This window comes from Ostrinia furnacalis, unplaced genomic scaffold (assembly GCF_004193835.3).
Source record: "Ostrinia furnacalis isolate ACB-3 unplaced genomic scaffold, ASM419383v2 OfSCF7596, whole genome shotgun sequence".
Lineage (NCBI taxonomy): Eukaryota > Metazoa > Arthropoda > Insecta > Lepidoptera > Crambidae > Ostrinia > Ostrinia furnacalis.
Genome location: NW_021137835.1, coordinates 58276 through 199098, shown reverse-complemented (window position 1 = coordinate 199098; position 140823 = coordinate 58276). Strand labels below are relative to the sequence as shown.

At 38.3% G+C, this 140823-nt stretch overlaps 9 protein-coding genes across 13 annotated transcripts in view; 5 read left to right on the top strand and 4 right to left on the bottom strand.

Moving 5' to 3' along the window:
- Positions 1 to 19745: 19745 nt before the first annotated feature.
- Positions 19746 to 33013, bottom strand: srl (PGC-1 family member spargel). Of its 3 annotated transcripts, none has more exons than XM_028322121.1 (8): positions 32647 to 33013; positions 28700 to 28899; positions 27006 to 28403; positions 24430 to 26930; positions 23762 to 23890; positions 23000 to 23140; positions 21789 to 21925; positions 19746 to 20923 (listed from the first exon to the last, which is right to left on the bottom strand). In XM_028322121.1, the coding sequence occupies exons 2-8, from the start codon at positions 28895 to 28897 to the stop codon at positions 20766 to 20768; spliced, it is 4662 nt and encodes a 1553-aa protein (XP_028177922.1). In that variant the 5' UTR covers positions 28898 to 28899; positions 32647 to 33013; the 3' UTR covers positions 19746 to 20765. The 3 variants fall into 3 exon arrangements, with proteins under 3 accessions (XP_028177922.1, XP_028177924.1, XP_028177925.1); XM_028322123.1 differs by lacking the exon at positions 32647 to 33013 and adding an exon at positions 31997 to 32081; XM_028322124.1 differs by lacking the exons at positions 19746 to 20923; positions 21789 to 21925 and adding an exon at positions 22553 to 22625.
- A 543-nt stretch (positions 33014 to 33556) lies between these two features.
- On the top strand, positions 33557 to 85621 carry LOC114365532 (uncharacterized). Of its 3 annotated transcripts, XM_028322130.1 has the most exons (17): positions 33557 to 33831; positions 34047 to 34216; positions 39579 to 39718; positions 41948 to 42110; positions 42962 to 43120; positions 45605 to 45738; positions 47220 to 47293; positions 47508 to 47595; positions 48164 to 48229; positions 49980 to 50050; positions 51373 to 51420; positions 52660 to 52735; positions 55607 to 55736; positions 83799 to 83962; positions 84143 to 84462; positions 84631 to 84843; positions 85460 to 85621. In XM_028322130.1, exons 1-17 carry the CDS (start codon positions 33620 to 33622, stop codon positions 85533 to 85535), a joined length of 2304 nt encoding a protein of 767 aa, XP_028177931.1. In that variant the 5' UTR covers positions 33557 to 33619; the 3' UTR covers positions 85536 to 85621. The 3 variants fall into 3 exon arrangements, with proteins under 3 accessions (XP_028177931.1, XP_028177930.1, XP_028177932.1); XM_028322129.1 differs by lacking the exons at positions 42962 to 43120; positions 85460 to 85621 and adding an exon at positions 85025 to 85409; XM_028322131.1 differs by lacking the exons at positions 83799 to 83962; positions 84143 to 84462; positions 84631 to 84843; positions 85460 to 85621 and adding exons at positions 65248 to 65454; positions 66804 to 66921; positions 68936 to 69140.
- LOC114365534 (sperm flagellar protein 1) lies at positions 69136 to 76882 on the bottom strand. Its single transcript, XM_028322132.1, has 5 exons — positions 76703 to 76882; positions 71919 to 72128; positions 71049 to 71153; positions 70369 to 70514; positions 69136 to 69850 (listed from the first exon to the last, which is right to left on the bottom strand). The coding sequence occupies exons 1-5, from the start codon at positions 76818 to 76820 to the stop codon at positions 69215 to 69217; spliced, it is 1215 nt and encodes a 404-aa protein (XP_028177933.1). The 5' UTR covers positions 76821 to 76882; the 3' UTR covers positions 69136 to 69214.
- A 4474-nt stretch (positions 85622 to 90095) lies between the features above and the next one.
- Positions 90096 to 93518, top strand: LOC114365529 (juvenile hormone esterase-like). Its single transcript, XM_028322126.1, has 6 exons — positions 90096 to 90190; positions 90646 to 90809; positions 90907 to 91226; positions 91410 to 91622; positions 91972 to 92793; positions 93207 to 93518. Exons 1-6 carry the CDS (start codon positions 90145 to 90147, stop codon positions 93370 to 93372), a joined length of 1731 nt encoding a protein of 576 aa, XP_028177927.1. The 5' UTR covers positions 90096 to 90144; the 3' UTR covers positions 93373 to 93518.
- Positions 93519 to 99402: 5884 nt separating this feature from the next.
- LOC114365528 (juvenile hormone esterase-like) lies at positions 99403 to 103041 on the top strand. The gene is made up of 6 exons (XM_028322125.1): positions 99403 to 99474; positions 99906 to 100069; positions 100332 to 100651; positions 100843 to 101055; positions 101388 to 102209; positions 102741 to 103041. The coding sequence occupies exons 1-6, from the start codon at positions 99429 to 99431 to the stop codon at positions 102904 to 102906; spliced, it is 1731 nt and encodes a 576-aa protein (XP_028177926.1). The 5' UTR covers positions 99403 to 99428; the 3' UTR covers positions 102907 to 103041.
- Positions 103042 to 105258: 2217 nt separating this feature from the next.
- LOC114365536 (juvenile hormone esterase-like) lies at positions 105259 to 109552 on the bottom strand. The gene is made up of 6 exons (XM_028322135.1): positions 109479 to 109552; positions 109033 to 109196; positions 107254 to 107573; positions 106853 to 107065; positions 105943 to 106761; positions 105259 to 105574 (listed from the first exon to the last, which is right to left on the bottom strand). Exons 1-6 carry the CDS (start codon positions 109522 to 109524, stop codon positions 105439 to 105441), a joined length of 1698 nt encoding a protein of 565 aa, XP_028177936.1. The 5' UTR covers positions 109525 to 109552; the 3' UTR covers positions 105259 to 105438.
- Positions 109553 to 112432: 2880 nt separating this feature from the next.
- Positions 112433 to 118269, bottom strand: LOC114365535 (juvenile hormone esterase-like). The gene is made up of 6 exons (XM_028322134.1): positions 118142 to 118269; positions 117543 to 117709; positions 116092 to 116411; positions 114757 to 114969; positions 113594 to 114412; positions 112433 to 112836 (listed from the first exon to the last, which is right to left on the bottom strand). Exons 1-6 carry the CDS (start codon positions 118185 to 118187, stop codon positions 112674 to 112676), a joined length of 1728 nt encoding a protein of 575 aa, XP_028177935.1. The 5' UTR covers positions 118188 to 118269; the 3' UTR covers positions 112433 to 112673.
- Positions 118270 to 120028: 1759 nt separating this feature from the next.
- LOC114365531 (juvenile hormone esterase-like) lies at positions 120029 to 134246 on the top strand. Its single transcript, XM_028322128.1, has 7 exons — positions 120029 to 120104; positions 121160 to 121320; positions 121797 to 121968; positions 126400 to 126538; positions 132338 to 132550; positions 133007 to 133825; positions 134080 to 134246. Exons 1-7 carry the CDS (start codon positions 120059 to 120061, stop codon positions 134240 to 134242), a joined length of 1713 nt encoding a protein of 570 aa, XP_028177929.1. The 5' UTR covers positions 120029 to 120058; the 3' UTR covers positions 134243 to 134246.
- A 3093-nt stretch (positions 134247 to 137339) lies between these two features.
- The window catches only part of LOC114365530 (juvenile hormone esterase-like), a 7014-nt gene continuing 3530 nt past the window's right edge, over positions 137340 to 140823 (top strand). The window contains exons 1-3 of the mRNA XM_028322127.1: positions 137340 to 137446; positions 139198 to 139358; positions 139911 to 140224. Of these exons, the coding sequence (XP_028177928.1) occupies positions 137401 to 137446; positions 139198 to 139358; positions 139911 to 140224 (521 nt within the window). The 5' untranslated portion in view covers positions 137340 to 137400. The remainder of the gene's footprint in view (positions 137447 to 139197; positions 139359 to 139910; positions 140225 to 140823) is intronic.

Sequence of the window (140823 nt, the reverse complement as noted above, 5' to 3'; positions counted from 1 at the left end):
ATTTAGGAAGACCATATTTAGCGCTGGGACTACTTAAATATCTAATATTTAAAAAAATAAAATATCACTTTAAAGGAAACCCATTAAGGAAACGTGGGGGTGATTTTTGTTATAAAGCTGCATGTAAGCTTTTGAAAAAAAAAACATCCTAGACTGCATCTTACTTAACACCATATGCAACTGCGGTCAAATACCTGCCTTGTCATGCATAAAAATATGATGAAATTAGAAATCTACATTCTGTATAATGAACGCAAGGCTTGTCACACTTATAAGGTCCTCTTCTTTACTTATTATGAGTATCTTATTTTAGGAATAACATATTTTTGTCATAGGAAGTCACAACACACACAACTGCGTCTAAAATACACTGTTTAACTTAAAATCAGGTGTTAGGATCGCTGGTCTGAGTAGGCGGCGGTTCCTGACGTATTTGGCGTTTTGTCGTGTTGTCAACCGCCCGAAAAGGACTCAACAATTAAACGAGATACGGTCTTTTTGTCCAAATTTAAATCGACACGATAGTGCCCTTTTTGGGCTGCTACTGTGCCTGAATGGGCCACTTAGCTTTGTGGAATAGGCGAGTCCATTACGAGGCGATTGTCAACCAAAAATCTGATGCGGAGCGTAATTGTTGTCTGTATTTGGTTGAGGCTTTCTCTTGTCTTTTAATTGTTCTGTGGTTGGTCGTTTGAAGACACGGTTTTTATGATCGTAATGAGATGCATGTAGATCGTTTGTTTTGACATGGTTTAGTTGAACAATTTTTTAAGACCATTATTTTTTATGATTTCATTTTCCTGATCTCAAGACAGGATCTTTGTTTTGTCACCTGTCATCCGTTTTATACAGGAGGGAAGAGGGAAGGCTATACTATGTGACGCTTTTTTCGCGAACCGGTTTTCCTAAAAGTTAATACCCATTACATAACAAAAACTGAAAATGAACTTTCAACAAATTCCATTTTAACAGAACGCTTTTCTCTACTTTTTCTTAAAAAACAGTTCTATTAATTTATCCATATAAGGCGTTTCGGCTACAACCATCCGGCCGTGACGTCACCGGCGCCCGCGCATCCCACACAGCGATTTCATTCAGAATCTCATTAACAGCGATTTATTCATCACGACGCAATATTGATCTAGTTGGTCTTTGATCATGTTCGTTATTGAGATGATTGGCTCGTGATTTGGTCAATTAAAAGTTGATTAGTAAATTAATTACATCACACGATTCAATATAGAGTTTGTTATAAAATGTGATAGGATAATAATTTTCACGTTCTTGCGTTTTGACATTCAATTGCTAACAGTCATTGTCATATTATACATGATACAGGTTGTATGGGCTGTCAAAACGTCTGTTTCCATATTTTCTAAAACAAAGACTTCAGTTTTTGCCAACTATTGGCTTCCTATTTAATGAACTAAAAAGCATATTTTACAGTAAAGTTATTTTAGAAAAGTGGCGAAGAGTTTTTTAAAACTATTACATAAAATAATATACTTGATAAATATCGAATGTTTATTTACATGACTAATGTCATAACAATGAATAACACGCGTTGCTAAGCAACCATAAAGAAGGTCAGATATGACACGCCTCCGCCGCGATTCCTGGCTGCGGCACTGCTGGCACCAGTGGCGCCGGCAGCAGCTGGTCCAGATGGCGCGTCCAGGTCAAACCACCGTCTGTACGCACGATATAGTGCAGCTTGCCCAGGCGCTGTACCACTGTGGCAAATGTCCACTTCTGAGCGGAGCTTCCATATAGTCTAGCCTGCACTCTGTCTCCACAAACAAAATGTCTTGTATGTAAGGCCAATGTGTCACTAGTTCTCGATGGAGTGACTGGTGGGGTTTTGAGCATAGTATGAAGTTTAGTCCTTACTTCTCGGCCAAACATGAGCTCGTAAGCTGAGTGTCCACTAGCGCCAGGGGTACGCCTCAGTCGGTATTTAATTTCTAAGAGTTTATCCATTAAGTCACCTCTCTCCCCCGCCATTGTACGCAGTGCTCTCTTGATGGTCTGTACGAACCTTTCAGCTTGGCCGTTGGTCGCTGGGTGGTATGGTGCGGTTTTTCGGTGTGTTGTTCCACATTCTGTCATAAAATTTTCGAATTCTGTTGATGTGAATTGGCGGCCGTTGTCTGAAACTAATATGTGAGGTATTCCGAAAGTGACAAATAATTCTTTTAATCTTTTTATGCACCATGAACTTGTAGTGGTTTTTGTTGGGATTATTTCAACCCATTTTGAAAATGCGTCAACGATAATGAAAAGATAGTGTCCATTTGATGGACCTGCGAAGTCGATATGAAGTCTTTGCCATGGACCGCTTGGTTCTTCCCAGTGATGAATAGGAGCTCGATTTGGTTGATTCTGTTCTAAACGACATGCTCTGCAAGATTTTACTTTATTTTCTATATCTTTGTCTATGTTCTTCCAATAAACATAACTACGAGCCAGTAACTTCATTTTTAGAATACCAATATGGCCCGCATGTAATTCGTTTAGTATCTGCATGTGTAAGTTTTGTGGAATAAATACCCTGCTTCCTTTTAAAATGCAATCATTTTGTAGAGTAAGTTCATTATCTTTGTACCCATAATGTTTCAGAGATCGTCCTGATTTCAGGGCTTCTAGTATCGGCTTGAGTTCATTATCTTTAGCAGTTTCTCGAGCGATGACTTGCGGCCCTATCTCCAGTGTGTTAATTTGCTGTATTTGGTACGCACAATGCTGGTCTATTGAATTTTCTTTAACATTTTCTACAGGAAATCTGGATAGGTAATCTGCATTGGAGTTATTCTTTGAAGTTCGGTATTCAATATTGTAATCAAATCCAGATAAAAAATGTGCATAATGAAACAATCTCATGGTGCTGAGGGCTGGCAAGGTTTGGTTCGGGTGAAAAATCGAAGTTAATGGTTTATGATCAGTAATTAGTGTAAACTTTCGGCCGTAACAGTAATGGAAGAATTTCTTTAACCCCCAATGTATAGCTGTTGCTTCTTTGTCAATTTGACTATACTTCTTTTCACTTGAAGTTAAAGATCTCGACGCAAACGCGATTGGCCGTTCGGACCCATCAGGGTATCTATGAGAGAGAACAGCTCCCAATCCGAGCGGTGACGCATCAGTAGCTAGAACAAGTGGCCTGGCTGGATCAAAATAGGGCTGCCATTGAAGCAGCGGCCGCCGAGACCCTAAGTCTGGTAACCGACTGGGGTGTCCGGAACAGACTGGGCTTTTCCCCTGCCAAGTCATCCATGATGACGATCAGGGGAAAACTCCAGAGACCCCCGATCATTCGCTTTGAGGGTGCCTCGATCCGTTCAGTGAACGCCACAACCGTGCTAGGAGTGGTAATCGACAGCGGTCTCCTGTTTACGATGCATGCGCAAGGGATCGTAGATCGCGCGGCCAAATGCTTCGGGAAGATGTCGCGCGTGTCGGCGTCTTCCTGGGGCATTCGATATCATGGCCTACGTATCTTGTACCCGGGCACTTTCGTTGCAACCCTTACGTATGCATCGGCTTGCTGGCACGAGCGCCTTCGGGTGCAATCCGTATGCGGCACCCTTCTCCGGGGGCAGCGGCCTGCACTGGTGCTACTGACCAAAGCCTATCGGTCGGCCAGCACAGCCGCGCTCCCGGTGCTTGCCGGCGTACTACCCGCGGACCTCGAGGTGATCCGGGCTGGCAGCACGGAGGTGGCACGCCAGACCGCGGCCAAGGACGAGATGAGCAGGCGAAAACGCGAAATTTTGGAGTCGCTTGTGCGTACTTGGCAGACCAGGTGGGAGGGAGAGAAATCAGTTTTTCCCCGACGTGTCTGGGAGACTCAGCATGCGCTGGGTCGAACCAGATTATGTGACTTCTCAGGTTCTTACGGGGCACGGCTGCTTTAACAAGCGGCTGTGCAACATGGGGTTAAGGGACAGTGCGAGCTGCGATTGCGGTGAGCTCGAGGAGGACCGTCACCACATACTGTGGGATTGTCCCCCATATAGGGACATACGCGAGGAGCTGCTGCAGGGAGTCGTGCTGGAGACGCACGGCTCCGCTTGGTACCCCGATCTTCTTGCGTCAGAGGCGAACTTCAAACGGCTCAAGGCGTTTGCGTACAAGTGGCATGCGAGGAGGACAGCACCGAACAGTTCGGCGCTATAGGGTGCCACCCGTTGTTGTGATAGTCGCAGCCCCAGAACGGGGAGAGTAGCGCATAGGAACAAGGAAATAGATCAAAGAATTTGTAGGGAGTCAAGCGTTGCGCGCGGCAGAGTGCAACCTGCTACGGCAGACGCAGTTCCGCGCGCATCTCCCGCGATTCGGCCAGTTATAACCGCAAGGTTGGCATGGCCATGGGTGGTGGTGGGTGTCCCCCGGCAGTGGTGACGGTGCGCAAAGCATTTCCTCCGCGACAAAAAAAGGGGGGCCCAAAACGAGCTGTGCCTAGGGGCCCCGAGAAGGTTAATCCGGCCCTGCTTGTAGTTGGGAATTTTACCAAGATCAGTTCGGAATACAGAAGATGCAAATTCCTCCAATAATTGGTCTAATATATTATTTTGAGGTACTGATTCAACTAATCGAACATCTGCTAGTTCAATGTTTAGTTCTTTCATCCAGCTTCTACCAAATATTGGATCAACATTTTTGTCAATGATATACAGTTTACCATAGAAATTTTGATTTTTGTAAATTCCTTTGATGTAAACCACTCCATAAGGTTTGATTATTTCTCCGGTGTAAGTTCTCAGTTTCATATCAGTTTTGAAAATCTTTTTATTGATATTCAGGGCATTGTAGTCAGCAAGAGACATCGACGATAATGAAGCACCCGTATCGAATTCCATCTTAATTGTTCTGTTTTCTATGGTGATAGTAATCATATATCTTTCTGTGACTTCACTTTTGATGAGGTTAATATCAGCTATGCTTTCATCACTTACAGAATTAAATCCATCATCAATCTGATTCGTCTGTGTTCGTTTCAAGCATACTCTTGCCAGATGTCCTACTTTTTGACATTTTCGACATGTAGATTTGATTGCTCCGCATTCATTTGCACGATGATCAGGTTTCCCACAGCGAAAACATTTACCTGATAGGTCTTTAATTGACCTAGGTGATTTTCGGTTGATGTTCTGTATCGTTGGTTTTTTATTAGAACTCATTATCTTGTTAATGCAGTCTGTACGTTTTTCGATATCTGATGTAATTTTTAAGCTCTCTGTTTTACCCAATTCAGTTGCTGAAGCTATTTGCAATAATTTAGCAAAAGAAGATGTGTCCGGTTCTTGTAATATTTTCGTTCTAATTTCGTTATCTTTAAGTCCTCGTATAAAGAAGAACGGTCACGCCCCATACAAAAAAAACCCACACCCGACAGAAACGAGATATACCTCAGTTTTTTTGTCATGTCTTAATTAGTTAAATTATATATTTTTTATATTCGAAATCTATGTATAACACCAAAATATTACACTTTGTTTTTGTTCAGGCGTTATACAAAAACTAATACAAAATGCCTATTTATCACCAGAATTGGTAAATGTATGTACCTAAATGTCTATTACAGCTGCTATGGAATGTATCTAGGTGACCTGGAGATACAGCCGGATTATACAGGGTGGTTATACATATGGAACGATAAGTGATCTCACTCGATTATTTCTAAACTATACAAGATATCGGAAAACTAGTTGCTGATTCTGAAACTGCTTCACGAGCTCTTTCAAATGGTACTAATAAATAATAGGTTACAGATTATGGAAGCTGGTAACATTGGATTTTTGGATTTTATAACTTCTCGTTTCCACCCTGTATAATCCGGCTGTATCTCCAGGTCACCTAGATACATTCCATAGCAGCTGTAATAGACATTTAGGTACATACATTTACCAATTTTGGTGATAAATAGGCATTTTGTATTAGTTTTTGTATAACATACTTTTTACGACTTTGAGAGCTGATATCTCAAAAACCGTTCACTTTAAGAAAAATGTTTTTTAGAAAACTTTATATCATTTTAAAAGACCTTTCCATTGATACCCCACACGGGTATGTACATCGAAAAAAAATTTTCATCCCTCAGTTACATGTATGGGGGGCCCCACCCCCAATTCTTTTTTTTACTATTTAGTGTCATAATTTTGTAGCGGTTCATACAACACATATTCCCATCAAATTTCATCACTGTAGTACTTATAGTTTCCGAGTAAATCGGCTGTGACAGACGGACAGACGGACAGACGGACAGACGGACAGACGGACAGACGGACAGACGGACAGACGGACATGACGAAACTATAAGGGTTCCGTTTTTGCCATTTTGGCTACGGAACCCTAAAAACTGAGGTATGTCTCGTTTCTGTCGGGCCTGGGTCACAGATGACCGTTCTTCTTGTAGGGATAGGAAGCTTTCCGCGGTAGTTTTCTTGCAATTCATGCATTTGAATTCACAATTTGATGAAAGTTTTTTAAGTTCTGATGCGTACATTGCAATGGTTTCATTTTCTTGTTGTATTCGGGAAATAAATTTGTGTTGTAAAGCCCAAATGCTGGGTTTAGGGTCGATATACTCGTCCAATATTGCGGTAAGTTCTTCATAAGTTTTATGTAGTGGGTCGTCTGGTGCACACAGATCATATAGTCTCTCATGAAGTTCTGGTGGTAATGTAGATAGCAGAATGTATATTTTTGTTCTAGGCTCAACGATTTTGTTTATAAGAAAATATACCATCAATCTCTTATTAAAATTTCGAAACGACTCTTTTTCGTGTAATGGTTGAAATTGTAATTTCGGTACATGTCTAGTTTCAATGTTTGTAATCGGAGCTGTATTTTGTGATTCCTCATAGGTGGATCTATTGTTCGTACGTAATTTCAAGAGTTTAGTTTTTGGAGTAGTGCATAATTCTTCTATTTCGTACCTTATTTGAATTTCCTGTTCTAACAATTCTTCGTCCACTTGAGATTCTATTTCTTCTTGTGTTTCTAGAAATTTTTGTAATGTATTTTCCAATGACTGTAGTCGTGATTCAATCTCTTCGTTACATAAGTTTTCATGTAAGTTTAGGTAATTTTCTGTTCGTGTAAGGGTTCCTCGTAGTGCAGCTCGCACTCTAGTGTAGTTTTTATTTGAAATCGGCATCCTGTCGCCAATTTATTACATAAAATAATATACTTGATAAATATCGAATGTTTATTTACATGACTAATGTCATAACAATGAATAACACGCGTTGCTAAGCAACCATAAAGAAGGTCAGATATGACAAAAACATTACTGGTTTATGGTGTCGAAACTTCGTTTTTTTTAAAACTTCAAGTAAATCCCTAAGATGTTTTTATAGTATAGATACGTAATACCCGCTCAAGAATGGCAATGCAAAAGAGATACAATTGTACCTCTTGCATTCAGTCGGACATGATCGGTTGCCGCGAACAGCCACGAATGCACTTCCCGATTGCCTTCCTGATTGATTGATAATATGCCTTCGTGTGTTTTTAGTTGATGTACAAATTACACTGCCACTATTATGAACCAGAAAAATGTGTCATTTCATTCGTAAATACAGTTTAATTAGTAAAAAATTAAATTTTAATTTTTATTCAATTTGACAAGGGTTGACGGTTGAATTTGACATGTGAGCTAAAATCTAGAGACCACTGCCAGGGGAAGTTGGGGCGAATATCTATCACTTAAGAACTCTGCATTTAACTCACGGAATTGTTTTTCGCTAGAAAAGAATATTATTATAATTATGTATTCCTGTGTTGACACGTATTCATCCGAAATCGATAAAATCAATGCTATGGCTATTATTACTGTATGATTTTAATGATTTATGATCAAACGAAAAAGACTTACTCGAGGAACAAAATTATAGCAGAAACGAATAATAATAATTATCATTTATTATTATTATTTATCCTTGGACATTTTTACAATACGCTTCTAGTCCCAAACAAATTTGATGTACCTGTATAAATTTACAGTCTGCTAAATCAAAACTGTGGTTAATCTGAAAAATATGGGCGGACTATGTTTTCCTATCGAGGATTATATTTCAAAGCCTACAGTCAGAAATGCTACTTCCCGATCTCAAAAAGATTGCAATTTGTATAAATAATCGAATTTTAATGTCTTTTTAGAGTTCCGTAGCCAAATTGCAAAAACGGAACCCTTATAGGTTCGTCATGTCTGTCTGTCTGTCTGTAGCTAGCTAGAGAATATTCCATTTTTAATCTCAGGGTACAACCTCATAAATTTTGCACATAAAAATAATCCGGATTTGAAAACTCATTATAAAAGACAAAAAAGGCATAAGACTCAAGTTCATTTAAGGGAAAATAATAAGTTACGTTTTGTCTTGCTTTTGTTTAAATATTAGTTTGATAGTTCATTCGAAAATACAATTTAGGTTCTCTATATCTGTGAGGTTCACTCTATCCCATTCTCCTTTTCTGTGCAAAATGTCAAAATGAATAGCTGTCATAAAATAGGACTACTTGCGCCATTTTAAAATACAATAATGTAGGCGCATAACGTGTCTATTTATATGATATGTCATTGGTAAATCCCAATTTATTCAGCACATTTTTGTTATGAAAGATCGTGCCCGAACTGTAACATTTTTAAACTGAACAGCTTTATCTATTAGTTCACAAGTGTTTACAAACACAGGAAATCTTCAGCTTAGCAGTTTCTTCAGACCACTGAACGATATATCTCAGAGCAGGAAGTCGCCAAATCTCGATATTACATTTCATTCGAGTGTAAACCGCGATTAACAATGATGTAATCGATTCAGTCGAGCTGTGTTACGTAACGTTTGCTTTGATTCGTACATCAAGATCTTAATTCAATTAAGGCGATCAAATGCAGTACAATGCATGCGATTGAGCTGGTTTGGATAATACAGATTCACCGATAAACTGGGCAGCGTGATAGACTGAACACAATTTGATTAAATTAGACGTGTGCTGATGTGAATTCTGATATTGATTAAGTACTATATAGGCTAGCTTTGATTAAATTATTACATAGAGTGTGTACCATCATACCACCTTTGTAACATTTTTATTGAGAAGTATTAATGTCAGGATGATTGTTTGTTTATTGACTAAAGGATAGAAATGACTCAAAGAAACTCATCTCTAGGGGATTTTACAAGCTTCTTGAAAATACTATGGTCCTCGTACACCACACCAGAGATGCAATCTTTCTCTTCATTAATTTTTTGTGCATCAATATTGCCCTGGGAGTTTTATACGTACATTTACCTTAATAAATCAGTTTTCTCGACCTCAATAGGTCACACAAACTACTTAGTCATGGTTTTGGATCAAACGGTGGCGTGTAAAGTATTTAATAGCCGCCTGTATCTACTTAGGCGTTAATAGAAGGAAAATTCCCAAAGCTGGACAACCCATTCTAAAGCAAGTGGCCAGTGTCATCGCCCCCAAAAACCTAATATCCTGCGAATGACGAAAATAGATATTAAAAAAATGCACAATGCCCACTTCCCCGTTTCCGCGCAGACGGCGCTTCCGCCTCGGGGTGCGTTCAACTTCGAATTTCGAATTCTACTCCTACGCCGAATTACGATTTTAACGACATTGTTGTTTTGGGGGTAGGGTGGGTATGATTGAAAGGAGTTTGAGGACAATAGAACTGCAAAAAAAAAGGATAATTTACTATGTGAGATTTGACAAAATACGCATTGTTTTAAAAGGTACGGAAGTCAAACAATATCAACTGATTATTTAGGTACATTAGTAATTATACGATCTATTGTTGTATCATACTTATCTTTCTTTTCATAAATAAATGACCATGGCTTCAATACATCTTTTAATCTTCAGTATAATCAAAACCGTATTTTAGCTAAAATTTAATACATGCTTTATGTATACAGGTAGTTTTAGAGCTTATAATATGGTATTTTCGGGCCAATATAAGCAATCTAAAAAGTCAAAAGTCTTCATCTTACTCCCAAAACTCTCCTCGAGCGTGGCCACCCGAACTGTCATCCACCTCGAACGGAAATGACCGAACGTGCGCCGAACGCTTCCGAGCGACGTCACGTGTCTGTGNTAAAAATTATGTATATTAAATGGTTCTTGGTAGTAACAGTATTGATAAAAAAATTATGATTACTAACTGTTATGAGCTCCGATGGTAGTAATAAAAATGTATGAAGAAAAAAAGTATGAAAAATAAAATTATGAAGAGAAATTATTATGAACACAAATCGGTAGTAAGACAAAGAATAGGATTTAGAATTTTATGTGAGCCAATATAGAACCCTTAGCATGTTGTGGCTCTAACGACTCGGATCCCTGTAATGTTGTGCCGTCACCGTCAGTATCCGACTTCATAGAGTGGTTGTTCAGGGCAAGGCAACTCTTAAATTTATTGTTCTGTCAAGAGTGTAAATATTCAGAAGAATTATTATTCAAACTCATATTTACATAAATTAAACACAAGAACTCAGTTATTTTGTGTTTATTGTTTCCTTCAACAATTTTCTAAGAAAATTCTTGGTTACTGAACAAGTATTCTACTTATAGTGACATCTGTCTTTCAAAGCGGTAACCAATTTAAACATCTCTCGCTATTTGTAAATAAATTTTTAGGTTTAAGTTCCGAGTATCTGACACAGATGTCGCTGTTGCAAACTAAATAAAAATCCATTAGATTATCAAAAATGGCGCTAGCATCGCCGCAACCAAACTTTTTTCTATCAAAAATAGGTAAATAAAAAAATATCTTTCTTTTTCAATTGTCTACCAACTTTTCTAGTGTGACCAGGTGAAGTCAACAGGCCAGGGTGGGAAAATGTAGACCAAATCCTCCATTTGTGTCAGGTAACTTAGAGAGGGAAGTTCGTACTCCTGCATTAGAGACGAAATGACTGGTGATGATGAGTCCTTAGGTAGGTAAAGTAAGTACTTATGGAAGCAATAAGGTAATTGAGTATTGAATCATACTATGGTACAGTCAGCGTCAAAAAGGCGATCTATAGTTCGTGACACCCGTCTTCATGTATGAAGCCTATATTTGACGCTCACTTTAGGTAGGTACTTAAAGTATGATGTGTAACTTATGTTACTTAAATAAAAAACGTTGGTTTATGTTCAAAATACTTTATTTTCAACAATTTTATGTAAAAACATTCTCACGTTGTATGTACTAGAATGTAAACGCTAAGAGGGCTGTGTGCCAGTGCGTGCCCTCAATTTAGACTTAACTGCTTATGATATAGAGGTTATAATATTGTACCTGTCAGAATAATACACATGCCCATCAAAAAGCAACTCAATAACATCTAGTTTTAGAATTACATTTTATGAAACTAATGGTTGATAGAAAATATTACAAAATAAAACAAATTAATTAATTGTCATCTATTGATTACGGTATCCTTCCGTTTGGCCAAATTACTTTTCGCCAAATTTCACTTCGCAAACAACTTATCGCCAAAGTTTCATTTCCCAAATGAACTTTTAGCAACTGTACTTTTCGCAACTAATTCATTTGGTCAAATTATCATTTGGCCAAATTTTACTTGGCAAATGTTTTTATAGCAAATGTTTTATTTTGCCAAATATTATATCCCAAATAATTTGTTTGGTCAAATTGACACATTTTTCACATACTTACCCACCGTTACCCACAAATCAAACCATAAGGCAGATGATCATGGTTTTCACAAGAATTTTATGTAAAACAAAGAGATTGCAGAAAATAGTATGGTTGCAGAAAGTAGGTATTGCATAAAATAGTAGGTTAGGTTAGGTTAGAACAGTGACCCTTAACGCGCGAAGGCGAGCGAAGCGTGCCGCGGCAGCGGCCGCCGAGCGCTAGAATCACCTCTATTGTTAATGAATCATCTGGAAATTTCGATAAAAAAAATGAAATATGAAAATTAATTTAGAACAAATTTTATATTAACTACCCACTAAACAAAATAATAACCACAAGTTAATTTGTCCATTCTATGCACCAATCAAATTATTTTGTAATTATAGTGTATCGTGAAATATTTTTGCCAAATGAAACGTTTGCCAAAACATACTTTGCCAAACAATAATTTGCTAAACAATAATATGCCAAAAACGGCATTTGCGAATTAAAAGTTTGCTATAAGTTGTTTTGCCAAATGAGAATTTGCCAAATGAAAATTTGCGAAACGTTGTTTGCGATGTGATAATTTGGGAAACGTTTTTTGGCCAAACATTAGTAATCCATTGATTACACAATGGTGTACTTAGCAACTATATTTTTTAACTCTAAAAGAAAGGAATAACGTTTAAAATATGTTATTATTTCCTTTAGACCATGTGTGTTATTCTTTAGGATTATACACTATATTGGACGCGATTCGCTACGTACTAATTAAGTCTCTCAAACAACCAGCATTTGAGGTAAGTGGTAACATAGTTTTGGTTAGAGTAAAAGACGACTGGTGGTTATTTTCAGGTTTTCTTATGAATAAGAACAGGAATAAATGTATCAACTATAAAACAAGATGGACAAATAGAATCGAGGTAGAAATTGCTTCGCTAAGTCCTCAAGTCGCAGAAAAATTATAAGATGTATGCTTTGTATAGAATCTAAGTCTATAGAGAAAGTTGAAATGTCTAAACGCACAGAGAAACAAAACTTTGCTTGAAGTATTTTTGGAATTTTACAATCGGTGTTGTAGTTATATTTTTATGTTATTAAAAGACAGCGGTATTTTAAACGTCTGTTCCCAATTTTCAATTTCATTGAAGCAACCGTACAAGCAAAATATAAATTCGTTCGTTCGTATATACTTTTAATATACTTAGGCCTATGATACATAAGTCCATGGTTTAATTTAAATTTTGTTTAAAAACTTTCTAACAACGATTCTGATATTCAATCAACAATTTTTTGCACAATTTCACCTTAAAATCTAAGAACATTGACGAAAACAACCAAAGTCATTATTATCACTTAATATTACCACATTTCAAGTGAGAATGTCTTCTTTTAAATACAGGGTGTCACTAAAATTATGTACATATTTTTCAGTAGAAGACTACAGATGTTAATCCAATAATTATACCGACACCCTGTATGCATATATCATCGAATATATCCATCCAAATCGAATAATCATTGATTTATATTATACATGCATCACTTTGTTTAATAAAGACCACCCTTTAGTAAGTACTTACACTATAATACATGCTATCCTTCAACGTACCCTGATGTGTAAAAAGGATGGCTAGTGGCTAGACGATTGTGATTCTTTAGCACAATAATATAGGGTGCTGATTCCAATGCCTAAGAAATGTATGACATCTACAAACGACAAAATGAAACCAAAAATAATATAAATCAATGCAAAAAAATAAGAGAAATAAAATTCACTATATTACTTTATCACTATTAACAACTAACACGTATATGACTGAAATTCTTAACTAATATAACTATCTGTGAATTGTTTTTTTTTAATATTTTCGTTTATCATAGCGAGTATTTTTGATAATCGTATGTACGGACGACGGCACATCGAGTCAAAGGCTGTAGCTTATGTAAAGCCTGGTCCGTGAGCACGTAGAATTTTGTCCAATGACCCTAAGCTACCCATCCTTATCGCTCGCGCGTAATTATGTTGCTGTCGCGCTCGCACACACTGCGGGCGCCCGTCGAACAGTCGCGACAGCAATATAATTATGCGCGAGCGATAAGGATGGGTAGCTTGGGGTCATTGGACGAAATTCTACGTGCTCGGCGACCGGACTATAGTCGTAATAAAGTTCTATTTTGCAAAAAAAAAAACTCTAATGTACTGTCGACTGTACTGTAATGGTAATTTGTCATGAGGTACAGTCAGTTCGATAAATATAATGTATGTACAAATATACAACAGTAGTTCGTTACTAGGAAACATAAGAATTTAGTTTGCATTTTTGTGCTTCATACTGAATGTACCATCGACAAAGCTGCCCTAAACTTGATATAACTGACAAGCTCATACAATGTAAATATAACATCGAAAACCAATAACTATTGTATACCTAATGCAAAATGCAAATTCGTACAATTTTCATTATACCAAAAATAATATAACGCAATATTGATGACTCCAAGCTAGCGATAAGGATAGGTCCTTATCGCTCGCGCGTAATTAGCTTGGGGTCATTGGACGAAATTCTACGTGCTCGGCGACCGGACTTTATGGCAATATTGTTTTACAACTATAACAATATTGTTTCACAACTACTTTATGTGATTTTATGCATTAAAGAGCTCGTCACTCGTTGTTTTACTTAATATTGTCTAATTAGGTAGCCATATTTTTTTTAATTTTAATTTTACGTTATATTGTCTGTGGTAAGCTGCTAGTTTAAAAAATAGAAATTAGTAGACCATTTGATTAAATTGTGCAATGCACGAAGCCATATTGAAAAGAAAAAGAAAGTTGTGATTTTTTTACAGTATTCCCTGAAATTACAACCTATATCGCTGTCCTTTTCATAATACAAAGGTTAGAAAAGGACATCCCTATATCGACACAGATTCCATTTTTAAAATTATGTAACGGTCAAATCCTTTGGTGGACTGCTTATCTAAAATATCGGATCATAAAAAACCAGGCTGTTAAAATTTCACAAACTTAAAATCATTTAAATATGCTTAGTTTACGCAAAAATAAATATCATCACAAAGAAAAAACACAATATCTAGTAACGTTGACTAGGTATTCAATTATGAACTTAAAACTGAACATATTAGAGTTTATATTTCTGTATTAGCCTACTTGTAGGTCAACTGGAAATTTTAATTGTGTACTTATTTATTTTACTACTAGTAGAGAAGTCTTTTAGGAAGACAATATAATATAAAAAACAATGTTAAATACGTCACTAGTAGATTATCAACCTTCTATAAACTGTCAAATTCCTTCAAATGATTTTGAGCCTTATGCTTATGTCACCAAGTTCAAAATGTATTGAGGAAATTCGTCAACATAATCTACCTGCAAAAAAGCTTTACTTTCTGCGTAAAAATATTATGTATTATAATTCGGTCGGTTAGTTACAATGGTGACGTCACATACTTGTATTCCCATACAATTAAGGCTTCCACAGACCAAACGCGGGTCAGAAGCAGTGCGGGTCAGTTGCAGCGCGGCTGAGGCACACTGAAAGCAGCGCAGTTTCAAAGCAGTTGCAACGCGGGCGGTTGTCAAAAAAATCTATATTCGAAAACCGCTTTCAATGCGCTGCTACCGCCCTGCGTCCGGTAAGTCATGCTAATATGGCCGCCATAGTAATACAACAGCGCGGGCCCGCGCTCGCGCCGCTACTGTCCCGCTCCCGCGCCGCCTGGTTTGTCGTTCGGCAGTTGCAGTGCGACACATTTCAAAGAGTTTCTTGTATTACAACTTGCGCGGGCCCGCATTCAAACTGCGCTGCTACTGCCCCGCGTTTGGTCTGCAGACGCCTTTATGGAGACTTATCTTTTGACAGATCATAAGCGTGTCATAGAAACATGATATCTATAACCCTATCAAGCTAACAGCGCACTTCGCTGGAATGCGACTCTACTTCGCATTCGCCCTATCCGTACCAGTGCGTCGATGTGACGTCACGGCCGCCAGTTGCACAGTTAACTCGGCCGGTTTGTATGATTTAATTAAACTATTGTAATAAACATAATAATGGAATAAAAGAAAAGATTTCAAATAAAAAATGTATTTGGAATGGTAAACTACAATCTGAAATCAGTTCATTTGAATGGTAATAAAACAGAATTCTTATATTAATAAGTACATTTATTGACTTAATGTTACATACTAGACTAATATTAATGAGCAGTTACAATTAAAAAACAGTTTTCATTTATTATTTACATTAAACATACATTCATAGTTCACCCGTGTATTTGAGTGGCGGGTTTTAGTACCTACTGTACTGCATTTGATTTTGAACCATATTGTAAAGACAATAAGGTCTTGTATTAAATGTCAACTGATGTATAGCTCTCAACATAATTTTACTACAATTTTTATTTTGAATCTTATACTTAATATACAGGGTGACAGGTAAAGCGATACATTCCTTGAAAGGGGTTAAAGTAGAGCTTATTTGAAGTCATTTAAGTCATATGACACCATGTCCGAAACTTGTTCATTTCCAAGTTATTCAAGATTTAAGTATTTTTTAAAAAATCTCCAGTTTTTATGTTAAAATGTACCCTTGTGATGAAGAATACGGAATAATGTTAACTTTTTTGTTGTATTCGTATAGCTGAATAATAAGATTGACATTTTAAATTAAAATTTGCAAGAAAGAATCGTCATTACTCAAGTAAAAGCTAAAAAACCATGTATTATTTTGCAAAAAAAATATGTTTTAGGTAATTAAACGACGAATTTCCAAGAAAAAATGTATGGAATGTTGTGTACAAATTACAGAATTTAGTTCCTTGATTCATTAGCTATTCAAAAAGGTACAGGTGTTTAACAAACACTACATAATTATTTTTTTATTTGAATTTAAACGTCTAGTAAGATACTTTCATAAAAAAATAATAAATAAAAAAGTCACACTTACAACTATTCTTGGGTCTCAATAAATGAAAAACTTAGTATTTTAATAATAATTGTATCACCTTATTTTATTTAGGTACATTATTTTAAGTCCTGCTCAAACTGTGAGCCCCGTCTTCTAATACAAGCTCGTAGTCTGTTTCTCACTTCTGTTTTTGTGACTCTTGTTGTCAAACTTTGCTGAATATCTTGAGCTGCCCTCTGAATGCGCTCACGAAGCTTTCACACACACAGCACACTTTCGGCTCAGTGTACGCCAATGGATGGATCAACAATATCCACTTCGTTGGATTGGGCGCGGTGGACCCATTCCTTGGCCAGCCAGAAGTCCGGATCTGACCCCTTGCGATTTTTATTTATGGGGTCACATGAAGTATCTCTTGTATGTAACCCCCGTAAACAACGAGCAAGAGCTTCGTGAGCGCATTCAGAGGGCAGCTCAAGATATTCAGCAGTTTGACAACAAGAGTCACAAAAACAAAAGTGAGAAACAGACTACGAGCTTGTATTAGAAGACGGGGCTCACAGTTTGAGCAGGACTTAAAATAATGTACCTAGATAAAATTAGGTGATACAATTATTATTAAAATACTAAGTTTTTCATTTATTGAGACCCAAGAACAGTTGTTAGTGTGACTTTTTTATTTATTTATTTTTTTATGAAAGTATCTTACTAGACGTTTAAATTCAAATAAAAAAATAATTAAGTAGTGTTTGTTAAACACCTGTACCTTTTTGAATAGCTAATGAATCAAGGAACTAAATTCTGTAATTTGTACACAACATTCCATAAATTTTTTCTTGGAAATTCGTCGTTTAATTACCTAAAACATATTTTTTTTGCAAAATAATACATGGTTTTTTAGCTTTTACTTAAGTAATGACGATTCTATCTTGCAAATTTTAATTTAAAATGTCAATCTTATTATTTAGCTATACGAATACAACAAAAAAGTTAACATTATTCCGTATTCTTCATTACAAGGGTACATTTTAACATAAAAACTGGAGATTTTTAAAAAAATACTTAAATCTTGAATAACTTGGAAATGAACAAGTTTCGGACATGGTGTCATATGACTTAAATGACTGCAAATAAGCTCTACTTTAACCCCTTTCAAGGAATGTATCGCTTTACCTGTCACCCTGTATAACACTCAAAATCCATTGCGGATTTTTCGTTGTAAGCACATAACCTGCCACAACCAATTGACTTTAGACCTTATACGACAGGTATAAAGTTGAAATCACTTTGCCGATCGTTCTTCTATCGACCGTACAGTGGGAAGTGAATGCAGCATTGAACTTAGGGCTTAGAAATAATTATTGTCTTTAAAAAACTAACAGTTATTACATAAAACATATAACAAGTAAGTGTAGATCTTTGAATAGTTATACCTAACTAAGAATACCATACTGCTTTTTAAAAGTGGGCACCTGCTCAATTCAACGGTCAACTCATTCCATCTCTTTCACACATACCAGCATCCTCATAAGAATGACAAGGACGGACTTAGAATTCCCAGTTGACCTACTTATTTATAACTATGTGCGTTAGAAACACACTAGGAACAGAGTGAAACTGATTTGGCACGTAATTTTTAATCTCATGGAAGATTTTTTGACGATTTTTTTATATTCTCTAATTTTGCTTTGGACAACCCTGGACTTTGCTGTCCTTTTCGTACTTCTAAAGTTAGAAAAGGACAATGTTATGGTTAGCAATTTGATGTTGAGTTAGAGAATAAAAAGTATTTACTTTCTTAAAAACTTGGAGATTAGTACTCGAGGTCAATTCTAAATAATATATTTTGCATAAATATATTTTAATTTCTTACAAACCTTTATAATTGACACGTTTTGTTTTAGTGTAACAATTATTAGTTTTAGTTATACATTGTTTTTATTTTGAGTTATTTTTAATAAACTATTTATGACCCTCAGCACTTGATCTATAAGATTTTGAAGTTTTTTTTTTATAAAATTATAAAAAATTACATAACCAATTTTGCAGTCAACAATTTGTGCATGATTTTAGCATAATAATACAGGGTGTTTGGCGCATCGTGTGCCAAAATGATTTGGCGGATAGAATGGGTCATTTCCTATATTTTCATCCCCCATAACACGTTCCACGCCAGGCGGCTACTTTTATATTAACTTTTTTAATAATTTCACCAAAATACCCATATCGCATCATTTAATTTCGATTTAAAAAAAAACTACTAGGCGTAGCCTCAAAGTAAATATTTTGTTTTGACATGCATTGATGTAGGGTTGCATCAAATCTAAATTTACTGGCAAATATCATCTAGTTTTTTTTTAATTCAGCTTTAAAGTTTTCCGAAAAGTTAAAAATGGACTGAACATTTAAGTTTACATGGCTATAATTTTTTTTTTAAAAGAGATAGCGGTCTTCGGATTTTATCAAAACTTCTCTAGTCTATCCCCATTCAAACGGTATACTAATCTTGTTTAAATAATAACAACAACTTCACAAATTCCTTAAATTAGTGCATTGACTCTACTCGGACTGATTTGCGAAATTTGTGTTTTAACGTGCTATTCACACAAAAAGGGGCTATTAACACAAATTTCGCAAATCAGTCAGAGTAGAGTCAATGCACTAATTTAAGGAATTTGTGAAGTTGTTGTTATTATTTAAACAAGATTAGTATACCGTTTGAATGGGGATAGACTAGAGAAGTTTTGATAAAATCCGAAGATCGCTATCTCTTTTAAAAAAAAAATATAGCCATGTAAACCTTAATGTTCAGTCCATTTTTAACTTTTCGGAAAACTTTAAAGCTGAATTAAAAAAAAACTAGATGATATTTGCCAGTAAATTTAGATTTGATGCAACCCTACATCAATGCACGTCAAAACAAAATATTTACTTTGAGGCTACGCCTAGTAGTTTTTTTTTAAATCGAAATTAAATGACGCGATTTGGGTATTTTGGTGAAATTATTAAAAAAGTTAATATAAAAGTAGCCGCCTGGCGTGGAACGTGTTATGGGGGATGAAAATATAGGAAATGACCCATTCTATCCGCCAAATCATTTTGGCACACGATGCGCCAAACACCCTGTATATCTAAATCTATATAACTTTTTTTTGAATCATTTGTACGATTGTAACAATGATTTCTTTAAATTGCGTAAAAAATATTTTCTTTTTTTTGCGTTTTAATTTAAATGTAAGCGATAGTTAAAACGAAATCAGCCAGTTTTTTTTAATTGATCAACAAAGTGATGGATGATTTATTTAAAAAATATCTCTGACGTCACATCCGTAACAGAAAACAAAATGGCTACTAAAACTTAACGTTAAACACCAGTTACCACTAATTTTTGTTTACTTATTTAAATTTCCTTACATACAAAATATTTACATATTGCAATAATATTATACAACGAAATATTTAAGCATGGTAACACAGCAGTCTGAAGTCGACTAAAAAAAGAAACGGAGACCAGAGTCATAAAATATAAAACGCAAGAAGGTTTTTAATCAAATAAAATAGATCAATGGTCCTACATGATTCTAATTTACGATTTTAATACCTTTTAAGTCTTTCAAGCACCATAATTTCTCTGGTCGTTACTTTTCCTCGCACTAAATTTACAGCCACTAAAATTATTTATTGTAATTTTAAATAAGCCTCTTTTCAATAATCTTCTAAACGTGTAAAGTTATAGGATTCTCCTTAATGATAAATCGTTGGAACAAATATCAAGTTTTGTTCCTATTTGTTGCTACGAAAACGATGGCAGTGCCGACCGCCGTTCGGTCAATTCACAACTACTGTCGAAAATCATAAGAGGTAGTGTTAATAGTTATACATAACAACTATGTACGCACAAAAAAAATCTACACAAAATTGTACAAACTAATAATATTATTTACATTGAGGTAATCCGACTAAACTAAAAGGAAAGGAGAATGTACTAAAAATTATTCTAAAGGAATAAAAAAGAAGGTACACTGTGTGAGCAAAATTCTCGAGGTCGGCGTACGCATTGACATCTGTCAGTTTAGCAGCTGTCAGTTTGACGGCTGTCACTTTGACAGCTGTCAGTGTCATTGCACTCACCCGAGCGTCAGCCGTAGGCATTGGACGGCGAGGTTTAGGATGGCGGGGCACAGCCACCGTCAAGGTTTGTCGTCCCGTTTCTTCTCGCCCTTGCGTTGGCTGAGTTTTTTCTTCATTTCGAGCAGCATTTGCTCGAACGACATGTCGTCGGTGCGGCGAGCTGGCAACGCCGCCTGCCCGTGGAAGGCGCTTTCGGTGTATTTTGCTTCTAAGCCGTCTGTTGGAGATTAAATTTAAATTAGAACAATGTTCGGATGTTCCCGTTTTCTCTGGTGACGAGGGACAAGGAGAGAACTTTTAAATACTCATTTAAGTTAGTACACTACAGTGACTATTCTGCTCAAACACATGGCCATAAGATTTACTGTGAAAGTATCTTTAATTTGTCCCGAACCAGTGGTAGGGTTAATACTGGGACGTGTAAAAGTGCTTTTTAATAGCCTATTTGCAAAAATAAATCAGTTTTATGAGTTTTTTTTATGTTTCTGACAGTGTTCATATCTGGAACTGCTAGGAATCGATACCCCAACGATTTAAAGAGGCAGTGGGCGGGGCACATAGCTCGTGGAACTGATAGCCGTTGGATTCTCATATGGCGACCAAGGATCGGAAAACGTAGTAAAAAGCCTCTTTAGTGGATCGACCATCTAGTGGGGATGGAATTCCTTGGAGGAGGCCTTTGTCCGGCAGTAAACGTCTTTGGGAAATCTCTTCGATCCGTCTTCGTTCCGGAGTGTCCCGGTGCCAGCGGTGGTCAAGCTGGCTGAAGGGGACCCGAGATTGTCTCAGAGGTTAGTGGGACCAGCTATTCTCCTCCGCAGGCAAAATTATTTGGGAAGGTAATTTGGATCCGATTAAGATCCCGCCTGGTGTGACTATTTACACGCCACAAAGTTCCAGTCAATACAAGAAGTTTACTCCATTGAATCCAAAAAGTACAGCACATTACAAATCAATCTTTTCCAAACCCTATAACCAACGGCATAAGGCACACAAACCACTTGCAGAAAGGCCTTCTGCGGTAAAAGTCTCTACCAGTCATTCTGAACCCTAAAACCAACAGCATAAGGCACACAACTCACCAAGATCCGCATAGCTCTGCCTGCAGAAAGCCCTCCTGCCTCCAAAGCCGACGTCATACTGCGGGAATGTGCTAGCCGCCTCCACTGCCGACCACGCGTCACGGGCGCGTTGATACGTCACGAATCCGTAGCGGGTACTGTGGTACAGGAAAACAAGTTTAATGACGTGTACTTTAGGGTTTAAATTGGTAAAGCCTGGTCCGTGAGCACGTAGAATCCCGTCCAATGACCCCAAGCTACCCATCCCTATCGCTCGCGCGTAATTATGTTGCTGTCGCGACTGTGCGACGGGCGCCCGCAGTGAGTGTGCGAGCGCGACAGCAACATAATTACGCAACATAATTATAAAGGTATCTGTCAGATGAGTCAGAAGTCAGGTGTATTTTGTACTCTAATGCGTAAGTCATAGGGACTTCATAACTTTCAATTAGAGCATGGATCTAATGTCGATGAATTAATTCGTGAGCGCGGTGGTACGTCACAAAGCCGTAGCGGGTACTGTGTGGAGCAAAATGAGTTTAATGACGTGTATTTTAAGGTCTAAATTGGTAGATGAAAGTTATGGAAAAAAAGTTTTAGCGTATCTATAAATAGAGGGCGCTGGTACGTCACGAAGTCGTAGCGGGTACTGTGGTACAGGAAAACAAGTTTAATGAAGTGTACTTTAGGGTTTAAATTGGTAGATAATGGTATCTGGCAGATGAGTCAGAAGTCAGGTATATTTTGTACTCTAATGCGTAAGTTATAGGGACTTCATAACTTTCAATTCGAGCATGGATCTAATGTCGATGAATTAATTCGTGAGCGCGCTTGTACGTCACAAAGCCGTAGCGGGTACTGTGTAGAGGAAAATGAGTTTAATAGCGTGTATTTTAAGGTCTAAATTGGTAGATGAAAGGTATGGAAAAAAAGTTTTAGCGTATCTATAAATAGAGGTCGCTGGTACGTCACGAATCCGTAGCGGGTGCTGTGTAGAAAAAAATGGGTTTAATGACGTGTACGTTAAGGTCTAAATTGGTAGATGAAGGTACAAATTGCTTCATTATTCAATAGCATGGAAGATAGGTGTTATTTTGTGTTCTTATACTCAGGTAATAGGGACTTTATAACTTTGATTGGTACGTCACGAAGCCATACTAATGAGGACTTTTGATGTAAACTCACACTCCCTTTTACAAGTAAATAAGATCTAAAAATGTTAATCAACTTACCCATCCTCCTTGCTATGAAGGCGCACTTCCATAACGTGCCCGAACTTAGAGAAAAGCGACCGCAGCGCCACCTTTGTTATATCCTTCTCAAGTTTGCCCACGAACACTATCCGTCTCTCTTCCACAGGCGTGTTGCTCTCTCTGCAAGAAAGAGATAGGTTAACATCACATCAAATGACAATCAGAGATAAGTCTTTTATTAAGTAGGGAAAATATTATACAGGGTGTTAGGTAAATGGGTATATGAGCCGACAATAGCCCATGTTAACATGGTCATATAAATGGTACGGTGAAGTCAGAAAATTGATATCTTCATTTTAATTGTTTTTATTTTCATACAAATCGGATTTTATAAAATTTATTTTGTATGAAAATTAAAAAAAATTAAATGATGATATCAATTTTCTGACTTCACCATACCATTTATATGACCATGTTAACATGGGCTAGAGTCGGCTCATATACCCATTTACCTAACACCCTGTATAAGAACGTTTATTTCATTGTATTTCAAAATTACAGGCAAGAAACTATGTTAGACTAAATTGAGCTGAATAATACAATGATTTTCATCAGAATTGTAATCTATATTTATTAGAAAGAAAGAAAATCAGTGTCACAAATGCCAACTACTCAACATTGAATGGGATTCCATATTCTATGGAAGACACGATTGAAAATTTGAATTACTTGTTACTCCTCAAATCTATTACAATAGTCATTGTCATTTCGCATAGTAAAATAGTTATTTAAAACACTGACCTGTCTTCAGAGCTGAAGCTGCGGTACTTTGTCCTGTAATCATCCCGCTTGTAAGGGCTGCACGAGCGCCCGGAGTCCATCGAGTCATCCGAACTGGATGACGAAGATGACGACGACGAGGAAGAAGAGCTGGAATAACAATGGACTTAGATTAGTACCCTGCGGGAGACCCCTTAGTTTATTAAGATTATAACATTAATTAATTGTTTTAAAAATGATTTTTGGAAATAATACGAAAGTAGTTTGGTTATTAAAACAAACAGGACTGAGTTTTCACAATAATTTGAGAACACACGCACTTTGCAACACATTTCAGGGTAATCGAACGCCTTCGTATAATCGAACACTGTACACCACAAACGTAATGTTATATTCGCACATTTTTTCCCTCTATTTGCTTTTATCCGCACTTGAGATTCCTACATAGTTCACACATCTCATCACATGACCATCCGACCTTTTTTAGTTCCTACATCATTTAAAATTACGAAAACTAACATGCTTCATAAGAGGCCTACATTCTGAATCGACGCCCAAGTTTCAATATGGACCCAGGGATGGATTGGAGTCAATGATTGGTTTATGAATGGACCAATCAGAGACCTGAATCCATGCTTGAGTTTGAATCGAGTTTTGAGCGTAGTTTCATAACACGAGCCTAAAATTACCTTGTGGAAGAATCGGAGCTTTCAGAGACAGTCGGCTTCCTCAAAGGCGGGGTCATGGATTTAGGCGCCTTCTTATCGTTCCCGTTGGTTTTATCCAACGATATCCGCGGGCTGAGTTTTGTTTTTTTAACTACGGGGCTTTTTGATCTTTTCGGATCCGTTTGTCTTGAGCGAGATCGGGAGCGGCGGTGGTCGCGTCGCACGGACGGCGAGCGACGAGGAGTAGGCGATCGGCGAACTGGTGACCGGCGATCGTTAGCGGACCGACGACCTGACGGTGACCGACGACCCGATGGGGACCGACGCGACGACGACGAGCGTCTGCGGTACGGCGATCGCGACCGCCTTTTCCTCTTGTAAGGCGAGTCGGAACGCCTATACCGCCTGTAGCGACCGCGCGAGCGAGACCTGCTTCGGCTGTGCGATCGTCGTCTCCTACGACTGTGAGACCGCGAACGCCTCCTGTATTTAGATTCATAGCGATCTTTCGACCTCGAGCGCTTTTCCTTCGACTGTGAACGCTTCTCTGTGCGCGTTTCTTTCTGTTTGACCACTACTTTTTCCTCAGCTTTAGCTACTTTGCACGGCCTGACTGGACTACCTTCGCTGGACATCGACATGTCGCTATCATTGCGTTTTCTAGTCCTCCTTTGTTTTGGTATTTCCTGGGAAATGCTCATGTTAGCTGTCAGCGCTGTTAATTCTGTGCATGCTGTGACTTCTGTCTGAGTTACTATGCTGCATGACGTAGGTTTACTTCGGCCTTTGCCCAAATGTAGAATCACTTTGTCTTCGCCGTGCTCTGCTTGTGGGTCATAATCACGTACAATGGTAGTCTTATTATATTTTAACGGAACACGTTTTTCTGTTGGAGACGCCAATTTCGGCTGTTTAGACTCACTTTCTTCTGGCGCCTTTTTCATAACAACATCTTGAATGCTAGCGAAAAGTGAATTGCTGGAAATTTTCGTGTCCACTTGTTTCTCGACACTTTTCAAGGCAGCCGTTATGTCTTTGTATCGTTCTTTATCGATTCTAGTGCCGTGCTTTTTGTCATCCGTTGGGCTACGTTTCTCATGTTTTACGCTATCGAAAACGTTTTGTTTGAGGATGTGGTCAGATTTTTTTATTTTAAAGTTAATTTTGGCGTCACATGGAGGCGACTTCGATTTTCTTTTAACTGGAGGTGGTGAAGGAGGGAGTAACTCTTTAAATACTTGTTCGTCTGTGTTTATTCCCACACTGACAAGTATGATTTCCTCGTAATCCGCGAGTGCCTGGGGCTTCTCCGGGATAGGCAGTGGCAAACATTCCGCGGGCGCCATGCCTACAATCTTCATCATCTCGGCATCGCTGATTAGCGGCTGTAGTTGCAAATTCTCTACCTTCGGAATTTTGCTCATCACGATATCTTCGTCACGTTTCCTCATTGCCTCGGCTTTCTGTTTTTTGGTGTTCATCAATATTTTTCTAGATGCTTCGCGGATTGGGTCAAATATAACCTTTGGAGCCTCTGGTTCTACAACGCGTGGCTTAGACGGAACCAAAGCTTTTAAGTTCTTGTCTAAGTGTGGCATGTCCGGGAATATGGCTTCTGGACTAACAGTGGTGGAACTTGCGTTGGAGCTTACTCCTCTCCTCAGCTTATATTCCTGAAGATTAAGTTTCCTCTTTCTAACTGGCTGTTCGGATTCTTTTTTGCACGTTATCTCTGATATTCGTTGCAATTCTTCATCAAAAGGCCTTTTTTCTTCCTTCTTCACCATAGCATGTGGTATTTGGACGTCATGTTTGTTTGGAAAGAGAGCTGTATAAAAGTTGTCCTCTTTTGGACGGGGCTCTTCTTTAACTACAACAGGAGGACTTTGTTTAATATTTACACTCTTGGATTTATTGCTATCTACATCTTTGTCTTTGACTTCTTTAACCGACTTAGATTTAACACTATTGTGTTTATCACTCTTTTGCTTATCACCTACTTTGTTATTTTTCTGAGAGTCTTCAACATCACAGGAATTCAGTATGACTGCTGATTTATTAATAATAGTTAATTTAATGCTACCATTAGAATTTTGACTTGATTTATCACTTTCTGCTTTACAAGCACTTTTAATCACAGAAATTCCTTTATTAGTGTCGTTTGTCGCACTGTGCGGAGGCGAAAGTTTTTTCCGGCACGTTGACTGTGCTAGCGGTTTCACTGGTTGTTTAACACACCTTTTTGATTTAACGTCACTATCGTCTTTATTCACTTTTTTGTTCTTTGAACACTTATCACTTTCTTCGTCACTGCTTAGGTTATAGTCTATCTTTTTGTTTTTACACGACCTATGCCTAGAACTAAGGATCCTATTGTTGCTGGAAAGCACTTCGGGTTTTAGCAAGCTTTGTCCTCCCTTCAGATTGGGCAGGCTGTGCCGTTTCTTCGATGTGCAGTAGTCGTGATCAGATTGAACAGGACTTGGCGACCGTTTGACCGCAGTGTTAACAGTCGTCGGCATCTGAAAGAATTTATTTGGTTTCAATGTGTTCGTTTGTTGAAATTGAACACATCAAAATGTGGGTTATGTACTTACCAGTATTTGTCGCATCTTCGTCTTGTTCAACTGGACCCCTGCATCTTGCTGTCGCATCCCGTTCGTGAGGCTTTTGCTGGAACCCTTGATTTTATCATTAGGTTTTGAGGAAGACTTTTTTGATTTTGTGTTGAGCTTTTCAGTGGCTTCGAACTGCTCTAGGAGCGAGTTCAAATTGTTCGCTTCTAAAACGGGGATGACTGTATCATTGCAGGACTCTACATCGACGAAATCGTCACACTCAGTCTTGATGTCAGGAATTTCTTTCTTCACCGACTTTTCCACGCAATAGTCAAGGACGTTAGGTTCAGATATAGGTGTCGACGAGCGTTTTGGACGGTAGTTTGTAAACTTCTTAACAACTGGCGGTTTTGTAGTGGGTATTGAGGACTCAACTGGCCTGTCCATATCCATATCAACTGGGCTGAGATCATCCTCATTCTTAATGACAGCATTGGCACCCGATTTTTCAGGTTTGCTTGTTATTAAAAAGCTGTTGATATCTTCTTCGGTCAGTGTGCGCGGAATATCGTCACTTTTGCCAGCGCTGACGTCAGATTTATCTTTATCGTCAAAGGCAAGATCAGAAAGATCGAGGTTCAGATCTTCGAAGCTCAAGCACGTTTTGGCATCATCTACATCCATACAAATATTCATAGGTGAATGTGGAACAGACAGTGACCTTTGCCCATTTTTCAGTTTGGAGTAATTCATGTCAAACAGAAAGTTTTTCAATTCTTCAATGTTTGGCAACACTTCTAAATCCGATTCGTTAATCGGATCGTGATCCATTTGTTCCTCTTGCACTGGTTCCTCTTTTTTAGTGACTGTCGGGAAAAGTTCTTCTGTTTTCAGAGTTTGTTTCTCAATGCGGAAGACCGTGCTATCTTCTTCTGGAACTTTGTGCTTTATAAAAAAGTCGTCAACATATGGAATTGTGGGTGGCGCTTTTTCTTCTTTGATGAAATACTCATCAACATCTTGAACCACTGGTTCATCTTTTACCTCCAGTATGTTATCGTTATTTTTGATAAAATATTCATCTACGTTTGAAACTACTGGACCGTCAATATCGATACTAATTTCTTCTTGGTAGTTTTCTGTGTTCTCCTCTCCTTGAACATCATCAATGCTGACATATTCTACATCTGAGGATTTGTCCTGTATACCGTAGTTGCTTTGTTCATCCTCATCTGAATCAAGATCTAAATCTGGATGTACTGCGTATACCTGGATGATTTCATAGTCTCGTCCTTCTACTAGTGAATTATTGGACACCGCCAGTTGAAGAATACCTGGGTCTGATCTGTTCATATCAACTTGAACTTCCTCAATTTCAAGTTGTTCCTCATTCTCATCTTCGGAACTGGAGTCCTGCCTTGTTGGGTCAACAACCACCTGTAAAAGTAATTCACAAACTTTGAACACAAGTGAATGTTGAATCATATTTCATTATGACCTTATTTTGGTGTAGTAAGTACATTTTTCAGTCTTTTGACATGCAAATTGATCAGTTACATCAACCTACCAATAAATGACGAAATTCTGCAATGTATTTTATACTTTAATATCCTTATTTTAAGGTTAATTTCAGGAAAATTGTCAGTACGTAGGACAGCACATCAAGCTTTACATTTTATTGGAAAATAGCCCTTATCACAACTACATAAAAACTTTAAATCAAAATAACTTACAGCTTGTTGGTTGTTTATGCTCCAATCTGGCTCTTCACATTCCTCCTCGTAATGCCTCGGCTCATACCGGGGCTGTGGCCGGACATATTCTGGACTATTTTGATCCTCTGAGGACTCGCTTGTGGCTCTCATGATCTTGTGCCCTATGGGCCTGTATCTGCTTTGGTGGTAGGGCACATTCATAATGTGAGATTCCATGGCTGTAACAATGATAAAATTGGGTATTAAAATTGAGGACTTTTTTGGGATGTGTTTTTAGTTTACACTTTGGCTAGTATACTAGATTAGATACTGTTCAATTATTTTAGGGCCATGATTGGCTAAAATAATACAATATTTCTTAACGTTATACCAAAGTAAATCTTAGCATAAGCTTTCATTCATTGTTTTTGACTAGCAAATGTATTGTATTTGTATTGTGTTACAAAACAGGACAATATTCATGTCCTGTTTTGTAACATAATAAAATAAAATAATGGGTTAACAAGACAAAACCAAAACTACTGAGTTTAGAAATCTTAGATGAGAGTTTGCTTTGTTAAAAATGTGGAAAAGTTTTTTTATTTGCTAGTATATTATTTTTGGAAATTAAGTAAGGATTTGAGTGAGGTAAGGTGATTCCTTTGAGTAAGGATATTAAGGGGTTAAACTTTTAAAGGACACTGTCCAATTTATAACCAGGACAAAACTTTCATTGATCGAGAATGAATTTACATTATTTATTAGTCAAAGTTCCCCCATATGTGCTTAATTTATCAACTGCACAGTCAGCTGCACAGATCTAAATATTGACCTAAGCTCTAAGCAAATAAGGTGCAATATTCAATAGGAATATGATACATCATTTAGGTGCACAAGGTCTAAGTTGCAAAATGTCCAGGAATTAATTGTTTTATTCCCATGCAAATAAATGATGGAATTGGATTTATATTGTATCCTCACTATTTTTGAGTAATATAACTCTACAGACCACACTGAGTTTATTTGTTACAGCAAACTTTTTGTTTAGTTTAGAGCCCATCCGCAACAAACTTTTTAAGAGAGATCTTATGATCTGGCTTTACAAGCCTGAAAAAGTTTTTAAAATAATAAAATTATTTGAAATCCTCTTTATAGCCTGACCAGGAACATAAAAACCCTCGCCATGTTGCGGAAAACTAATGGTACTAATTTCTTTTAATGGCAACAGTAACTGAAAACTTCATTGACATGTCACCTTGCATGTCAGTCTATTGCTGTCAAAGTGTAAACAAACTTTATTTTAAATGTGCGCAATTGATTTTTGAATTACATTGCTAAAATCTTTTTATAGTCGTGAAAGAAAAGTGGTTCACAATGTGTTAAAGTACTTGTCGAAGAGAAATACTAAGGGTTCGGACAATATTTTCATTGAATAATTTTTCCGACAAGGGTGTCAAATTGACTGACATGTTTATCGTATAGTACAGTCCACTATGAAAATTAGCTGTGGTTTGTTTCAACTACCTATTTTAAAGTTTTTTGTCACTTTCTAAGTGTTGAATTTTATGAAATTGGGAAAGAAGTACCGAGTTTGAAGGGTTCATGAGCAGACATTGCAGTTGAATATTCAAGTTCTGAATTTTATTATTGACGAATAATAAAATAAATCCTACTAGCTCGATTGATGTTTTCATTTTATTTATTTAAACCAGGTTACCTATAATAATATTTTTTCGTTAATTCATGAAAATATAAAATTAGCCCGTAATCCTGAATCCTGATACATAAAGTTAGCCTATTAATTTAACACGTACGACTGTACTCAGTGTTGCACTATCAAATGCAATTGACGCGCCTCTATGCCAGGGTTTTTATGTTCCTGGTCAGGCTATACTGGTATTAATAGAGTAAAATAATCCTGGCACAAAATTGGAAATGCAAATTGAATTTAAAATTAAATTACATTGTCACACTGACAACCGTCAAAAACACAAAACTTCATAAATTCAAAACATAAACAAAGCTTAAAAATTTATAAAAATAGTAAAAGTTTTTAAAAATTAATTTAGTTTATTATTATAAAAATTTAAAACCTATTTTTAGTGTTAGTAGTTATCAAGTATTTGTATGAAGATATAAATTATGCCAAGGTATGGTGATAAATTGTATTTTATTTATATTTAAACTATTAAATTAACTAAAGAACCTAAGAATTGTTTAGAATATCTGATTTATCTTAAAATTTTAGAAGTCTTCCATATCCCATGTGATACAAGATAGTTTCTGAACTCCTATTAACTGGGTATATTGTGATTTACTTAAAATAGCACCTAAATAGATATTTATTTATTAAGTACTAGCTGACCCGGCGAACTTTGTTCCGCCTTAATGGCAATAAATAAGCAGACTTTTTTTTAAATTTTGAACGGGATAAAAAGTATCCTATGTCCTTCTCCTGGCTCTAAACTACCTCCCTGACAATTTTCAGCTAAATCGGTTCAGCCGTTCTTGAGTTATAAGTGGAGTAACTAACACGACTTTCTCTTATATGTATAGATTTTAATCTTAGACCCAATCATCCCTTACGATTAAGTGTCGCACAAAATAGAACATTTTCAACTATGAAAATTTATAGGTTTGTGTTAGAGAATTTTAAAGTAAAGAAGTTTGCTTCAAGAAAAGCTTATAAATTAAAAAAGTAACTGTTTTATAACTGTTAATATTATCATCTACAGTTAAAGTTTAATCAATTCTTGTAAAGTTTCATGAAAATGTAATTTGTTAAAATTGTAAGTATGGCACAAAATAGGTATTTAATTTTGCTATTTGTTTTTTAAATTCTTTAAAAATAATTATGGAGAAAGATATCATATAATGGAAAACTTTACAGTTTTTGTAGTTAAATATGAATGGTAGTCTGATTTATTACATATTTGCTTATGCTTATCTAAGCTAAAGAAAACTTTATATTTTGTCTTAATTTCAAAATAATTACATAATTTTCAAAAGCTCTGTGAATTTTGGCACTTCAATGTTTTTCTATTTGTTTATTTATAACAAATGTTGTTTTTATAACATTTTTAGTATGTTTCTTAGTAGCTGATAAAGGTTTTCACTAACTAAGAAAGCAACAGGTTTCAACCATAAAGTTCTGTTAGTATGGCCCCACATGCCATGCTTCCTTGTTGGTTATGTTTTGTTCTAGACTTGATGACTTGTTTTAAGACTTGCTTTACATAATTTGTATATAATCAACTAAAAGGTCACTGTAACACTACTTGGCACCTGCTTGATAAGCTTTTTGATAACTACACAATAACATAAACTTTAACCTACATTTCTACATTTTGCACACATTGATGGTCAATTGGTCAAGTTTAATGTAATCACTTCATTATCAGTGGTACTGCACCAATCTGCGATACTGATACTGTCACTTCGGGTGATAAGAGCCAAAATACCATCTTGTCATACCCCCATCTGTCAAATTGGGAAAACAAGAGCAGTCACGTGATTTACAATAAATAACACTAAAACAGCGTGCTGACCGCTCCGCACGGCGACTATTGCACGCCTCACGCAGCCGAGATAACGGTTTCACTATTCGCTCACTTTTCCCCGCAAAAAAGTGCACAAAATATCGTGCACGTTTATAGGTTAGGTTCACGTTCAATGCACTCTTTCACCCGAATATATGCTTGTAAATACACATTTCTATATTCCATTCACTAAGAAAGTATATTTTACGCGATTTTATGTTAATTTATAGCCAAATACAGTCAAAACAAACAATAGTGCGATGACATAAATCGCCCGCGCTAACCTAACCTTGGTCGCGGAAAAAAGGTTCTTACAGATTTCTAGTTCAAGGTCTCATGAAAAACTGAAAAGTCACATGAAGGCGTTACACAAACAAAACTGAAATATCATTGCGACCCGCACAGAAATCTATTTTAAGACAAACAACAGACGAAAAAAGCACTAACCTTTACAACCTCAAGTGACGGCTTTATCCATGTAATTTTTATTCACGAACTTTTAATAATTTAGCACTATTCACTACACAAACCACTCTCACATATAAGTTTTTCGGCACATTTTAACACAGCACAGTTCATTTAAAATTGTTTTTCGTAAAAAATTAACACTTTACGAAACATCACATGTTACGAACTTCACGACAGCAAAATTCCGACTTACGATGTTGCCCTATATGAAATTTCTTACGTCAAAATCGTTGACGTATGAAAAGTTCCGATACGCTAGGACTTTCAAAAGTTAACACTTTGAAATATTAGCAGAAATAAGACGATGTTACTCCGATGGAGTCACAAACTTAACTGATTCAAAAACTGTCCTGTCGAGCGGTCCTTTGCCAAAGTAAAAATAAAGTGGAGGGGGAAATAACGCCTCCAAAATAATCCCTTTCGCTCGCTCCTGTAGGTGAAAGTATTGTTCTCGCTCGCCCGTCTCACCCATCTACCTGGTAATTACAAAAGACCTAGAACAATACAGTCATTTCTTTGAATTCACTTTGTTTTGAATAGGTGAGCTTATCTCAGAGGCAGCGTTTTTAAAGAAGGATGTGGTAATATTTTACAAATATGTAGACCCAAATGTAGATAAAGTTTCATTCTAATGAAAAAAAAATCCGTTGCTGCTAAAATATGAAAGTATGACGTCGCGTCGTGGTATTAATTTTGAAAAAATGAAATGAATGAAAATGAAATATTTTATTCAGCGACACATAACAGCATCAAAAATATTAAACAAAAGTAAAACTAAATAGAGTTAACTAAATTTTGTTCATTAAGTTCCTAACTCTATCTGGATAATATTATTAATTTCTTTATCATACAGATGTCTCGACATTCAAGTCACGAACGTGCGTTAGAAAACACAGAAGTCCTTGAGGTCATAAGAGAAGAACAATGTTCTCCTGCAGTATCCTCGGTAAACATGGACGCCGTATCCAAAACTGTTGCTGAAGCACCGAAAGCATGCGTTGATTGCACATGTTTAAATGACCTTGAAAAAATGAAGGATTCAAAGAATCCTGAAGAAATTGAAAGGATGATGTTAGAAAGAGAAGCAGTTTTGCGGCGTGAATTTCTCCAGAAGCTGGAAGGAGAAACGAATGACCTGAAGGACAAATTTGACTATATTTTACAGTATGTTTTGTAGCAAATACGTAATTCAGTTAAGTTTTAGTAGAATCAGCCTGAGATTTGTCCAAAACTTTTGAAATTCAGCTAAACACAGACTTTGAAACGAGGTTTAAGCTAGTTTCTGAATACAGTTCAAGGTTTTAAAACTATTTTACCGTAGTTAGAATTTGTAATAGTATTATAATAGGTGTGTAATTTTATTAATGCTATTTTATCAGAAATGAGCAAGTGAGAACATCGTTTATGCTTCGCGAGGCGCACAGAGAACGCCAAGAAAAAATTGGCGCCTTACAAACTCAACTTGAATGCAAGAATTTAGCTGGAGTCATGTATGTGATGTGTACAGAAAGAAGGAAGAGCAAACTGGAGCGACTGAGGCTCATACAAGGTATTAATTTTATCATCTGTGGTTATTTATAAAATGGCAACATTGAACGGTTTTGACATTTCGCATGGCGCGGAGAGTTGACGATTAGACTTGATTGAAATTTTAGATCGCGGGTTCGAATCCCAATGTTGATGATTTATTAAATTCATTTTTTTTATTTTCTTTTAGAAGTTAAGAAATAGTAAATTAGTTAATGTAATCATTTGAGTAGTACGCGTAATAATCACCTTAGACAATTACGTAGGTAGATACTTACCTAAGTAAGTATAATAAGTACTAAACTTTCTAACCAAAAGCACTTATTACTTAAGTGAGTAATTAGCTAATTTATACACTTAACTAAATGAGTAGAATTTTCGCAAAAACTAATTAATTAATGAAATTCTTTAGAAAAGTAGGTAATTATGTAACTATACTGGTCATCACAAAAATCGACCCACCTACGTTTTACAGGAAAACTCGTTTCTACTGACACAATCATGGTGCCCCAACAATATTGGTGTTAATTTTGAAAGCCCAATAAATATCCTTAAAGAAAATCACATTTAATTTCTTAATAAACGATTAACAAAAACGCCATATACAACAAATGTGACTTGAAAAAAGTAGAAAAATAATTACTAATTTCCTACTTATTTATTAGGACGAATTAATATTTTGTAGGTAACTATACCATGATTGATACTACTGGAGTCGGTGCCAAGATTATGAAACATGTAAAGTTTGCCTGCACCGACTCCAAAAGTATCAATCATGGTATAGGTACCTACATAAATATTAATTCGTCCTAATAAATAAGCTTAGATTAATAAATAAGTAGGAAATTAGTAATTTTTTTCTACTTTTTAGTGTAGGTTTTTTGGAGTCGGTTTTATTTTTTTTTATAAAATTTTACTTATTTCTTGCTTTTTAGTTAACTAATTATTACCTTGATGTTACCACTGAAGGTAGGCAGTACATTGACACCATATTCTTCATGTCTAGTGTAAATAATATTCCCTACAAAATACAGGTTACCTTACAGGAAACCTAAAAAGACCTTAAACCGTCAGCCCACCTTAAAAACATGAAAGAATACAACTGTTGGTCTATTTGTACTTATAATATTTAAAGAATTATCCTCCAACTCCAAATAATTAAGGAGTTGTCCTACCTACCATGACCAATTCATCATGATGAGATGATGAATATCTGATGTAAACACTTGAATAACTTTAGAAACTATACTTATCTATAAAATTAAAAGAATTATCCTCCAACTCCTAAGCATTAAGGAGTTTTACCTTCTATCATCAGCTCATCAATATGAGATGATGATTTCCAGGAGCAAATACTTAAATAACTTAAGAAAAAGTTTGAAAAACGATATACGTGCCTATAAAATTTGAGGGTTGCCCTCGATTTCCCTAGGATCCCATCATCAGATCCTGACTTGGTGACAATGGGACCACCTCAGAAGTCTACCCTATCGAACAAAAAAAGAATTTAGAAAATCGGTCTACAATTGAAGGAGTAATCGGTGAACATACATAGAAAAGCCAATATTGGTGGGAAGTGGGGATGCATACTTACGTTTGAAAGTGCTTGTCGCGGGAGGGTCGATTTTTGTGATGACCAGTGTATTTAGCCCATTTAGACCTACCGTGCCTCATTTATTTTATCTTACTTTCTAAATCTTATAAAATGATAAAAACATAGTTAATTAAAATTTCTTGGCAATCAGAGTCTCTACTCAAACTAAATCGTGGGTTCGATTCCCGTCTTAGACAGTTCGACTTATTCAAATTGAATATAAAGATAAAAAATAGACCTTAATATTTTATACAGTGTGAGTCACGTTAAAGTGTACATAATATGAAAATAAATGAAACTAGACCTATTTTTATCGACAAAAAAGAGGTCAAAAATTTTTTGAGATTTTTTTTATTTTTTATAGAATTTTTTTTCTTCCAATTACTTATTGTAAAGAAAACGGAATAATTTTTAAACTAAGCGGTATATCCTGATAAAATAAAAATAGTAATAATGCTAAATAACAGGCAATACTAAAAAAATACATAAAATACACAAAAAAGGCCAAAAAATAATAAAAAATGATAGGACCTTTTGAAAAAAATCTGCTTTAAAATTCGTGTTTTCTTGGTTATTTGATAAATTTCTCCAAAAAATGCCCCTATAACCGGTGGTTTTTATTACTTTGTATTATTCTCTATCGTATTACCTTCGTAAAACCTAAAATCGCATGTCTCTATCCCTATCACAACGTTTGCAATGATCGTTTAAACTCAAAAAAATTTTGATCTCTTTTTTGTCGATAAAAATAGGTCTAGTTTCATCTATTTTCATAATATGTACACTTTAACGTGACTCACACTGTATTTATATTTCATTTTCAACCAAAATGCAGACATTAACTTTGTATTACCTAAGTACGTAAAATCATAAATTATGTACTTAGGTACTTTTATGTCTTCAAAATTCTTCGCGTGGGATTTTTCCCCATACATTTTTTATCATAAAGCCTACTTTTCACACGTGTTAATAAACTTATCTTTCTATTATAACCTACCTACTTATCCTCTAAAAACTCTACTTTTGGTAAACAATAGAAACCGACCTTTATTTTGATCCTTTCACAATTTCTATTGTTAAATGAGCGATTGCTTAGACAAGGTGTGCTTAGTACAATAATAGATAATGTTAATAATTGAATGAGTTTCCCCAAAATACATTATCTGCTACTTAGTAATCGCCTGGTATTTTTACCCGTTCACTTATCACCGTGGTGATTAATCAAAGCTTTATAATCAACTGCCTAAAAGTAAGTCATGTTTCTCGTAAGTAGGTAGGTATGTGGTATTTATGTTCATTTAGGAACGATGTTGTTTTTACATTTAAGTCTGAAAGGTAGTTTAGGTATTTCAGTATTTTCAGTGATGTGAGTTTGCTAAGAACAATCGCTTAGGTGTCATTGTAATTAATTGTATGTTTGTTAATTTTAAGTTATAATGAAGTTAATAAAAGTAAAAAATATAATTTTACTGTACCTACCTACACATTTCGATTTAATTAATTTATTTATACTTTTGCACATTATGCTGTGCAGTGGCGGACTTAATGCCAGATGGCATTCTCTGCCAGTCAACCACAAATTATACTAATCTACCTACTAGTAGGTCTGGGACAAGTAAATCGTTCATGGTCCGTGGTTAATAAAATTCTTGAGCTCAGATTAGCCCCCGTCGGGAATTGAAACCGGGATTGCTGCTAAAAATTTTAATCTGAAATTGTTAAAATTCAAGGGATCTGTGAGAGCTTTTGCGTACAAACTACCGAGGTAAACTTTAGTAGGTATGATCAATATGATCATTGATCATCAATAACATTTCACGTGATTCGAAGTTTTGAAGTTTTTAAAGCATTTTATAACACACATACTAAGAGGTGGAGACCTGGTGTCTTGTATACAGGTTGTCTCAACCCATATCAAGCACCAGTCTTCACAATAAGTAATATTGTTTACAAATGCGTTATATTGTTATGTACTTGTAATTGAAAACTTACTTGTGAAGAAATTAATAAAGATTTATTTATTTACTAGTTTTCCGCCCGCGGCTTCGCCCGCGTGGAATTTTGTCTGTCACAGAAAAACTTTATCGCGCGCGTCCCTGTTTCAAAAACCGGGATAAAAACTATCCTATGTTCTTTCCCGGGACTCAAACTATCTCTATGCCAAATTTCATCAAAATCGGTTGCGAGGTTTAAGCGGGAAAGCGTAACAGACAGACAGACAGACAGACAGACAGACAGACAGACAGACAGACAGACAGACAGACAGAGTTACTTTCGCATTTATAATATTAGTTTGTTGTTTTTTTTTTCAATGTCTTCTATCAATGCAATGGTATCGTTAAACTAATTTAGACCCATCGATAGTATGAGCGATTTCAGGTAGGTAGGATCTATCAATTAATCGATAATTGATTTTAAGACATTCCTATTGATTACTCAGATGGTTTTCAAACAATTTGATATTTTAATCGATTTTTTGAAATATCAATATCGATTACCGATTTTATGGAAAAAATAATGACTCCGCACTAGTTGCACCGCGCATGCGCCATCGCGCCATGCGGCCATGTTTATTTGTTTACATTATTTTTTCAGTAAATAATTTGCGTTCGTTGCGATGTTTTGTTGTTGACGTTCTGGATAATTAGATATTCAAATAACTAAGTAATACAGTGAAGTTATGGTGATGTGTGTTGAGTGGTGTTGGTGCAATAGGACTTTGTTTGTGTCTTCTTTAGTGTGATGAACGATTTATGTCCGGGAGACCTTTCGTTCCACGATGCCTTGTATCTTAATGTTTTCGCGGGTGGGTGAATCGACACCACCATACCACCGAAGGGAGACCCGGAGATCCCGTTCTTGAAAATAGGATTTCACTACAAGAACCTACCCGGCCACTTGAAAGCGTGGGAAGGTGAATAAGTGAGTGGATGGATGTGATAGATGTGTTGCGATTCGTTTTGTGAATTAGAGTGAAGTGTTACCCCCTGAATACCTTGGATTGCTTGCAGAGTCAATAAAAAGAGGTAAGTGAAGAATTGGTTCAAAAGTAATAATAAAAGTGCCGACTCGCGTCAAAATTTGTGAATGAAATACCGTTTGACCACGTTTGACCTAGGAGGGAGTTGGGCGATGGTAGGGCTGTCCAAAAATTAAAATAATAATAATTAATTTAGTTTTGTATGGGAAAATATTTTTTATTAAATATTACGATATCCACTTTCTGACACCACTATAGTATTTATATGAGTATGTTAACATGGGCTAGTCTCGGCTCATATACCCATTTACCTAACACCCTGTATATACTCGTAGAATTACTAATTAAACTACACACTTGTCAAAAGAGTTTTCACAAATAGTTCTTACATTATCGTTTTTGGAATTTGAGTAAATAGAAAATAAATATGTAAATTAAACCAGCGGCCGGCCCCGGCTTCGCACGGTTGCAATGGAATTTCCCGGCTTTTCTCTTCTACAGGGTGTCCCAGAATGGGTGAATCAAATTGATAGGAGGTAGTAGAGCTACCTCCCCATCAGTTTGATTCACCCATTCTGGGACACCCTGTATAATATACATGTTTTATACCTAACCTTCCTCTTAAGTCACTCTATCTATTAAAAAAACGCATCAAAATCTGTTGCGTAGTTCTAAAGATTCATACATCATAGGGACAGACAGCGGAAAGCGACTTTCTTTTTTGTTTGTAGTCATAAGTTAGATACACGCATTTCCGCGCTGTATGTATAGAAACTTAAAACTTTTTTAATAGATGTCTGGTAATTTCAGAGTACACCAACTACATCCGAGCCCTGCAGACCATTCTGGCTGACGGTCAGGAACTGATCCTGAGACTGTCTCGAGGGTACAAAACAGCCGCTAGAGTCGACCACGAGTGGCGGGAGAAGATGAAGATGGTCATTAAGGAGGTGATCATCATCATTATTGACTTCTTCTGTTCTCGCGATAAACCGCTCTAGTTATCCTACTATAATATTATAAATGCGAAGTTTGGATATCTGGATGTCTGGATGTTTGTTACTCTTTCACGCATAAACTACTGAACGGAATTTGATGAAACTTTACAGTATTATTGTTTATAACCCAGATTTTGACGATCTGTGACAAACTAAATTTCACGCGGGCAATAGCTAGTAGGATATTATAGGCTTTATGTTCCACTCTTTATGTGGGTACTAGCTTTCCGCCCGCGGCTTCGCCCGCATGGAATTTTGTCTGTCACAGAAAAACTTTATCGCGCGCGTCCCTGTTTCAAAAACCGGGATAAAAACTATCCTATGTCCTTTCCCGGGGCTCAAACTATCTCTATGCCAAACATCAAAATCGGTTCAGTGGTTTCGGCGTGAAAGAGAGACAGACAGACAGAGTTACTTTCGCATTTATAAATTAGCAAAGCAAAGCGCAAAGGATGTTTATTACATATTGTTTCTTCTCATCGAGAGACCTGTAACCGCTCCAGTTATAGAACAAGGCGATCGTGAAAATAGTCAAAGTCAAAGTCAAAATTTCTTTATTTGTTTGGACTAATAAATAGTTCTTACAAATCGTCATTTTGCTCTTAAGGAGCCTCTACATGTCTCATAATCTTTTTACCCTACCAGCGCTTCGAGACCAACATTTGGCAAGTGCTGAGAAGAAGCGCCGCAACAAACTCAGTCACCACTGTCTGCCGGTTAATATAAATAAATAGAAATAGTAGTAGTAGGTACATTCGATTCAGGAGCAGTTCACTGAATTTACCATGCATTCTTGTATGGTGTATCTTATAAGAATGGGTATACAAGATTGCGTGGTATATTAAACAAGGTAGTGACGTGCTAATTTCTAGACTTACAATATTAAGATACTAGTAGAAATCACTCGCATACATAAATTTGAATAACTTGGATTGACCAGTCCCCGAAAGCAGCGCCTGTTCACAGACATGACGAGTGAACCAACCAATACCTGTAGGTACTCGTATTTCATTCGTCATTTAATGATTCTAATGCTCAGTAATGCTCAAATAAGTATTATTATACTCGTTAGTATCTAAAATTAATGTATGATGCAAATCTTTTAGCTCTATTCTAAACGACAAAATCTATTCACGACATTTTCTTACCTAAGGAAATAGGAATTTGATTCCTTAAGTAAGTAGGTAGGACTAGGTACCTACTTAATGTATGGAGTTTTAGAAGTAATGATGCTCATTATTAATACATAGGTACTAATGATTACTTTAATACAGGGTGTCCCAAAAACAATGGATAACCCTGTAACTATCGATAGGCCTCGCCATGTTCTCCCTAACGTCCAATTTTGACCTCTTTTGATTTTTAAAAATATCACCGTTTTCAAGATTTTTAAGTTTTTGGGGGTTCAAGTGGAGGCTACATACCGGAGAGCGCATCGTAGGACGTCCACCTACAAAGTGGACCGACGACCTCATAAAGATAAGCAGGAAGGTGCTGTATGCAGGCCGCTACCAAGCGGTCATTATGAAAATCATTAGGGTACAGGCCTATGTTTAGCAGTGGACGTCCTACGGCTGAAATGATGATGATGATGATGATGATAAAATGTTGCTTTATTTAAATTCCTACGCTAAAAATAACCATTTGTATTTAATGCCACTATGCAGTCCTAGTTTAACTATTACGAGAAAAACTCATTTTTGCAGTTTTCATGCTATTCAAGTAGCCATAAGATAAAAATAATACAGAATACATACGCTTGTGATACCTTTTTAGAATCTCAATTAACCAAGGAAGTTTTTAAGGTAATGGGCAAATAATTGTAATTTAATAATTGAAAAGTATCCTCATTTGTAGAAATGGCATGAGAAAAAGTAATTGCAGACGGCAATTTTCTAAAAATGCACAAAAGCTTAAAAATCTTGAAAACGGTGATATTTTTACTGGGGTCAAAAATGGACGTTAGGGAGATCATGGCGAGGCCTATCGATGGTCTGTAACCACCAGGGTGTCCCAAAAACAATGGATAACCCTGTGGTTATCCATTGTTTTTGGGACACCCTGTATAATACTAATTCCAATTTACTTATAGCCTGGTTGGTTAGAAATCAGAACAACTTTAAAAATTTAAGCCTTTTATTACCCGACTGCGTCAAAAGGAGCTTTATGTTTTTGTCTCAGTTCCAAGCCTACGTGTACCACTTCAGCGGGGGTACTCCTGAATCCAACCAGTACCTGTTCGATCTGCCTGCCCTGCTGAAGACGGAGGCATCGGTCTATGACGACCCTAAAGAGGACCCCATTGAGGAGCCCGACCATGAGGGGGAGGAAGAGGAGGCTGAGGGTAGGAAATAAATAAAATTGTCTCGAAGCGTTGGTAGGGCCCAAAAGATAAGGAGACGTAAAGTGCCCCATGAGGGCTACCTTTTCTTTTTTTATTATTTACTATATTTAATTTTGTGGTATTTATTTACTACATAAGTGCCACTTGTGGTCTAAACTGAATAAATACTTTTATTTTTTTTATTAAATAAGTAGAGTTAGAAATTACAACCTAGTCATAAGTTCGTCATTATGAATAGGTATAATGTATTTCAAGTACCTATTACAGGAAAATAAAACGCATAGGTAAATTAATTAAAAGAAAGTGCTAACCTAGCCAACATTATCAATTATCAGGAGGTAAGCCGATCTTAACATTTGAACTGTTATGTTCAGAATCAGATTAATATCACTGCCGGTTTGACAGTTTAATTTTCCCCCGGGACAAACTTGGTCTATAGGTTTTGAGAAAAAAAACTTTTTTTGGGAGGACATTTTGACGCCCAAAATCTGCCATTTTGTTTTTTTTTTAATTTTCATATAACCAGTGTCACTCTCATGATTAAGACGAATCTAACGACACCTCTCACGCTAAAATCGGTCAAGCCGTTTAGGCTGTAGTTCGTGCCAAAGAAACATACATACATACATACACTCGAAAAACATAACCTTATCTTTTGGGCCCTACCACGCACTGACAGCATAGGTAGGGAAACAAAACTTAGTGGTTTATGCCAATGCATTAATGTTTAAGAACTTCCTTTGTAAAATGATAATAAATGAAAAAAAAAAGTAAAATTGGTTTATAGTAGGCCAACTAGGTAAATAACTATATTTCTTTTCTTCTTTCAACTAAAATAATTCACGAAACAGACCCCAACGCGGAGAAGCCGTGGTGGGAGCTGATCGAGGGCGAGTGCAAGCCCTTCATCATGTTCGGGGACATGGCGGAGTTCCGCCCGCCCCAGCGCAGGGAGGTTCTGAAGGCTGTCAAGGCGGCCGCCACCGCGCCCAGGCACTGGAAGGAGTATGGTACGTCATAGCTAGACATTACCACAGAGCTTAGATCGTAATGCAGCCCAGACAAGTTACAAAACGTCACAGCTTTCATTTCAAAATGGCTTCACGAAGCGAAAAGTAATTAGAAATCGCTTCAGGAACCGAAGTAACTCTAAATCGCTTCACGAAAAGAAGGAAATACGAGTAGAAAAAGCCCTGGAGAGAAGCGATTTCGGAATTCCAGCAGTCGCGTTTTGTGTCTTGTGTACGAAAGCAGGACATTCTAATGTCAGATTTTGAGATCCACCTAAACTGTTTGACATTGGCTCAATCAAACTTGCCATCATCATCATTTCAGGCATAGGACGTCCACTGCGGAACATAGGCCTCCCCTAATGATTTCTATAATGACCGGTTGGTAGCAGCCTGTAGGACTTGCCAACTTAATCCGTGAGCCCGCACCAATATTGCTTACGTCATTACAATAAAATGCACGACACACTGTTGTAAAACTTCTAAGCGAGGATCAAAGGTCATCTCACCAAACGCGGAGAAGCCGTGGTGGGAGCTGATCGAGGGCGAGTGCAAGCCCTTCATCATGTTCGGGGACATGGCGGAGTTCCGCCCGCCCCAGCGCAGGGAGGCGCTGAAGGCTGTCAAGGCGGCCGCCACCGCGCCCAGGCACTGGAAGGAGTATGGTAGGTCATAGCTAGAGGTCGTAGCTAGACATTACCATATAGAGCTTAGATCGTAATGCAGCCCAGGCAAGTTACAAAACGTCCTAGGTTTAACTGACATACAAACTGGAACTGGTAAATACTTACAGCCCCTCTAATTAATGCTAGTTTTCAGAAGAGAAGTAAATAGGAAGAAAAAACGCGGGAGCGATTTCAGAATCACAACGGTCCCGTTTTGTAATTTGTCTAGGGGGGCAGGACACTCTAGTGTCAGATTTTAAGGCCCGCTCGGTTTCCACCACGGTGGAGCGGAGCGGAGAAGTGTTTTGAATAACCAATCCCTGATTTACTAAATAACGAAATCTGATTGGCTATTTAAAACCTTCTCCGCTCTGATACGCCTCCTCCGCATTGACATGAAGCAATGGGGTGAACCAACTTGACAACTCAAATAATCCATGAGCCCGCACCAATGTTGCTTACGTCATGTGACATCTCAATAAAATGCACGGCACACTGTTGTAAAACTTCTAAGCGAGGATCAAAGGACTAAGTGACTATCCCACCTAAACGCGGAGAAGCCGTGGTGGGAGCTGATCGAGGGCGAGTGCAAGCCCTTCATCATGTTCGGGGACATGGCGGAGTTCCGCCCGCCCCAGCGCAGGGAGGTGCTGAAGGCTGTCAAGGCGGCCGCCACCGCGCCCAGGCAGTGGAAGGAGTATGGTACGTCATAGCTAGACATTACCACAGAGCTTAGATCGTAATGCAGCCCAGACAAGTTACAAAACGTCACAGCTTTCATTTCAAAATGGCTTCACGAAGCGAAAAGTAATTAGAAATCGCTTCAGGAACCGAAGTAACTCTAAATCGCTTCACGAAAAGAAGGAAATACGAGTAGAAAAAGCCCTGGAGAGAAGCGATTTCGGAATTCCAGCAGTCGCGTTTTGTGTCTTGTGTACGAAAGCAGGACATTCTAATGTCAGATTTTGAGATCCACCTAAACTGTTTGACATTGGCTCAATCAAACTTGCCATCATCATCATTTCAGGCATAGGACGTCCACTGCGGAACATAGGCCTCCCCTAATGATTTCTATAATGACCGGTTGGTAGCAGCCTGTAGGACTTGCCAACTTAATCCGTGAGCCCGCACCAATATTGCTTACGTCATTACAATAAAATGCACGACACACTGTTGTAAAACTTCTAAGCGAGGATCAAAGGACTAAGTGACTATCCCACCTAAACGCGGAGAAGCCGTGGTGGGAGCTGATCGAGGGCGAGTGCAAGCCCTTCATCATGTTCGGAGACATGGCGGAGTTCCGCCCGCCCCAGCGCAGGGAGGTTCTGAAGGCTGTCAAGGCGGCCGCCACCGCGCCCAGGCACTGGAAGGAGTATGGTAGGTGGTATTTAGACATTACCAGAGAGATGATAATACAGCTCCCTGACAAGGAATTACAAAACGTCACAGCTTTCATTTCGAAATCGCTTTACGAAGCAAAGTAACTCCAAATCATTCACGAAGCTGAGTAATTCTAAATCCCGTGGCCGGACTTTTACCTTCCAACCAATACGCGCACTTTAGTCTAAGGTTTTATACATTCCTACAAGTGTTACTTTTTATAATAGGTGATGCCATAACTCAGTGGGTCCCACAAAGTTGTTTTCAATGCACATAATTTTATAGGTAATTTTTTTTTGAAATTTATAGGCCTACCTACTTATAAGTTTTGCGTGTCCAATCTTCACATCGACTTTAGAACCTTGATTAAGTAATAAGTTGTCTTAAACTCCAGAATATATTAATAGGTATTCATAGACTTAATTTAATTTGTTCCCAGTGTTCAACGATATGTTCCTAAGGGCGGACTGCTCCAATGCTGACGTCATCAAGGACGAGTACCCCAACAGGGTGCCTCCCCCGGGCAAGTGGGAGTGCCAGGCCGTCCAGACAGACAGGCAGTTTTCGAAAATGGTTAGTCTTCTACAACTTCTAGCTCGTGGAACTCTGAGGCTGAGTTAGGCGATTATCACACTGCTCCGCGCTTAGGGTATGCAAAACCGAAAGTTTATCAAAAACCGATTTTTTTTTCGGTTTCCAAGAAAAAAAACCGGTTTTCGGTTTTTAATCGGTTATTATCGTACTATTTTTTTTTTCAATCAACTAGTAGTTACATACAGCGATTTGTTACGTCCTAACCGTTTTGTGTTAGATTACATTATTTAAGAGAGGGTTATAACAGTTTTGATATATTTTTTTTTTTATGCTAGACAAGGCAGGTATTTGACCGCAATCGCATTTTAGCTTATTCATTCATGTACGTAATGTACATCAAAAACGTATTTGTTTACAATTACGATTGATATAAGCAATATCTTAAATTAAAAAGTAGAATAAAATGTAAAAAGCTTTATATTTGTGAACGTTAGGTGGTATTTCTGTAAAATTTCAATACACTAAGTATTACAGTAATAAGCTTCTGCAGATATCGCAAATAAATGAGATTCAATGTTCAAAACAATTCAGAAATAAAAACTGTTCAATTCACTCACACATTAGGTTAATTATTCACTGCAATAATCACCAACTATCTGAATCGCGGGGTGGGTCATGTCAGGTGGCGGGCGCGGGCAGTACGAGTCTTAAATAATTATCGGGGATTCCCCGTTCAAAGGTAAACGACGGAGTAACCAAGTGACAATGTTGCCAAGTTATAAATTGTAAAATAACCAAATATTCGTCTAATATCAAAATATCCAGGTTATATTATAATAAAATGATATTGCTTATTTATGGAATTTTTTACGTGTATACCGGTAGAAAAACCGATTTAAATCCGGGTTTCGATTTTTAAAACCGGTTTTAGAATTCGTCGAAAAAGGGCGGTTTTTCCGATTTTTCGGTTTCCGATTAACCGGTTTTGCATTCCCTATCCGCGCTCCGCCGCGGTCCGCGTGATTTCATATAAAAAATCCCGCGCGCAGACGCGTTGTCAGTGTGTTGTGCCGCGCGTGTTTTCTATACAAACTGAGGTACTTGCATAAAATGATTAAATCTGTCGTCCCGCGTAGGTACACCATCTTACTTTAACTTTGACAAACGTCAAAAATCTGTCAAACTCCATACAAAAAGCACCGATTATTGTTTGTTACGGTTAAAATGAGGTAGTGCAACTTAGCCTAAGTGGTCACATGAGACTTCTCGATTCGTTCGTACTTGAATATGTCAACGTGAAATTGTGAACTCTGTCAGTTTATATATAACGCGTTAGATTGTAATTTAACTACGTCAGATTGTAATCTGACGGAATCACAATTTTACGGTGACAAATACACTTCTTCGGGGAGTACATAACGAGGAGAGACGGAATTAGTTACGTAGTAGGTACCTATATGACGTCAGAATGGTGGCTTACATTCTCACCTGATATTTTTTGATTTGATTTATGTTTGCAGTCAATATCGAGCCGGCGAGTGACCACTACCAGTATGGATGTTCGTGGCAACATGGGCTCTATACTGAAAATTATGTAAGTTCTGACACATACGTATCATACGTAACGTAATGTATGAAAAGCAGTAAAAAATAAAATAGCCAATTTGTAAAAAGACAGAAAGAAAGCAAGGTTTTTTTGTAGAAGTAGGCAAAATTATGACATTGATTGAAGTAGTAATTGCTTGTAATATTATGTACCTACCTAAAGTAAATATGACAATTTCATTTGGATTAATCACCGTTTTCAGTACATCAAACATAGCACCTGAAGCTCCAAACAAACCCAATATACTGGCAGCTAGGGATTCCATGGAGATAGCTTCCACTACTAAACTGGTAAGACAAAGACGCACAGATTTACTTTCAAGAATAAAATGAAAATGACCTTATGAAATTACGTAGAAAGTGGGTACTAAATACAATTATCACCATCAGATCATTTTAAATTCCCATTGCTCGAAGCTCTAAGATGTTCGCATATAATTTGTCCCATCATTATCATCATCAACATTTCAGCCACAGGACGTCTACTGCTGAACATAGGCCTCCCCCAATGACTTCCACATCGCACGGTTGGTAGCGGCCTGCATCCAGCGCCATCCTGCTACCTTTATTAGTCCCATATTATTGTCCCATAGTAGACTTTTATGACATCAACGGGAAGAATAGGTCTAATTCTACTCTGCTGGAAAGATACGAAAATGGGACTGTTCCCACCTCTCTTTCCCACCACTGCAACTCCTGTGTAGCCAGGATCTACAGCTTGACCGCCAATAAAAACCCAAACTTGTTGTCCCGGGGGAAAGTTAAACTGTCATTGGACCCGCAACGAAATTAATCAGAAGAACATAGGAGGTTGCTGGAAAGGTACAGTGTATCTACTGAAATACATATTTATTTTCAGAGAGACAAGCACCACCACAAGCATACCGACCCAGCTAGAGTCGTGATCAACGTCGGCAGCAGACGGGTATGATATCTTTTCCCATGTAACTTTTACATCTTTTCTATGGCTACTTCTGTGCCCAGTTTGTCTACCATACACCATGTTGAAAAAAAAACGGCAAGCGACTGACACAATCAGAATGTCCTGACCTGAAGCAAGCAAGCATGCGACGTTTTCATGAAGTTTCAGGAAACATGCTTACTTGATAAGCACTCACACGCATGATGTAATTTTATCATCCTTGCCAGACAATTTTTTTAGGATAGCTGCCAAAGCCACGACAACCCAAAGTTCATAATGCATCAATATTCTTACCTATATTGGGAGCGTACGCAGAGAAACTTTATCAGGCCGTTAAAACTACTATGTATAAGTAACTAAGTGACTCGTATATCCTAACCAAAATATTCCAAATCTGCAGTCTAGGAGAGCATACAAAAGCAAAAGTTAAAAAAAACGCTTCGTGAATAATTTAAAACCTGCCATAAATTAAGTATCTTAATAAACGTCAAAAATACCCAAAAACTGCAACATTTCTTTGAAGTCCACCGCTATCTTTCCCTGGGAATATTGCCAGGAGTTTGTTAACAATGAGGATAAAAAGACCTATTGTTCTACTTAAAGGTCAAATTTTTATGACGAACAGCTTAAGCAGCCCCTATCCTGAGTATCCTGTCCATTGTGACGTAGTGGCAACGTCATAAAAGCCTACCCTTGGCACTTAACGCGAATTTGTTGAAATAGACCTTGAGAAAGGATTATTTTTTTAGCAAAATGTTGTTAATNATTGGACTTGTTTCTTTCCTTTTCTTTCTCTTGGTGGGAATTTCGTCCCTCTGCCATTCTTCGTGGTCTGAGGTTATGTTGTCGCTGGCAAGTTGGATCTCGGTCTGTGAATCCAGATTGTCTATCTCCTTGTTCTGTTGCATGGAGTTATAGTCATTAAGGTCTGTTGGCAGAGACGATGTCGAGCTGCTTCTGTTCCGAGTAAACATGCTTCTATGAAAAGTCTGCTGAATCATGTTGTTAGGGTCGGTTGGTTTTTTTGAGTTTGGTAGGGTTTGTTGGTTTTTTGTATTTAATAGGTTCATCTTGTTCCCACGAGTAAGGCCGATATAACAGGTCGCTAGGAAGGTGACGCCTATTCTTCCTAGAAGGCTAATACAACGACGTTTGCCAGCTCCGTCGAAGTGGATCGTTAGCGACTGGTCTCCCACCAGCCATGCAGTCCTTTGGCACGAATCTCACCGTAGACTTGGGGTGATTTTTTATAGAAGTTGTCTTCTTCATAGTCCGGGCGGTTAAGCCAAGACTACCGATCCTGCAGGCAGCATTCACAGGGTTGCGGTTTGTGTGAGTCATTTCCTACTCTCACTGTGGGACCAAGCTGGTTAGGCTGGTATGGTCGGGTTAATTGACCGCCGCCCGAGACCCGGCGTTGTTATTCATTTGGCACCACCCAGGAGGCACGTGTAGGGTAGTGGGTAGGTAGTTCCTACGGACGCGAATAACTCTGCCCCCCTAAACCATTGAACCGTTTTTGATGAAATTTGGAATAGATATATAGTAGTGTAGTAGTTTGAGTCCCGAGAGAGGACACAGGGTAGTTTTTATCGCGATTTTTGAAACAGGGACGCGCGCGATACAGTTTTTCTGTGACAGACAAAATTTTACTCGGGCGAAGCCGCGGGTGGAAAGCTAGTATTCCTTTAAACAGGCATTTTGGGAAAAGCAGTCTGGAATCAGATCAGATAATAAGGTTGTTTTCCAACAGACGTCAATGTTCAAGCAAGACTTGGAAGACACTAGTGACGAAGTTGGGACCTCCCAGCAGAAGAAGGAACTGTGAGTTTTAGCTGTCTCATTGCCAATTTTAATATTTAGGCTGGGTTGCACCATCTTACTTTAACTTTAACAAATTGGCGTCAAAAGACTGTCAAACTCCATACAAAAACACCAGTTATAAGTATAGTTAAAGTTAAGGCAGCGCAACTGAAGTTTACCTTGTAAATTATTTTGTAAACGTTATAGAGCGTATGTAGCGTATCGTAGCTCTCTTTGGTATCGTGTATAGGGTTGCAAAATCACAAAAGCCGGACTCTGTGCTTCATTTGGCCGGACATTTTACCCTAAAAGCCGGACATGTGATTTGGGTGGAATTAGTGTCAGCTCATGAGTGAGTACTATCATCATCGGTTGCTTCATATTATTCTGTGGCTCGCCTTTCGCCTGGCGCGGCAACCAAACAAAAAGCCTAACAAAATCCGGACAGCACAATATTTGGCCGGACAAGACCGTAAAAAGCCAAACATGTCCGGCTAAAGCCGGACACCTGGCAACCCTCGTGTAACTTCGAGCACAGAATTCCTGTTAGTAGATAATCTAGTCTCAGACAAGGGACAATACCTACTGAATACTACAGATTGATTACAACTGTCTACAGTATTTTTGCGCACGGGTTATGCATAGCTTATTTTTATTGCTTTATAACCTAGAAACAAGAATAACAACAAAAAATTGTTCTGAATTTGCTTTTATGTGTAAAAAATAGAAAAATTCATATCAATGAATGTATGAAACATGAACATAGAGATGATGTAGTTTGTTGCCAAATATTTTTTTTCTTTCTTTCTTTCATTCTTTCTTATTATTAAAACATAACAAACATCCATTTAAGATTCATTCTCACAAGAGAAAAATTAAAATAGAGTCCAAATATTTATTAAAAATGAAAAGTTCTAAATTTCCTGTCATGTTCCATAGAAGATTTTTTTCATAAAAATCTAACCCTATCATGCTTTTAGTATATTGGCCTTGGTAACGTCGTTTCTCAAATCCCACTATATTTTGATGAAAGCGTGCCCCTTGTTCTTGCGAATAAGCCCTCATAATTATTTATAAATATATCCCAATGAGAATGTGACGTGCATCTTGAGAGACATTCTACTATGAAGATGGAAAATTCAAATCGCTATAACTTCTTAAAAAGCAAATATTTTCGATTTGTAATCGCACTTTTTTATATACATTTGCTTATATAATCAGAATATAATAAGTAAAATCCATGCGCAAAAAAAAAATTTTTTTTTGTTGACCGGTGTTATTATATCCCTTTTACTTCCTAGCTAAGAAAACGTTTAATTCCTATTAACTCTATCAAATTACAGGAAAGACCTCGATGACGAGGAAGAAGATGAGTCTTTATCATTGCTTGGGTAAGTTTTCTGTTATTTCTTCTGTCTACATGTCAATGATCAAGTAGGCAAAATTGAATTTGAGCCCTCTCAGTGGGAAGGTTTGGCAGCACAGAGCGTCCAGAATGGCTCGAGATTGTGATTATTATATACAATGCATTATAACTATATTGGCGGCGTGCTTAGATGCCCTTAATGTGCGAGGGAGTTTGCTGCGAAGATCGGCTACGTAAGCCATCTTCAGGCACCCCAGCGCCGCCAAGACAGCTAGGAATCGCAGTGGTCGCCATGGCCGAAATCGGTCGGATGGATCATCATCATCACGTAAATTCAAAATACCTAATGGATATCTCCATCAGGCTTAGGCATAAAATGTTCTGGACTATCTCGAATTTGCTCCTGGAGATGTTTTAAAAACCTAAAATGTTTGCCTGTGCCACTTATTTTGTCTTGGAAATTTGGAATGTTATGTTTGGAACTTTGGAAGAAACTATAAATAGTTGCCTTCAAGGCTCCGACCGACCATACTATTGTTTCTTGCAGCCAGCAAACCCAGTGTGGTTTGGCAACTGCGCATAGCATAAGCGACGTTGCCAAGTAGTTTATGATGGACGGAGGGTCAAAATGAGCATAGGAATTTTCCTGTGTCCAAGCAAAATTGCAATTGTTTTGTTACTTTGCTACGTTGCCAAACTTATAGAGAGACTTGCTTGTAGTATTTTTTTTATATAGATACCTACTGTTGTAATTGTTTTTCATGTTTTGGAATTGTTCAAGAAACGAGTCATCGGTTTTTTTCCGATCGGTTATTTAAATGTACAAGTAAAAATAACAAGTTATATAGATAAGATTTTTTGTAAACATTCAATTCCATTGTAAACACTATCACTCAACAAAGAAAATAGGTACCTATTACACGAGTAAAAATATGTATTTATAGTGATAGTTTGAGACCCAGGGAAAAACAGGACAGTTTTTATCCCGGTTTTGAAAGGGACACGCGCGTGTAAAGTCTTTCTTCCATGATAAATAAAAACTCCCGCTGTGAAAAAAGCAAGTACCTATCTACGCTACCTAAACAAATTTTAGGATGATGATCAATTATTAAATAAGCGTTAGGTTCAATTCATGTAGTTTCTAGTCTAGCTCATAGAAGACTCGTGTAATGCAAAACAACTTTTTCTAACGACCCTGCGCCTGCTCATGACTCTTACAAACAATTGCCCTAACAAAAATTATTACCTGCCATTTTTTTGACAGGAGCATCCACAATGACAGCCTGCACGTGATACCGTCGCACGTGCCAGAGAAAGACCACAAGATTCATTACGAGAAAGTGAGTGAGAGAAAACATAGACAAGGTGGCTAGACATTTTTTGTAGGCTTTGTCGTGGAGGAGTCGGCGCGGGAGACCGAAAACAATGGCGGACCCCATTCTAGGATGGTTTATGCAGTAACTTTGATTCAAATTCAAATTCTTTATTGCTCCAATGTTGATTGATTGATTGGGCTGATAACACCATTAAAATTAGTTTATCCTGAACCTGAAAATTAAATTAGTTTTCTACGTAAGGCTGCGTTTTCACCTGAGATAGATGTGCGAGGATGCGGAGTGTGTTTGTAAAGAACTCTTTACAAACACATCCCTCGCTAAGCTTCCTCGCCAATCTCCAGTGGATGCGCAGCCTAACTGTAAGTTGCTGTTCTTTGAGTTATTTTGTAAAATATGTATATTGTAATATAAAAAAAATAAAACGGATTGGACGGATTTAGGCGGATTGTCATTGCGATACGTTCTTCAATACGGCGGCCCACGTTAAGCCGCATCGTGCTACTATAGATTGTAGGGTGACCATACTTACAAAATAAAACAATGTTAAATGAAAATAAATTTTAATAAGACAGATTTTAAGAATTATTACCTTCGTTACTGTATAAATAATGTTTTTTTTTTACTTATTTATAAATCACAAGGGATAGCCATCTAAAAAAAAGTAACTCAAAACAATTAGACTTTTCTAAACATTTTAAGAATTAATTAGATATTTGGCTTTAGTCTTTTTTAGACATTAAAAATGATCAAAGGGAACAAGTAACTCAAAACAATAAAGTTTTAGTCATTTTTCTGGGTTATTTTTCTTTAAGATAAAATTATCTTCACCGGCCAAAGCCATGATTTCATATTTTTACACTAATAATATTGTGTAGGATTCCGCCGAAGACCAGAATTCTTAGCCACTTTGTCCGGCAGCGCCACGGTATTGAAAATAGGAACTAAAAACTGTCAAAGCGGCGGGTAATGACACGCTGTTTTACATTACGGCTAGCCGTATTGAAGAACGTTTGGCGCCGAATACATTCCGGCGGATTTAAGAAGACTGCAGAGCAATATAATTTGTTTTCTAGGCATCTGCTAATGGTGTCAACTATACGGTGTACCTGTTCGATCGTCCCGTGTTTTTCTCGGAATCCAAATTGGTGGTTTGGTAATACTGTACTTAGGTGTTCTTTCATCCTGTTAAGCAATATTCTCTCAAACAGTTTGCCGATAACCGGTAGCAGGCTGATGGGTCTGTATGAGGCAGCCTCGTGTGGGGCTTTACCGGGTTTCGGTACCATGACTACATGTGCAATTTTCCATTGCCCAGGGAAATGTTCAAGTCTTAAGCTGGCATTAAAGATGTTAACCAATTTCATTACACCTTTATGAGGCAGGTTTTTAAGTAATGTGGCATCAATAAGGTCATAGCCGGGTGCTTTGCCTTCCTTGAGGTTCCTTATTTCTTTAACAATTTCTTTTGGGCTGGTACTTTTTAATGGAAGACACATTTGATTCGCTGATTCAAGGTATTCCTTGATTTCCCTATTATGTTCGGGATTGCTTTCAGGGAGTGGTTGGAAAACCGCCTTCAGATGTTCCGCAAAGATTGTTGCCTTTTCTTTATCAGATCTAGCCCATCCTCCTTTTCCATCATTGATAGGTGATTTATGGATTTTCGGGCGCTTTAGATTCTTAGTAGCCTTCCACAGCGAGTAGTTTGTGTCTCTCGTTGGAGTTAGATTTGAGAGGTAGCGCTGAATATTATCATTTTCTAGGGTGCTGATAAGGGCCTTGAGTTCATTTGAGAAACGATTGAATGCNTTTAGGCGGATTGTCATTGCGATACGTTCTTCAATACGGCGGCCCACGTTAAGCCGCATCGTGCTACTATAGATTGTAGGGTGACCATACTTACAAAATAAAACAATGTTAAATGAAAATAAATTTTAATAAGACAGATTTTAAGAATTATTACCTTCGTTACTGTATAAATAATGTTTTTTTTTTACTTATTTATAAATCACAAGGGATAGCCATCTAAAAAAAAGTAACTCAAAACAATTAGACTTTTCTAAACATTTTAAGAATTAATTAGATATTTGGCTTTAGTCTTTTTTAGACATTAAAAATGATCAAAGGGAACAAGTAACTCAAAACAATAAAGTTTTAGTCATTTTTCTGGGTTATTTTTCTTTAAGATAAAATTATCTTCACCGGCCAAAGCCATGATTTCATATTTTTACACTAATAATATTGTGTAGGATTCCGCCGAAGACCAGAATTCTTAGCCACTTTGTCCGGCAGCGCCACGGTATTGAAAATAGGAACTAAAAACTGTCAAAGCGGCGGGTAATGACACGCTGTTTTACATTACGGCTAGCCGTATTGAAGAACGTTTGGCGCCGAATACATTCCGGCGGATTCAGCCGTATTCAATCCGGCTAAACGCTAATCCGCCGTATTACAAAACAGAGCTGTAATGCAAAATGCCTAGCTGTAATGTAAAACGGCGGATTATACAATCTGACTGCGACAAATCTATCATTTTTATTACTTTGTTTACAAGGCACCTAAACCAAGTTCAGTCGTACTAAACCAACTTAAGTTATGATGATGACTCTACATCAGGACAGCTACAGGATGTTCACTGCTGAACATTACCTCTAGCACGAAAAACTTTCGACTTCGAATCGTTTGCGTATTCGCCATCAAAAGATTTAGTATGAAAACTTAAACACCAACCTTGTGAACGTGACGTAAAGTGATCTTAGTAAGGGAAATGATAGCACGAAACTAATTTAGACAATCGAGATCGTCACTCATCGTCCGTCCACCTAGTGGGAGGCCTAGAGGATTATAGATTACTATAATCTCTATTTTTTTCAGGTGTGTCCAATGGAGAAGTGCCAGCGTATGGAGGTGGACTCATTCATTCGTTCCCTCCCACCGTACATGAGGGCCAATCCGTTCACTCACTTCGAGCAATCCTATGAAGACTATGAAACTTGCACTAAAGGTAAGTCCCTTATAATAGCCCGTTTACGACCTATTCTCAAATCCACTTGGTTTTTCCATACCTACAAAATTAAAACCAAAATCTATCTAATTTAAAACTCAAAGGTGACTGACTGACTGACATAGTGATCTATCAACGCACAGCCCAAACCACTGGACGGATCGGGCTGAAAGGCATGCAGGTAGATGTTATAACGCAGGCATCCGCTAAGAAAGGATTTTACGAAACTCTACCCCTAAGGGGGTAAAACGGGATTAACGCAAACGGCCGCTAGTATCTCATAAACCTACAGAACTAAATTGGTTGCAAACTTGAGCGCCCGTGAATACACAGTGCGCGTGGACGCACAGGGGTGACACACGAACCAATGACAGCTCTATTCAACGCTTTGCGTTCAATTTTCCGCTTCACTTAAGCAAGCATCGTATGTGAATACGGATGTATGATTGGTTCGTATGTCACCCTGTGCGTTCAGACGCACTGTGAAACCTCATAGTAATGTTTGTGAATACGGGCGTTTAGTTGCAAATGACCAGTGTGCTTAGTGCGAGTTTACACCAAACGTCATCGCTAGTGACTGAAAAATAAATTATTTTTATAGCCACGATAGCCGAACGGTGAAGGGGTCGGAGTGGCCGACTCGAGATACGAGGAACGCGGGTTCGACTATTGTGGTGAGCCCACTCGTAACACAAGCTTATTTAGCTTAACACGAGGGGCTAATGGGACTATTAGTAATTTGGGCAATACAATTGCTAATAATCTTTAAAAAAGAAAAAGAAAACAAAAATTACATTAGGTACTATTTATATCAATAATGTACTTAGAAAAAAAAAACCGACTCCAAAAAACCTACACTAAAAAAAGTAGAAAAATAATTACTAATTACCTACTTATTTATTAGGACGAATTATTAATATTTATGTAGGTATACCATGATTGATACTTCTGGAGTCGGTGCCAAGATTATGAAACATGTAAAGTTTGCCTGCAATGTGAAGGTTTTTTGGAGTCGNATTTAGTCGTCGTTTATACGTCGTCGGGGTCCACTGAGATATGGGTCAGTGGTCGGCTGTTGACGGTGTACTCCGCCTCGCAGAGCAGAGTGGCGAGCGTCTCTTCGTGGGGGTGACGCTCGCGCAGGACGGTGCTGAGGGCGTCCTTGACGGAGCGGACGAGGCGTTCCCACGCCCCGTCCTTGAACGGTGCGCTCGGAGGGATGTAGCGCCATTGGATGAGGTGGTTGGCGGCCTACTGCTGGTTCGCCTGCAGGGCGGCCCGCTGGAGCTCGACGTCGGCGCCACGAAGGTTGGTGCCGTTGTCCGACTAGATTACGGAGGATTGCCCTCGGCGCGCCAGCATACGGCAGAGTCGGTGGAGAGCGAGGCCGCGACCTCTAGGTGCACGGCTCTGGTGGTGAGGCATGTGAACAGCGCCACATACCGCTTCTGATGCTGTCGGCCCACGGTGACGGAGAGCGGCCTGAAATATTCAAGACCGGTGTACGTGATGGGCCTCTGATGGTGAGCGAGGCGTCCCGTCGGGTGGTCGCCTGTCGGTGGTACTGCGGCCACCGCACGTCGAATTCTGCACTGCTGACAGCTCTTGATCACGCTGCGCACGATGGGACGGGCTCTTATCACCCAGAAGCGTTGTCGAATCTCGTTCAGGACTGTCTCCACGCTGCCATGATGCAACTTCTGGTGCGTCCATGCCACGTAGAGTTTGGTGTACTGGTGGTTTCCATCCAGCACAATTGGATGCTTCTTGTTCTGTCACGTTTTCTGCGGCCGTGATCCTCGATTTCAATTTGATCACAGGCTCGCACGGATCGAAGGCCAGCGCGAGAGAGCGCAGCCGGCTGTCGTTGGTCTTCTTTATTCAAGGCTTCTAACTCGGCGCTGAACGATTCTTGTTGCACGGCGCGCACTCACAGCTCCTCCGCCCACACAATGTAGTAGGGAATTTAGTGCAATGATTTGTATGGAGACCCCTCCACTTGGCCGTGTGTACTTATTTCACTTACTTATTTTTTACTTGTTTAACATCTCATTAAAAAATTACATAATTTTACCCCGAAAATGGGGGTGTCACACGGCGCTAGTAACACTAAAGGGGGTAGAGGGGCGCGGGAGGGGAAGTATTTTGGACACAAGTTGCCGCGTAGAAATGTTATCGAACACTCCTTCTGGTTTGTTCTGTATTCTGAGGTTGGTTATAACCATTTGACATCGGCGCGGCATGGATGCAATCAAATCATTACAGGTTTCTAAAGAAATATTATTCCAAACACCATTAAATGCCACGAAATGCTGATTTTTAGTGTGTAGGCAACTTATTATTATCTACACTATTAAATTTATTTATTTATATTTATTATAATCCACTCAATATCTATTTATACTTAACACATTTACTTATAATCACATACACCCTGCGATGCGTACTAGTTTGTCGATATCGGTATCGATACGCGTATCGACCTTTCGGCCGGACTAGTTCCGCGTCGTACATAAGCGTTATATACCTGCCGAGCGCACGGCGGCGCCCGCGCGTCCCCCCGCCAGTCGGATTCCTGCTACGACGCGAAGCGCACGCCGCTCTTACTAACCGCTTTAACTATCGATCTGTTATTTGCTCATATACTTCTACTTTCGCTTATATACTTCCTTCCTATTGACTTTCTGTGCTTTATGGAACTGTTTTCCGCGTGTGTATGTGCTCTTCTTATTCTATTGTGCCTTCTGAACTATATACATTGTGCTGAGAACATTGTGGATGTACAATATAGCATTTAAACCGTGAGTTGCATTTATTTACGAGCATCACCTATCTCAACACACCTAAAAATCCGTTTTTTGCTTCTTTAGCATTTCAGAATGCCACCAGTGTCACCATTCAAACCAATTGCGTAGAATCTTGTAACATAGTAGGTGACGTAATCGGTAAAATTTTATCTTGTATTTAAGTAGGTACCTATTTATATTATGTTATAGCTATTTATCTATGAAAATAAGACAAAATATATGTTTCATAAACACTTAAGAGTCATTTACAGTAATAAAGTTTGAAAAAATTATTGCTGTGAAGTACAGAATCACTTTCGTGGCATCAAAAAATTTAAAACGTTAAAACTTCCAAACGAGACTCACTATTTGACTGATTTACTGAGAATACAGTCTTCACATCAAGCGCTACAATTTTTGTTTACAAAAAGTTGAAATAAGTTAGAAATAAAATTCGCCACGAAGGTGACGATGAGAACCGTGGCGATGAGAAATACCCAGGTAGATCTTATGTCTAATCAAGTTGGCCACCCCTGCTGTAGAAGATGAAAAACTTGACTAAACAAGATGAAAAACATTAAAATCTGTGCTATGCTTAGAGCGTTATCTTGTGTGTTACATGTATTACGCTTCCGTGTGTATTTTCACTATATTTTGTGTTATTTTGTCGTCGTGCAACAACCAACAACTTGTCTTGATTATAGCAATATAATTTTGCAATAAAATTCACCATATCCTTAGACATTCTAGGGACATTCAAACAATTTTATCCCTTAAAAGACTGTTTATATGTTTTACAACATTTGCCACGACAGAACAGCATAATAGGATATTGGATGCATCGAATCTGACATTGTGAACCGTCCTTTTCTAGGAAGCAGTTTAATATAATTCAAGGGCTAGACCGCATTTAAATGATTCTGATTTAAATCATTGCTAGCCAGAAGATGACAGAACCTGCTTTGTGCTAACCTCACACAGATGTAGATGGTTATCAACTGTGATTGCGACCTCGCGTTCCGGTGTACTGGTGACACGATTTTGCTGGCTGATTTTACACTAAATAAAGATGCACAGTTGGTATGTTTACAAGAAGTAATCTCTAGTACGAATGAACAGATTAGACACGTAGAGAGAGAGAGCTACATTCATCATCATCATCATCATTTCAGCCATAGGACGTCCACTGCTGAACATAGGCCTCCCCTAATGCTTTCCACGTTGATCAATTGGTAGCAGCCTGCGTCCAGCGCTTCCCTGCTACCTTTACGATGTCGTCGGTCCACCTTGTAGGTGGACGTCCCACGCTGCGTTTTCCGGTACGCGGCCTCCATTCCAGAACCTTGCTGCCCCATCGGCCGTCAGTTCTGCGTACTATGTGCCCTGCCCATTGCCACTTCAGCTTGCTAATCCGTCGGGCTATGTCAGCGACTTAAGTTCGTTTACGGATTTCCTCATTTCTGATTCGATCTCGCAAAGATCGAGCTACATTAATCCGAGTCAATTAGGCTAGATATATCTTTCTGAGACAAATTCACGCGGGTGAAACTACAAGACAAAACTGGTTAATGTTTACAATAATGCTATGTTCATTTTAGGATTTTGTAGCTGTATCGACGAAATAAATTTACATTCATAATTGCGGTAATACCTCTTCTAATACAGTAATGCTGAAAATCGTAACTAATCCCCAAGGACGAGGAAGACCCCGAATCACATGGATGTTTGTAGTAAATAAGAACCTCAAAGAGGAAAGAGGAGAGCACGTCAACAGTGAGACGATCCAGGACCTACCCCAAATAAAATAGGAAAGAGCCAGGTAAAGAAAAAGACTACGATTATACTAAACACGGGACAATACAAAATCATAGCAAGGCTTTAAGAGACGGTGCGCTTAAGAGAGTTAAATTATTGGACTTCGTTTCCTACACTAGTAAAAAAGAGAGCAAAAACTGACTGATTATAAACTCCAATTAAAGCAGTTAATAAATCGGAGTAGATGAATGTTTACGACCACGATAAAAGTCATTTAGCAGAAGCTTCTGCTAATTAAGACTAATGAATGAAATTGGCGCGTGTTTGTGCAACCTTGACAATAGTTTGTGGTGATAAGGTAATGTTTATTTTCTGCATTATCCTTAAGCTTCACCAAACGAGATAGTAACTAGGACTGTTAATTCCTTCAAGTATCCTAAAAACGGGGATCCACCCTACAAATACCACTGTACCACAGGTGGCGCATCGTGGATGTATTATTCAATTAAATTGCATATTATTTTAGATAAAACTTCTCTGACTTCTAATGTTTGGTACCAGACTGTTCTATAGTGGTCATCATTTCCAAAAATATTATATTGAATGCAAAATGTAAAAGTTATTAGAGCGAGCGTATAGAAATTGATATACGTAGTTGCAGCAAGGGTAGTAAAGTAGTTTGTTCGTTTCAGCCAAATGACATCCACTGTTGGACAAAAGTCACCCAAGGATATTCATAAGAAACGGTCCTGCGCTGCCCATATCCTGGTACTTAATTTATTTACTTAATCAGCTAAATGTTTAGCAATTTCTATTATAATTAAAACATATTGACTCACCATTGCAGTATGATTCTTTTCACCTTCTCTTAACTCTACACGAGGAGCTTCTAAACTATTGATCACAGTTTTGTTTACTTTATCATAAGTTCTTTCATCACCATTACTTTTTCTACTGTCTTTATCACTATCAATATTAAGTATTTTATTCTCACTATCATTTTTTAGTTTTTTATCACTTTTTGCTAAGACTTCAAGCTTTGGGTGTGCTTTGTAAGTTGTAGTTTGCACAATTGTTGTGGTTTCAGGTGCAGTAGCAGATGCAATTTCTTCGTGAGGAATTTTAAATTTCTCATTTACTTCCTCACTCGTTTTATTCTCAAGATCTGAAACAAAATCATACACTTGGATTAAANAGTAGGTACAAAATATATGATAAGACAAATAATCTTATGGTATAGTGTGCTTACTTACGTGCTGAAAGAACACTTTCACAGAAAAAAGCAGTGGAAAGGGGGAGCGAGAGGCCTCAGCCGACACTCCGGTTATCCGCCGCCGACACCCTGGGCGCAAGAGGACAGCTTATGGTCTCCAACTGTCACTTCCTAACAGGCCTCGGTCGCTAGACATGGAGGTGTCTGGTGGCGGCTAAGGACGAATGCTACAGGCAACAGCCAATGGCGATGTCCCGCGTTCCCTCATATCACTTATATGGATCATGGCAGAAACAGTCAGGTTTTTAGTGGGTGTAGGGGCTACCCACCTTCTGGTAGGAAGAACCCCACATAACCCACTAGCTGCCCCCGCAGCTGGTGGGTATGAAATGTTATGCATTTTCCGGATAAAAAAAGAATAGTAAACAGGAAAAGTTTGTTTTGAATAGAACCGATTTGAAAAAATCTCTCACCATTAAAATTCATTTTTTTTTCTGCTGAACATAGGCTGTATAAAATATTCTCAAAATAGTAAAAAACCTTTGATAATTTACTATTTGATAAAGAATTTACGTATTTATTATTGATTAGGACTAATGTATACCATTATTTATAATTATAGAGTCGGTGTTGGAAGATTTGAAGATTTTATAGTTTCTTTGGGCTGTCACTTGACAGCCTGGCACACTTTTACGATGGTGGATCAAAGTATTTTGGTTTGACTATAGAGCGTGAGAACACGCACACAGTCATAATTATTTTAGTGTGAATAAAAATAGCATCGAAATTACCTAAACTTGACATGCCACGCTAGACGTAAACGCTCTTAAATAAAATTTTACTTATTTCTTGCTTTTTAGTTAACTAATTATTACCTTGATGTTACCACTGAAGGTAGGCAGTACATTGAGACCATATTCTTAATGTCTAGTGTAAAATAATATTCCCTACAAAATACAGGTTACCATTTATAGGAAACCTAAAAAGACCTTAAACCGTCAGCCCACCTTAAAAACATGAAAGAATACCACTGTTGGTCTATTTGTACTTATAATATTTAAAGAATTATCCTACAACTCCTAAGCATTAAGGAGTTGTACCTACCATGACCAGTTTTTCTTCAAATTCGCATGAAACCACCCTTTTGATACCTATTCAACAAAAAAATAATCGTTCAAATTGGTTCATAATCGGCGGAGATATTGCGTATAAAAAACTTCATCCCCAATTTTCCACCCTTGGGGGTGAAATATTTTCTTCAAATTCGCATGAAACCACCCTTTTGATAATACCTATTCAACAAAAAATAATCGTTCAAATTGGTTTATAATCGGCGGAGATATTGCGTATAAAAAAGTTCATCCCCAATTTTCCACCCTTGGGGGTTGTTTTTTTATTATTAAATTTAAATGGGACCACCCTTGAGGTATTACCTATACGCTGAAAAAAGATTTGTTCAAATCGGTTCATAATTGGCGAAGTTATCGCGTAACAAACATAGAAAAAAAAAAACAAAACATACGGGTTGAATTGAGAACCTCCTCCTTTTTTTGAAGTCGGTTGAAAAGAATAGGCGCGTCTAGAAAACTACCAAGGTTACATACCTAACCATTAATTTATTGATTTACTAATTAATGTTACACAGATGTGATAAAAGAAAATACAATAAAATTAAAATTTACACAAAATTCGTTTTAGAACTATGAAAATGTATAGAGTTCAAATTAGCATTATAATCATAATTAACTTTTTTTAAAAATAAAACCGACTTCAAATGCCTGAACACAAAAAAAAACTAAAAATTAAAAATATTGCGTATAAAAAAGTTCATCCCCAATTTTCCACCCTTGGGGGTGAAATATTTTCTTCAAATTCGCATGAAACCACCCTTTTCATAATACCTATTCAACAAAAAAATAATCGTTCAAATTGATTTATAATCGGCGGAGATATTGCGTATAACAAAGTTCATCCCCAATTTTCCACCCTTGGGGGTTGTTTTTTCTATTATTAAATTTAAATGGGACCACCCTTGAGGTATTACCTATACGCCGAAAAAAGATTAGTTCAAATCGGTTCATAATTGGCGGAGTTATCGCGTAACAAACATAGAAAAAAAAAACATACGGGTCGAATTGAGAACCTCCTCCTTTTTTGAAGTCGGTTGAAAAGATTGTTTACAAATGTGTTAAGTTATGTTAGATACGTCTTTTAAACAATTCAACCGAACAATTTTTAGAGATATTACTCGTGTATTATTGTGTTAGTGTACGATATTTCTTTTGATAGTAGAAAATTAGCATCACAAAAGAAAATTGAAATTAAAAGAGGATAACAAGCATGTTAATTAAGTATGTGATAGCTGCTTCAGCCAATTTATACAAATATTATTTATTTATTTATTTGATCACCAACAAGGTTGCATTGAAGCATTCACAAGAAAGTCGGCCGTTTGGTGTAGTGGTTCGGAACGGACTCCATTCCGGAGGTTGCGGGTTCGATTCCCGCACAGTACAAACATTTGTGTGCATGAACATATTTGTTTGTATTGGACGGGATGTTTTCTATGTATAATATGTATGTATTTACAAAAAAAAGTATTTAAGTATGTTTATATCCGTTGTGCAGTACCCATAGTACAAGCTTTGCTTAGTTTGGGACTAGAAGCACAGTGTAAAATGTCCAAGAATATTTATTTATATATTTATTCACAAGAAAAACTTAGAAAAACGACACTTTTAAAGCTTTATAAAGCTAAACGCGTTCATCAACAGCCCTTTACAGTCCACTGCTGGACTATGAGCCTCCTCCACTATAGTGGAGGGTTTTGCCATAATCTCCACGCTAGGCAGGCGGGTTGGAGATCGCAGTTTAAAAGATTGATGTTTTTCAGAGAGCGCTGCTGCCCATTCTCTGTTTGATGTGTAGTCCCTAAGTCGTCTCTTACGACACCCGCGGGAAGAGTAGGGGTTGGTGACAAATGTATTCTACTCTGCCGTCACCACACGGCTAATCTCAGGAAACTACTGGTGTGATTTAAAAAAATGTTTTTGTGTCGGATAGCCCACTTATCGAGGAAGGCTTTATTTAGGCTTATAACATCACCCTCCAGCTAACAGGGGCGGAGCAGTAAGGAAAAATGTTGCTCACCATCATTATCAACAGCCCTTTACAGTCCATTCCTGGACTATGAGCCTCCTCCACTAGAGTGGAGGGTTTTGCCATAATCCCCACGCTTATTAATGTTGCACAAACGGGAAATATTATTATTTTCACGCATACAAATTCGTGTACGTAGTTGCTACAATCAATCAATTTACACATTTCTAAGAGCTGAGTTCTATTGCGGCGGTTCTCCTCAGCACTTGCCAAATGTTGGACTCGACTCGAAGCGCTGGTAGGGAAAAAAGATTATCGCCTGTATTTACAAACGATACTTGCTTAAGTGAAGCAGAAAATCGAACGCACAGCGTTGAATAGAGCTCTCTGATTGGTTCGTGTGTCACCCTGTGCGTCTATGCGCACTGTGAGACCTCATAGTAATGTTTGTGAATACGGTCGTATGAGTATGAGACATGTGAGTGAAGGCTCCTTAAGAACAAAACTCTAGTTTTTTTTATTATTCTTTTATTTTAAGTTTAATATTTGACGATAATAAAATTAAATAAGCACTATTTTTAATATTCTTTACTACCTAGGCTTATACTTTATACTTTATACTTTGCTGCCTAGGCTTTACTAACCAATCATCTCACAGAGCAACTGGAAATCCTGAAGAAGAGGATAGAAGATAAGAAAAACAAGGAGAAGCCTGACCATCCAGGTCTGGAAGAGAGTCCGTTAGCTGAATGGAACCCTGAGGTGGAGGGTGTAGGAGTGCAGACCTCAGATGCGTCGCTACCTCCTTGTACCTGCCGCGTACCCAGTCCCACGCCTGTGTCCAGTGCTGGAAGGATGTTCGATAGTAAGACACATCTAAAGCCCGGTCTGTGAGCACGTAGAATCCCGTCCAATGACCCCAAGCTACCCATCCCTATCGCTCGCGCGTAATTATGTTGCTGTCGAACTCGCACACTCACTGCGGGCGCCCGTCGCACAGTCGCGACAGCAGCATAATTACGCGCGATCGATAGGGATGGGTAGCTTGGGGTCATTGGACGGGATTCTACGTGCTCACGGACCAAGCTTTACAAATTATAATTAATAAGATTTCTATAGCCTTGGCCATACACATCACGATAACCCGAGCATTCGCACTGTCGCGATGTGTTCATCATCATTTCAGACATAGGACGTCCACTGCTGAACACAGGCTTCCCCTAATGATTTCCACAAAGGCCGTACTGGAAAGCACAGCGTAGAACGTCCAACCACAAGGCGGACTGACGACCTGATAAAGGTACTTAGCAGGTAGGCGCTGGATGCAGGGCGCTACCAACCAGCCAAATATTTACGTCGACCGAATTATTTAGTGATTTTTTGCATAGTCGCAAGGACTTCGCTCTGCTGTCACCCGAATGTTATCACGATGAGTGTGGCCCAGGAGTAAGAGAAGAGACGTCCAGAAACAAGTTGGACAGATGACCTCATAAAGATAGCAGGAAGGCGCTGGATGCAGGTCGCTACCAACCGCCAAATCTGGAAATCATTAGGGGAGGCCTACGTTCAGCAGTAGACGTCCTTTGGTTGAAATGATGATTATGATGAATGCTCTAAGGGACCAACATTAAAACCATCTAGATTGATTGATCAGCTGTTAAAATTATTTACAAATTCTTAGTAGATTCAACACGTGTAGTCCCATACTTACACCGAAAAAGAAATGTGTCATAAAGATGTTGCTTGTTTGTTAGAGACGAATTGACTTACGCATCTGCTATTATGTAACTATTATTTTGCATAGCACGAGCAAAAAGGCTGAAAGTTCACCAGTTTTGTTTCTCTGCATACATGCATAGTACCTACTGACTACGGAAAAGGAAGGATTATGGTTTTAGCAGTCTTTGTATCATCATCTCAGCCATAGGACGTCCAATGCTGAACAAAGGCTCCCCCAATGATTCCCATAATGACTGGTTGATAGCGGCCTGCATCCAGCGCCTTCCTGCTGCCTTTATCAGATCGTCGTCCGTAGCGCCTAAACTGTTTATTGATTTTAATTAATAAGGTGTCAATCGATTCGTTAATAGCCCGGGTCACAAAGACGACATTTTAACCGACTTTAACTAAATAGGAGTCGATTTTATGTTGTGATTCCTTAGTCGGGTAACAGTTTTTTTTATTTCACTCTTAAATCCAAACTTTTCTCTTCAGTGCAAGACCTTATTCCAATCAAACAGAACTTAGACGCGATTCGAAAAGACTGCTTCTACGATGGTGGCATCGAGTTTGACAGGTTCAAAGTCATCGGCCAGGAGAGCGACTACACCATGTATGTTTTATGATTACTACAGGGCCCCGATTGCGCTAATATGTAATGTCTCCAATTCATTAGCGTCTCATCTCTAGTCCACACTTCAGTTACGCTCCATTATCATTCCAGCTGATGCGTAATTCGGTATCGCGGTATAGTTCACGCGCAAACAAAGACGAAACAACGGATTGAAGCACTTTCCATTAAAAGTCTGAACAACTTATTTTTTAATTTAAACAATGAAGAATGTTCACTAATTTTGTTTTTTAGCTTTCTGTATTCTCTGTTAAAAATAAAAAATACACGTGAAAGAATCATTTCGATACGTTTATTAGTTTCCAAGATATTGTATTTTAAAAGTGCGGGCGGCGGCCGGCCCGCCATTTTATGCGCGTGACGTCATATTACAACGACTGGCTCATATTTGTATGGGTGGAATCTTGCAAACTGAATTAAGACCCACTTCCAGGCAACCGATTAAGCTGAAATTTCGCAAACACATGTGATTTGGATGACCATGCAATATTATGATGACATGGAGCTGATCTGATGATGGAGCTGGAAGGTGGCCATAGGAACTCTATAATAAAACGACTTAAATGCATCGAGTTTGGGCTCGTTCGTTTTGTATTGATGAGTATTTTAATTCTATATAGTAATCGGGGTCTAATGATGGAGCTGGAAGGTAATTCGCAATAAAACGACACAATCGCATCAAGTTTGGGTTTGGTTCAATTTTAATTTCTGTGATGGGTCTGGGTGTTAATATGTATAATAAGTTTGTATTTACAAAAAAAAAATATTTAAGTATGTTTATATCCGTTTTCTAGTGAGCGGACGCTGTGAATGTAAGTACGTCACACGGGGTCACGTGACCGTCGGCGGGACTCAATATATAAGCGAACTTTGAATGCCTATAAAATCATAACTACTGGGTATTTTTGAATGAAATAAAAACTAATGTATTTGTAAATGTAAAAACTTAACTGTAACATAGGTTTCAAGTGATTTTGCATACCTAGTAACATTCTCAATTTTAATGTTCGTGAAGCGATTGACTTGCATTTGAGAAAAAATTAGCTTTCTGTGACACTGTACTGTACACAAATACGCAGTTGCATTCCGTTTACGTTACAACTTCGTTTGAACTAGCTATCAAAGCGACACCGCGATACGAATTTTTGTGCAAACTGCTGATTTTCGTTAGTCATCCAGTTGCGTTGCAGATGAAAATTTTAGCGAAATCGGGGCACATAACTGAGCCTGTGCCTGAGGTATCGTATGGGAGCGGCACTAGAGGGTGACATACCTAAGTGTGCACTATGCAGAAGAAGTGCAGGGGGTCTAGACAAAGTGCAAATTATAATCGCAAACCAGTCGAAAAGTGGTCGAAAAGCCCCTTTTTTGTATGGAGTTTTGACGGATTCGATTTTCGATTCGATCAAAAAGTGCGTTTTGTCTAGGGGGGCAGAGCATACAAGTATGAAGCATGTCCGAAGTCTCGCTGACGTTTGATGTCACACAAACACCCTCTTGTGCCGTTCCCATACCGGCACGCACTTACTCAGTTATAGAGTCAAATTAATAAAACTAATATCAAATGCGAAAGTAACTCTGTCTGTGTCTTGCTTTCATGCCTGAACCATTGAATCGATTTTGATGAAATTTGGCATAGAGATAGTTGGAGTCCCGGAAAAAAAGGACAAAGGATAGTTTTTATCCCGGTTTTTGAAACAGGGACGCGCGCGGTAAAGTTTCGATTCGATTCGACAGACAAAATATCAAGCGGGCGAAGCCGCGGGCGGAAAGCTTGTTTTTTATAATTAAACTGTTAAAAAAAATCTGCGATATGCAAATTATGCAAATTACTGAGTTGCTGTTAAATAGAACGTGGTTTGCTATCGGCCAATTTTTCATTGAATTAGAATCGGGGCCAACTATCGGTCAACTTAAAAGTCGGTGCTCTAAGCCTAGGATTAATTTTGTGGCACAATTTTGATACTTTAGAAAATTATAATTGAATAATTTTCAGAAACGAGGCTCCGAAAGAAGATTTCAAGAAGACTAGATTATACGAGATAAAACGAATACTGAAACAGCATCCAAGTCTCTGTGAAATCTTCCAAGCCAACACCAGATGTTAGTGAAACCACGTCGTCTTGTAAACATTTATTTCTAAATGAAAGTAACAAACTAAAACCTAATAAAAATAGTTCATAAACACGATGAGTTTTAATCCTAACAAACAAGCTGTGTTGACTAGAAAATTTTGTAAACCATTCCAAAACTTTACAATGAATGACGTCATACCTTACATAAAATAAGTAGGTTCTGAGGCAATAACTATGTCTGTTATTTCTTTTTGTATAGTCTCTTCAATTGTTATAATAGTGTCTTGTTCACTGTCTTTAAACTCTTCAACGTCTTGAGGATCATCAAGATTCTTTTCATTGATATCTTTAAAGGCCTCTTCATTCTGTTGATCAATTTGTTGATCGATTTCTAGACTATCCCCATCTCCTTCGTCACTTTTAGGTTCTAAACGTTTTTCTTCAATAGCGTCGACTATTTCAACCTCTTTAAAAACATCAGACTTGATCCTTTCCAAATTAATTTGGTTATTAATTAGCTCTGTAGAAGTTACTTCAGTAATGCTAGGTTTAGAAAAAGATCTGACTACAGCGGGTTCTACTTTAGGTACTGGTATCTTAGATTCTTCTGGTTTAGACATTTTTGGATTGGATTCTATGGTTTTCAGCGATGATTTCCTGCTAAGGTTCGGTGTTATATCAGCTATCACTGGTGATTGTACTGTTTCGAAAGGGACAGCAAGACTATTCTGGAAAGCCTCGACCTCTTTGCGTCTCGCTTGCTTCCTATCTAGTTGCTTCTGTAGTTCGTCTATCCTTTCATCTTTCAATTTTAACAAGCTATCCAAATGTTCCACCTGTGCCAACAAAGATAATAATAGCTTAAAATTAACTTTAATGGAAAGCAGGGCAATTAAAACTGGCCCTGAAATAGTATTAAAACAACTGAACTAATAAAATACCAATTACCCACTTATGAGTGAAAACTGAATAATGCCCGTTTTCACTATCAATCCCTAATTTTTAAGTGACCCTTATGGTAACACAACAGAAATTTTGTTTTCATAGGGGTTACTTAAAAATTAGGACTGATGGTAAAAACGGGCATTACTATCTAAGATATAGCAGCGGCATGGGAAGGGTGGCATTGGGTGCGTTTGGCCGAAAATAGAAATAGTAAGAAATTGTAAGCAAAATTGCTATCGCCATTTTAATAACAATTTCAAACGCATTAACCTTGTCATTTTGACATATTTCCCATACTAAAACTTTAAATGTGCCAAACTTATTCTTCAGTTAATCAAAAGTTATCCGACGATTGAAAAATCAGCCCTTAGAATGATAAAATAATCATGCCCGTTACACATGGAAGTACCTTTTGCTTCAGCACCTCTGAGGAGTCCTTGGCATCCTTCAGCTCCTCCTTCAGCGAAAGGTACGAGTCGTAGCTGACCACCTTCTGCTGAACCGTCTCCAGTACACCGTTGACCCTCGTCTTCACCGGCACCACCAATACGTTTTCTGATTGAGAAGTAACCATTTAATCAATACATTTAAGTCTGGTCGCCATCACTGCACGCCGGCTGATCGCGTGTGATTGCGTTGATTTGGCCGAACCTTTATTAGGTTAAGATCCCCTCAACACCATTGAACAGGTATTCAGGGGATGTTTATGTTTGATATGATGTATTTGTTTCAAGCAGTCAATTTCCTTGAGTATACATAACAGGATCTTAGAAGGTAAATTAAAATTGTAACCGCTGCTATAGTCCAGCCACCGAGCACGTATAATTTCGTCCAATGGCCCCATGAGCGATAAGGATGGGTAGCTTGGGGTCATTGGACGAAATTCTACATACTCGGCGACCGGGCTTTAGAATAGGATACGCAGTTTCTGCTACAGATACTAAAACTACGACAGCAGTAACTGCACAGATACGCAGTTATTACTGCTAGAGTGATACCAAAACTGCGACTAGATAGTTGCTGTATGTCTATAAAATAGTCTACTCCAAAGAATTCAATCATCAAGAGCTATAGAATGATTTAATTTACCATCATCGCCGCAGGCTTCATAGTAGCTGCCTCCACTGGAGACATTCTGTTCGGCATCCTTCACACTCTTGTTTAGTTCTTCGTCTCGACGAATTTTGTCTCGAACTTTGAACAAATAATTACAATTAAACGATCCTTGATTCACATTCAAGAATAGATCTACATCTACTATAATCAAACTAGGTTTTGAGGTATAAAAGGATTTGCTACACTAAATGCTTTGTGCGGACAGCGATTTGGTCAAAGTGAACATATCATCTAGAACAACATTGTCGGTCTCAATTCTCTATAGGTACATTTTGTATTGATGTGATCTGGAGGCGTAGTGCCAGTTTACACCAAACGTAGTCGATATCGAGTGCGTAAACAATTTCATTAAATGTATGACGGATTGTACAGCGTCCCTAGCAGATACATTCAAGAACTAAATCTTCATAGATTTTTTTTTGACGCACTCGATATCGAATACATTTTATGTAAACTCACACTAAGCCCCCTGACCGTGCTCGTGGTCGTGCAAAGAACGCAAACCGCACCGTTGACAGATTGCCTTACGACCACTGACTGATTGTATTGCCCGGACTGCTAATCGGTGCCTTGCGGGTCCAATGACAGTTTAACTTTCCCCCGGGATAAACTTGACCTTCATTAGTTGGGTTTTTATGGCGGTCAAGCTGTAGATCCTGGCTACACAGGAGTTGCAGTGGTGGGAACGAGTGGTGGGAATAGTCCCGTGATCGGTGCCTTGGCCGACAATGTTGTTCATACATAATGCGAGATTCATTTATTGTGAGTTGACCGTAAATCAAAGACTGCATCCAGTGTGTCAAACCCTTTAGCTCAAGATTTTACATATCAAAAACCATTTACCCATAAGCAGCACTCGTTCTATCACCCCCGGCGCACAGTTAGCCAGCTGCTCCATGGTGTTGCAGCACAGATTCAGCTTTAGTTTCTTCAGCACCTTCCTATTAAGGGTCATCCAGTTATTCAGCTTCAGGGCATGACTGTTCCTAGGGGGATAGTTGTGCATCTCCACCAGTTTCGGGTAATGCACACACAGTATTTCAGCGAGGAGAACTGTGGACAAAAGTTGTGTGTTTACAAAATTATCTTGAGAATTTATTTTAAGAAAGACTTTAGAAATACGGGACTATTCACACCTCTCGTTCCCACGCAGAACTGCGGTCATGCTGTAGACCCTGTGTAGCCAGGATCTACAGCTTGACCGCCACTAAAACCCAACAAGGAAAGGTCAAGTTTGTCCCGGAGCGGGGCAGTAAAGAAAAACGTTGCAAAAACGCAATGGCTAGTAGGTAAGTTAAGTGGCATTACAGTAGGTATAATAACGAATCAGATTAAGAAAACCTGTTTAAAATGTTTCTAAGGATTGACAATGACTTTGAGCCTATTCTATTTCTCATTATTATTATCTCTTTTCTTTATATCGTAGTTCTAAAAACATTGTTTGTGTTGTTATTTAGGAATTGTACCTACCTGCTTTACAAAGTTATCGCGAGCGTATGCGCAAGCCTACCATAAACTTTAACAAGCCCACCAAAATGCAGCATAATATTACATTAGATTAGACAAATATTTTTGCAGGAAAACAACACGTATCACCATTGCATAAGACGCTATATTTATCTGGTCTTCACTTTTCCTATCCAATGAAAAACAACACAGACATGGTCATCCACGAGTTGTATATCTATATATATAAAAGAAAGTCGTGTTAGTTACTTCGCTTATAACTCAAGAACGGCTGAACTGATTTAGCTGAAAATTGTCAGGGAGGTAGTTTAGAGCCAGGAGAAGGACATAGGATACTTTTTATCCCGTTCGAAACAAAAAAAAAGTCTGCTTATTTATTGCCATTAAGGCGGAACAAAGTTCGCCGGGTCAGCTAGTTTATTTATAAAAACAACACATGGATTATCATGTGCCTTCAGCCCAAGGTGTCGACTGCGTTTGTTTTTCAAATTCAAAAGCCTTCACTATAATTCTAGTTCTTTATATTAATACTAGCTGACCCGGCGAACTTTGTTCTGCCTTAATGGCAATAAATAAGCAGACTTTTTTTTTAATTTCGAACGGGATAAAAAGTATCCTATGTCCTTCTCCTGGCTCTAAACTACCTCCCTGACAATTTTCAGCTAAATCGGTTCAGCCCTTCTTGAGTTATAAGCGAAGTAACTAACACCACTTTCTTTTATATATACAGTGTGTCCGGGCATGTAGTGATCAAACTTTAAGGGCGTAATCTATAGACAATTTTATCGACGAAAATACTTCAAATTTGGGGCTTGACCCATTTATCACAAAATTACAAGGATTTAAGTTTTTAATTTTTAGTTTTCACCTCTTCCTTCAAAAATAAGTGAAAGCGTGGGTAGCTTAACATTAATAAGCAAATATTTTATATCATGCGATAGCCAATAAAATTATGTATTAGTAGAAGTAGAAAACAGACACAAGTTTTGTACATTTTATGGGAGTAAGAATGGATTAAATTAGAAAAATACATGACTTTTTTCACTTCTTTTTCAGTTATTTTCCAACACAAGAAAAACCAGGTCGTTAAAGTATGTTTTATTTGCATTGTATTCTTAGTGTTTGAGCTATTCTACAAAACGAATGTAAATTTATTAGTCTANCTGGCTCTAAACTACCTCCCTGACAATTTTCAGCTAAATCGGTTCAGCCGTTCTTGAGTTATAAGTGGAGTAACTAACACGACTTTCTTTTATATAATAGACTAGCTGACCCGGCGAACTTTGTTCCGCCTTAATGGCAATAAATAAGCAGACTTTCGAACGGGATAAAAAGTATCCTATGTCCTTCTCCTGGCTCTAAACTACCTCCCTGACAATTTTCAGCTAAATCGGTTCAGCCGTTCTTGAGTTATAAGTGGAGTAACTAACACGACTTTCTTTTATATATATAGATATAAGATTTAGTTCTTTGGTTATTAAGCCGTAGATCCTGATCATACAAGAATTGCAATGGTGGGAATAACGCCCGTATTTATAAACGATGCTTGCTAAGTGAAACAGCAAATTGAACGCACAGCGTTTAATGAGCTCTGTCATTGGTTCGTAGGTCCCTGTGCGTCCACGCGCCCTGTGAGACCTCATAGTAATGTTTGTGAATACGGGCGTAAGAGGTGCTGACAGTCCCGTAAGTGTAACACGGCAAGTACGGCTTTCTAACTGACGTATCTGCCATTTTTTTCGAAACTGAGGTATCTACACCATCATAATCAATTTCGCAAGACGAATCGATCTATCTAATCGCCTGAAATTTTTTCTAAATGTCAGTTACGTCACTTAGAGAGGCAAGCGACGTTATTTTGCATTAAAGGGCTCTATTATTCAAAATCTAAGGTTATTTTTTTAAACAGGCACAAAGTCATTCAATAATTTTAAGGCCCAAGTGGTCTTCCTTAAGCGATAAATAAATGTCCGGTAGTGGCCTTGATTTTATTAGCATACTAGCTGACCCGGCGAACTTTGTTCCGCCTAAATGGCAATAAATAAGCAGACTTTTTTTTATTTCGAACGGGATAAAAAGTATCCTATGTCCTTCTCCTGGCTCTAAACTACCTCCCTGACAATTTTCAGCTAAATCGGTTCAGCCGTTCTTGAGTTATAAGCGAAGTAACTAACACGACTTTCTTTTATACAACGTGTCCCAAAATTCAAGGATAAGCCGGCGCCGCAGGATGGATATAGTCATGACTCCTTCAGGAAAAATAAGAAAAAAAATCTATCTCAATTATTTTTTAAGTTACACAATAAATTATGGAATTCGTCGAAAATTGACACCCCTTATGATATTTTACATTACCACGACCACAATTTTTCAAATACTTCTGTTTTTTTGCGCCGGCTTATCCTTGAATTTTGGGACACGTTGTATATATAGACTAGCTGACCCGGCGAACTTTGTTCCGCCTTAATGGCAATAAATAACGGGATAAAAAGTATCCTATGTCCTTCTCCTGGCTCTAAACTTCCTCCCTGACAATTTTCAGCTAAATCAGTTCAGCCGTTCTTGAGTTATAAGTGGAGTAACTAACACGACTTTCTTTTATATAATAGATTATTTATTTAGCTTTCTTTATGCGTGAAACATATTTTAAATCATGCGGTAGGTAAATTATTGAGTATTGAAATAATACGCACTTACTTACAGTCTTCGAAGTGATTGTCAAACTTATGTCGTTATTTCAGCCAAATGACGCCCACTGCTGGAGAATGGGCTCTCTGGGACTTACCTGGAAATCCTTGGGAGAGGCCTGTTTCCAGCAAACTTAAGTGCGACCATCCAAACACGAGAAACATAGCAAGTGGTCTATAAATCCAAAAAGATTGGGCACTTCTGGTCTAAAGGCACAACATCTATAGATACATCTATACAAATATTATAAAGCTGAAGAGTTTGTTTGGTTGAACGCGCTAATCTCAGGAACTACTGGTCCGATTTGAAAAAATCTTTTTGTGTTGGATATCATTTATCGAGGAAGTAAAGCCTTACAGCCAATATGAGCGGAGCATTAAAGAAAAATGTTATACGGGAAATACCTATTATTCAAACTATTTTCACGCGTACGAAGTCGCGTTCATAGCTAGTATTAGGCCGTATACCTACAGAAAGAAAACTGGAAACTTATAAGCGCTTACCAGTGCTTGTCAGCGCTGGTAACCCGCGCAGGAAAATATGAACGCGCGCCGATAAGCACTGAACGGCGCCAACAAGTTTCAACACGCGCTGGTCTGAAAATGCCATTCAACTTGTTTCCTTTGTGAACGAACGGACCAGCGCTGGCTGACAAGCGCTGAGAAGCGCTTACAAGTTTGGGGGCGNGAGGTTAAGTGGGGGCCCCTAGAGTATGGTAGTCGTTAACATGACGTCATGATTGTAAAAAAATGCACTCGTCGTTTCAGCCAAATGACGTCCACTGCTGGACAAAGGCCTCCCCCAAGGTTTTCCACAATGAACGGTCCTGCGCTGCCCGCATCCAGGCTCTTCCCGCGACCTTTACCAGATCGTCGGTCCACTTAGTAGGAGGCCTGCCCACGCTACGTCTTTCAGCCCGTGGTCGCCACTCGCCAAAAAAATGCACTAATGAGTAATTAATATCAACTTTGAAGCAAATCACCACTAAAATAACTTTCTGCCCCTTTTTAACATAGTTAGGGGGTGCATATCACTAAAATACGAAACACGTCTTCCATTAATTCTGTTATAGAATGCTTATGCAAAATTTTAAGTAGGTAGATTGGACGAAGGAATCTCGTTATTTCATACAAACTTTGCCCCTCCTTTTTACCTCCTTAGGGGTAGAATTNAAAAACCTCACTTAATCTCACGTGGGGGAGAGGGGGGGGGGGTGTCGAGAAATATCACGTATTTTTATTCCACAACAAACAGAGTAAATCCTCCGTCTGCATTTGTGAGCACAGGCCCAGTTTTCAGATCCGCAGTTTGGTACCAATGCTTAAATATTAACAAAATGTAAACTAATAGTTAAAAATTGTATTAAAAGTAAACTTTTTTCGCAGGTCGGGTTTTCTTTATAAAATCTAATTAATGGACGCCCCCTTCCAGCTTTCTTTCTGTATATGGCCTTAGAATAAAGAGTCACTTACCAGCATCAGAAAAGTCCCTGTTAATCTTTTTAGTCGGTCTTGACAGCTTGAAAGTATCTACCCAAGCCAGCACCGACTCTATATCGGAAAGCGGAATCGGCGAGTCCAATGTAGACATGTTTTTATATTTTACTATTAAAATTATTTATTACTTTATTTATTTTATTGACGATTGTTCAACGATAGGAATTTCGCATGTTTCTCGAGTAATGTCATTTTTGACTTGTCTTTGACGTAAGGTTTTTTATGGCCAGTGTGCGTCAAATCAACCATGAAGGAATGATTTAGGGAGGTCATACCTACGCTACGGTGAGCTATTGTGATTTGTATAAAAGCTTTGTAAGAGCTTTTAAGTTGCATTCGGTATCTATACGTAAGTGTAGGAAGTCGTACTTGCCAGCCAGTAGCTAAAGTACTAAAGAAAATAGAACTAACGTAGAATACTTGCAAAAGACTAATTTAGCAAGAAGAATATAAGATATCTAATAAGCTATAGAAGAGCTTCACCGGCTGAAACTACAGGCAGGTACCTCATATGTGCATTTTGTTGTCTATCTTACAAAAAAAAAGTATTTAAGTATGTTTATATCCGTTGTCTAGTACCCATAGTACAAGCTTTTGCTTAGTTTGGGACTAGAAGCGTAGTGTATAAATTTCCAGGGATATTTATTTATTTACTAGCTGTGCCCGCGACTTCGTCCGCGTGGAATAATGACTTTGGGTAGGCACTTTTAATAATTTAGTCTAATTATTTTACAAATAGCTTTTGCCCGCGACTTCGTCCGTGGAGTAGTCGAAAACGTTCTCATACGATTATTTTTCAATGTTTTAACGTTATTTTCTAAATGTTTGAATACTTTTAAAATATAAAAATCAGGTTAAATAAACATGAAAATATTATTTTCTTATATTTTATGAATATGCAGCTCGGCCTTTGATCCGGTGAAAGTTACTCGGTGGTATTATTTTTTTACAACGAAATCGAAAACTACACCTACCGCAGTATTATTGGTAAACTTTTTTTTATATTTTCCTACGGGTGCTAGAATCACCAAGCTTCCAGCATGCCACTGGCCGTGGGAGAAGGAGCTTTTCCTCAAGACTACTCCCACTACCTGAAGGGCCTCCGCCAAAACTCTCGCGCGAAAATGAGTTTATGTATACAGCGCAAGCAGGTGCCCGCGGCATGACTTTCATGCATTACTATGCATTGTTGGGCGAGCGCACGCAGCGGGCACCCACTCCGAGGTTAAGTGGAGGCCCCTAGAGTATGGTAGTCGTTAACATGACGTCATGATTGTAAAAAAATGCACTAATGAGTAATTAATATCAACTTTGAAGCAAATCACCACTAAAATAACTTTCTACCCCTTTTTAACATAGTTAGGGGGTGCATTTCACTAAAATACGAAACACGTCTTCCATTAATTCTGTTATAGAATGCTTATGCAAAATTTTAAGTAGATTGGACGAAGGAATCTCGTTATTTCATACAAACTTTGCCCCTCCTTTTTACCTCCTTAGGGGTAGAATTTTGGAAAATCCTTTCTTATCAGATGCTTACGTCATACAAAGAACACACCGTCCAAGTTTCAGGTCTTTACGATCAGCGGTTTAGGCTGTGCATTGATCCATCAGTAGCGCGCGTAGTACTTGATCATTATTTTGCTGCGATGTGATTTTAAAACTGCGATATCTCCTAAGATATTTATTGAAATCGAATGGTGTAAAGGGCAAGAATGTTTAAAATTAAATACTTGTGGTGAATAATTTATTTATTTGGATAAGGATTAATATCATGTTTATAAAAACACCTTCGCAAATAATGCATTATTTTAAAACAGATTTTTTTTGCATAAAAATGGTTACTATGAGCCAACCTTAAAAGATAGACATATGCTACCGCGGACTTTTTTAAGGAACTTTTAAAGGGGAACAATCCTGTCATACATGATTTTTGCGAAACTTTAACCTTTTACGCAGCGTCAGCTCTCAAAAGGAAAAAAATCACTGATTTGAAATATTCTTGATTGGTGCTCCGCTCCTATTGGTCTTAGCGTGATGATAAATAGCCTAAAGCCTTCAGGAACTAACGGGCTATCCAACACAAAAAGAATTTTTCAAATCGGTCCAGTAGTTCCTGAGATTAGCGCGTTCAACCAAACAAACAAACAAACAAACAAACAAACAAACAAACAAACTCTTCAGCTTTATAATATTAGTATAGATGTATTGTAATCTAAATCGAATAAGTCTATTTTGTAGTAGATCTTGGATACACAGGAGTTGCAGCATAATTAATTTTTATATTGTATTTTTATGAGTATACTTGCAGTAGCCCTCCATAACAAGTGGACAGATTTAGATGTATTAACTATTTTTCATTGTTCACGACTGTACTCTGTCCACTTGCTACGGAGGGACTGGTAGTACTTAAATCTTCTTCTTAGTCAGGCACTCTTGTCAGAGTGGTCATGGTTGCGCTGACGAGGTACCTACACGGTGGGGTGTTCGATGTCATCTCCGAGGGTAGCTCTCCTGGCGATGTGCTTCCATTTCTGACGGTTAAAGGCGTCGCGAGTACACTGGACCATGGTGGACTCAGCAGCCTTTGTGATGCTAATGTTTTCCGCAACAGTATAATTCGGTCTTCTCTTCTTCTTTTTATTCGTTTCGCACTTGACAGAGCGGTCGTGGTCACGTTGAGGCGTTGTTCACATCGGTTGTAGAGGCGGATACAACTCTCCGCACGATCTCCCGCCATCTCTCTCTGTTGGCAGACTGTTTGGTGCAGTCACATACGCCGTCTCCCACTGCCGATTTCACTTGGTCGGTCCAGCGCTGAGGTCCAGCGCATTGGTGACCTGGCACGTGATCGGGTTCCTTCGACTTTTCCTTGGACAACCAGTCACTCTATCGATCTATAACTTGTGTGTTTTGGACTTGTCTATAAACATACAATTTCTGATAATAAATAAATAAATAACAACTGTTTACAGTATTTTTGCGCACGGGTTATACATAGCTTATTTTTATTGCTTTGATACTTAAAAATACTAACCATCCTAGACTGCATCCCACTTAACATCAGGTGCGATTGTGGTCAAATACCTGCCTTGTTATGCATAAAAAAAAAAGAATAACAAGAAAAAATTGTTCTGAATTTGCTTTTATAAATGTATCCCAATGAGAATGTGACGTGCATCTTAGACAATTCTACAATGAAGATGGAAAATTCAAATAGCTATAACTTGTTAAAAAGCAAATATTTTCAATTCGTAATCGCACTTCTTTTATATAAATTTGCTTATATAATCAGAATATAATAAGTAAAATCCATGCGCAAAAAATATTATTTTTTTGTTGACCGGTGTAATTCGGTACCATGACTCGTTTAGGCACGATTAAACTGGGCCATACTGGTATAAACCAAAAAATCGTATATCCACACTTTCGCCACAAACAAGGTCATTCGATGTATGTATAGTTTTCGACATGGGTTTTCGATATGTACATAATTATTTTCAGAATGACGCATTATGCAAGAACACGTTCACTGCGTTATCGGGTCGAATCGACCTCACGTGCATCTATGTAGTATTCGGTGCGCGCAATTAATGCTCGCTAAATGTTGGTGCGGCATGGATATATTCGGACTTTTCAGTAATACGAAAGAAATAAACATTGTTATGCAATTGTTTCGTCAGACACAGTAAATATTTGTAAAAAAAAGTATCAGGTCCTTACAACCCGATGTTTTGTGCTTTTATCGGGTCTAATAGACCCGATGACCCGATAGAGGCATTGAATTCTCATTATTTCTCCTGGTGATGTAAGGTGATGAAAAAGTGATTAAGTCGAACGGGTCTTTTTGACCCCATAACGCACCCCGAGAAAGTTAGGCAAAGGGTCGAATAGATCCGATATAGCACCGACGAAAAGTCTTATAAAAAGCTTGCCGCAGTGAGCGTGTTAAAATTTACATATACTTAAATTTTCACATTTTAATTACAACGGTGGGTAAATATAGGCCAAATTTTATGGATTACACGTGTAATCCAAACACATGGAATACAGGACGAACCGCAAAAATATTCTGCAATACCTAAGTTAAAAGTTCTATCGTCATCTATCGTTGACTATCGAAGTACGATTACTTAGGCTGAGTTGCACCACCTAACTTTGACCGTAACTATGACGATAACCGGTGCCTTTTGTATGGAATTTGACAGATTTTTGACGTTTGTCAAAATTAAAGTAAGATGGTGCAACCCAGCCTTACTCGTTGTATGGCTGGCTATATACCGTGAAATTTCAGTGGTTGTTTTCTCGCAGTAAAATGATTCTATCTCATTAGTACGGAAGTTTTTTATTATTTCAAATAAAAAAAAATAAAACCGACTCCAAAAAACCTACATTAAAAAGTAGAAAAATAATTACTAATAACCTACTTATTTATTAGGACGAATTAATATTTATGTAGGTATACCATGATTGATACTTCTGGAGTCGGTGCCAAGATTATGAAACATGTAAAGTTTGCCTGCACCGACTCCAAAAGTATCAATCATGGTATACCTACATAAATATTAATTCGTCCTAATAAATAAGTAAGGTTATTAGTAATTATTTTTCTACTTTTTAATGTAGGTTTTTTGGAGTCGGTTTTATTTTTTTTTATAAAATTTTACTTATTTATTGCTTTTTAAAAAAAAAAAAAAAAAAAAAAAAAAACATACGGGTCGAATTGAGAACCTCCTCCTTTTTTTGAAGTCGGTTGAAAATTAGCCTATACGGAGCGAGTGCGATTCAGTTTATGCTGTAGGTATTATGGTATTACTGAGGTTCTTTTACTTTAAACATTGATTTCGTGAGGCAGGCAATACCCAAATACGTCACATTTTGTAAAAAAAAACTATCGTTTCTTACGCTTTCATGTAGATGTTTTTTTTTATTAGTTGAGAACATTTTTTTTTTCAAAAATATCTCGCACGATCTGCCGCGGGAAAACAAACTAAAACACAGTGTATAACACAAAAATTTTTCTTCAAATGGAGCTCCTGAGATTAGCGCGTTCAACCAAACAAACAAACTCTTCAGCTTTATAATAATAGTTTATTAGATAGCTGATGATCTTTATAAATTATATACCTACCTAGACAAAGTGAGTGACATTCGTATAATTTATAGATTGATTAGTATTCTATTACGTAGTCCATTGTAGGCAAAAACAATTTTATGAAGTCGTTCACGTTACAGCGTACACATTTTTTTCTTAAAACTTAATCAAGAACATAGTATTTTTTTTATTTAATAAGATGCAATTTACTAAAGAAAGAGTCAAAATCAACTTATAGATAAATAAATAAATAAATATCATCATCATCATCATCTCAGCCATAGGACGTCCACTGCTGAACATAGGCCTCCCCCAATGCTTTCCATGCTGCCCGGTTGGTAGCGGCCTGCATCCAGCGCCTTCCTGTTACTTTTATGATGTCTTCGGTCCACCTTGTGGGTGGACGTCCGCAAATAAATAAATATAGGAAGAAATAAAGTCGAATGTTTATTTAAAGGAAACTATTGGAAGTAGGTACTCAAACGATTTTGAAACTCTTTAAGTAGGTAATCAATAGAAAGCTACACCATTCCTAAGTTGTTCGTTCGTTTCAGCCAAATGACGTCCACTGCTGGACAAAGGCCTCTCCCAAGAATTTGTATAACGAAAAAGGTTTGTACCTTTATAATGTCATCATTCCACAATGAACGTCCCACGCTGCACTTAGGGTACGTGGCCTCCATTCCTGAACCTTGCTGCCTCATAGGCTATCAGTTCTGCATACTATGTGCCCTGCCCATTGCCACTTCAGCTTGCTAATCCGTAGGGCTACGTCAGCGACTTTAGTTCGTTTACAGATCTCCTCATATCCGATTCGTTCTCGTAAAGAAATACCAAGATTAGCCATGGGGAGCTTTATCACGCTATCCAGCATTGAGTTTTAAAGGTTCGGCCAAACCAACGGGTGCAGCTGGTGTTCACTGCAAGGCGATTTTTTTAAAAAGATTATAGGAATTTGTTATTACACAAATTGCTAATACTCCCGTTAGCCCCTCGTACTAAGCTAAATAAGCTTGTGTCACGAGTGAGCTCACCACAATTAAATAGTCGTGCGGTGGCGAGGACCGAACCCGCGTTCCCCGGATCACGAGTCGGCCAGTCCGACCCCTTCAAAGTTCGGCTATCGTGGCTATAATTGATTGAACTTAAACGCATTGATCGCCATCGCCATTGCACACGCAGGCTGATCACGTTGGTTTGACCGAATCTTTAGTCGAGCGGATTATGTCACTCTTATTGTATTTTGTACCATGGCAAAAACAAATAATCAAAATCCCACTGAAACTACAGCCTATATTTTAATAAAACATAAAATATTTGTTAATTTCAATTTGCATAATGATACACAAGCTTATAATAATATAACAGCGAAAAACAGCTTTGCAAATAATTCAACTCTCTATAAATTCCTTAATAAAAAATTAAACTGCATAGTAAATTTCATTCTCTCACAGAATTTCAAGATGAGTGCCGCCAATTTATTATTAGTACTAGTGTCCGTTTCAGGTAAGATGTATTTAAAAACGAAACCCACTGTTGCTCGCCACCAGTGCAACTCCAGGATTTCTAGTAAAACCGAACACTTGTTGTATTCCCGTGCGAAAAGTTTAAAAGAACTTCGTATATTCGGTTTGTTTTGGACTATCCCTTCTTCCAACTTCCAAGTAGACCGATAGCACATCATCTTGCTATTAGTAGCAAGATGATGTGACTGAAGACTGAAGAGGGACTGTGAGAACTACCATGTTTGCAGTTCCCTAGAAAACTGCTTCTTCCATCTTCCAAGCAGATCGATATTACATCATCCAGCTACCAGCTAGTTCCCTGAAAAATAGTTTCCTTTTGCACCGTTTTTCGGCCAAACCAACGCGTGCAGCGTACGCGATGGCATGATATGCTATGACAAATTTGGTTTGGCCGAACCTTGACTATTCTTTTAGTGGAAAATTAGCTCAAAATATTTAATCTTTGATACAGCGTGTCACGCCGCCATTCCGGATCTGACTGGTTGTGAAGTGGCCGCCAAGACCGAGCAGGGGTATGTGTGTGGGAGGATCAGAAACGCCACCAATGGGGCGAAATACGCCAGCTTCAGAGGAATGCAATATGGGACGCAGCCGCTAGGGGAACTCCGATTCAAGGTACCTATTTTTCGCTTACCTGATTTACCCGGTTATTAAAAGCTGTTAGATCGAGCATAATATCGAATGATTGAATGAATAAATAGTAAGGTTACTTATTTTTTATGCTCTGCGTTCTAAACAGTTTGATGAAAACTAAGTAACAAGATCCACAAACAACTAAAATTCGACTTTTTTCAGGAACTGCTACCACCTCCATCTTTTGACGGACTCTTCAACGCTACAGAGGCCGGTCCAATTTGCGCGCAAGTGGATGTTTTATACACGCCGAATAACCTCGTGGCTCCTCTGTCCAGCGGCGAAGACTGCATCCGCATCAACGTCCATGTGCCGTACGACTACCTTCCCGCAATCAACGCAACCAGCAACTCAAGCAACCTCCTGCCAGTTATGTTCTGGATCCATGGAGGAGCGTTTTCGTACGGCTCAGGGGACGCCGACGTGCACGGGCCTGAATATCTGATGACTAAAGACGTTATCTTGGTTACTATTAATTACAGGTTAGTATGTAATGAATATTCTATGAACAGCTCAAAATAAAATGCATATTACACCAATACATAAAACCAATCAAGTGCGACTAAACGTACTCATAGATTGACGTCTGTCGATGCTGGAAAATTGATGACAAGTTTCGACAACATTTTTTAATTTGGTTCCCATTTCAGGCTTCACGTTTTCGGTTTCTTGAGCTTGGATAACGAGTACATACCTGGAAACAACGGGCTAAGGGATTGCATCACAGCTCTTAAATGGGTGCAGAGTAACATCAGGAACTTCGGAGGGGACCCTGCCCGAGTGACGATATCCGGGGAGAGTGCCGGAGCGGTCATGACCCATCTGCTTTCTATTTCAAATGCCACACAAGGGCTTTTCCAAAGGTAAAATAAACATACAATAGACACAATTAAACATTAAAAGTCCTGCGGCGAGTATCAATAAAAAGATACAAGGCAATTAAGGCATGGCAATAAAAGGACGACTTCAAGTCGTTGTATTCTTTGCAGACGATACAATATTGATTCTTCAGCTCTTACTTTAATTCAAATAACATATTTTCAGGGCAATAGCATTGAGCGGACAAGCCATTGCTAGCTTTTACAGTTATTCGCAAACCTACGCGAAACTCATCAATGCCATCTTCTTGCCTGCTGCTGGAATAAACCCGCTTCAAACGCCAAAAAAAATCTACGAGGACCTCGTGGCAGCTCCTCTAGAGAATTTACTGGCGGGCAATAAAGTCCTACTGGACACGTTTGGTCTTGTATCCTTTACTCCCGTTATTGAGAGTGTACCTACAACCAAATTTCACGACTGTCATACCAGCATCACCAGAAGATCTCTTGAATGCTGGAGCTGGTAAAAACTACCCCATGTGGATCGGCTTCTGCAGTAATGAAGCCGCAGACTTCAAAACGAGATTGGAGGAGGTCAACATAGAAACCAAATTGAGGCTGGTGCCTTCATTGACGTTACCACAGAACTTGTTGTTTTCAGCGAACCCACTGACGGTGCCGGCTCTGACGACGCTGCAACTAGCGGAATACTTCAACGTGACTTTCATAACTCTTGAGAAATTCTTATTTGCAGCGACTGACTCGTATTGGAAGTACCCTGCACAGCGACTAACTCTTAAGAGGTTGAGATCGAATGCCTCGAACACTTACCTGTCTCAGCTTTCATACCCAGGAGAGAACAACAGAAGCGTAATAAAGGACGCTTTGAACCGGAACTGGACGGGAGCAGCTCACGTAGAAGACCTTCCATACTTCTTCAGATTTAATCATTTCGTTGGACCGCAGCAGGAGAACGAGTTGGCGCCTACTAGCCAAGATAACAAAATGAGAGCCAAGATGACTGGCATCATCACCAACTTCGTTATCAACGGGTAATTTTCAAATGTATTCTATTTTGTTGATAGTAACATATTTCTTTTTGTCTGCTGGAGAAAGCACGAGTTTTCTTCTTCATCAAAAATAGGAGCAAAATGAGAGATTTACGGGGATAAGGCCTGGTTTGCACCAAGATGGAGAGGAGCGAGTGGAGAACTATTTTATATTTAACCAATCTGATTTCCTGGTTTCCTGAATAATGAAGTCTGATTGGTTATTCAAAACCCTTCTCCGATACGCTCTGCCTTGGTGGAAACCAGTCCTGTCTTTTTTTAACTCTCTTATCACCTTGCAAGATAATTTAGCAGAACTCTCAATTCCTTCAGGATAACATTGAGTACTTCTCTTCTTCTTCTGTACTTTACACTGATGTGGTGCATCTTCAAAATTATCATATTTTTTATTCCAGATCACCAGCTAGCTCCACCGACTGGCCGGCTACTGGTACGGACCTGAAGTTCCAGAACCTAGACTCGCCTGACCAGTTCAACTTCACCGATCTGACTCCTTACATGGAAGACAAGATCACCTACTTCTCCAACTTGTATAATGTCGGTGGTCTCGGATCTGTTTAAAGGCCAAAAATAATAAAGGCTACAAATAATAAAGGCTACAAATAAAAAAGGCTAAAAATAATAAAGGCTAAAAATAATAAAAGCTAAAAAATAAGAATGTTGTGTTTTCTGTTGGTGGTCTCGAATCTGATAATGTTAACGTGAATTAAAATAAATCAGATAATGACATTTATGTGGTTTTTCATTATCGGCTTAGGATTGGGCCGTTACAGCTTGATAACCATCCAGTTGCGACCCCTGGTTCACTTGACTTAATTTGTTACTAATGACCTCTAGTACAACTCCTTTCAAGGAATAGGTCGAGTATCCCAATCAACCTGTAGTATGTATATGCTGTCCAATCTGCGTGTCATGGAGGGAGGCCTGTGTTCGGCACCTGGATGTCCTGTGAACTCCTGTGGCTATAATAATATGTTCATGACGATGATGTGAAAGAGTTGTAAAATTTTAATTCTACCTATTCATAAATTCAAAGTACAGGTCAAGAAAATCCTTATAAAAAAATTGGCCAAGTGCGTGTCGTGCTACGCGCAGTGTAGGGTTCCGAAGTTGTACGTCGTTAACACAATATATGTATTTCAGAAGCAAGCAATTACTTCATCTAAAGTCACTTTAAATATTTTCTTCTAACGATTTTTTATTAGTTATGAAATTTTATTACATGAGTTAAATGACTGTTACTCTGAAACTAACTGATCTATCGTTCCCACCACTGCAACTCCTGTGTAGCCAGGATCTACAGCTTGACCGCCACAAAAACCCAACCAATGAAGGTCAAGTTTGTCCCGGGGAAACTTAAACTGTCATTGGACCCGCAACGAAATTAATCAGAAGAACATAGGAGGAGTTCGAAATTAAGGTTCGACTTCCCTCCATTGCAAAGCGGATGACAGGTGACAAAAAAAAAGGTTTAAAACCCTTAAGAAAAGATTATGCACCACGGACAATAAATAAAAATTAAGGGGGCCTATCTTATGAGCAATTAGCAACTACCTGCACGGACATTTTTCCTTGTCGCGAAAAGATCGGTGTAATAAATTGCGGAAACTGATGTATGTTGTATTGAATTAAGCATTATATCACGTTCATGTTTCCAAAGATCACACTCCCACAAGATTATGATGGGCAGACTGCTCATGACTGACATCATCAGTGGAACACTGGCAAAAAGGAGACGGAACTAGTTTGAATTCGTGAAGTTTATGTCTAAAGTTGCCATGCCCCGTGAGGAACTGCGACGAGCAATGGTCGATTTCTAACTATCGCCTAGTTAGACGTTCGCGTACATTCGGGAAGAATTTATGTAAGTGACGTCCTTTGACTGACGTATCCCATCTTTTTTGCCATTCATTAAGTAATTCCTCTTCAACGACTTCTCGGGAATCAAATAATCGGCTTATTTTAGAACGATCGCGGCTATTTAAGAAATCGGAGGTTATATTTTCCCTTGATGTTCGCATCGACTATGTACTTCGACATAGTCGCACGCTTTTGTATCTCTAAGTCGACCGGTAGTACACCAGCCAGGACTGGCAGAGCTTCTGTGCTCACAGTTCTGTAAGCTTTGGAAAGAAAAATCAATGCAAGGCGTTGATTTTGGAGTAGTTTCCGTCGAGCGGCTCCTATAGTAGCTCTGTCAGCCCAAACTGGTGCAACATAGCAAATGGAGCTTAAATAAGTGGCCGAATATATTATTCGGAGTATTTTAAACGTTAGACCCCACGTCGAGGTTGAAATGTGACTTAAGGCATAAAAGTTGTTTTTAGCTTTTTCACCGATCTGTTTAATGTGCTCGACAAAACTAAAGTTTTTCTCTAAAATTAGTCCGAGATAGCAAACAGATTCCCGTTTTTAACAGTTATTTCATTGAATTTAATGCGAGGCAAAACTTTAAGATTACCTTTTAATAGAAGCTGATTAAGTTTTGTGAGGGGCAAACTGCAAACGATTCCTGTCTCCCCATTGAGATATTAAAGTCAAGCAAGTAGCTAGATTTTCAAGTTTTGATCTAGTGTCAGCCTCTATTAAAAGGAGACCGTCATCTGCGTACCTGGTTAACGAACAGCCTTCGGGTAGTGGTAATGCTAGAAAATCATCGAAACCCAAATTCCAAAGATAGGGCCCTAGAACCGATCCTTGAGTACAAACGCGGGTGAGCACCTTTGATTCAGCATGATGGCCGAGTTTTAATTTAGTTGTATAGAGAGGTAGTGTTTGTTTTTTTGAGAAACTATTGGAACTAGGTACTGTAACGATTTTGAAAACTCTTAACGTAGGTAATCACTAGAAAGATACACCATTCCTAAGTTGTGTTCGTTCAGCCAAATGACGTCCACTGCTGGACAAAGGCCTCCCCCAATTCTATACGACCTGTCCTGCGCTGACCGTACCCAGGTACTTCCCGTGACTTTCACCAGATCGGCGGTCCACCTAGTGGGGGGCCTGCCCACACTACGTCTTGTGCGGGTATTAGCTCTACCAGCTATGTACTCTGCCAACTGACACTTGATTTTAGCAATTTTGCGTGCTATGTCTTACAGCCCGTAAATTGACACATGGGTGAAAGTCAGTTTATTATTTTACAAGCTTTTGCCCGCGGCTTTACCCGCGTGAAACTTAGTTTGTCACATAACGTCATAAATTATAACCTATATTTTATTCTAGGTTTTAAACAATAATACTGTAAAGTTTCATCAAAATCTTTTGTAGTTTCCTCAAATAGTTTTTGCGTGAAAGAGTAACAAACATCCAGACATCCATACAAACTTTCGCATTTTTAATATTAGTAGGATTTATCTGCGAATATAGGTTGTACCTAGTAGTTACTTACGTAGCTTCTACTGACGTTATTAAGACAATACACGTGTATCGTGTATAGATAAAGAATTTCACGCCGCAAAGTATGAATAATCATGACTCATAATATCACAGGCCGTCTGCTTTATATACAGTGTGTAAATCTATGATCAATTAAAGCGAAAGTTCACTGACTGACTCACTCACTCATCACGAAATCTCAGAAACTTCAAGTGTAGAGTCTCAAATTTTGTATGGAGGTTCCTTTTATAACGTACCAGCGAGGTGTGCAGCTAGCTCGATTAGCTTGTGTACATACTAAATCCTGCCAATTCCGAGTTGGATTCAATGAAAAACTTCGGAGCGAAGAAGGCATTACAGGCAGAAATTACAACTGCCACGTTTTGCCAATTTTCTAGAGAGGATTGTTTTTTGTCGAGGAAATAATGCATTAAATTGCAGCCCTACCCTGCAGGAATCCATTCATTCAGCCCCAGGGCGGGCGTCCACTGCTAAACATAGAACTCCGCCAATAATTTACAGATGGCAGCGCCATGCGCCCAGCGCCTCTCTACAACTTGACTCACGAACTAATCACAGAGCTCTATTCCACACTGAGCGTTCGATTTGCTGCTTCACCTAAGCAAGCATCTTTTGTGAATACATGGAGAGCCACGCTGTCCATGCAGCTTTGAGCTCCTTTAAGTAGAGAAAATAACTCTTATACTATGGCAAAAACAATATTAAAATCCCACTGAAATTACAACCTATATTCATTTTTGTTAATTACAACTTTTTTTAAAGATAATTTGCATAATGTGATAATGAGCTCTCACCAGGCAACAGCTTTGCAAATATATCCACTGCATAAATATCAAAAAATTGCCTGATAAGGTTTATTCTCTTACAGAATTTCAAGATGAGTGCCGCCAAATTATTATTAGTGGCACTAGTGTATATTTCTGGTAAGATTGTAATCGTATAAATTTAATAACCCAACCTCTCGCCACCAGTGCAAGTCCAGGATTTCTAGTAAAACCTTAAAACTAATTGAAGTCCAGTACGAAAAGTTTAATTGTCAGAAATTCGGCGCTCTTTTCCAATTTATCCTTTCTTCCATAGCAAACCTTCCAAATCGCAGTTTCCTGAAAAATAGAGTTTCCTTTTGCTTCGTTTTTCGGCCAAACCAACGAGTGCAGTTGCATGCGCGATAGCGATCACTGCGCATGAAAAAGTTGTTTATACTGGCCGTGTTCGCATGCCAGAATGTATTATAGAAAAAAATCCGCCCTTTTTAAATCTGAATCTGGTTTGGACGAATCTTGGCTATTTATTTTCTTACTCAGATCATAGATGATTGAGATTAGTTACCTATACCTGTAGAGGAAAAGTGGCTTCAAATATTTAATCTTTGTTACAGCGTGCCACGCTGCCATTCCGGATCTAACTGGTTGTGAAGTGGCCGCCAAGACCGAGCAGGGGTATGTGTGTGGGAGGATCAGAAACGCCACCAATGGGGCGAAATACGCCAGCTTCAGAGGAATGCAATATGGGACGCAGCCGCTAGGGGAACTCCGATTCAAGGTACTTATTTTTGGCTTACTTACCTGGGCCCCGATTGCGCTAATTTGTAATGTCTATAATTCATTTGCAAACTAGGTAAAACTCGACTTTATTCCAGGAACTGCTACCACCTCCATCTTTTGACGGACTCTTCAACGCCACAGAGGCCGGTCCAATTTGTGCCCAAGTGGATGTTTTCTACACGCCAAATAACCTCGTGGCTCCTCTGTCCAGCGGCGAAGACTGCATCCGCATCAACGTCCATGTGCCGTACGACTACCTTCCCGCAATCAACGCAACCAGCAACTCAAGCAACCTCCTGCCAGTCCTGTTCTGGATCCACGGAGGATCGTTCTCTTATGGCTCAGGGGACGCCGACGTGCACGGGCCTGAATATCTGATGACCAAAGACGTTATCTTGGTCACTATCAATTACCGGTTAGTAATGAATATTCTTGTTATTACTGCAAATAGCATACAAATATTATTATATATTACACCAATAGATAGTACATATTACATACTTGCTCATAGATTGACGTCTGTTGATGCTGGAAAATTGATAAAAAGATTCGACAACATTTTCTAAACGCCGATTCTTAAATTTTGTTTCTATTTTAGACTTCACGTTTTCGGTTTCTTGAGCTTGGATAACGAGTACATACCTGGAAACAACGGGCTAAGGGATTGCATCACAGCTCTCAAATGGTTGCAGAGTAACATCAGGAACTTCGGAGGGGACCCTGCCCAAGTGACGATAGCCGGCCAGAGTGCCGGAGGGGCCATGGCTAGTCTGCTGTCTATTTCAAATGCCACGCAAGGACTCTTCCAACGGTAAGTTAAACTACAGAATAATAATGTAGGTACTAGGTACAGAAAGTTTTCTTCGCGAAGGCATTTAAAAAATGTCTACGTACTCAATGTTGTCAACAATATGGCCTAATTTGATACGAAACAGACAGAAAATAAAACTGTGCTGTAAGCTTGTAAGTATAAAATATTATTACAAAATAAAATACAAAACTCATAATGTATCTATCTATCTATCTATCAATGAAAACATACAAGGCAAATTAATAATGGGCATGGCAATAAAAGGATGTCGACTGCAAGTAATTTTATTCTTTGCAGACGATACAATATTGATTCTTCAGCCCTATAAATTTAAATAATATATTTCCAGGGTGGTGGGATTGAGTGGAGAGGCCATTGCTAGCTTTTACAGTTATTCGCAAACCTACGCGAAACTCATCAATGCCATCTTCTTGCCTGCTGCTGGAATAAACCCGCTTCAAACGCCAAAGAAAATCTACGAGGACCTCGTGGCAGCTCCTCTAGAGAATTTACTGGCGGGCAATAAAGTCCTGCTGGACACGTTTGGTCTTGTATCCTTTACTCCCGTTATTGAGAGTGCACAACCAAATTTCACGACTGTCATACCAGCATCACCAGAAGATCTCTTGAATGATGGAGCTGGTAAAAACTACCCCATGTGGATCGGCTTCTGCAGTAATGAAGCCGCAGACTTCAAAACGAGATTGGAGGAGGTTAACATAGAAACCAAATTGAGGCTGCTGCCCTCATTGACGTTACCACAGAACTTGTTGTTCTCAGCGAATGCACTGACGGTGCCGGCTCTGACGACGCTGCAGCTAGCGGAATATTTCAATGTGACTTTTATAACTCTTGAGAAATTCTTAGTGGCAGCGACTGACTCGTATTACAAGTACCCAGGACAACGTCTAACTCTTAAGAGGTTGAGGGTGAACGCGTCTAACACTTACCTGTCTGAGTTTTCATACCCAGGAGAGAACAACAACAGCGTATTAAAAGACGCTTTCAACCAGACCTGGTCGGGAGCAGCTCACGTGGAAGACCTCACATATTTCTTCAGATTTAACCACTTCCTTGGACCGCAGCAGGAGGACGAGTTGGCGTCTACTAGCGAAGCTAACAAAATGAGAGCCAAGATGACTGGCATCATCACCAACTTCGTTATCAACGGGTAATTTTCAAATGTATTCTATTTTGTTGATAGTAACATATTTCTTTTTGTCTGCTGGAGAAAGCACGAGTTTTCTTCTTCATCAAAAATAGGAGCAAAATGAGAGATTTACGGGGATAAGGCCTGGTTTGCACCAAGATGGAGAGGAGCGAGTGGAGAACTATTTTATATTTAACCAATCTGATTTCCTGGTTTCCTGAATAATGAAGTTTGATTGGTTATTCAAAACCCTTCTCCGATACGCTCTGCCTTGGTGGAAACCAGTCCTGTCTTTTTTTAACTCTCTTATCACCTTGCAAGATAATTTAGCAGAACTCTCAATTCCTTCAGGATAACATTGAGTACTTCTCTTCTTCTTCTGTACTTTACACTGATGTGGTGCATCTTCAAAATTATCATATTTTTTATTCCAGATCACCAGCTAGCTCCACCGACTGGCCGGCTACTGGTACGGACCTGAAGTTCCAGAACCTAGACTCACCTGACCAGTTCAACTTCACAGATCCGACTCCTTACATGGAAGACAAGATCACCTACTTCTCCAACTTGTATAATGTCGGTGGTCTCGGATCTGTTTAAAGGCCAAAAATAATAAAGGCTACAAATAATAAAGGCTACAAATAATAAAGGCTAAAAATAATAAAAGCTAAAAAATAAGAATGTTGTGTATTCTGTTGGTGGTCTCGAATCTGATAATGTTAACGTGAATTAAAATAAATCAGAGAACGACATTTATGTGGTTTTTCATTATCGGCTTTAGATTAGACAGTAAGAGCTTGATAACCATCCAGTTTCGACCCCTGGTTCACCTGGTACAACTCCTTTCAAGGAAATAGGTCGAGTATCCCAATCAACCTGTATTTATTTTTATAAATGCTGTCCAATCTGCGTGTCATTGAGGGAGACCTATGTTCGGCACCTGGATGTCCTGTGAACTCCTGTGGCTAAATGATCATGACGATAATGTATAAAAGTTGTAAAATTTAGAACCTATTCATAAATTCAAAGTACAGGTTATGAAAATCCTCATGAAAAATTGATACTATATAGTAAACGATTATTTAAATAACAAGAGTGCGTGGACTTTAACTGCCTAGTTCGCACTTATTGCGTGTCATGTAAGGTGACTGTGTTTCTTTCGCCACTTCTTTCCAGCACCAGCCCATAATCTAACCTCGTGTTTCTTTTTGAAACTATCCATTAAGGCTATTGAATAGGCTAGTTGCCTAAAAAAATTTTTTTAGTCCGTAATGTTTAATATCTAAAAAATATTGGACACGTATATTTTTATTTGTCAATCTAACAAATAATTACATAGTTATGGTGCGTTGAAGTTGCGCACGACGCACAACGTGCAGCATTTTTAAGCAAGCGTTGACGTCACGGGCCTCTTCTTATGAGCTTTGGGGCGCTTTATCTCTTTAAATTTTCATTAGTTTGAAAAAGTGAAAAATACGTATTTTTTGATAAGTTAACTGACGGACTAATTAAAACTCTTGCTTTTTGACCCAGGCAACATCCCCATTATTTCCTACTTATTTTTCGTAGCATTTTTTATGGTTAGATGTTAATACCAATTTAACATATTAATTGTAATTAGTTAAATAATTTAACGTTTATTTTGTTACTTACTTTATGCAGGTAGAGGATAAATATTAATCTGTATTGCCTAAAATACGCGTGTAACAAAGTGGGTACCAATTTCCCTTTATCCCCGTCATGGAGACAAAAGTCATAGGGACAAAGTGAAAGGAGACTTCTCCGTCCTAACCTATCTAAAATAGTTTGAATAATAATAAATATAAAACAAAAAAGAAATAAAATTTTATGAATTCGTCTGCCTTGACTTTAGGTTATTAATTAACTTTGTTTGTCATCCGCTTTATATGGTGGGAAGTTGAACCTTAACTTCGAACTCCTATGTTCTTCTGATTAATTTCGTTGAGGGTCCAATGACAGTTTAACTTGACCTTCATTGGTTGGGTTTTAATGGCGGTCAAGCTGTACAGCTACACAGGTGCTGATCCTGGCTACACAGGAGTTGCAGTTGTAGGAACGAGAGGTGGGAATAGTCCCGTGCCTGTGACTTTTACGTTTCAGCGTCATTTAAAAGACATTAAGTTTTAAGAACATAAATTTAATTAATAAGGTGCAATTTATTAAAGATACAGTCGAAATCGTTGGAGAGACTGTAGCACTGCCCAGGTCTCGATCGAGTCGAAGGCTTTTTCATAGTCCACAAACGCCAGACAAAGTGGCTGATTATACTCCTCGGTCTTCTGTATAATCTGCCGTAGCGTATGTATGTGGTCTATGGTGCGGCGCAGGACCGGTCTTTGTGGAAATCCTTGGGGGAGGCCTTTGTCCAGCAGTGGACGTCTTTCGGCTGAAACGAACGAACGAACGAACGAACAGTCGAAATCAACTTATGGAGAGGTAGTGTTTGTTTATTTGAGAAACTATAGGAACTACTGTAATGATTTTATAAACTATATTTAGGTAACTAATCACTAGAAAGCTACACCATATTTTATTCCAGTTCCAGCACTATAGATGAAAATCCGTGGAACACAATTTCTGACTTCGGGACTTTATTTAGACTAGTTAGGAGGTGAACATAGCAAAAGTCCCCACCCTTAGCCGTCGTTAAAGCATTCATTTACAGGACTAATTCCTTTTATCTTCGTTCGTTTCAACTAAACGACGTTCACTGCTGGACAAAGGCCTCCCCCAAGGATTTTCATAACGGTCCTGCGCTTCTCGAAACGTTCAAAAACTAAAATTTTCATACATTTTTAAACACACTCACGAGACGTGAGAGAGATAAACTCACACTCAGCCCACAGATCGTCGGTCCTTCTAGTGGGGGGCCTGCCCACACTATGTTTTTCTCGGGTATTAAGCTCTACGAGCTACGTACTCTGCCAACTGACACTTGTTTTTAGCAATTTTGCGTGCTATGTCGTACAGCACGTAAATCCACACGACGAGTGAAGCTGCGAACAAAATCGTTGAGATAAATGGGTGAAAGTCTATCATTTTATTTATCTGCGAACTTAGGTTACCTAATTAGTTACTTACGTAGCTTTTACTGAGGTTATCAAAACAATACACGTGTTTACTTAAAGCATTTCACCCCGAAAAGTAAAAATAATCATGACTCATAATATCACAGGCCGTCTGCTTTTGTATACAGTGTGTAAATCTTCTATATCTATAAAAGCGAAAGGTCACTGACTGACTTACTCACTTATCACGAAATCTCAGAAACTAAAGTCGCCAAGCAGATATAATTTCGTCCAATGACCCCCAGCTACCCATCCTTATCACTCGCACGTAATTATTATTACTGTCGCGACTGTGCGACGGACGGCCGCCGACGAATGTGCGAGCGTGACAGCAATAATTACACGCAAGCAATAAGGATGGATAGCTTGGGGTCATTGGACGAAATTCCATCTGCTCGGCGACCGGATTTTACAAGTGCTAGGAATCCCAAATTTCACATGGGGGTTCCTTTTAGAACGTACCAGCGAGGTGCGCAACTAGCTCGATCGGCTTGTGTACATACTAAAACCTGCCAAGTCAGAGTTAGATTCAATAAAAACTTCTGAACGAAAACATTACAGGCAGAAATTACAACTGCCACGTTTTGCCAATTTTCTAGAGAGGATTGATTTTTGTCGAGGAAAAAATGCATTAAATTGCATCCCTTACCCTACAGATATAGGAACAGGGTCAAGTCATAAGGACAAGGTAACATCTCACACTGCACTTACGGGAGCGTGGCCTCCATTCCGGAACCTTGCTGCCTCATCGGTCATCAGTTCCGCGTGGCATGTGCACTGCCCATTGCAACTTCAGCTTGCTAATCCGTCGGACTCTGTCACCGGCTTTTGTTCGTTTACGGATCTCCTCATTTCCGATTCGTTCTTGTTAAGAAGCACTTACCTCCGTATTCACAAACATTACTATGACCTCTTACAGTGCGCGTGGACGCACAGGATGACACACGAACTAATCACAGAGCTCTATTCTGCCGCACAATTTATAAACGCAGTAAGTAACACGTGAACAGTTTCGAGAAAAACGCGATCAAAGTTGAAATTTTATTTTGGGGTGTCTACAATTAGTTACGCAAATATTTGTAAAAAAAAATATATAGGCTTATAGAGCTATACTCAAAGTTTATTTTGATATGAGGTTTTTGTATTTTAATTAATATTTTGTATTTAAAATTATTAAAAAACTGTTTATGTTAAGGATTAACTAAGTTTTCGTTCGATACTTACTACCCATGAATGCAGTAAGATTGTTCCTTACTGCGTTTATCAGTAGTTTTCGTTACTTACGGTACATGTGTTAAATGATTGATCAAAATTTTAGTTCTTACAACGTAATATGTGCGCCGTATTTTTACAACTTACTGCATTTATGAGTGGGAGTGTGAATCAAAATAATTTATCAAAACTTTAAATGCGCAGTAATAATACAATTATACTGCGTTTATCATAAGCCAATAACGCTTTCATGTTGAACTTTCCCAAATGACCAAGGGGTAAATGAAACAAGTATTACAAAATAATTGCTGAGATCGCTTGTTATTAAATCAAAAATTATAATATGGCACCCACTTTTAGATCTTAAATATACCAATCTAATAAAATAAAGACTCAGTCGTTCGTTTCAGCCGAAAGACGTCCACTGCTGGACAACGGCCTCCCCCAAGGATTTCCACAAAGACCGGTCCTGTGCCGCTCGCATACAGGCACCTGACGCGACCTTCACCAGATCATCGGTCCACCTAGTGTGAGGCTTGCCCAAGCTGCGTCTTCCAGCTCATGGTCGCCACTCAAGAACTTTCCTGCCCCAGCGGCCATCAGACAACTTATAGTGTCTCCAACCTTCAGAGGAGTGGGTACAGCACGGCATTTGACATGATTTTTGTCTTGTCCATTAAAGACCCATTTGTTGAGAGGCTCTATTGAGGCAATCGAGGATTGAGCTTAGATCCTCCACGTTCTCAGCCATGACTACGATATCGTCCGCGAATCAAAGATGGGTGATGTACTCGCTGATGATATTTATGCCCAATCCGCTCCAGTCCAGAAGCTTGAAAACATCTTCCAGAGTGGTAGTGAACAGTTTTAGAAATATGACATCTCCCTGTCTGACCCCTCGCTGCAACTGAAGTCCTGATCCCGGAGACGGACTGACATTGTGGCCTATTCGTACAAGCCCTTCAACGATTATATCTATAGTAAATTTGGCACCGTTGGAGAGACTGTAGCTTGAAGAGAGAAGTCTTTCTCATAGACCACAAATGCCAGACAAAGTTGCTGATTATTCTCCTCAGTTTTCTGCCATAGATAAGTATGTGGTCTATCATACTAAAGCCTTATCGGAAACCGATTTGTTCGGGAGGCTAGATGTCGCGTGAAACCATTCATGATGACTCTCAAAAACAGAATCAGAAGTGAGATGGGTATAAAATAAATTCTTCAACAAGGTTTTGTTGCCTTTTTTGAAGAAGAGTATCACCACACTTCTGTGCCATGCCGTAGGCGTTTTTCCCTCAAGGATGACGGAATCGAATAGCTTCTAAAGAGCCTTTAGTACCGGCGTTCCGCCTGATTTCAGAAGCTCAGCCGTGATTCCATCATCGCCCGGTGCCTTGTTGTTTTTCAGCTGTTTGAGAGCCATTCTAATCTCGTACAGACACGTCCGGGATATCTTCGGTATAGTGTCGGGTCAATCTAGCTCTTGGGTCTTCGGCTAGATTTGTCATTTGGACAGGTTTTCAACTTCTTCCAATAACGTAAGAGTCAGCCACTGCGTTCATAACATGTTAACACCTAGGCAGCACTCTGACAATCCTTAGTATGTACGCAGTATAATTGTAATTACTGCATTAATATTAAGTACAAGTCATCTGTTTTTCCTATGGAAACATAATATCAGTGTGTGTTTAAGTGGAATTACTGCACATATACTATGTGCAAGGTGAACTTAACAATTGTAGAAACATAATAAGAATGATGTAATTGGCACATACTGCACTATTACTTTGTAGCAAATTAAGTAAGCGCGAGTATTCACGTAATATTAAGTTATTATGTGCTCTTACTGCTAACATAGTATGTGAAGAAACCTACAATCTGCTCTTTACTGCGTTTATGATAATATGTATCTTCCGTTCTAAGATAGATAGAAAAAAACGGGTCTTTGATTCTTATAGATCGCGATGTCAGGATTCAGAATATTCAAAACAATCATAAATGCAGTAAGTGGTACTTACTGCGTTTATAAATTGTGCGGCAGTATTCAACGCTGCGCGTTAGATTTGCTGCTTTACCAAAGCAAGCATCGTTTGTGAATACTTTAGCATAGCCATGGAGAGCCACGCTGTCCAGCTTTGAACTCCTTTAAGTATTGAGAAAATAACTGGCAAAAACAATATTAAAATCCCACTGAACAGCCTATATTTATACATTTTTGTTAATTACCCCTTTTTTTAAGATCATTTGCATAATGTGATAATGAGCTCTCATCAAAAAACAACTTTGTAAATATATTCACTGCATAAATTCTTTATAAATTGCCCGATAAGGTTTATTCTCTTACAGAATTTCAAGATGAGTGCAGCCAAACTATTATTAGTGGGACTAGTGTATTTTTCTGGTAAGATTATAATATAAATTTAACGAAACCCAACCTCTCGCCACCAGTGCAACTCCAGGATTTCCAATAGAACCTTAACACTTATTGAATTCCCGTGCGAAAGGTTTAATTATCAGAACTGCGGTGCTCTTTTCCAATCTATCCTTTCTTCCAAAGTTCCAAGTTTTAAGTAGACCGCTATCACATCATCCAGCTACGGACGACGGACTGTGAGAAGTACAAAGTTCACAATTCCCTGAAAAATAGAGTTGAAAGCCTGCGTACGCGATGGCGATCACTGCGCGTGAAAAAGTTGTTCACACTGGCCGCATTCGCATTCCAGAACCAGAACGAAAAAAATCCGCCCTTTTAAAATCTTGATCTGGTTTGGCCGAACCTTAACTTTCATTGTAAGTGGAAATGTGGCTTCAAATATTTAATCTTTGTTACAGCGTGTCACGCCGCCATTCCGGATCTCACTGGTTGTGAAGTGGCCGCCAAGACCGAGCAGGGGTATGTGTGTGGGAGGATCAGAAACGCCACCAATGGGGCGAAATACGCCAGCTTCAGAGGAATGGAATATGGGACGCAGCCGCTAGGGGAACTCCGTTTCAAGGTACCTATTTTTGGCTTAACTGATCCCTGAATGGTGATGGTTTATGAGGTTAACCCGGTAATAAAATGCTGTTAGATAGAGCATAATATCAAATTATTGTATGTTGCTTATTTTTTTATGCTCTGCAGTCTAAACAGTTTCGTTCGTTCCTTTCAGCTAAAGCCAAGCCACTGCTTGACAAAGGCCTCCCCCAAGGTTTTCCATAATGAACGGTCCTGCGCAAAACAGTTTTACGGAAAGTTAAAAATTCGACTTTTTTCAGGAACTGCTACCACCTCCATCTTTTGATGGACTATTCAACGCTACAGAGGCCGGTCCAATTTGTGCACAAGTGGATGTTTTCTACACGCCGAATAACCTCGTGGCTCCCCTGTCCAGCGGTGAAGACTGTATCCGTATCAACGTTCATGTACCGTACGACTACCTTCCCGCAATCAACGCAACCAGCAACTCAAGCAACCTCCTGCCAGTTCTGTTCTGGATCCACGGAGGATCGTTCTCTTACGGCTCAGGGGACGCCGACGTGCACGGGCCTGAATATCTGATGACCAAAGACGTTATCTTGGTTACTATTAATTACAGGTTAGTAATGAATATTCAACAAGAATATAATTACTGCAAATAGCTCAAAATAAAATGTATTACAAAAATACATAGTACAATCAAGTGCAACTAAACATACTCATAGATTGACGTCTCTCGATGCTAGAAAATTGATAAAAGATTCGACAACATTTCCAAACGCCGGTTCTTTAATATTGTTCCAATTTCAGGCTTCACGTTTTTGGTTTCTTGAGCTTGGATAATAAGTACATACCTGGAAACAACGGGCTAAGGGACTGCATCACAGCTCTCAAATGGGTACAGAGTAATATCAGGAACTTCGGAGGAGACCCTGGCCAAGTGACGATAGCCGGGCAGAGTGCCGGAGGGGCCATGGCTAGTCTTCTGTCTATTTCAAATGCCACGCAAGGACTCTTTCAACGGTAAATTAAACTACAGAATAATAATGTAGGTACTAGGTACAGAAAGTTTTCTTCGCGAAGGCATTTAAAAAATATCTTCGTACTCAATGTTGTCAACAATATGGCGTAATTTGATACGAAACAGAAAGAAAATAAAACTGTGCTGTAAGCTTGTAAGTATATTATTATTACAAAATAAAATACAAAACTTATAATGTATCAATGAAAACATACAAGGCAATTAAATAATGGGCATGGCAATAAAAGGATGTCGACTTCAAGTCGTTGTATTCTTTGTAGACTATACAATATTGATTCTTCAGCCCTATAAATTTAAATAAATATATTTCCAGGGTGGTGGGATTAAGCGGAGAGGCCATTGCTAGCTTTTACAGTTATTCGCAAACCTACGCGAAACTCATCAATGCCATTTTCTTGCCTGCTGCTGGAATAAACCCGCTTCAAACGCCAAGGAAGATCTACGAGGACCTCGTGGCAGCTCCTCTAGAGAATTTACTGCGGGGCAATAAAGTCCTGCTGGACACGTTTGGTCTTGTGTCCTTTACTCCCGTTATTGAGAGTGCACAACCAAATTTCACGACTGTCATACCAGAATCACCAGAAGACCTCTTGAACGCTGGAGCTGGTAAAGATTACCCCATGTGGATCGGCTTCTGCAGTAATGAAGCCGCAGACTTCAAAACGAGATTGGAGGAGGTTAACATAGAAACCAAATTGAGGCTGCTGCCCAAATTGACGTTACCACAGAACTTGTTGTTCTCAGCGAAAGCACTGACGGTGCCGGTTCTAACGGTGAAGCAGCTAGCGGAATACTTCAATGTGACTTTTATTACTCTTGAGAAATTTTTGGTGGCAGCGACTGACTCGTATTACAAGTACCCAGGACAACGTCTAACTCTTAAGAGGTTGAGGGTGAACGCGTCGAACACTTACCTGTCTGAGTTTTCATACCCAGGAGAGAACAACAACAGCGTATTAAAAGACGCTTTCAACCAGACGTGGTCGGGAGCAGCTCACGTGGAAGACCTCACATATTTCTTCAGATTTAACCACTTCCTTGGACCGCAGCAGGAGGACGAGTTGGCGTCTACTAGCGAAGCTAACAAAATGAGAGCCAAGATGACTGGCATCATCACCAACTTCGTTATCAACGGGTAATTGGCGACTGAATACTATTTATTTGTCTATTTAATTGATGAGATATTGCTTTTTATCAACATCGGTAGAAAGCACAAGTTTTCTTTTTAAGCAGAAAATCAAAGTCTGAGATTTTCGTGGATAAAGCTGTATTTTTTTAATAGGCACTCTAAATCCCTCGTTGCATTGAGAATGTAGCAGTCCTCTTAATTTATTCAAAATCCTATTTGAGCTCATCTTCTTTTCGTCTTCATGCCTATACTCTGCTACATCTTACTGTTACATCATCAAATCGTTTCAGTTTTTTAATGACTTCCACTGCTGGTTAAAGGCCTCCCCCAAGGATTTCCACAACGACCTGTCCTGCGCCGCCCGCATCTAGGCACCACCATCGACCTTCACCAAATCGTCGGTCTACCTAGCGAGGCGAGGCCGAGGGCCGAGCCCGAGGTCACCACTCGAGAACTTTTCTGCCCCATAGACCATCAGCTTTACGAGCTATGTGTATCGTAAAATTCAAAGTGTTATTATTATCTTTTTTATTCCAGAGCACCAGCTAACTCCTCCGACTGGCCGGCTAGTGGTACGGACCTGAAGTTCCAGAACCTAGACTCGCCTGACCAGTTCAATTTCACAGACCCGACTCCCTACATGAACGACAAGCTCCTCTACTTCTCCAAATTGTATAATGTCGGTGGTCTCGGATCTGTTTAAAGGCCAAAAATTATAAAGGCTAAAAATAATAAAGGCCTCAAATAAAAATTGAGACCTCTCCAACGTGTTTTCTATTGGTGGTCTCGAATCTGTTTAAATGTTAACGTGTATTAAAATAAATCAGAGAATGTTTTTATGTGGTTTTTTTATTATCTGCCTTGGATTGACCATGTTTAAGTCTATTTTACATCAAAAGAAAGAAATATTTACTACGTCACGTACTTACTTCGAGAATCCTATAAGATATAATACGAAGTTCGTAGTTACAACTTAAAACTAGTGATATTAATAATAAGCAAGAAGATTAAATTATGTCAATAAGTAAAGAGATAGTGTTAAGTTGATGTCAGTAATAGTAATCGAATTTGTTGGTACCTATGCCAAATGTGTAATGCAAAATAAAAATTGAGGAAAAGCATAGTGACTAACTTTTACTTTAGTGTTTCAAGGATAGGGCGTCTTTTGCCCGCGTCTTTGGCGGCCTGAAATTTTATCTGTCACACAAAAAGTATAATCGCGCGCGTCCTTTTTTCTAAAACTGGGATAAAAACTAACCTGTGTGGTTCCCAAGACTGTTCTAAGAACATCAACGACCTTATAATTTATAGAATTGCTCTACAAAACCACCAATTATGAGTTTTGACTGTAACATAATAAATTATTGTGGTATGCCTCTCAGTGATTTATTAAAATTAATAAATCAAGTATAGCCTGACCAGGAACATAAAAACCCTGGCATAGAGGCGCTTCAATTGCATTTGATAGTGCAACACTGAGTACAGTCGTACCTGTGTTAAATTAATAGGCTAACTTTATGTATCAGGATTCAGGATTACGGGCTAATTTGATATTTTCATAATTAACGAAAAAATATTATCATAGGTAACCTGGTTTAAATAAATTAAATGAAACCATCAATCGAGCTAGTAGGATTTATTTTATTATTCATCAATAATAAAATTCAGAACTTGAATATTCAACTGCAATGTCTGCTAAGAACGCTTCAAACTCGGTACTTCTTTCCCATTTTCATAAAATTCAACACTTAAAAAGTGACAAAAAACTTTAAAATAGGTAGTTGAAACAAACCACAGCTAATTTTCATAGTGGACTGTACTATACGATAAACATGTCAGTCAATTTGACAACCTTTGTCGGAAACATTATTCCATGAAAATATTGTCCGAACCCTTAGTATTTCTCTTCGACAAATACTTTAACACATTGTGAACCACTTTTCTTTCACGACTATAAAAAGATTTTAGCAATTTAATTCACAAAATCAATTGCGCACATTTAAAATAAAGTTTGTTTACACTATGACAGCAATAGACTGACATGCAAGGTGACTTTATAATGAAGTTTTCAGTTACTGTTGCCATTAAAAGAAATTAGTACCATTAGTTTTCCGCAACATGGCGAGGGTTTTTATGTTCCTGGTCAGGCTATAAGTACATGAATAAGTACGCTTAATGTTATGATAGTACAGGCATAAGATCTTGTATTATGTTATACATATTTTAAGGTTGCGATGGCCTCGAATATCTTAGGCTGGGTTGCACCATCTTACTTTAACTTTGACGAACGTCAAAAATCTGTCAAATTCCATACAAAACACCGGTTTTTGTTGTAGTTACGGTCAAAGTTAGGTGGTGCAACTCAACCTAATCTGTTTATGTATCGGAGCTATGCTTTCAAGTAACAATCTACTTTTTGACATGGGATTTTCAATCTCGTACAATTTCAGTAATCCTTTTATTATCATCAACATAATTATGTAAGTCCTCTTGGTAGGTACCTAACTAAAAATGATCATTTTAAACTCAAGACATTTATTTCATCAGAAAGAATTTACAATAATTCATCTGTTTGTGAATATGAATATTTGTTAGTAAAAATAGGTAGGGTACAAAAGAGTACTAGAATAGGTGGAAAATCAGTCTTCTGCAATAATTTACTGCAGTGGTACAGAAATGCATTAAAATGGAAAAGGTTCCAAAGCGTTAGTAAACCAAAATTTATACTTAGGGTTAGAGATGGAATAATAAAAAAATGAATAGTTTAAAAAATTAAAAACAGGCTTTTAATTACTGCACTAAATCATCTAGCACTAAAGTGCTCGAAATGACAAATCCAATGAACCCAAACTCGATGCGATTCCGCCGTTTCGTTTAGGAGTTCCTATGGCCACTTTCCAGTCCCATCAGACCAACTCGATGGTACCATAATATTGTACTTTCATCTGATCTACATATAATTGCCAAGTTTCATGATGATACAAGAATTACAAGTGCGTGTAATTCAGATTCTTAGATTCCATTACATACGACGACCTAATAAAAGCGTGTTAAAAATAAAATAATTTATTGACATATTTAGGTGTCAAGCTTCACAATAGAGGGATGATGTCCCACCGGTATCCCCGTACCAGAGGTAATCACACACGGCTTCCAGATGAACAGTTAACTCGATCGGGTTATAATGCTGAAGAGAAACCTGGTCAGCATGGCACTGGTAATGGTAAGTTAACTTTCAAACAGGTCCAAGACCACCAACAGAATACAAGTTGGAGAAGTAGGTGTCATTTTGGTCGATAATAAATTCGTCTCTAATGTCGTAAGGCCCCTCTATGTATATGTACTGGAATATCTTGAGATCAAATGGAGCACTGAAACAAACAATTAATATAATATATATCATAGTGATGATGTACCAGTCAGATTAAGTAGTGTGAGGAGAGGATGGTGCTCAAATGTTATCCCTGAATAAACTAGAGGTCTCCTAAAACTGTTTCACGCTCGCCAATTCAATTAATTTTAATGTTAAACAATTCTATTTCTCAAGTAACCGATGTACGAGTATAATCATACTGAGAAATAAAGAAAATTAAAACCGTAAAATTCTCAATGCACCGAGGGATTTAAGAGCAATGAACAAAAAGACAGCTTTGTAATCTTTACTAATGAAGAAAACGAAGAAAATGAGCTACTATAGTAGTAGAAAATAGGTATGAAAATAAATAAAATAATAACTTACTCCCTGACAATGATGTTGCCGTAGATCAAATTAATTATCCTGGCTCTCATGATATTATCATTGGAAGTAGGAACCAACTCGTTCTCTTGCTGAGGTCCAAGAAAATGGTTGAACCTGAAGAAATATGCGATGTCTTCCACGTGGGCTGCTCCCGACCAGCTCTGGCTGAAAGCGTCCTTTAATACGCTCTTCTCTCCTGGATACGAGAACTGAATCAAGTAAGTGTTCGACGCATTCACTCTCAACCTCTTAAAGGCTAGTCGATGGCTTGGATACTTGTAATACGAGTCAGTTGCTGCCACCAAGAATTTCTCAAGGGTTATAGAAGTCACGTTGAAGTATTCCGCTAGCTGCAGCGTCGTCAGAACCGGCACCGTCAGAGGGTTCGCTGAGTACAACAAGTTCAATGGTAACGTCAATGAAGGCTGCAGCGACAATTTCGTTACTATGTTAACCTCCTCCAATCTCGTTTTGAAATCTGCGGCTTCATTACTGCAGAAGCCGATCCACAAGGGGTAGTCTTTACCAGCTCCAGCGTTCAAGAGGTCTTCTGGTGATTGAAATATGACAGTCGTGAAATTTGGTTGAGCGTTCTCAATGACGGGAGTAAAGGACACAAGACCAAACTTGTCTAACAGAACTTTTTGGCCGCGCAGTAAATTGTCTAGAGGAGCTGTCACGAGGTCCTCGTAGATCTTCTTTGGCGTTTGAAGCGGGTTTATTCCAGCAGCAGGCAAGAAGATGGCATTGATGAGTTTTGCGTAGGATGGCGAATAACTGTAAAAGCCAGCGATGGCATGTCCGCTCAATGCCATTACTCTGAAAATAACATTATTAAAATTTAAAGTGCTGGGAGATCGTCTTCAAGTCAATAAAATTGTAACTTTTTATTGATTATAATTTAGCTTACTGTTGGAAAAGTCCTTGTGTGACATTAGAAATTGATAGCAGATGAGCTATGACCCCTCCGGCACTCTGCCCGGCTATCGTCACTCGGGCAGGGTCCCCTCCGAAGTTCCTGATGTTACTCTGCACCCATTTGAGAGCTGTGATGCAATCCCTTAGCCCGTTGTTTCCAGGTATGTACTCGTTATCCAAGCTCAAGAAACCGAAAACGTGAAGCCTGAAATGGGAACCAAATTACCTAAAAAATGTTGTCGAATCTTATCGCCAATTTTCCAGAATCGACAGACGTCAATCTATGAGTACGTTTAGTCGCACTTGATTGGTTTTATGTTGTATTGGTGTACCTAATATTGATATTTTTATTTTGAGCTGTTCATAGTAATAACAAGACTAATCGTTACTAACCTGTAATTAATAGTGACCAAGATAACGTCTTTGGTCATCAGATATTCAGGCCCGTGCACGTCGGCGTCCCCTGAGCCGTAAGAGAACGATCCTCCGTGGATCCAGAACAGTACTGGCAGGAGGTTGCTTGAGTTGCTGGTTGCGTTGATTGCGGGAAGGTAGTCGTACGGCACATGGACGTTGATGCGGATGCAGTCTTCGCCGCTGGACAGGGGAGCCACGAGGTTATTTGGCGTGTAGAAAACATCCACTTGGGCGCAAATTGGGCCGGCCTCTGTAGCGTTGAAGAGTCCGTCAAAAGATGAAGGTGGTAGTAGTTCCTGGAATAGGTCGAATTGCAGTTCTTTATTCACAAAGTACAATTGTTTGTATCTGGATCCTAAAGACAAAGTAAACCATTACCTTCAGGTATCAGGTAAGCAATAATTAACTTTTTAAAAAAATAAAACCGACTTCAAATGCGTGAACACAAAAAAAAACTAAAAATTAAAAATATTGCGTATAAAAAAGTTCATCCCCAATTTTCCACCCTTGGGGGTGAAATATTTTCTTCAAATTCGCATGAAACCACCCTTTTGATAATACCTATTCAACAAAAAAATAATCGTTCAAATTGATTTATAATCGGCGGAGATATTGCGTATAAAAAAGTTCATCCCCAATTTTCCACCCTTGGGGGTTGTTTTTTCTATTATTAAATTTAAATGGGACCACCCTTGAGGTATTACTAGGGGTTGCAAGTCCCGGTACTAAGGAGTGTTACTGAATTCCCGGTACCAGGTCTAAGCCAGTACCGGGAATACCGGGAAATTCGGGAATTTCGGTACCCACGTGAATGGTTATTATTTATTAAAACAAATTACCTAATTTGTACGTAATTTTAATAAAAATGTAAATAGGTTAACAAAAATATTAAACTTTTTCGGTTCTGTTCAATTGGTTTGTTACCTTAATAATAAATCAGTCCAAACAGTTACACAACACGACTATTAAAAATCATAACCGCCATATTCATAAAAAGCAACAATCGTTTAATCAACCTATTTTAGTTAAAATATGTTTTCTCACTTTCTATCAATGTCAAAATTGTCAAATACTGGCAGCGACAAGAGTTAGAGTAGGCGCACACCGTTGATTTTTAGTTGGCCGATAGTTGTGCCCGATTTTAATTTGTATGAAGAATCTGCCAAATCGAATCGGCGTAGTGTGCGCACTCCCATACATGCCCATACTGATCAACTGCCCGACTAAACTATCGGCCGACGAAAAATCAACGGTGTGCGCCTACTCTTAGGGACGAAACATAAATTTACTAAATTAGGTTTATAAAAAAACACGCTGTTGAAAGAAATAATAAGTAGTATCTAAGTACAATCAGATAAAACAATCAGTCTTAAAAGGATAGTTAATGAATTAGGAACATTATTAATATTTCTATTTTCATTTGTTGATAGTCTGTACGTAAAAAGATGATGGCATCTAGTCAAAAAATTGTTATTAAAAATAAATTATTGAAGTCCCGAAAGTACCGAAAGTCCCGGGAATTGCATCGTCAGTACCGGAACTAGATAAATGATTAGATTATCGGGAATTCCCGGGAAAAATGAGTACCGGGATTTCCCGGGAGCAAACACTAGGTATTACCTATAAGCCGAAAAAAGATTTGTTCAAATCGGTTCATAATTGGCGGAGTTATCGCGTAACAAACATAGAAAAAAAAAAACATACGGGTCGAATTGAGAACCTCCTCCTTTTTTGAAGTCGGTTGAAAATAAGTACCATGAATCGGAGTTCCCCTAGCGGCTGCGTCCCATATTGCATTCCTCTGAAGCTGGCGTATTTCGCCCCATTGGTGGCGTTTCTGATCCTCCCACACACATACCCCTGCTCGGTCTTGGCGGCCACTTCACAACCAGTTAGATCCGGAATGGCGGCGTGGCACGCTGTAACAGAGTACTAATATTACAGGCCGCAGAATTGCTAAAATCGAGTGGCAGTGGGCAGACCACATAGCTGGTAGAGATTATGGCCGCTGGGGCAGAAAAGTTGTCGAGTGGCGACCACAGGCTGGAAGACGTCATGTGGGCACTTTGGCAGGCCCTCCACTAGGTGGACCGACTATCTGGTGATGGTCGCGGGAAGTACCTGAATGAGGGCAGGACCGGTCGTTGTGGAAATCCTTGGAAGCCTAGTTATTATCTACGAAAATGGTAAAAAATACTTACTAGAAAAATACACCATTGCCACTATTAATACTTTGGTAGTACTCATCTTGAAATACAGTGAACAGTAAACGATCTCCGACGATAAAATAATACTTAATAAAGTTAATACATGAAAATTTACATATTAAGCACTTTATTAAACGCATATTATTTTGCAATTTACTATATTGACATGAACGCAACTGTTTTCCATTGTTACTCGTAGTTGGGCCATTCTTAAATTGATACCAAAAAGTAGACCGCATCCAGTGAAGAAAATCCTTAACAATTGCCCAAAATATTATTTTGAGTTAAGTACTTTTTCTTTTCCTTTCCTCTTTATAATATTAGTGTTAGCAGGGACTGTTTTTAGGGGAACATTATTAAGCGCATTCTCAAAGAAATGCCCAACAAAGAACCGAAGTTAAAAATAAGTAGGTAAGTAGTCGTACAGAAGACATTATTAATGTCAATGGAAAAACTATTGAAATAATGTGATAATGAGTTCTCAATAATTTTAAAATGGGAAGCAGTTATGCAAATATTATTCACTATGCAGTACTATTATTTTCAACCGACTTCAAAAAAGGAGGAGGTTATCAATTCGACCCGTATGTTTTTTTTTTTCTATGTTTGTTACGCGATAACTCCGCCAATTATGAACCGATTTGAACAAATCTTTTTTTGGCGTATAGGTAATACCTCAAGGGTGGTCCCATTTAAATTTAATAATAGAAAAAACAACCCCCAAGGGTGGAAAATTGGGGATGAACTTTTTTATACGCAATATCTCCGCCGATTATAAATCAACTAGCGGCCGCCCGCGACTTCGTACGCGTGAATCCCGTTTTTCCCGCTCCCGTGGGAATTTCGGAAATTCCTTTCTTAGTGCACCTCTACGGTACCTAAGCTACGTCCCTTCCAAATTTCAAGTGCCTACGTTTAGCCGTTTAGGCTGTGCGTTGTCAGTCAGTCAGTCAGTTTCTCCTTTTATATATTTAGATTTGAACGATTATTTTTTTGTTGAATAGGTATTATCAAAAGGGTGGTTTCATGCGAATTTGAAGAAAATATTTCACCCCCAAGGGTGGAAAATTGGGGTTGAACTTTTTTATACGCAATATTTTTAATTTTTAGTTTTTTTTTGTGTTCACGCATTTGAAGTCGGTTTTATTTTTTTAAAAAGTTATCTGTAAGTCCGTTCTTAGCGAATGTCTACACTCTATAAGGAACCTAGGTACCTACTTGCCAAACAAGTTTGTAGGTGTTTTTGTTTCTGAGATTGATCAGTGAGTGGTATTTCGCGTTTATAAACAGGGTGACTTGGATGGAATTAGACCATAATCTTGTAAGGAGTTATAGCACTGCGGTTATAGTACAGGTAATTATTCTGTGGTACAGTAGCCTTATTCACGTAACAAAACTTCAAAGACAACAAAACACTGAGTTGCGATCCTATCGAGTAATCGTTCTATCAAAAATGACTCTTGTGAATACGGATTTAGAACTGTTTTTCAATGAGACGACTTCTGAACTTCAGCGAGATCTTGACTGTAAGATTACTTATTCTGTGCTGTAAGGTCAAATTCAAATTCAAATTCAAATTATTTATTGCATGTCACATGGGTAAGGGTTGACAGGAACATAATATTGAACATGTGACGCCCAGTGAAGGCGTTGCAAAAACTTAAAAATAACATTAAAATAGAGAATTAAATGGTCATTTGCAATATTTTTGTTTAAGGACACTCATATCCCAAAAGTGAACCAATATTGAAAAAAAAAATTGAGGGTTTTTAGGAAGGAACAAGTTTTTAGCCCGCTGAATCGCTAAAATAAAGTGGCAGTGGGCGGGGCACATAGCTCGTAGAGCTGATGGCCGCTGGGGCAGGAAAGTTCTTGAGTGGCGACCACGAGTCGAAAGACGTAGCGTGGGCAGGCCTCCCACTAGGTGGAGCGACGATCTGGCGAAGGTCGCGGGAGGTGCCTGGATGCGAGCGGCGCATGATCGGTCTTCGTGGAAATCCTTGCCTTTGTCCAGCAGTGGACGTCTTTCGGCTGAAACGAACGAACGAACGAAGGAAGGAACAAGGAAATAACACAAAAGATAATCCACACCCGTATTCACAAACATTACTATGAGGTCTCACAGTGCGCGTGGACGCACAGGGTAACACACGAACCAATCACAGAGCTCTATTAAACTCTGTGCGTTCGATTTGCTGCTTTCGTTTGTGAATATGGACGTGATTATTTTTCTTTATAGAGGAAATTGATCGAGACATGTAAACAACATTTCGCATGGAATTTATTCCTCTTCTTTTCTGTTTGCGCTACAAGCTTTCGAAATTATTAATTTAAACCTAGCATACAATTATTTTTTTCATTTTAGTACAACTGCATTTCAGAACAAAGCTTGTTTTTAAAAAAGTTTTTTTTTATTATAATTTTATTTTGCACTTTAGTTGTATCTCAATCTCAGAGCCCTGGAGATAATCTAGCACTAAAGTGCTCGAAAAGACAAATCCAACGAACCCAAACTCGATGAGGTTCCGCCGTTTCGTTTAGGAGTTCCTATGGCCAAGTCCTGACTCCATCATCAGACCAGCTCAATGGTACTATAACATTGCATTGTCATCGTACTTACATAAGTATGCCAAATTTTTATTTGATTTTTTCTCAATCCTTATCCGATTATTATAAACGTTCAATTACTGAAGACGATTCCAGAGTGGCTCGTAATTTTTGAAGACGTGTCGCTTGCAAACATTGTAGCAAGGACGCGTTAATAAATAAAAATAATATATTTATGTATTTATTAAAATGTCAATGCATTTGCGCAATACCCGTGAAAACCACAATTTGAAACAAAAAACATAATTAAGGTTTTCACAATAATTATTATTTTATTTTCACAACAATACCTACATTTAATAACATTATTTTTGATATAAGTACTTAGTATATTTCATTATCTAAGTAGTCCACTCATAATATTGACCTTATGAGACCACTTGATAATATGGCCGCGTGCTGGATTCGCGTTTTTTTACAGACTTCGGGCTTCTTGCTAGTTTTGCAAAAATGTTAGTATTTAGTTGTTAGTAAACATTTTCGTTAAATTCTCCATACAAAATGCAAATTTTACAGATAAGGGCCATCAACAATAAGTGTAATATTATCCTATCTACATACTAACTATACATATAATAATGTTTATTCCCAAAAGCCTAGCTTATACAATGCAGTAAAGTATTCCAATCTTTTTTCCATGTATGGAGTGGGAGGAATGTAATCGTACACGAAGGGCTTCTCTATGTTTTGGAACTTCAGGTCTTCCTGGCTGGGAGGCCAGTCATCTATGTTTTCTGTTGGTGATCTGGAACAATACATACTTAAATAATATTAATCTAGAAGCGACAATAGGCAATCAGAATCACTGTAATCCGGGCCTATTCAAGGCGAGAGTGAATAGGTACTTACAGGGCAGATATGTACCATCCTAGACTGCATGCGATTGCGGTCAAATACCTACCTACCTTGTTATGCATAAAAAAATACTGTCAGAATCTGTACACGGGCGGTCTATAGGTGGATTGAACCAGAGATCGCTAAATACTCTTTCGTATCCAATATGAGTGTTCAGGATTAAGTTGGGGCTCCCTCGCTTTTGCAGTACACCTGAGATGTTTGCGAGGGCAAGAATAGATAGCTTTCTGGTCCCCGTAAAGAAAAAAATGGCATCACTTATGAACTTAATATCACTTATGAACCTAAGACATGTAAAGTAAAGTGGTTAAGGGCTACCCCTTTTTATTTTTGACGTTCATAAGAGCCAAAATACTGGTTTAAATTGAATAAAATATTTTTGATTTTGATTTTTGATTTGAAGTTTTGAACCCAGTCAACAGCATCCTGAGGATATTGGCAGATGATCCGCAATAAGGTAATTTGTGCGGTCAGTCAGCACCTCCTCTGGGTAATATGTAGTTACCAGAATCGCGGATTACTTACAATACTTATTTATCGAACTGGGTCATGAAGAAACTTGAAAAGAATAGGTTGGATTTGATTACAATTTGATAGAGATGACGATGCATTAATTCTAGTACCTATAATAACAAATAATTAGTTACCCGGATTTTACGAAGTTAGATATGAAGTTAGTCATCCAGGCTTTCATCCCATTATCGTCAGTAGTCGGCGCCAACTCGTCATCCTCAGTCTGAGGACCAAGGAAGTGGTTGAATCTGAAGAAATACGCCATATCCTCCCCATGAGATGCTCCTGGGAACGTCGTATTCAACCCAATCTTAATTGGGCTGTTTTCACCTGGATACGCGAACTGGTATAAAAATGTATCAGCAGCCCCCGTTCTAAGTCTTTTCTGCGTCAGCCTTTGAGCTGGATACATATAATAAGACTCGGTCGCTGACACCACGAAATTGTCCATAGTTATCCATATCACGCTGAAGTATTCTGCCAAATGCTTGATCGTCAGCACCGGCACCAAGAAAGTATATTTTGGGAATATCAAATTCTGTGGCAATGCCAACGCAGGAGCCAGGCGTAACGTCGTTTCCATTCGCACCTCTTGCAACCTCCTCCTCAAACTCATTCCCTCATTGCTTGTGAACCCTATAACCATCGGGTATTCCTTACCAGCGCCTTCGTTCAGGAGTTCTTCAGGGTCTTTCGGTATAACAGTCGTGAAGCCAGGTTGCTTCGTCTCAATGACAGGGGCAAAGGACACTAGACCAGTAAGATCTAATATCACTTTGTTCCCCTTCAGGAGTGTTTCCATAGGAGTCGCTACGAGTTCGTCGTGGATATTCTTCGGGTGTCCAAAGGGGTTGATTCCAACAGCAATGAAGAATATTACATTGAGTATTTTCGCTAAGATCGGAGAGTACGTGTAGAAGGAAGTGAGAGAATTTCCACTTAGTCCTATTACCCTGAAAATTGAAAATTTTCCAATAAACACCTCATTGTCCCTATTGCATTTTTTGGTTTGGAACTCTAGATAATTTTCATAATATATTACACAACATTTATTTTCATGTCTAACTAAATAATGATAAACATATTGAGTAAAAATATCACGGGACTATTCCCACATCTCGTTCCCCCCTGTAACTCCTGTGTAGCCAGGATCTACAGCTTGACCGCCAATAAAAACCCAACCAGTTAAGGTCAAGTTTGCCCGGGAGAAAGTTAACTGTTATTGGACCCGCAACGAATTAATCAGAGAAACATAGGTGGAGTTCGAAGTGAGTAAAATAAGTTAAAAGAAGCTCACTGGTGAAATAATCCTTTAGTAGCTGGCGAGATGGAGAGCAAATGAGCCAACACCCCGCCGGCGCTCTGCCCCGCCAACGTCACTCTTCCAGGGTCACCTCCGAAGAACTTAATATTCCTCTGCACCCACTTCATGGCGGTAATACAATCCCTTAGCCCGTTATTGCCAGGGATGTACTCGTCATCCATGCTGAGGAATCCCAAAGCGTGAATTCTGGAATACGAGTAAAAATATCAGCCTCAGCAGCAGCCAAAGATGAGTAACAATGAGGTAGAACTTAGAATGTATTTAGTATATACAGGGTGGAATTTTGTAATGCCACCTGGAGGGAAAGTACTCTTAATATGGTAGATAGAAAATTTTTCCCAAAGAAAACATTCCTTTATTTTTGAAAAGAAATAGAACTGCATTAAAAGGTTTCCAAAAATTTGCTTGCCACACCCGGGAATCGAACCAACTAAAATCTGTTAAAAATTACACCCTGTATTTTTATTTCATCGATCGTTAGGGTTAAATATAAGGATGAAATCTCTCTAACAATTTTGACAAATCAAATGAAAGGAAAACCATGAAATCTTAAATTATTTTAATTATGTAGGAGAAAATTGTATGGTATGGTAGCAAATTTTCGAAAAATTTTCGTAAATCTATGAATGCAGTTCTTTTCAACCGACTTCAAAAAAAAGGAGGAGGTTCTCAATTCGACCCGTATGTTTTTTTTTTTCTATGTTTGTTACGCGATAACTCCGCCAATTATGAACCGATTTGAACAAATCTTTTTTCGGCGTATAGGTAATACCTCAAGGGTGGTCCGATTTAAATTTAATAATAGAAAAAACAACCCCCAAGGGTGGAAAATTGGGGATGACTTTTTTATACGCAATATCTCCGCCGATTATAAATCAATTTGAACGATTATTTTTTTGTTGAATAGGAATCAAAAGGGTGGTTTCATGCGAATTTGAAGAAAATATTTCACCCCCAAGGGTGGAAAATTGGGGATGAACTTTTTTATACGCAATTTTTAGTTTTTTTTGTGTTCACGAATTTGAAATCGGTTTTATTTTTTTAAAAAGTTAATTATTATTTTCAAAAATAAAGGAATGTTTTCTTTCAGTAAAATTTTCTATCTACAGTATTAACAGTACTTTCCCTCCAGGTGGCATTACAAAATTCCACCCTGTATAGCTAACCTCATAAAGCGCCTCGCAGGAAGGCGCTGGAAGCCAGCCGCTACCAATCGCTCATTAAGGAAATCATTGGATGAGGCCTATTTTCAGCAGTGGACGTCTAAAATGATGATGATGATGATAAAACAGAAATATTCCAAAATACCTGTAATTGAATGTGACCAGTATAACCTCCTTGGTCATGAGGTATTCAGGTCCATATAACTCCGCGTTTCCTGAACCATAAGAGAAAGATCCTCCGTGTATCCATAAAAGAACTGGGAGAAGACGCTTGGTGACTCCCAAACGGTCTGGAAGGAACTTATATGGCACATGCACGTTGATCCTGATGCAGTCTTCTCCAGCGAACTCGGATGGATCGGGAACAAGGCCTATAGGCGCGTAGAACATGTCCAACTGTGGGCAGATTGGTCCAGATTCTGTTGCATTGAAGACACCAGTAAAATGCTCGGCCGGTTGCAGCTCCTGAAAATATTGGTTAGTTGATCATCATCACGCCTATCGTTATTCAACAAGCTCGATCTTCTTATATTGATCTGCAGAACGAAGATACTGAGAAAAATTTAAGAGAAGATCAAAATATGATTTTGTGTAACGCCTATAATTAAGATAGCACTTAACCTATTATATAAGCATGTATAATATTGTCTAAAATGGTGTATGTCTTGTTGGTGTTAATAAATAAATAAATAAATAAATAAATGATTTTTTCGAGATTCCCCCAGAATCATTCAAACTGTTGGGTTTTATTGAAATTTAAATCTGTCCACGTGACCACGGATGGAACGTTAATAAATAAGAATGAGCATTTTACCAGTACATATAGGGCTAAAAGTTAGATAACTAACATGGATATTCAATAGATAAAAGTGCCTAGCTCACACCATTAATATAATATTTTAAAATTTGGGAAAAGACGCTGATTACTTTGACTGAGTTTCTTGCGCTGCTTCTTGTCAGCACTAGCTCATATTATTGTCTCGAAAGTTTCATCATCATCATCATGCTGCTGCCTGGCTGCCTGCATCCAGCACCTTCCTGCTACCTTTACGAGTTCGTCGGTCCACCTTGTGGGTGGACGTCCTACGCTGCACTTTCCGGTACGTGGCCTCCGCTCCAGAACCTTGCTACCCCATTGGCCGCAGGAAAGTTTACTTACATAAAAAAAATGTCTGTGTGTCTGTTTCGAAAGTTTGTATCGCGCATGATTCGAAATTCAGAATAAAAGCTTGTTTTTAAAAAAGTTTATTTTTATTATAATTTTATTTTACACTTTTTAGTTATATCTTAATCTCAGGACCCTGGACGTTATCTAACACTAAAGTGCTCGAAAAGACAAATCCAACGAACCCAAATTCGATGAGTTTCCGCCGTTTTGTTTAGGAGTTCCTATGGCCACCTCCCGACTCCATCATCAGACCAGCTCAATGGTACCATAATATTGCATTGTCATCGAACTTACACATGTATGCAAAATTTCAGCTCAATAGGAAACCGGGAAGAGGGTCAATTTTAAGTTGCAAGATTTGACGACAGACACCAGACATGTGAAAGTAATAAAAAGCTTGTAATAGAATATGAGTTACGTTACCATACCTTGAACCGTAGTTCCCCAAGAGGCTGCTTGGCGTAGGGGATCCCTCTGAAGCTAGCGTAGTCCTCCCCATTGGTGGCCCTCCTCCTCCTTCCACACACGTGCCCCTGTTCTATCTTTACGGCTACCTCACAACCAGATAGGTCCGGATCGGCGCAGACTGTGTTTGCTGTGGTGAAAATAAATTAAGTCATAATTATTATTTGTTTTATAGGACAACCAACAAGGCATACTAAAAACAATATTTACAACGATATTTATGTATAGACGTAAGAAACGTAGAAAAATGATATTAACCACGTACGTTTCTAAATATAATAGGGTGGAAACGATTTTGATTTCGCTCCAATATTGTAAACTATTACAAGATATCGAAAAACTGTTTACTGTATACTGATCCTGAAGGTGCTTCACGAGTTTTATCAAACGGTATGAATAATAAATGTTACAGAATAAACTACATCTCTCCAAAAATGCGTCCAGCACCTAGTAGAAACGCCAAGTCCTTATAAGGTCCCGATTGGAATTTGTTAAAAATTTTGATATGGTGAATTTATCACATTATTACTTAAAAGTATAATAATACATTGAAATAACTTACCTGCAAAATATAACAATGCTAAAATTAATACTTTAGGTGTAGACATGTTAAAAGGAGTCTAAACTTTAGTCTGAACAAATGTATTGTTCGCTGAATTTACTTTTCAATGAGTATTCACTCATACTATGTTTTTAATTTTTTATTTGGTGTTCAATGTAGCATTTTTTGCATTATTTTTACAGTTTTTGCAAACTTAAAAAACCAGAATGACGCGCTGAGATGTGACGTTAAAATTGTTTTTAATACACGAGTAGAATATTAAATATATCCTTTTATACGTTCTAAGCTAGGACTACCTGCTTGTACGTTCAAGCTTCAGTCAAACCAACGCATGCCGGGTAAAAAAAGAAAAAAAAGTATCTTGAATGTTCATGGAAAAATCCATGGAATCAGGAAATTATGGTATTATTACGAGGGCGAGTTATCACTCATTTTTTCCTCCGCACTCTCGGGGCGGCTTTACTTTCATGTGTAGGTGGTACTATCACTGAGTCACACTTGAGTCTGGCATTGCTGTTCAAAACTACAATACAATACAATACAAAATATTTTATTTCATTACAAAAGTACATTACATAACATACAGGGTTTGTAGAACCCTTTGTACGCGAGTCTGACTCGCACTTGACAGCTTTTTTTGCAGTTTGCATAACTATATTGCACCAAAGTACAAAGTTTGTACTACAAACTGTATGAAACAGTGACTGACCGTCCTAACGCCCTAACGACACCTTGTGGCGGAGTTTTGGGCTGACACTGTGTAAGTTTGTTTTCGACACGAAAAGAAGAAGAACGACACCTTGTCATTCAACATTTAAGTGCTGTTTATTTTTTAGTTTGAGACGAGAGTGAATTTTTTGCTAAAGTCAAGTGTCAAGTAGGTAGTTCCGTAAAACCAAAAAAAAACTGAGTTCGCTAAAATGTCAGGGTACTGATGATAAAAACATAAAAAACAATTCGGCCGTTTGGTGCAGTGGTTCGAAACGGACTACTATTCCGGAGGTATCGGGTTCGATTCCCGCACATTACAAACATTTGTGTGCATGAACATATTTGTTTGAATTGGACTGGGTGTTTTCTATGTATAACTAGCTAACCCGGCGAACTTTGTTCCGCCTTAATGGCAATAAATAAGCAGACTTTTTTTTAATTTCGAACGGGATAAAAAGTATCCTATGTCCTTCTCCTGGCTCTAAACTACCTCCCTGCCAATTTTCAGCTAAATCGGTTCAGCCGTTCTTGAGTTATAAGCGAAGTAACTAACACGACTTTCTTTTATATATATAGATAAAGATAAGTATGTATTTACAAAAAAAAAGTATTTAAGTATGTTTATATCCGTTGTCTAGTACCCATAGTACAAGCTTTGCTTAGTTTGGGACTAGAAGCGCAGTGTAAAATGTCCAAGCTTTATATATTATAGATTAAGAACCTCTTCATTTTTTGAAGTCGGTGAAAAAGGAAAATGTAACGACTCGGCCAACGTAGCATAGGACAATACTTAATGGACCGACGACCTCATAAAAAATCGCAATAGTAACACAGTGGCAAATCGAGGGTTCTTTTGGAGGTTTACGATAAGCATTACTGCCTTACCCTGAAAATGATGATGATGACTGTATCTATGGTCTAGTGGTTAGGTCTCCGGGTTCAGGTTCGATTTCCAGTGGGAGCATCATTTTCTGCTTGGTTTTGAACTTGTTCTATAAACATTTTTCTAGCATCAAGTCTTTAAACAAAACAGAATAAAAAACTAAGTAGGTAATAGGTTTCTTTGTTGACTACGGAACTCTGAAAGAATAAAGGCAAACAAAGAACAAAGAGTTTGCAAAATAACATGGAACCTCGCCTTTTTTTTATTAAAATCGTTACCCAGCTCAAATATTCATGATTTTCATTTACGAGTAAAGATTTATTATGAATACGTTCAGAGTGATTGTGTTTGCAGTTCTTTATTGTGCGAGTAAGTTTTTACAAGCTTTTATTTAAGTATAGAATTAGATTTTGCACAGCATTTTGTGTGAATTCCATTTTTTTATTTTTTTTTATTATTTAACTACCATTTTATATTCGAAAAAGTTTGGCTTAAAAAGCTTTTTTAAATATTTTTTACCAAGATAGGGTAAAATAACCCAATTTCTAACTGCATGCATATTTACTAGGTTAGCTCGAGAGATTAATGGGACGATTTATCTTAACTTCGAACTCCTATGTTCTTATGATTAATTTCGTTGCGGGTCCAATGACAGTTTATCTTTCCCCCGGGACAAACTTGACCTTCACTGGTTGGGTTTTTATTGGCGGTCAAGCTGTAGATCCTGGCTACACAGTAGTTGCAGCGGTGGGAACGAAAGGTGGGAATAGTCCCGTTTTTATAGTAATTGCTAAAGTACATACTTCCTAAGGTTATAGTTTATTTGTGGGCGGGTATTGTTATTTCTTATTTATTTCAACTGGCAGACAGTGTTGACTGAGTTTGTTGCGGCGCTTTTTCTCAGCGCTTGCTAAATGTTGGTCTCAAACAGTCGAAATATTGGAGTCAGTTGAGCAAAAATAGTAAAAAGACTGTCAGACATGTAAAGGCATCTTTTATTCTTCTTTTCAAATATTATTGGCGCTCTGCATCTGGTACGACAAAAATATTATGAGACATGTAAAGGCAAAACTATTTTTAGTCTCATATTTTTCTTTAGAGATTAGACGATTGGTAAGTACTATTGTAGTAGGTACGAGTACCTTAAAGCCAGACCAGCAGCGGTTATCACCTACAACTACATCAGCGGTGTCCTAACGTGTCGACGTTGTTCGCGCACGTTTACCAACAAGATTGGCTACTGTAGCCATGTGAGGGCACATGATAGGGCAGCCCAGCGTAGCCCTCTTATTGCGGACTAAAGGAATTATGTCGAAGTTACCGTAGCCGAAAGCGGCTTGGGAGTGTTAGTAGGTACCAAGAAACTTTGATTTGATTACAATCAAAAAATATGCTGATGATGCTTGACTCACAAATCTTTGTAGCGTGCCTCTGCGATTTGGATGTATCCAGCTGTGAGGTGGCCACGAGGACCGAGCAGGGGCTTGTGTGTGGGAGGAGGAGGAAGGCCACCAATGGGGAGGACTACGCCAGCTTCAGAGGGATCCCTTACGCCAAGCAGCCTCTTGGGAGACTTAGATTCAAGGTATTCAACTAAAGCTGATAATTTTTTGGGGAATAAGCGGGGCGTATTCGGGCAGTGCGAGTATTGCGTCGAATTTGGAAATTCCTAGAATTTACGGATGCACGTTTCGTAAAGATTTGATGATCCCATTAATCTAAATCAATATCGTGAGCAGGATTTGATTTTGATAGACATTGACTCGCTAAATTTTCTCTCGCAAATTGTTGAAAGGGAGATAATTGGGAGTTCGGGACACTGACCGTCTACAAGACGCTACTAACCATTATTTCTGATTTATTACTTTCGTTCGTTCGTTTCAGCCGAAAGACGTCCAGGGCTGGACAAAGGCCTCCCCCAAGGATTTTCACAAAGATTTATTACTTTTCTAAAATTAATTTTGTTTCCAATGGCAGCTAGTTGACCCACCAAAGTTCGTTACATCGTCAGTCCATAAGTCTTTGTATTTCTTCTTTGTACAAAATTGTAATTTTCTTCAGGAACTGCGACCAGCCGAGCCTTTTCATGGAGTTTTCAACGCGACAGAAACAGGCCCCATCTGCCCACAAGTGGACATCTTCTTCGGCCCGCTCATGGCACCCAGGTCCATGGGCGAAGACTGCATTCGGATCAACATTCACGTGCCTTACCAGTTCTTTCCTGATGTCAGAAGTAAGTTAAGGTATATTTATATTGATATGTGGGTTGAGCGGGGCTTGTGCCCGTACGACATTTTGTATTAAAAACCGCATTTAAAGTCTGCACAAGTATAACAGTACCAGCTCCTATAACCATTTATGTACGTACGTACTTACTCGTATTACGTATTGTCTTGTGTGGTGTAGTAAACAAAGAGCAAATATTTTGTTTTTTACCACCAAAGCTATATTGTACCATCAGGCGTTGGCTAATTTCTTGTACAGACATATACCTACTTAACTAAATGGTTTTTACGGAAGAAGCGCAGTGAGGGCGGGTGACATGTGACGTAATAATATAGCTGTACATATGTTACGATGTATCTGGGGGCACGGCAGTGCCCCCACCAAGTCGAGCAGAAAAGCGGCACGGCCGTACCATCCTTTTCTCGAAGCAATTCAGGCCATTTTCGACCGCCTGTAACTTCGTTGTGGATAAAACTAGAAGGCTGAATTTTCATTAGCTATGCAGGCATTGTAAAGACACGGTATGTTTAAAATTTCATTCAATTTGAACCAGTAGTTAAAGAATTATAACGGGTCAAAGTTACTTAATTTTGTCACTCACTGACTCACTGACTCACTGACTGACTCACCGATCATCAAAATTCTAAGGCACTTCTAGCAGNAAATACTAATAATACAATGCAAATAAAACATACCTTAACGACCTGGTTTTTCTTGTGTTGGAAAATAACTGAAAAAGAAGTGAAAAAAGTCATGTTTTTTCCTAATTAAATCCATTCTTACTCTCTTAAAATGTATGAAACTTTCATCTGTTTTCTACTTTTGCTAATAGATAATTTTATTGGCTGTCGCATGATATAAAATATTTGCTTATTAATGTTAAGCTACCCACGCTTTCACTTGTTTTTGAAGGAAGAGGTGAAAACAAAAAATTAAAAACTTAAATCCTTGTAATTTTGCGATAAATGGGTCAAGCCCCAAATTTGAAGTATTTTTATCGATAAAATTGTCCCTAGATTTGGCCCATAAAGTTTGATCACTACATGCCCGGACACACTGTATAATCTTTGGGCTTTAGCTTTAAACGCAGGAGGATTGAAAATTCCGAAGCCAAAGTGAGTAATATGAAGCTATAAAGTGAGGGCTCAGGTGACAATAAAAGGGAACAGGTGGAGACGACTGCGTCGGGTTAAGCACGAAGCATACTTATCAACCCGGAAACGGATCGTAACCGTATCAACTCGAGGCGGTCAGTATTCTTTGTATGAAACTCCGTACTGTCGCACGCTTATCCGCACCGTAACGTAAACGCCTCGTTTACCATCTTTTTCTTTGCTCAGTGCCTTCCCTTATTACTACAATTTATCTTTCATGATCTAATAATAATTTATCCTTTTGTTCCTAACACTATCTGACAGACTTCAATAAATTTATCAGCGCGGAAAATAAGCAGGCTACCAAACTTTACAATAACACCATGGGACGTCCACCCACAAGGTGGACCGACAACATCTTAAAGATAACAGGAAGACGCTGGATGCAGGTCGCTACCAATCGATCAACATGGAAATCATTGGGGGAGGCCTATGTTTAGCAGTGGACGTCCTATGGCTGAAATGATGATGATAATGATAAAACAACACCCATCCAGCGCTAACCTACGACACTGCCATTTAGCAAGGATATTTCTGGAGTGCAGAGCGTGTCTCGTACGGCTTATAGCTGCACATTCATTCAAACCCGATTTGCGGTGGGCTCGTAACACGCTATTAACTAACTAATATGCTGTGACGCCTATAACCTGATGCTCCTCCATCGAACGGCTTAAGCCTATACCAGTGAGGCGGGCGACCGCGTCCAGTATCGTTTCCATAGGGACGTCCGATTGTCTAATCGAATCGAAACCGCACCACCGACGGCTGACTATGCTAATGCGGGAAGCAGAACGGACCTGAAATAAGCATAGTACAATTCGACTAACGGTCATTCACTCGGTGCACTAGTTCAGCAAATTTTCCATTCAGGCCGCTATACTTATGTAATTGATGTGAAAGCACATGCTGCGGTTCCACAGAACTCACCAACAGTACCGACAGCTGAATTTATTTATTTAGTATTATTTACCATCGGAATAGATAATGACTGTATCCTATTATTAGCTCGAAGTAGCAAACAAAATGTGTTTGATTTAAATATAAATTTAATGAGACCCTTATGTAACCTAGCTTTTGATCCTCGGAGACCCGCGATCCTTTTATAGATTGTCTATCCCAGATTTAGGGTTTATAGAACATGTAACAGAAATGACACAACAAAGAAAATTTTAGGGTTAAAGATGATAAAACTATTAAAAACCAAACAAGATTAGAGCTGGGCAAGATAAGATAAAATAAGAGCCTTAAACACGCATAAGGTGGTTCATATTGTAAATACTGAGCAATGGCACTACTGTAACTTAAGAAAATCGAAACAACAATATAATATGCATCGATTTTAAAAGTTAATAAATTACCTATGTTTAAATAAACAGTTTAGTTAAATCATAGAATTTCTGAAAAACTGGTATTGGAATCGGACTGGAAATAAAAAAGTTACAAGTGTTTAAATTTCGTATGGAAATAGCTGAGCCTGACCCGCCCATAGTAACTTGTATGGGACTCTGCGTGTCGTTTTAACATGACCAATAACGTCATGAGATCTTAGGTATCTTTTGAAATTTTTGTTTGAGAGAAGCACTGATTGATTTGATAATGTCAAGGCTACTGAAATGTGAGAAATAAAAAAACCTTGCATATTCCCTATTAAGACACTCCATAAAAAATGTATAAGTTTTCAACAAACAATACTGAGAATCAGATAGTAAATCAATCTCGAATCGCGAAGCAATCGAAAAACAATTTAATGTTTTTCAGTTTAAAAGATTACCTGTTGCTGGAAAACATTTATCAAGTTAACATTGAGTGATAGCAACTTACACAGAGTAAAGGGGGACACTCTTATATTAAAGCACAAGTAGAATTTGTGACTTGAACATATATCCTCTATGCGACCTTAACATTAAAATATTTGCCCGATTCTCGCTGCAGCGCCGCTATTTTCAAATTCATTGAAGAGATTTTGCGATAAAAAGTTGTGAATAAAATATTTAACAAAATGTTACATTGTTTGTCACTATGTCATCCATATATCATCATCATAAGTTATGCCGACTAGGTAGTTAGGTACTACTAATATGTATAATCACACATAATAAGAACTGTATCTACGAGCAAAACGCAATTTACTTCTCTAGAAAAAGCTTCGGTAAATATTTAATGGGAACGATCAAAAATGTAATAACGCTGACAAAAGAACCCGTGGACGAACGGTGAAATCTATTTAAATGTGCTTTATGGTGTTTATTCGTTCTGGAATTAATTCGAAACATCTCATTTTTTGTAGGTATGCGCTACTTAGCATGGGCCTGCGCCGGCACCCAGTAAGATTTTTCTAACTAGAACCGAGACTGTGCTTATCCTTGAGGTAAATATGTACATCAGACCTTTAACTCAAACTGTACATATACAGGTTTCTGTCAGAGGCTTTGTCTGTGTGAATTTAGATACAGTAGAATCCGATTATAACGACCAGGGCCGTAGCTAGGGTCGAATTTGAGGTAGGGCAGCATTAGTTACAGGTAGGGCGGAAGTAAAAAAAATATCATAATTGATCTGCCGTCGAAACACGGGCTCCTAAATCAATCATCATGTGAATAGTTATTCGTAGACAAATAATTACTGTGACAGTGCATGAGCATGGATCTAAGAACTATTAAATCCTCAATGATGAAGAACAAGTGAATAAGATGGTTGAACTTCCAGATTTGGATGTAGAGATCCACGTCTGAGTGAGAGTGAGGTAATAATTAATTATTGGGTGGGGTGATACGAGTAAATAGAAACGACCAAAAATATCATTAAGATCACATTGTTTTTGCGTACTTATTATAATAATGNATGCGATGGCCAAGTCAATATATTTATGTAAAACGTTAAAGATTTCCTGGCCTGGACTTGGTATTACATGGATCTCACAACTTTTTACCGTAGAACAACTGAGTTGCGAGACTTGGTTTTTTTGACAAGTATTGTTTTTGATGGGTATTTTATTCTAAAGCACATCTCGGAACACAACGCGGAAGTTTTCACGAAACAAAAACACTACCGCAGGGACCTACTCATTCATCTTTGCCTATTTAAAAACATACTATACAGTGGAAGATAACCTGGTCAAGTTAACTGCGCACCTGGTTGCCGTGACGTCACATCAATGCTCTGGTACGGACGGGGTGAACGCGGGAAGGTAACCTGATGACTGCGAGAGAGATGTCGCATTCCAGCCAGGTGCGCAGTTAAATTGACCGGATTGCACATAAATATTGTTGTATTACTTATTTCAGCTGGCAGTACCAAGCAACTCCTGCCAGTCTTCTTTTGGATCCATGGGGGATCATTAAACTATGGCTCTGGGGACCCGGATTTCTATGGCCCAGAGTATCTGATGACTAAAGACATAATCCTTGTCACAATCAATTATAGGTGCGTATCCAAGTCACCTTTTGGTGTTCGTTTCGTTACAAAAAGTGCCCTAAAGAGAGTTAAGGGCCCTAAAATACGCTACTATTGTATTATATGTAGGTTTGATGTTGAAATAAAATGCTGAAGTTATTATTAGCACTTGGTTGCTTAACTTGTACAATACAACAACAACGTCTNTTCATGGGCACACTGTACTGTTTTTATTTTTTAAGTTCACATGTATAAACTCATGCAGTTTGTTTCCTTAATACAAAAAAAAAAACATTTGTCAGGTTAAATACCTACCAAATGTTTTTATGTAACGTTTTTAAAATTTTATTTGGCAGTCAGTTCTCTCTTGTTACAGAGCTACGAGCATGTAAATAAGAAATACATACATCAATGTTACATGTTTCGTTCACCAAATAGGATTAAAATGATTGTTTGAATATCTGATTGAAAGTGGTTAATGCAAGCAAAGCAAAGCAAGATATTGTTGTATTTTGCTTTCCAAAGTGTCAAAAGTGACATCACTGAGTGTCGCAACTATAGTGATCAATATTTAATGTTCTTCCCTATAGACCATTAACGCAATTGTTCGTTAGCCTGAAATTTTGAGTGGATTCTGGTGGGCAATTTCATAATAAATAGGCTGAATGCTCCGTCCGAGGGCCGGTTCGGACGAAGTACCGTTAAGATGGAACTCGGTTAGTTTGGTGAATTTTACTTTATCTTTAGCTAATAAAATGTTGCGAGTGGTAGATTTATAAACGATCACTCATGAAGAAGAAATACACTCATTTATTATTTTGTTCATGTGGTGCTTTTCGTTAGGTTGTGAGGAACCTAAAAACAATGTAAGTTTACTCAGAGTTAAAAGGCCAATTTAATATTTATAAATAAGAATAATAAGATAATAGAATGTTGTGTGTTTATCTGAACTGGCGCCCATTTATATGTCAATACTTTTATCGTTGAAGTCGGCCCACGCTTTTTAATATTGAAATTGACTCCCATTTTCACATTTATGTTTTGATGCGTATTGAGTTTGGGGTAAAAATTAAAACGTATCGATTCTACTTTATTTGAACAGTATTGCTTTTTTATTTTATTTATTTTGGACAGCTAACAAGACAAACACGCATAAATGAAAATAAATTATTATAACTAAAAATACTAAAAACTAAGTAATGTCTTTTATAAATAAACAGCTTTTAAATTGGTGCCTTTAAGGAGCTAAGATTGTGTTATAAGCGACGTCTCTTAGCCTAGCGCGTCGATAGGCGACGGGGAATGAAGCACACAACTCAATTAATTTCTAAGCCATTTTGTTCATAATGCACATATTAAACGCGCTATGCCTTCGGGATTATCCCGAGCACATACGTGGTAAGTGGGTATTATGTACCACTGACATCGTGTAGAAGTTTATGCCTCATTTCAGCGCTTCCCAACCTTATAATCTTAGAGAGAGAGATAGGACTATTTAAAAAAAGTCCTACACTTTTGATATTCGTCTATAAAATGCTTAAGGTTGCGGTTTCGTTATCATCGCTAATTTTGATGAACTTCTTTATACTTAGTTAGAGACTAGATTTTTCCGATTAGCGTTTTTTTGCAAAAAGACTGTGATTAATGCAGCCTTGGAAAATGATTTTACGTGTACTTATTCTAATATCCTTTTGTTCTGAAGACTTCGGGTTAGGAAACATTGACTTGTCTTTATTACTTTGGGTGTGACGTTTACGTCGACTCTAGTTTATGACGCGTACACAAATAAGTACTACCCTACATTATTTTTTTATACCTACCAGTGAAACTACTAGCTTTTGACGATGGATCTGGTCCATCGAACCACAACCAACATTTCGTTTATTTGCAACACATATTGCAACTAGCTAAGCTTGCATCGCGATGCGTGATATTCTTAGAAACTTTTTTTCCGTATTAATTGAAACTCTGCTCCTATGAATTTTAATGATGACATGTCGCCTTTAAAATCAGCCTTCCTCGTTAAATGGGCTATCCAACACAAAAAATATTTTTAAAATCGGACCTAGCTATTGAAATCTTGAGATTAGCGCGTACAAACAAAACTTTTCATATTGTAGGTACTCACATGGAAAGCCAAGATGTTATGGAGGCTGGCCAGGACAGGTTCAGAGGCGAACGCGATGGTGTTATGGCCTTCCTCTATAGAGTGGATGATCTGCAGCATCTTCGGATGGCGCATCTTCTCCAGCTGGCTGATGCAGCCCCGGATACGGTCCAACATGGTCTTCTTACACTTCGGCTTGTACAGCTTTTCCGCATTGCGCTTGTCGAAGACAAACACAGAGCACTCCTGCAACAATTGGGACAGTTCAGAAATAGGTAAGTGTCAAAATGATTGTCAAGTGCGAATGTGAAGCCACGATAGCCGAACGGTGAAGGGATCGGCCTGGCCGACTCGACATCTGAGGGACGCGGGTTCGAACCCCGCCGCTCGACTATTGTGGTGAACCCACTCGTAACACAAACATATTTAGCTTAGTACGAGGGGCTAATGGATGCTAATAATATTTACTATTAGTAATTTGTGCAATACAATTTATTATTATTTTGTAAGTTTCGTTGAACAGATTGTATTGTACCTTTGGATCAAATTGTATGGTCATTCTCTTTTTTAGGCTACCTATAAATGTAGGTACTGTTAATTATGAAAAATCTAAAACGTTATAATAACGGTATCGTTGTGGCCAATGAGATGCTGTCATAGTGACATTGACAATACGTCAATGTCACGCTGGCATCAAACGTCAGAATAGAGGGACGTGCGGAGACGACTCCGCGCGCTTTTGTGCTAAGTGATGAATTGTATCTAAAATAAGGCAATATACTGTGAAAGTTAAGTATCCAGTGTTTTATTTATGAGAATAGATCTACCGGCCTCTAATAGTACCTAAGTATACTTTGGTGATGGTCTTAAGCAAGTACCTATTGTATGTGATAGGAAAATTCATAGCCGTGTTGCTAATGAATAAATCGGCTTTAAAAATTTGCAAGTGTGTAGTATAAAAAAATAGTATTGATATTACCAATTTATTTTTAGGTTTTTTTCGTTCGATTATGATTTTATAATTAATTGTTTTTTACTCAAATTCTGAAGATAGGTCACAGGTACCTAATTATAAAAAATTGCAAACAAATGCAATTGCGATTTGATATCGGTACTTACTTCATTGAAACAACGTTTATTTTATCCCAAACAGCTTGTTAATTCGAGACGAAGTCTCCTTTCCTTCATCGAAACAGATCATTAAATAAAAATAAACGTATTCTAATGTTTATGTTTAAGCAATTACTTGAGGTACGAGTACCTACTTTATACATATATTATATTCTAAGAACAGATATGGACTAGTAGAATTATTATATTGGACTTAATTGTTTATAAAAAGAATCGTAATCTTACAATCCCCCAAAGCCTTCGATAATACGGATAAGATAACGACCTTAGTACGTGGGTATACGCAAATTTTGTTATTTCTAGTCCAATAAGTACGAGATGGATTGAATAGCCAAAGTTAAAATATTTTTTTTTCTTATAACAAGTAGCAGATTTCCCGATTATGAAATTTAGATTACGTCATACCTACTCGTATTCGAAACTGATAAAACTGAAATCACACAATTACCAAATACAAATTAATGGCAAATAAACACTGTAATACTGTCATACATAGAGAAGAGCATACATTTTCAACCGACTTCAAAAAAGGAGGAGGTTCTCAATTCTAAAATACACGCGTATTAAAACACACACTTAGGTTTTCGTTAACTGCGGAAAATCTAATATTCAGAATAAAACATACGAGACGACGATAAAATCTGCCATGCCTAATCGTAATACCTATGTAAGAGCACCGAGAAATTGCAAAAATGTGATTATTACGTCCCAAGACGCTGTACGAACCTGTGTATTCTATTTGCGTGGCAAAAATTACGTATTCGTGATGTGTTTCTAAAGGTCTAACTAAATGGAAATTCCAAAAAGTTGTACTTTCGTAGGTAGATTTTTGGACTACGATAAGTACTTCTGAAAATCTGGGTTTGACTGATGATCAATATTTAGTACCTATTAATTTGAGTAGGCATTAGCTTACACTTTGATTTTCCCAAATGCTACTCGTAAGTTGCTACAGAATTCCTTATTACCATCTGTATTATATGTAGGTTTGATGTTGAAATAAAATGCTGAAGTTATTATTAACACTTGGGGTTTTATTCTTCTTAATTACTTCACAACTTGTACAACAACGTCCGTCCTTCGCTTTTTCTCCAATAAGATTAAATATGGCCGCCGCAGTGTTGCCAACCATTACATCATATCCCTTTTCCAAAAAAAATTATAAAAAAAAAAGATAGTTACATATTATGCAACTACAAACTTAAACATTTATATACTTTAACATATACTACTTATCAGAATTTTAACTATTTATGGAATACTATGTAACATTGTGTATGTTTTACAAACAAACTAAGACTTAAGTTTACTTAATTATATTGTCACTATGTACTTATATTTCTTTATACATAAAAGTTCCTATCATTGTAGTAACTGAATAATTTCTGTAACTGCACACTCATACATAAAACAGTACCATCAGATTATTGAGAGCGAATATGATATGAGGTTCTAGTATAAATACATCCATTACAATCCTTGACTACATAAGATCTATAATTATTGTTACATATCACTATACCTTGTAACCATTGGTCACTTTGTGGATCTTTCTTAAACCATATCTTTTGGTTTAACTTAAAGCTAGGTTTTTCCTTTACATTTCTATTATAGTTTCTTATATTTCTATTGTTAGTCTTAGCCATCTCAGTCTCTACATTATCATTCAACTTTGGTATTAAGTACTTATAAGTGGATGGTAACTTTGTTTTTAAGTTCCTGTTCATCATCAACTGTGAAGGTGTGAAGTGCGTGCCTGATACTGGTGATGATCTATATTGTAATAAGGAAATCCTAAAATCTGTTTTATCTTCATTACACTTTTTTAACATTTTTTTAGCTATCTGTACTCCACGCTCAGCCATACCATTTGATTGAGGATATCTTGGGCTAGAGTATGTGAATTTAAAACCCCATTCACTAGCAAACTGTTTACACTGTAAGGAATCAAATGGAATGTGATCTGCTACAATTTCAGATGGTATGCCAAAGCAAGCAAATACATCTATCAATACATTTATTATAGTGTTTGCAGATTTATTATTAATTAATTTTATATCTAGCCATTTCGTGGTATAGTCATAGATTATCAAATAACTCTTCTTTTTAAAGTCCATAATGTCAATGCCTATCTTTGAGAATGGTAATTTAGGTACCTCATGTGATAGTAAAGGTTCTTTAGTGTTGTTATTCTGGTAAGTTTGACAGATAATACATTTCCTAACCAATGCTTCTATGTGTGAATCAATATTGGGCCAATAATACAAAGTTCTAGCCAGTTGTTACATTTTTGTCATTCCTAGGTGACCTTCATGCATTTTATGTAGGAGTTTTAATATAAGAGAAGTTGGAACCAATAATCTATCATTCATGAACAAGAGTTGTTGATCAATTGTTATAATGTCTCTGAATTTATAGTAATGTTTTAAGTTATCTGGTATGTTTTTATCTGGCCAGCCATTCTGGGTGAATTCTAATAATTTTGACAATTCTACGTCCGTGTCTACGTCTTTAGATGTTTCTATCAACAATTCTTGTTTTTGTTCATCAGAGCACTGTAAATAGTTTGCAAGACCTATACAATGTTACAGGCTCAACGTATTCGGCTTCCTCAGCCTGGGAAACAAATACATCCCCGGAAACAACGGGATAAGGGATTGCATCGCGGCCCTCAAGTGGGTCCAGAAAAACATCAGGAATTTTGGAGGAGACCCTGATAGAGTGACGTTGGCTGGACAGAGCGCTGGTGGTGTGCTGGCCCATATGATCTCAGTCTCACCTGCCTCGAAAGGACTATTTAAACAGTATGTAAGGCTGTTATAAAACTAACTGCTGAGTTTTTTTAAGAAGCTTTTGTGGTAGAATAGTGGATACAGAATCCGAATGGTTCAATGAGGGCTATCGTTTTTGTACTAAGCAGTTGACACCACTGGCAAGTAACAGGACCTTTTTTCGCATAACGACAGATTCGCATAAGGACAGATTCGCAAAAAGACAAAGTACATTTACAAGACTTTACTCTACAGTGGTGCCAACTGGCTAGCATTCACACGAGAGCTCTCTTTGAGCCTTGTCAAACACTTGTAGAAAACTTATAATATCTTCTGTAACCAGTCTTGTAACCTCAGTTATTAAACCCCAAGAATTCTTCTATTCTTGGGAAAACAAAGAAGAATTTGACTTGAAGTATAGCCTCGATTCGCTGTTCCTTATTCCTTATGAAGGTACATAATCAAACTAGTATTATTATTTACTTTCAGAGTAGCAGCACTGAGTGGGCAATCTGCTTACGGAATGTTCAGTTACTCCCGAAAATATGCCAGTATTGTCAACGCCATCTTCTTCATTGCCATTGGGATAAATCCTCTGCAGCCTCCAAAGAAGGTCCACGACGATCTCGTGGCAGCACCTTTAGAGAGACTTTTGTATGGACAGAAAGCTATTCTGGACGTATTGGGCGTAGTAGCATTTGTCCCTATTATAGAAACACCACAACCAAGCTTCACGACCGTCCTACCGAAAGAGCCAGAAGAACTAGTGAATGAGGGCGCTGGAAAAGAGTATCCTACAATCATAGGCTTATGTAGCAACGAAGGAATCATTCTGTATCCACGGCTAAAGGAAGTACACATGGCGGAAAAATTGAAGATGATGCCAGCGCTGACTTTGCCTCTAAGCTTGCTGATGGCGGCTAACTTGGAGACGATACCAGTTCTGACGACTATACAGCTGGCGAAATACTTTAACTACACGAACATAACTCTGATCAAATTCCTTAATTCAGTAACGGACTTGTCTTATACGTATCCAGCGCAAAGACTAGCTCGAAAGAGGCTAGCGACTGGGGCAGCTAAAACCTATTTCTATCAGTTCAATTATAAATCAAAGAAACATCCTCTTAAGCTGAGATTTAATATGACATATCCAGGAGCTGCTCATCTAGAAGATATCACGTATTTCTTCAGATTGAACGCCTTCCTTGGGCCCCAGACTAAGTTGAATGAGTTAGCGCATTCTGATGATGATAGTCGAATGAAGGACTGGATGACTACAATGATATCTAACTTCGTTATCAATGGGTAAAGTTATATTATCTATACATTATTATACTCCAAGATTATTAACTAACTTATCATTAATTTTGGTGGCACTATTTTTAAGTACTATACTTTTACTGAATAACGGAAAGCTGGTGTTATGTGTTTCAATAGTCCATAATCTAAAAATATCGTTCAAAGTGAATTTCTTGTGAACGGTATTGGAGGAGGACTATGTTCAGCTGTGGACGTCCTGTGGCTGAAATGATGATGATGAATATAAATATTCCTTTCAGGTCGCCAGCAGTAAATGAGAGCGACTGGCCTCCCTGTCAAGAGGACCTGAGGTACCAGCACATAGAGAAGCCCTTTAAATACAACTTCACAACCCTAACACCATACATGAAGGATAACATCAAATACTGTAACAGACTCTTTAAAATCGCCCTTGGAGTATGAAATGTAGCTGAATATATGTAGAATATAATTTTCCATGAGTTTTTTTTTTTACATGTCCATCAAGAAAATTTCCGTATTACAAAACAACGCCCAAAAGTCGATTCAATCTCAGAAATAGATAAACTACACATATGGGCACAGTAAGTACACATAAAACAATAACAAGACACTGTGCCAATTATGCTACCGCTAAGCATTTATCTTGACAAGATCATACGAGTAAGGGCGTGTCAAGAAGCTGTTCTTCCGTGGACGCCCTTGTATTTTGGCATCGCGCAGACACTGACTGGAGTTCAATATATTAGACACAGATTTATCTCTTATATTTTATTGTAAGAATTGATCAACAGAAGCATTAATTTTTTTTTAAAACTCCCATTTGAGCAAAATACTCACGCTCTTCCAGATTCCAGAGGATTTTTACAGGCTGTATCGCGTGTAACCATAATTCATGCATAACCTCTACTTACTTACCTCAGAAATCTACTTTCCAACCACAGTGCCAAATCGGCAGTACAGTCAGCGTCAAATAGTTCGTGACACCCAAAGTGGCTAAACAGTTGACAACAAAACCTTATTTCAATTGTAACAAAGACGTGTTGCAAACTTTTTGGCTACTTTAGGTGTCGCGAACTATTTGACGAGGACTGTACATTAGTACTAAAGTTGTACCAGTTGTATCGTGCGTAACAATAGACAAATACTACTAAAACAATTGAAATCTTTAGTCGTGTCCTTCAATTGTTTACACTTTTTGCCTGTTGCTACGAGTACATATTTACCGAGTGCAGAATAAATGCCGGAATGTACGAACTCATTCACCACTGTCTGCCAATTAAAATACGGTTAACAAAAAAGAACTGCCAAATTATTCAATATTCATAAGGTAGAGGCATTATTTCAAAATATCACTCCAATTGTTTAAAAACAGCAAATTAAGGAAGCGAACACCTACTTATCTGTCGCAGAAACTTGTTAAAATCGTTTCTTACTTTTTTTAAGCTATTTTTATTTTTCATTTGTCATTTCCTACATTTCTCAATGTATTTTTTTTTTTAATTTTGTCCATGTCATTTCCCTCTTATGTAAGTGACTGCCTACATTTTTCCATATTTTTCCAATTTTTTTAATAAAATGTGGGATGGACTGCTTGGACCTTATGCTTGTCTTGTCACAGAAATTGAATTTTCTGACATAACGTTTTTAGGAATTCATATCAAACGTAAATAACATGACTAGCTTCTGCAGCAGTCTGGATCCGATTTGTCCTGAATTCGACTGTCAAAATGCTCTGAATTCAGAACAATTTAGTAAACGAAAATTGGCTCAGTTCATACTTAGGGAGAAAATGAGCACGCTCACGTTGAATATCTCAGTTTAGAAACGGTACCGTACACCAGCGGTTCCCGAAAGGTGGTCCGCGGAACCCTAGGGTTCCGTGGAAAGGCCCGTAAGCCTTCCGTAAAAAATATTATCCCACGTTTCGTGACCGACGTTGTTCGCGCGCACCGACTTGTTTACAAATAATTGCATAAAAACTATATTGTTTTTCATTTCAATTTCCATTTACCAAAGTAGGGTTCCTAGGCAAAAAAAATTGGGAAATCCTGCCATACACAGTAGCCAACAAGTTCGCAACACGTCTTAGTTACAATTGGAAATAGGTTGTGTTGTCAACTATTTGGCCACGTTGTCACGAGTTATTTAACGTAGACTACGTAGTTGCCTCACTGAGTTGAGGTACTGAATGTACGTCGAACCTGCACACGCGACGTCACATACACATGTTTATCATGATGGACAGGCTACATGCATTACCTATATCATAACCGACCACGCCCACTAGCCGAGGAATTCCATGCATCTTATGACACTAAAGGAGCAATAGCCAGCAGTTCATTCGTTCGTTCGTTCAGCCGAATGACGTCCACTGCTGTCAAAGGCCTCCCCCAAGGTTTTCCACAACGACCTGTGCTGATCTTCACCTGATCGTCGGTCCACTTAGCAGACCTGCCCAGCAGTATCGTTATCTATTCACAATTAATTCTTGAACTGTTTTTCAATTAGGTATTTTAATCAAGTGTTATCAATTGTAAATTACTTACCAATTTTATTTTAATTGATTCTAATCAACACTTCGGAACATAACGTAAATAGATTTATGCTAAGTAAATGAAATCGTCGGATAACGATGCTTATGTAAGAACTATTTGTTTAAAATCTTTGGGAAAATGTGAGGTTTAATTAGTAATTCTATGAATTTTATAAAATGCTGTCTATTTTCCTAACAATAAAAAAAACTAAGTCAGATTACGGGAAATGACACCCAAGATAATGTATGCAAATCTATACTAATATTATAAAGATGTAGTGTTTTTTTTTTTTACTTTTGTGTTGGATAGTCCAGTTATCGAGGAAGGCTTTAGGCATCATCCTACAACCAATAGGGGCGGAGCAGTAAAGAAAAATGTTGCAAAAGCCCGTTAACCCCTCGTGGCAGACTAAATATTATTAAGTTCTAACTCCTAACAACCTGCAAAGTCTCACTTAGGGCTGATTTTTCAATAGTCGGATAACTTTTATCTGAAGAATAAACTTGTCATTTTGACATATTTCTCATACTAAAACTGTCAATGTGCCAAACTTATTCTTTAGTTAAAAGTTATCCGACGATTGAAAAATCAGCCCTTATAGAGGTATTTCACTTACCCAGTGTCTCAGATATCCAGGTATAAATAAATATCTGTCTCATTTACAGAGGTTTCCATAAATAGAGGTCAGAATACAGGTTATTTCAGTTATAGAGGTGCAAAAATAAAATAACGTACTATGAGTCGGGACCTCAGCATGATTTCCAGTTATGGAGGTCTCTCGTTTCACTGTGTTTTGTATTACTACGAGTATAATAATGAACCACCCACTTTGCGTTGCTTGACATTTGGACAGTTTTTCGTATTTCTGGTATTGTTACATGTTTTAATGTAATGATACTGCTAATCTTACTCAGGTCTACGACATCTGACCATGACGTGAAATGATTGGTAGAAAACAATTATGTATAATTGGCAGACATTAGCCTAAAACCAGCTGTGCAAAAGTAAACTACTATATAATTAAAAAGAATTTATTTTAATGCCATTTGAGCGTGTGTTACAGTAATGTTAGCATTTAAAGTGTTGGGTGTTTTACTTTTATCTTGTGCGGGTAAGTATTTTATTATAATTACTAAAAGATACATACTTAGGTAACTAATTTTTTTCAACACATGGTTTGGTTAAAAAAGCATTGTCTGCGCTTCTACACTATGATAAAGGCAGATAAATAGATTTGATTTATTATTTGTTTGAATTGAATAGGCTCAGAAATTACTGGCCGATTTGAGAAATTCTTTCACCATTAGAATCGTACAATAGGGTTGATAGACATCAGGGATGTTATGGATATCCGAAACCGTAACCGAAAGTTTCGGATATCCGAAATAAAAAAATATCCGAAACCGTAACCGAAACTTTCGGATATCCGAAATAAAAAAAATTCTGTAACCGTAACCGAAACCAATATAATATTATTCCTATATCCACAACCGTATCCATAACCGTATAACTACATATCCATAACATCCCTAAAGACAAGACTGAATTTTTTTTACTCTATTATTTTTTGCAATTTACATTTCATGTCGCACACAATTTCCTCAATTTACATCTCATTTCACACATTAATGGGAGGTACGAAATTCGCTGAGCCATCTAGTGTTAAATAATATATAAGGCATTTTTGGATTATAAACTGAATTTCAGTAATATTAAAATTATAATTATTTAAAAACGAGGTTCTTTCAAGTGGCATTAGGTTGGTAGTGTGTAATAGACAATATAATGGACGTTAATCTATAGATAATTGTTAAATAACGAGGTTATAAGTGCGAATAGCGGATTAATTAACGAATAAGTGATGTCTACTTTTAAAATTGTTAACAAATTGATTTTTAACGATTACTCTTTTCCAATTTTTTTCCCTAACAGCCCTAACATACACATCCAATGATCAGTTATATTTGCACTATATTGTATCACGATACAATAAGCTAAAAACTTGTATTCTATTCTATTCATAACCATTTGTAATTATATTTTAGGTAATAAAGGATTTTTTATTACATATTTATCACCTACGTAAAAACTCTTTAACATGTTTTTACATAGTTTTTACGCATGTGCGAAAGAAATGCAAACACTATTTCAAAAGTAGACGCGAAATACGTCAATGCATCAAGGAAAGAATACCTAATTAAGATGGTTTAATTAGTGCAACAACCTAATTTGCATTTATTTAGAGCTGGACTGTTTGAGACAATAAAAGTGTTTCGGAAAATGTTCATAAAACCGTAAAACGGGATTTTAATATTTCCTTTCTTTAATTTTTTTTTATAATAATTATGTTGGCATTTAAGTATTTTTAAACTTTTTTTCTTAAATGTTTCATTTCATTACTTCGAAAGGCGTTATTGTTGTAAAAAGCCTGTAAGACTTGTAATGCCGAATACCGGTATCTTTACTCTACGGACTCCTACCCTACTGTTATTAAGGTAATAGTTATTCCGTACATAATCAAAAGGCGCTATAGCTTGGCGCCTGGGCTGGGACGCACCACTTTTGATTATGGGATTTCGCATGCCTCTTTTTTTTAACGTCGGGAAATGCTTTGCGCATACCCTCTGGTGATGGGGACGGCCAGCGGGTTATATGGGACTCTCGGACGCCTGTAGTGAGCAGGCGGGGCCTACCCACTAAAACCCGACGGACCCGACGTTTCCACCAGAGCCCAAAGAAACGGAGCCGCGAGTTATTGTACTAGCTCGGACATTCGTCACGAGCGAGCTTCTCCGGCTTCGAGGGAACCCCCAATCCCCTTCTCCAGTTGTTTTTAAAGAGGTTTTCTCCTCGTGTTTATAGCATGCCTCTGCGACCCGGATCTCTCCGGTTGCGAGGTGGCCGCCAAGACCGAGCAGGGGTATGTGTGTGGGAGGATCAGGAAGGCCAACAATGGGGTGGACTACGCCAGCTTCAGAGGGATCCGGCACGCTAAGCCGCCTCTGGGAGAACTGCGGTTCAAGGTATGTTGGACGGTTATACCTACTTCCTTTAATAGAGGAGGAGTCTTTTGTCCAGCAGTGGAGTTCTTTTTATTGAAACGACGATAAATGTGTGTCGTTTCAATCAAAAGAACTCCACTGCTGGACAAAGGTCTCCTCCAAGGATTTCGACAATGACCGGTCCTGCAGTGCGTCCAAGTGTTTCCAGCGACCTTCACCAAATCATATGCTGAATTTCATAAACGATAGATATAACGAACTGACTAGATACGTCCGTCATCATCAAGTCAGGTTCAGATCATTTAGGCCATCTTACTTTAACCATAACTATAACTGGTGATTTTTGTATGGAGTTTGACAGATTTCTGACGTTTGTTAAAGTAAAGTAAAATGGTGCAACTTAGCCTTAGTCTCCACTGCATTAGAAAGACCCTCTCTAATTTATCAGCCTACATCCCCGACCCTGGCCTTGGCATGGGAGGTCCTATGTGGACTACATATCGCCCTATAGCCTTCTAATACTTATCTCTTCTACACCACCACACCACCACAGATCTCGACTATACTTTCCAGGAGCTGCAACCACCCGAGCCCTTTGATGGAGTCTTCAACGCAACAGAAACTGGCCCCATTTGTCCTCAAACGGACGTCTTCTACAAATCCCTGATGCAGCCTAGGGACATGAGCGAGGACTGCATCCGAATCAACATCCACGTGCCATACAAGAACCTTCCCAACATCTCAGACAGCTCGAATAACACTGAACTCCTGCCCATCATGTTTTGGATACATGGAGGTGGTTTTGCGATGGGCTCGGGGGATCCCGACTTGCATGGACCAGAGTACCTGGTCACCAAAGACGTCATTTTGGTCACCATCAACTATAGGTAAGCATTTGATTAATTTCGTTGCGGGTCCAATGAAAGCTTTTGTCCCGGGAAAAACTTGACCTTCACTGGTTGAGTTTTTATTGGAGGCCAAGCTGTAGATCAGCTGTGTGGCAGGTCACCAATGCGCTGGACCGACCAAGTTAAATCAGCAGTGGGAGACGGCGAATGTGACTGCACCAGACAGTCTGCCAATAGAGAGAGATGGCGGGAGATCGTGCGGAGAGTTGTATCCGCCTCTATAACCGATGTGAACAACGCCTCAACGTGACCACGACCGCTCTGCCAAGAGCTACACAGGAGTTGCAGCGGTGGGAACGAGAGGTGGAAATAGTCCCGTATAGGTAAGCATTCGATATTTCATGTGTATTTTTTAAGGTTATTTGAATCCCGTTTCTTTAAATACCATCTCACAACATGCAATAAGGTCGTTAAAATTTAACTCTACATTTCTGAAAAATTCTTGGTGTTAGTTTTAAAGAGCATGAAACTGATAAAAAATTGGTCGAATAAGTTAATGTCAGTTTTACTGAAATTGCACGAGAAAAACTAAAGGAAGAACCTTGAAAATCCATTGCTATGCGTCATGTCAATAAAAT

Excerpts from the sequence above, each read along its gene's own strand:
- srl (XM_028322121.1), bottom strand. The coding sequence starts at position 28,897 with ATGGAATCTCACATTATGAATGTGCCCTACCACCAAAGCAGATACAGG. Across the intron at positions 23,891-24,429 it reads AGCTCCGATTCTTCCACAAG|CTCTTCTTCCTCGTCGTCGT; the intron begins GTAATTTTAGGC and ends TTGTTATTCCAG. Across the intron at positions 23,141-23,761 it reads AGCTTCAGCTCTGAAGACAG|AGAGAGCAACACGCCTGTGG; the intron begins GTCAGTGTTTTA and ends TCTTTCTTGCAG.
- LOC114365532 (XM_028322129.1), top strand. The coding sequence starts at position 33,620 with ATGGACGCCGTATCCAAAACTGTTGCTGAAGCACCGAAAGCATGCGTT. Across the intron at positions 34,217-39,578 it reads GCGACTGAGGCTCATACAAG|AGTACACCAACTACATCCGA; the intron begins GTATTAATTTTA and ends TGGTAATTTCAG. Across the intron at positions 84,463-84,630 it reads TTGGTTACTATTAATTACAG|GCTTCACGTTTTCGGTTTCT; the intron begins GTTAGTATGTAA and ends TTCCCATTTCAG.
- LOC114365534 (XM_028322132.1), bottom strand. The coding sequence starts at position 76,820 with ATGTCTACATTGGACTCGCCGATTCCGCTTTCCGATATAGAGTCGGTG. Across the intron at positions 71,154-71,918 it reads AGAACGAGTGCTGCTTATGG|TTCGAGACAAAATTCGTCGA; the intron begins GTAAATGGTTTT and ends ATTTGTTCAAAG. Across the intron at positions 69,851-70,368 it reads CAGAGGTGCTGAAGCAAAAG|GTGGAACATTTGGATAGCTT; the intron begins GTACTTCCATGT and ends TTGTTGGCACAG.
- LOC114365529 (XM_028322126.1), top strand. The coding sequence starts at position 90,145 with ATGAGTGCCGCCAAATTATTATTAGTGGCACTAGTGTATATTTCTG. Across the intron at positions 91,227-91,409 it reads TTGGTCACTATCAATTACCG|ACTTCACGTTTTCGGTTTCT; the intron begins GTTAGTAATGAA and ends TTTCTATTTTAG. Across the intron at positions 92,794-93,206 it reads ACCAACTTCGTTATCAACGG|ATCACCAGCTAGCTCCACCG; the intron begins GTAATTTTCAAA and ends TTTTTATTCCAG.
- LOC114365528 (XM_028322125.1), top strand. The coding sequence starts at position 99,429 with ATGAGTGCAGCCAAACTATTATTAGTGGGACTAGTGTATTTTTCTG. Across the intron at positions 99,475-99,905 it reads GGGACTAGTGTATTTTTCTG|CGTGTCACGCCGCCATTCCG; the intron begins GTAAGATTATAA and ends TCTTTGTTACAG. Across the intron at positions 100,070-100,331 it reads TAGGGGAACTCCGTTTCAAG|GAACTGCTACCACCTCCATC; the intron begins GTACCTATTTTT and ends GACTTTTTTCAG.
- LOC114365536 (XM_028322135.1), bottom strand. The coding sequence starts at position 109,524 with ATGAGTACTACCAAAGTATTAATAGTGGCAATGGTGTATTTTTCTA. Across the intron at positions 107,574-109,032 it reads TAGGGGAACTCCGATTCATG|GAACTACTACCACCTTCATC; the intron begins GTACTTATTTTC and ends GACCTATTCCAG. Across the intron at positions 106,762-106,852 it reads ACACAAGGACTTTTCCAACA|AGTAATGGCATTGAGCGGAC; the intron begins GTAAGCTAAATT and ends TGTTATTTTCAG.
- LOC114365535 (XM_028322134.1), bottom strand. The coding sequence starts at position 118,187 with ATGTCTACACCTAAAGTATTAATTTTAGCATTGTTATATTTTGCAG. Across the intron at positions 114,970-116,091 it reads CTGGTCACATTCAATTACAG|AATTCACGCTTTGGGATTCC; the intron begins GTATTTTGGAAT and ends CTCGTATTCCAG. Across the intron at positions 112,837-113,593 it reads TCTAACTTCGTAAAATCCGG|ATCACCAACAGAAAACATAG; the intron begins GTAACTAATTAT and ends GTATTGTTCCAG.
- LOC114365531 (XM_028322128.1), top strand. The coding sequence starts at position 120,059 with ATGAATACGTTCAGAGTGATTGTGTTTGCAGTTCTTTATTGTGCGA. Across the intron at positions 120,105-121,159 it reads TGCAGTTCTTTATTGTGCGA|CGTGCCTCTGCGATTTGGAT; the intron begins GTAAGTTTTTAC and ends AAATCTTTGTAG. Across the intron at positions 121,969-126,399 it reads GTTCTTTCCTGATGTCAGAA|CTGGCAGTACCAAGCAACTC; the intron begins GTAAGTTAAGGT and ends TACTTATTTCAG.